Consider the following 143,590-nt stretch of genomic DNA (forward strand, 5'->3'; position numbering starts at 1 on the left):
ACAGGGGGCCTCAGACTGGGAAGGGACCAAAGACCCCCGGTGGCAGGATCCAAGGACCTGTGGATGGCTCTGGGAGCCAGGCCCAAGGCTGGTGGATATTGAATTTCCAGGCAGCCAGCAGCATGAATGCTTGAAGTCAGACACAACCAATTTAAAGAACTAACTGTGACACATTTCGCACTCCCAGGCTTGAATTCCCTCTCAGGACTGGTGAGAACCTAATATAAATGTGAGTTCTTGTGCTGTCTTCTGAGCCCACAAGCCCCTGATGGCAGCCACCCAGATTAGATTCACCCTGTCCTCCACTCACATCTGAGCTAACCGAAGGCCTCCTGAGTGTCAACGTCTCGGTGGTCTTAAGCGTAAGTGGGCGTCCCTGACGCTCTGAGGGACCCACCACGCTGGGTTTGACCACCACCCGCATCAGCCTCACACAAGGGGCCGGTGAGAAGTGTCACTCCTGGGTCCCCCTCAGACCTAAATAAATAGCCCTGGAGCTGGGTGGAGAGGGCTGGGAGCCTGCTTTAACAACACCCTCTATGAGAGTCTGACGCTCAAGGAGGCTTGTTAAGCTCTGCTCCAGACGTGAAATGAAGGTGAGTGTTACGGTCCCTGTTGGCAGTTGGAAAGATTTGCTGCGGAAACAGCAGGACTGACTGTGACCAAGTGATCGGTGATGATTATGACATTAGTTCTGCTCTGTATCGTGGACTTAGCTGTTCGTGTCCAACCCCACTTCTGCACAGAAACTCAAGGGCAGGGATCAGGCCCCCCCAGAGCCCGGCACCGTGGGCATCTGACAGTCCCCTGCAGGGATTCACTGACGGAACAAGAGGTGTCTGCCGCCTGCTCTGTACCAGGCTGATGGGTTGAGTTGTGTTACCGCCCATCCCCCCGGCCGTGGGCCCCTGAGGGTTGTGTCAGGGCATCCCCTCTGGCCAGAAGGCACAAGTTCTGTCGGCCCTCTGACAGATATACATGACAGTGCAAATTCATGACCAAGTTACATCAGTAGCAAAATTATAATATATTAATAGCAATATCATAATAGAATAAAGGCTTGAGAGGACAACCATCTTCCAGAATCTAAAGGTTGGCATTCTCTGTTGATGAGCTCAGCTGAAGGCAGCGCCTTCAGAATTTGGTTAAATTGCAGCGAGAAGGACCAGGGTTAGTCGCAGGGAATCATTTTCCAAGCAGGACCGTTTGAAAGGCTGACACTGGCCCCCTGAGGTTGCATGGAGCCTCCCTTCCTGAGTGAGAGCTTAGGAAACAGAGCTGGTGGCTTTGGAATCAGGTTGTCTGTAGCAGTGGCTTTCACAAAGACTTTGGTCCCATGGCAGAGTGGCCGTTGACATTCTACCATATGAGGCCTTTCCCGAAGTGGCTTCGGGACCAGAAGGAGAGGCACTCAACAGCTCCATCCGCCTGTGACCATGACCAACGGCCAGCTGCCCCAGGGGACAGGGTGAGTCAGCTCTCTGTCTCCGAAGGCCAGGTGTGGGCTCAGTCCATCTCTGGTTCCTGCTGTGCATCTCCCGCGTTGCCCAGCAAGCCCTCTCTACAGACGGAGGGCGGGAAGGCGAGACCACAGGGAAGCTCAGGGGAGAACCACACACTAGCGCTGCCTTATACAAAAGTCAGTCTCCAATAAATAAAATATTTGTGGATGAAAGGCCTCCTTTGTTGCCTTCTAACTCTGAACCTCCACCCCACAGCAGCAGTGCCTCTCTGCCCTGGGGGGTTGAGAAGAGGCTGAGAAATGTTGACGATTATAACAGGCGTGTTGGGAACCAGGGAAGTCACCTTCTGGGGCCTGTCCTTTCTGGGCTCAGCTGGCCGTCCAGCTTGGCAGCTTCTGACAACCTCTCGGTTTTGGCACTTGTTTGGCTGACATCTCTGACCGCCTCTTTACTCCACAACACACAGGCTAAGTCCAGACAGGGGAGCCGGTGTGAAGCCACGGTCGTCTGCACCCGAGGAAACTTGGGGAGGGTCTTCCCATCACTTTGAGAGGAGGAGTCTTGTCTTCACACGTGGGGTAGGGGTGGCATCATGGCCACCCACAGCCTGCCTCGGCTTCCCCAGGATGTGGCTTTCCCAGTTTGAGAAGTACCCCCGGAATAAATGTGCGCAGAGCCGCACACGGCAGGGTCGAGAGTTCATGGGAACAGCACTTGGATGACCCATTCTCGGGGTGTCTTAGTCCCAGTTCTGGTGCCTGAGTGTAGGTGGAAGAGGGAGCAGCTGGCTGGCCACACTTTCCAACCTGGCAGTTCCCAAAGTGGCCTCTTGGGGCAGGGAGCGAGCATCTGAGGGGAAGGGAGCCAGCCCCTCCTGGGGCCTGTGCTGGTGCTAAACCCAGATGCAGAGGCGGCTGAGCCAGGCCACCCCTAGGCTGGTTCGGGCCAGTGATAACTCAGCCCCTCACTTCTTCCTCTGGGCAGAGACCCAGAGGTCTCCCCACGTAGGGGGAGACCCAGGTCTCCCCCTGCAGGGGCTGGTGGGGGACAGAGCTGCCTCAGTGAGCATCCCCGTCGGGCAGAGTGAGCCTGGGCCTCTGGGGGCCCTGCCCAACGAGCCAGGGAAGACCCAGCCCTCCAGCTCTGTGCCCACCGGGCCCAGGTGCACAGCAGCCCTAAGGGACCCTAGGGGTCGGGGGCTTTGGGAGGAGGGGACAGGGAGGGAAAATGGCAATGGGGTTTTCTTTCTTATTTAGGGAACAAAAAGGAGACGCCATGTTAACATTAGTAATATAGACAGGTGTGGGGCAGGGTCCGCTCCCGCGAGCAGGGCGCGGGCCGAGGTCACGGTCAGATGAGGCCGGCGGCCTTGTCCTGCACGTTGTACTCCTTGTTCTTCTTCACCCGCCAGCTGATGAAGAGGAGCAGCAGTGTGCCCAGGGCCTTGTAGCCCACCTGCAGGCCCAGGTACCTGGGGGCAGGAGACGGGACCGCTGAGGGGTGTGGAGGCCCTAGGGCCCGCGTCCCAGGGCCAGGGCCACCAGGAAGAGCGGCATCATTGTCACAGTGGCCTAGACAGTGTGTCGTCACCACCCAGGTAAGGACCCGACCCCAGCCAGGTGGGGACCAGGTGGGGACCAGGTGGGGACCCGGTGGGGACAGCTTTCCTCATTGCTTTAATCCTCAAGGGTAGGAGCCTCCCAGGGACTGGGCGGGGAGTAGACATGGAGCACCCAGTGCTCCTCATCCCTGCCCTGGCACCCCCCAGAGGGCCAGAGGCAACACTGCGGCCTCAGCCAGCCTGCAGGGTCCCAACTTCCCAGCAGAGCCAGAAGGAGAGGGTAGCTTCCCGCTGCCTGCTCGGCCGACCCTCTCCCGGCCTTCTATGCCACTCCCACAGCGCTTCCAGATCCCATCCAGCCCCTCGAGCCCACTCTCCCCACGGTTGCTTTTTGTTTGTTTGTTTTCATGTTTTTGTTTAAAGTTTTTTGAGGGGGAGGTAATTAGGTTTGTTTGTTCGTTAATTAATTAATTAATTAATGGAGGTACTGGGAATTGAACCCAGGGCCTTGTGCATGCTAAGCACATGCTCTACAATTGAGCTATACCCCACCCCCTACCTCGCTGCTTCTGTCTGCATGAGGCAGCAGGTGAGGTGGCCAGAAGGGGTGCAGAACTCAGGGGCGCTGCAGCTGGGCTCGGACACCTGAGGCAGGTTGGACCCACCTGCCCTTGGCCTCTGCCAGGAGCCAGGATGGGCCACCTCTTTCTGAGCAGCAGGAGGCTGGCCTGGCATCACCACTGCACAGCCATGGCTTCTCCCTCGGGCTCTAACCACCCTCTGTCCCTTTGACAAAACTCTTTCTGCTGCTGTCCCTCCCAAGAGCCAGGGGGGATCGCAGACAGGGGGCCACATCGGAGCAGCCCCTGGGGCTTGTTTCTTGGACGACTCTCTGTGAGCCCCAAAATGCGTGTCACTGGTGGCCCCCGCTCCCTGCCCATGGCAGCACCCCTCTGGTCCTCCCAGTCAGAGGCCTGACAGCTCCACAACTGCTAGAGCAGACGACTGCCCTCAGCTCGGGCCTGGGGCCTGGCCTGGGCACGCGGGGCCCTCACCTGTCTCGGAGAGCATCGTTGTCGTAGTAGGCGCAGGCCCCTCGCCTCCCTGAGCACTGTGAGCTCCACCGGATGCAGGAGTAGTCGATGGTGAGGCCATAGAGGGCTGGAGACGGCAGCCAGGCTGGCCCCAGCGGGAAGAGAGTTCAGAGAGTCCAGGTCACGCGGTGCTGCTGTCGGCGAGCCCCACCCGCATCCCTCGGCGCCCCTGCACGGCTCACATGCATGAGGGCAGCTCTGCCCCACCCCAGGATCCACAGCAACTTTGCAAAGCACAATAGCTTTCCGTGAAGCCTGAATTACTCTCTCACTTGAGTCTTAGGAGAGAAAAGAGACCCGAGCCATCCTTTCAGGGCCGTGTGGGTCACAGATGTCACCGTGCGCCAGCTCAGACAAATGACACAGTTCCCCTACTTGGAATCGGCCCAAGTGGAGCCGTGCTGGGCTCCACAGGGTGGCAGGAGGCTCTTGAGGGCACGAGTCCTTAAGGCCTCCCAGCAGCCGGGAGGTGGGTGGGCGCCCTCATTTTAACAGGGAGAAAGGTGGGCTCGGCCAGCTCACCACGGCATAGTGGGGCGGGATCAGGGCTGGACTTTGAACTCTTGTTTTTGGAAGTTTGAGTCCTACGTTCTTCCACTAGGCCAAGCTGCCCTGCTGTCTTAGATAACATCCTCCGAAGACCCTGGCTGCTCAGAGCCTCTGCCCCAGGCCCCCTGAACTTCCACACTGCTGAGAGGTGAGACCCAGGCCCTACAGCTGCCAAATATTCACGCCAGCCCCTGCATCCTTAGCCACAGTTCTGGGCAGACCCTGGACTGGGGAGCGGCTTGGCTGGATCCACTCCCAGCCCAGGCCACCTCATTCTCAGAACCACTGTGCTGAGAACAGCCTCCCTGATTCTGTTTAGGACCCTGGGAGATGCTGCTTTAGAGGAAAGGAAGAGACAGTCTTCTGCTGCGGCTCCATCCGGAAATGAGAACCTTCAAGAACCAGCCTCTCTTCTCAGACCCTGCTGATTCCTGAGTCTCCAGGTTAATTAGGGGTAGAAACTGGCCACAAGAACTGACCTTCCTGAATGATGTTCCCTGAATAGAAATAAAGTCCAGAGAAATGTTCAACCACTGAAAAAGCTGGTTCACGCCTCACCCAACACCTTGCACAACCTTGGTTGGAGAGGGCCCCCTAGGGCTTGCGTGCAGCAGGCCCCAGGAGAGACGTCTCCCCAGAGCGATCCCGGAAGCCGCTGCGGGGTCAAGTGCAGACCAGACTGTGGGCTCTACAGGGATTTCAGCGTTCAAGGTCAGAAAGTGCACTGTGACCGCTACAGAAGTCCCTCCACTGCAGCCACCAGACTCCCCACAGCCATGTGGGCCCCCGGGTCTTTAATAAATGTGTCCAGTCCCTTTACTTTGAGTACCTGTCACTGCAGGGGTCTCCACGTTAGTGTGCTGTGTTTAATCTGGTGCTTGTAAGTGTCTAAAAGGGACAGTCTAGCACGAGCCATCTGGGAAAGGCCCGCAGTGTCCCCACTCCCAGGGAGGGGACCCCGCACTCAGCTCACACTCCCTTCCACGTGCACAGCACCCTTCCTCCGTGGGCTCCAGGCTGCTGGAGAGCAGGCAGGGTTGCCGGCAGAGGTCCCCGCTTTGCTGAATTGAGGTGGGAGGAGTGGGTTTTGTAAAATGGAAGGGAAGCCAGGGCAGGGCTCTGCAGCTGTTCTGGCTGGGACAGGAACACGAGGTTTTTATTCCTACAGCGAATTCTTGGAGAGAGATGAAAAAATACCTGCCTTCAGCGTGCTCTTAGACATTCTCCACTGTGTCCACTTTTCCTTTTTCTTACATAATTTAGTTTGGAATTAATGTCTGAGATGGAATCTTTCCTAACCTCAAATGACAGGGAAACCACCCATACGGGGTTTGGCATTTGCTGTTGCATTGGTACAGCTTCTCTTTACAACAGAGATGAGATGGGGCTTCTCCCCATCCGCGTCCTGCACCACACAGCCCTCCGATTTCCCTTCACCTGGGGTCACTCGTCAGGAAGGGCGCGTCTGCAACACTTACCCAGCAGACGCATCAGCAAGAACTGCACCCCAATGGCAAATGACTTCTCCTCCTGGTTCACCACGCTGCCAAGGAAAACAGGCAATCAGCAGCAGGAGGACCCAGGGCTGTGCCTTCCCTCCGTCAGAACCTGCCCTCGCATGGCCTGTCTGACTTCCCCTTGGCCAGCGCTTCTGTTTTTGGTTTCAGAGATTCTGAGAGCAGGATGGCTGGACCAGCCACATCTGCATCCCTGGGAACGTGTTGGAGATGAACATTCTCAGGCCTTGCCTCAGAGGACGAATCCGACACTCTGGCGGGGGGCCCGGCAGTCTGTGTCGCGAGGGGCCCTCCGGGAGAGTCTGTGCACACTCAGGTCTGGGAACCACTGGTTGGGGGAAAGCATCTGGGGCTGAGGTGACAGTAAGGAGGGAAACTCAGAAGTAACCCCCAGATCTCGGTGTGGGTTTCGTGTTACTTCCATAGTTCTGCTAGCAAACGGGAAAGGGACCCTCTTTCAGTTTCTCAGAATGCCCACTCGGGTGGAGCAGGGGAGAGGTACCTGCTGGGATCCCCCCAGTGGAAAGCACCTCAGATCTCAATCTAATGGACGCGCTCTTTACTGCTCACAGACCCCTCCTTTGGCCCAGTCCACAGCAGACCTTCCGTGTCGTGGTCCTTAACCCCAGGCAGACTCCCTGCGTTCTCAATCAAGTGAGACTCGGGAACGTTTATTTGGTTCTGATGGAGATCTTGAGCCCCTCCTGGTCTCTGCCCCTTCAGCCCTGAATTAACACTGGCCCGCTGACCACCCCCTCTCCTGACATGTTTCCGGCAAACCTTCACTCCCAGCCTGTATTTCTGTGCCTGGCCGGGGGCCAGGATGGACACAAAGGAGGCTCTGGGCACCGACAAAGTCATCTTTAAACCTCAGCTTCTCCACATTACACAGCATCCACTCTTTCCTCTTTCTCAGAGGGATTTATCTTTAAACCATTTTGGGATCCTGGGGCCTCTTCTCCAGATTCAGTCCAGCCCCTGACCAGACTTGGCAGGGAGAGGTTTTCCAGAAAAGCCCGTCCTGTGCTCTCCCTCCCTCCTTCCCCACCACTGGGGCTTGAGCGTCCTTGGGGAAGTGATCTGACGCACCCCCCCACCTCAGCCTCACTGCTCAGGGATTTCCTTATGAAATCTCTTTCTCCTATTCCCGCTCCTCGTCATGGCCACCCACACACCTTTCTAAGGATTCCTGGGTCCACCATGGTCCATCTGACGCCGGGTGCCAGAAGGGAGCCCCACAGGGGCCTTGGGTGAAGGTGCAGGTACTTGGAATGCGCGGGTGGGGGCAGCAGAGGAGAGGCTGAGGCGGTGCTGGGAGAGGAATACGCCCTGGGCTCTGAGCATCCTAGGCGGTCTTGCAGAGTATGCTAAGAATGCAGGGTCTGACTGCTGGCTTCCTGGGCCGCTTCTCAGGGTCGTGGTTGCAAGGAGCAACCTCGAGGCCTGAGGACAAAATCTTCCCCTAGACCAGGCGCAAGCTTGCTCTGTACTAGCTGTGGCTCTCCCAGGCTCGGTGTTCCTCAGCTGTGACCTAACCCACTGCAGGTGAGACATACACCTGGGCCCCTCCATGTCACCCAGCAGGACTTGGTGGGGCACAGATAAACGATGCAATAGGGGGTTCACGCTGTTTGCTGTGCTGTGAGCAACAAAGTCCTTCGCCTTTGACCCAGGAGTCTCCTGGCTTCTGCCAGCATCCTTGTGAAGCAGTAACAGAAACAGGAGCTTGGTAGTTTGCAAGCTAACTTGTAAACAGGGTAAAATCCCAGACCCTCCTCATCTACTAGTCTTCTGGGAAATAGGGCATTGCTACTTAGCTAGCTAATAATACTAATAATAATGACAATCAATATGCAGAGTACCTTGTATTTACAAACCATTTTACCATATAAACCCTCACACCCATCTTTTGAGGTCAATATCATTAACCCACTTTCATAAATAAGGAAACTGAGACCCAGCGAGGCTGGCAACACCCAAGGACATTCCACCAGTGTAGGATAGAGCTGGGCCTTTGACCCTGGCCCTGGGCTTCCAAATCCTGTGGTTCTCCCTCTCTGTGTGCGTGTGAGGCAGGAGAGGACAGGAGGGAGGCGAGCAGGAGGTGAGTATGCAAACTTGGTTGAAATGTTATTTTCTCCTTCACAGAGTGTGAGGTGAAGGGAGGGTCATTCACTGTCCAAACCTCAGGGACACCTCTGCCCTCCTCCACCTCCCGCCTGGCCAGCCCCGCCCTTCTGACCTGGCTCCTAGCACACTGGACTTTCCTCATTTGCATCCTTTCCCATAGTCATCATTCTGCCTCTAGAACCTTCCCCATTTTCCTCCCTTGATTTTGTGCATCCAACTGAAATTCTCCTCCCTCCTCTCAGTTCTTTTAGGACTTAAAGATAAGTGAATCTACAGGCGAGTCCACAGTGTGGAGCCAGGTAGCCTGGTGTGGTCCCTCCACGTGCAGGACGGAGGTGCGTGGACGCCGTGAGACGAGTGAGGCTGCAGTGAGGGATGCCACACGGGCCCCTGGCACCGCTGCATCAGCATTATCTCCCTGTATCACCCCAAGACCATCACACATCCGTGTCCGGAGGACTCTGAGGGCCAGGAGAGCCGAGATGGGGGCAGCTGGGTACATACAAAGTGAGGGAAGCACGGGGAAGGAGAGGCACACTCACCGCAGAACCATCATGTAGAGGGGGTTGTGAGAGATGCAGGCTATGAGGGCCACAAAGGAGATGAGGAAGATGGTCGGGAGCAGGAAGTGGGAACAGGGGATGGGGCACGGGCCGGTCTTTGCTGAAGCCGATCCTCCGCTCACGCAGCTGCAGTTCAAGTAGGTCTTGAAGGGAGAGGGAGGGAAACGGGAAACCTGCTGTTACTGTTTTGCCTCCACACACTTCAAATGCCTTCTCGCCCCTCTTCCCTGGTGATGCTGGATGCAGAGGCTGGAGAGACTAGGTGAGAGTTTCAGGTGCCCAATGGAGCCCACGTCTGACCACTGTTTGGGCAACAGAAATTGTCTTCACTAAAAGCAGTTGACCAGGGTGGGCTGGGCTCCTCCCGCAGTTCCACCCACAAGGATACACAGGATTCCACCACAAGGTGAGGCCCACCCAGGTAGGGACCGGGAGCTGGGAAGGCTTTCCTCTGGGTCAGGCCATTCTGTGCCCAGCAGTTGTGGTTTTGTGGGTTGTTGTTTTAGCTGTTGTGTGTTTACTGCAGGGGTGGTTAGGAAGATAAAAACAAGAGGAGATAGCAGTGGGAACACAGTGGAATCCACTGAGCTTCCTGCCTGAGAGGAATTCCTCCTATCTGTAAAAGATTCTGTCTCTAGTCTGCAAGTCTCACTTCTCTTGGCAGCCACTGCCAGTGTCAAATGGCCTCAACTTCCCTCTCACAGTGTCTGATGGACCAGCCTATGACTATTTAAGTGTCAAAGCAGTTATAGAGCCAAGATTGGAGCTAACGAGCTGGTATGCTTCCTTCTATCAGACATTGGAACTACATACCCTCTTTACTTTGGCTGCTGGGAAGCTCAGAATTAAGTTATCTACACTGTTGCTGCTACTTCCCTCAGTCTGGATTTTTTTAAACATCAATATTTTTCCTTATAATTTGCAATTTTTTTTTCTTGATATGATGCTAATGGGTTTTGGTCCTGATGTGCTTGTGCTGTTATTGGAAACTTGTCAAGATTATTTCTGGAAGTAGATGAGTCAGAGGTAAGTAAATAAAGATAAGAAAACCACAAAAGCCACCACAGACTCCTCCGGCAAGGAGGCAGTCGAGAGAGCATCCTGTCCCAGTTCTCTGGCCTCCTGCTGCCAAGAACCATGCTCCTCAGCCACATGGGTGGCTGTGGATGCAGCCTTGCCCTGTCCTCTCAGAGGAGGATAGTAATCCTTGCCTGTGGATGGGCTAGCCTTGCCCCTGCCCTCCACACAGGCTTAAAGGAATAAGACTCGGTCCTCTCCTTGGGGCATCCTCAGGGAGGACAGACTTCCCAGTGCTCATAGGAAAAGGACACCCAAGTCCTAAGCCTGGCCTCCCGGGCTCTGGCCCCTGCCTGTTCCCTGGTCAGAGCACTCTCGCCACTGCCCCTTACTCCGCACCAGCCCTGGCCTTCTCTCTCTTCTACACCAGCTCATTCACACCCTGGGGCCTTGTGCTTGCCCTTCCTGCACCTGGAACACTTTACTCCCAGGTCTTCATAACATTGTCTTCTCTTGGTTGTTCAGTTCTTAAAGTCACCTCCTCAGGAAGGCCCCCAGGCACTCTCAGTCCGATTAAGTCTCTTCATGGGATGGGTTACTTTCTAAATTTCCCTTGTGCATTTATTTGGTAGAATGCAAACTCGTGAGGGCAGGAACCTGGTCTGGTGGGTTCCCTGCTGAATCCTCAGCACCGTGGCTGTGTCTGGTGTTCGCTAAGTATTTGTTGAACAACTTGAATTGGCTTGCTGCTGGCTGATCCCAGAAGGCCGGGAGCTGCAGTGCTCAGAAGGCTGGCCAGGACCTTGCCAAGTGAGCGCGGTGAATGTGGGTTGTGTGAGCAGAAGGCTGGTGGCTGGGAGATACCTGATCTTGAACAGATGTGCCCCAGGCTGAGGCAGGGCCCTGGGTTCTAGTCCCAGATTTGCCCCTGAACAGCTGTAGACTTCAGGTCAGCTGTGGAGTGTCAGGAGGGGTGGAACCAAATGCCCTCCGTCACTACTGCCAGCTCTAACCATCCGGGGCCACATTGCAGAGGTCTTCTGCCCTTTATTTATCTGGGCCCACCCATGTGGCTCTGCAGCACGGCCAGGGCGCAGGACTGCGACAAGCCCACTAGCACCCGTCAGGGTGAGACTGGCAGGCCTCCGCGGAAGGAGTGCTCTGGCTCATTTCTGCTCTGAGCACTGTTGGGCCTCAGGAATGTGAATTTGTTGGACATCGGCCAATTGTTAATTGACTTTGGGCTGTAGGAATCTGGTCATGACCTTAAAGGAGGGAGGTGGAGAGAAGATGGGTGTGTCCAGGATGCTGGGAATGAGTTGGGTGGAGCCCCGCCCATCCCCGGAGGAGCAGGCTGCGAGGACACACACTGCCCCGGCCCTTACCGCCTGCTTGGTGGCTATCGAGGTGACATTGATGTAGCTGCAGCCGGCATGGCAAGGGGAGAGGTACTCAACCCCATTGTCTCCGCAAACCGGGTGGAAGATAGAGTCCGGGCACGAGCAGTGCCTGCGGCAGGCGGGAGGCTGTGGATGTATAGAACTTGGTGTCCTGCTAACAAAACAGGAAACGGGAATCAAACAAAGCAAGACCAAAGGAAAACCTCTCCTTTCCAGCCCAGTGTGAGCTCCCCGCCTGTTAGTGTGCCTGTGCGTCTCTGTTTGTCTTGGGCCAGCGCCACCCAGGGATCCGAATTATGCCTCTTGGAGCCAACGGGGAGTTTGACGCTGGCCTGTGCTCAGGGCCCCTCTCCATTTCTTCTACCAGGAGGAGCCCGAACCTATCAACTAATTGTTGGAAAGTCTTGGTTGACAAACCCCTTACTGCAGAAGGGTCAAGACAGCCAACCAATCAGGACTCTGATGAGACAGACGGCAGGTGCTATGGGAGAGTCACGGGCGATATTTCCCTTCCCTTCTCTTTCATCTGGGCTTGGGCTGCGGCCCCTTGAGGCCATTCAGGGTCTAGATGGCTCCTGCCTCTGGGTCTACGTAGCCAGTGTCCAGGTCACTCCATCCCCCAAGCTTCAACCAAGGGGTTTCACTGGCTGATCTCATCAGTCTCATTGTCCCCCATATCTGAAATTCAGGATCTTCTTTGGGAAAAGGCCGATAAACCACAGTTTGGAGCTTTGCTGAAATTATATAAGATTATACTAATGCCAGTTAACAGTAATGGAGCATCTCTTAATGCAAGGCACTGCGCCCGAGGGCTGTTCATGCACCGTCATCACAGTAGGTCTACAGTGAATGACACTCCTTTTGTGAATGAGAAAACTGAATATCAGATAAGTTAAGAAACTTTCCCCAACTAATAAAGAGCAGGGCCAGAACCAGAAGCCAGTCTGATGACAAAGCCCTGGGCTAACCTCCCAGTGAAAGCTTTCCTGGTCTCTCAGCTCACACTCAAAACACCAATACTAACGGGGGGAGGGGGCGTTCTGAGGGACCCTCCCTTCCCTCAAACCCACCAGGGACAGGAGAGGTTCTTTCACAGTGAAAGACAGAGGAAACAACAAGACTGAAAAGTAAGGCATCTCCAAGTGTTGCCACCTCATTAGGCAAAACCTGAAAGAAGAGGTGTTGAAAGGTGGCTCCCAGCGGAAAAAAAGTTAAGTGCTCCTTCTCAGCACCTCCCCTCCTGGGCCTCAAAGCCCTTCCTGAACATGAAGCCAGATCTAAAACTTAAAACCCTGCTGCCTTGTGCAAACCGACAGGTGTACTTTACCTGCCCTCTTCCTCACCTGTCCTAATTTTTCAAGTCTGCCATCACTTTCATTGTTCTTTCTCAGATCTTTTCAAATCTCCATCTCTCATCTTTCTTTGGCAGTTCAATGAGACCCTGTAATTCTAGCCAGTATAGAGCTGATGCTAAACATAGTTATTTCCTGGTTCCTGAGGCTCACAGCCCTACAGATTTATCCTGAGACCAAACTAGTTCGTTTCTGGTGCTTCTAAAAAACAGAACCCTAACCCTGATTGCTGGTGGTCCACTAGGACTCTCTGGTTTCTTCTCATAATTGAGCATACTATTCAAGACCTGATTTTCTCTTTTCACCACATAAGAGATAAGGTCAACAGAGGAAAAGAAGAGAGGAGAGTGGAAGAAGCAGAAAGGAAGATGTGTGGCAGCCACATCTAGGTTCTGGCCTCAGCAAAGAGCATCTCCTCACCATTGGCTCCCATTACCTGGGGGGATAGACCTCTGCCACAGTGGGGGTGGAGCACCCCATGAAGAACAGAGGGGCACAGAGGATCATGGAGATGGTGATGATGGTGGCGGCCACTCGGGGAATGGCTTGCAGAGAGAAAACGAAACGCTTCATGAGGATTCCTCCAAACAGCATCCCCAAGGCTGCGGCAGGGAGGTTCACAGCACCTAGAGATAGAAAGAAGCTGGTCTGGGTGTACAGGCCTCGGAGTGGGTGGGGCTACCCACGAAGCTGGACCACAGAGAAGGGGGCTTGGCCTCCTGAAAGGACATTCGGTATGTTTTACTGCAGTAACTGCAAAAACCAGATGTCATTAACTGAGCATTTACTACTTGCACGTCGACAATTCTCTTGACATGGAGGCTTGCCCTACCTGTGTAAAGAATAAAGAAAGTGGGGCCCTTGCAGCCAGAGGGATGTGGGCAGAATGTGCATTTATGAAGCACCTTTCATTACCTGACCCCTCACTGCATCCTTACTATGACCACACGGGGTTAGCAAGACACTGGTGGTGCCTCCTGCCTGATGTGCTAGACAGAGGCCAAAAGCTAGAGGGGTGAGGTCACAGCCAGGAGCCACGTAAGAGGTCAGAGGACCTTGACCACATCCATATGGTCAAGCTCACCTGTGAACTGGGCCCCATAATTCACTTGGGCACTTGGTGGGACTACATTAGTGCTTCTAAGCCTCAGCTGCAAAAAAACACTGGTGCTGGATGCTGGCCCCCCCGCAGAAATTCTGCTTTCACTAATCCAGGGTGGGGCCTGGGTGTCTGCGTGTTTTAAAGCTCTCCAGGGGAGCCCAAAGTGCAGCTGGGGTTGGGAATCACTGGGCCACATACCCCTTATTCAGGTGAATGTCTTCAGATCCTTGGAGAAGAAGGAAAAAAACCCAGAGGCATTTTTCTTAACCCCCAATTCAATCCTCTCTTTCCTCTGTTGCCCCAGTGATGTCAGGCCCTTTGGGAAGCGGTCAGGCCTTCAGCCTCTCTGAGAAAGACAGCCCTCCTCCACCCCAGCCTCCACCCACTCCTGCCTGGAATGATAGGGGCCCAAGAAATCTGCCAAGAACATTCTAGATTGCCAACCAGGAAAAAAGTCCTTAAAATTCTTTCTCCTGGGCAAGAACCCTAGGGCTCCTGTCTGCGTCCGGTCTGGTCACGCCTGTCTCTGGATGGGCGACAGGAGGGCCCAGACCCGGCAGTGCCCGGGGGAACTCACCGATGAGGAGGTTGGCATAGGCTGCAGAGGCACCGTACTGCTTCTCCAGGAACTTGTTGAGGAAGGTGGAGAGGCCGGCAATGACGGAGGAGAATGTGCACTGGGCCAGGACCACCAGCATGAAGAGCGGGTTCACCAGGAGCCGCAGGAAGATGCGGGGAAAGCCTGCGGACAGACTGTCGTTAGGGCCGGGCCTCTGGGCGGCGGTCACCCTGGCTGCCCCCAGGCGGCTCCCCTCTCTCCTTCAGCGCAGAATCCAGCGGCCAGTGGGGGGACACGGCCACTCAGAGTCGCACTCAGCCTGCTTATGGGCTAAATAAAATGAGGATGGGCCTGGAAGAAATCAGGCAGCAGGTGAATAGAAATAGAACAAACACGGGGACATTCTCCTCACGTGATGGCTGCCTCCACAGGAAGGGAGGAGAGAGGAGAACGTGGGCCAGACCCTGGGGCTGGGGCTGCCTCTGCCTGCATGTGGGTCTCCTGCCCTCGGCAAAGCAGCAGTCACCAGAACCCCCTGAGGGAAGGGCCAATTTTAGACCACCCGCTCTTCCTGTGCCTCGTCACACCCTACACCCCACGGGCTGGGCTACCCTTGACCGTCCCCCCCCCCCAAGCCAGCCGTCACTCAGTTACGTTTAATGAAATCCAGCAGGGAGCTTCTTGACTTGGCCTTCTCCATCTTCCTTGCCTCATCCGTGATGGCAGGAGTCCTCTGAAGGCAGCAAAGGGGCTGAGTGTGAATGGCCCAGGTTCCCTGCAGCCTCCCTTCCCTGGGCTCTTGATCTTTCTGGTCTTGGTGGCCCAGGGCTGGGCAGTGGTCAGCTACCCCAGGTGGTGGTGGGGGGCACTGAAAGCCATCACCACCTGCATGTCAGTGAGCCTAGTGCTCTGGCTCCGACCAGAACACATCCACGCCATTGCCTTCCAAGGCAGCCTTGGGCGTATCACTTTGTATCTGGTTGCTGACTGATGCCAAAGGTATCTGAGTGGACCTCATTCCTTGACTGTCTGTCATGGACACAGGCATGTCCTCAGACATGTTCTTCCCTGTCCTCAGATTCCAGGGGCTGCTGGCTTCTGAGACACTTGGGTCTAGAACGACCTCTGTTCCCAGATCTCTCTTTCAGTCTCCCCTGTGGAGTCCCTGCTCCAAAAGTTGAGTCCTGCTCACAGCTCTGACCTGGCTCTTAGCCCGGACTTTATGTGCAGAGCCCCTCAGTGAACTCACCAACCACTTCTGAACTCATCAGCTGCAGCCTGAAACCCCAGCTGTGAACCACCATACCTGTGCTCAGACACCATTAAGAACCCCTGGGGAGACTCATCACAGGCCCAGGAGCTCCCGTTCATTTAGGGCTCACTCCACGGTGGGCACCGTGCCTGGTGTCCCACACACATGGTCCCATTCCTCACAGCCTCCTCCAGAGATACGTGCTCTCCCTCGTATCTTAGAGGAGAGGAAACTTAGGAGCAAGGAAACTTGCCTAAGGTCCCTTAACTAGTTTATAAGTAGCAGGGCTGGATTCAAACTCAGGTTTACCTGACTCCAAAACCACCATAATATGCTGCCAACCTCTGAAATTCTTCCCTAAGACAAGCCAAGAAGCCCCTCCCCCATCACCCCTCACCCCCAAGCTGGGTCTGGATCGCACACACCTCACTGTCTAATGTCTAGCTCTGCCCCTGGCTCTAAACTTTGGTACAAATTTTAGCTCCTCTTCTCCAGTCCTGCTCACTGCTCAGTCCTTCTCGGCTCTGCCTCCAAGAACATCTACCCCTGCCTTTGTCTCAGTTGTCTGGGACCCAGTGCCCTGGTCCTCAGCTGCAGCCCCCATCTCTCCACTGGCCTCATCAGACCTCCAGCTTTCATTCCTTCCCGACTGCCTGATCTCATCTCGACCCAGCTGCCATATTGTCAAGTGGTCACCATTCACTGCGGCGCCTCAGAACTTCACAGGATCAGAACAAGGTTTAGAACCATCAGCCTAACGTCAAGACCCCCACCCAGACTTCTCCCCATTTTCCATTCTCAGCCTTCCCTGATTTTTTTTCCCCAACAGAGATGACTGGAAGATGCATGGTAGGTCAGTCTGCCCAAAATACGTTCCACTCTCACACTCCTCAGCACTCGGAGTCCTCTCCGGACTCAGTCTTTTAGAATTAGACATTATGGGCCCCACTGAATGCAAATGTCAACTGCAGGAGGTCACATATTCGGCTTTTATTGGCTCTTAACCCTTTATCCCACTTTAGATGAACTCAGTGGTTCCCAAACTACACTCCCTGGAGCCCTCCTGATCCCTGGGATGCTAACATGGTAAGGGAACACTGATGTGACACCATCTTTTGGAAATTCACAAGCACTCTCACCTCTTAAAGCCTCTGAGAAGTCCTGCATCATGAAACTGCTTTACATTTTACCGAGAATTTACTTAACTTGCTGTAGCTTCTCAGCTGTGTTTATTTTCTATACATACCTCCCTTTCTTAAACTCCTGTAACAGGTGGAACTGTGGGTTCTCAGAAGCTTACCTCCACTCCTCTGGGTATCGCTCGGGGAAAGAAAAAAAAGGGGCAAGAGGTGAGAACCAAGGAGGCTGAGGAAATGAGTAGGCCCAGCCACCAGGCTCCTATCCATCGGGGATCTCTAGGGCTCAAGTTGACTGCAGCTGAAGAGAAAGCAAAGGACACAGTGTTTGTTGGATGAATGCATGATTTCATGTTACTAGAAAGAGACCCTCTGATCAGGGGGACCTCTCTTCCCACCCTGGAGAAGAGGTGAGCCTTGAGCTAGCACCTTGGTCAAGACAACACTCCTCTCCAGCCTATTCTGGTCTTCTCAGAGAACAGAGGCCACTGGGAAGATCACTGAGGTTAACCTTGGCTTTTACAAGGTTGAGGCTAGCAAGCGCCCTTCCATTGGTTAACCTCAAACCTATGTCTCCGCGGCGTCCATACCTGCACTCAATCACTGAGTGCTGCTGCCTCCCAATCTTATTGCTGCCTAAGAAAGGAGGCTTCATAATCTTCAGATGCTCAAAAAAAAAAAAAAAAAAAAAAAAACAACCATCTACAGAGTGGGCTACCAGGCCTCCAAAAGAGATGCTTTCTCCTGGCAAGTATCCATCCACATCTAAGGGTCTGCCATTGTGTTTCTCTTTGTAAAGAAGCTACATAGACATGGAGGGAGGGAGAAGGTAGCAGAATGGTCCTCAGCCCAGCCCTGTCCTGGGGTACTGTCCCCGGGGGACCAGGGGCTCCTTTGCTACTCTCTGGGCAACTCAGAGCCAGGAACCAACTCAGGAAGTGCCAGCGAAGGGCGAAGATGGCTTGACCCTGAGCAGAGCTCTGCCCTGTCTGTCCGTACCCTTTCATTTGAACTACAGGTGGATGATGCTGAGCAGGTGACATCGTGGCCAGACAGTGCCAGGGACAGGAGTGCATGGGCTCTGGCAGCATGACTGGGTTTAAGGCCTGACCACATTCTTTGTGAGATGGGCAGGCTCTGACCTGTGTGCTGGACACTGGAGGCTTCTTACTCCTGAGGGTCTGGCTGAGACCTGCCTTCCAGCCATATCTTCCAGCTGCTGGGAACTTATGAACCCACACCCTCTGCATGCGATCCCCCTCTTGGCTTTGTCCAGATGGTTTCCCCACCTGGGAAGGCCTCTCTCATCACCACCTGCAGAATTCCCACCCATCCACGGGACTTGATGCAGCCGCGACCTCCCTGGGGGGCCCTCCCTGGTCACCCCACACAGGCATGCTCTTCCCGCCTTGGGGGAGGCTGGGGGTGTCGAACAACCGCTCAGTGGCTCTAAGCCCTTTCAGGATCCATCCTGGGGCGGCTGCCTGAACGGTTAACTCAGCACGTGTGCTCTTGTCTATGGATTCTGTTTTCTCATCCTAAGATACACAGTGGTTTAATCCATATCATTTTTCGAAGAGCTCACTCCTGTCAACCTCAATATCTATCAGGCATGTTTTAAACATTACAACGACTCTATTTCACTAGCATTAGCTCCATTTTACAGATGAGGAGAACGAGGCACAGAGAGATGAAGATACTTGTCCAAGATCACTCAGCCAGTAAGAGGTGGAACCAGGAATTAGACACAGGCTGTCCACCGCCACTGTCTACATGGTTAAACATGATGTTACGCCTTTCTGGATTTAAGTCATAGTCTGTGTGCTTCTTCTTCTTTTTCCCAAAAGAGCTCTTATTAAAATTGTTTAAACAATCAAGATCACCTTAAAATCAAAGAATCGTAGAGCTGTCTTTAGTACCACCACCAAGCTGTGGTGGCAACACCTGAAGCCTCTAGGTCTCAAGTTTTCCTGGCAGCTCCCAAGGATCAGAAGGAGAGGCTGAATCAGAGGGTTTCAAAGTCCCTTTAGGCTGTCTGAGGGACTGCAGGACTGAGGGAGGGAGGGAGGGAGGGAGTGGGCCAGGGAGAGTGAGCTTCATCCTCTGCCCTGATTGGCTGGGGGCTGGGGAGGCTGCCACATGGACCCGCCGGTGGGACAGGCATCCATGCACACACTCACCTGTATCCACCCTGCCATAGTCCACAAAGATCTGCAGCATGACAGAGCCCAGCAGGTACCCGAAAGCCGGTCCAAATACAGAAATGGCAAATAAGATGGCTGGAAAGGGGAGAGAGTAAGGAGGCTGAGGGTGATTGAGATGGTGGCAGCTCTGGGCTCTTTCCCTAGCTGAGGGATTCCTGAGAATCCCTCATGTGTCCTCTGGCCCTAACATGTCCAGAAACACCAGTGGCATTTCCCACAGACAAGGCCAGAGTTGCTCAAGATCCTAAGACAGGCAGAACCAAAGCCGTTTCACTCCAGCCAGAAGCCAGAGAGATCCGCTTGCCAGGAGGGCAACAGCCTCGCCAGTATTTACAGGTGCCGGCCCGGGAGCGTGCTGGTGGACCAAGCTCCCTGCAGGTACGATGTGGCAGCCCTGGCGGCAGCTCGTGAAACCAGAGAGCCCGTGGGTGTGGTCTGTCTGGTCTAGGGTGTGGGTCCTGAGGGTGTGGCTTGTTCTCAGGGAGGGATGTGAGCATCTGCTATCTGCTTCGCATGTGTTTCTTTGAGGCCAACGTGTCCCTAAGTGGACAGATCAGAAGACGTGTGTGCCTGGCCTGAGCCTGGAGGACTGTCAGCAGCAGTAGGTACTGTGCCCAGCCCAGGGCCCAGTGGTCACACATATCACCTCAGGCACTCCCACGCCCCCAGCACAGAGACTGTGGGCCCCGTCCTGCTGGTGAGGAGCCAGGGGCTGGGCTCAGCCACTTACCCGTGATCACACAGCTAGCAGGTCCCAGAGGCGACACTCAAACCAGCTCTGTGAGATCCCCAAACCTCTGCACGCGGTGGCCGAGCCACATCAGGACCCACCCCCGCCCCACCATCCTCTTCGAGCCCGACTCACAGATGTACAGGGGCGAGTTGTTGGGCTCCGAGAAGTCGTCCACGTAGGAGATCCCAAATGGCTGGATGGGCACCGTGCCGATGCCGGCCAGCAGCTGGGCCACCACCATGAGACCCCACATGCTGCTGGTCTCCTTCTGGGAGTCCTGCATGCTGCTGTGGCACTTGCTGGGGGGCTGGTCCTGCCTGAGTTTCTGACAGAGCTCAGCCTGGAAGCGGCTGCTGTTCCCTGCCAAGAGAGAGTACGCGCCAGTCACCCCCCGCCCACCGTGTTGTCCTGGCCTCAACAGTTGGCCTTCAGAACTGGCCTTTCTCCCAGGTCTTCTGGGAGTGGCTCCAGAAACAAAGGTGAGAGGAGGGGAGAGTGTGGGCTCCCTGCTTTGGGGGGGTGCAGTCCTTTTCTGGTGGGAGAGGCACCCTCCTCTCCTGGGGGTCCATTCCTCCTCTCCGGGTGCAGGCATGGAGGGATCAGTTCCTTCCTCCCCGGAGGCAGGATGACCCAGCTGGGAAAGGGGGGACCATGATCAACACCCGAGCTTGTCGGCCTTCAGCACCCCTGTGGCAGCCTCAGGCTCTGGCCCCAAAGGGGTGGTTCTTTTTAGAAGGACAGAGGTCATTCTGTCTCACAGAAGATGGTGTCCCCCTGGCCTGGGATGTCCCCCCAGGGCTATGACTCCCAGAGCCCTCACTTCTGGATGAACCCAGCACTGGGTCACGCTGGAGAGCCCTACTGCCAAAGGCACCAACATCTTTACCAAACCTGGCAGCTCCCAAGGATGAGGAATGTGGGAAGATGAAGGGACTCTGAGAGCTTCTGGTTCAACCTCTCCTATTACAGAGGGGGAGCTGAGGCTGCACCTTGAGATCCTTCTGTGATGGCCTGTGGGCACCCGTGCCTGTGGCTGTGGGGACCTGGCCAGGCTGGACGCTGCTCCCAGGCCGCTGCTTTTAATTTGGCTCACATAAACAAACAGCACTGTCAGCTCTCCAAGGCCCTCGGGCTCTTGAGGGCTCCTTTCCATAAGATGCCTTCTTTTCCAGCCTTGTAGGGGCCAGCAGAAATCACTGACATCACTGATTCTGCTCCATGGGGTTCAGTTTCTTTCTTATTTGTGGTCCTCCCAGACCGGGTAGACCTCTGAGCTAGGGGGGCCTCAGAGCTCCACAGAGAGGAAAAATGAGGGCTGTGGACTAGATCTGCCTGTCACCCTGGACTCTGTGCAGTGCCATGAGTTAAGCTCAGGGCTTGCCCTGGACAGTGGGACTGAGGGTGGGGGTCTGCCTTCCTCATGGTCCTCTCCTCTCCCCCAAACACACATGCTTCGTTCAGTCTGGCTCCACAACTCCTGTCACATACACTGGCCTTTACATAGGACACATTTGAAAACTGCCGGCTTGGGGGCTCCCCATCAATCAGGGAGACCTGTCCCAGGAAAAGCAAAGGGGGCCAAGATGTCTGTCGGGTCAAGGTCAGAGCGGACACCAGCCGTGTGCATGGAAGCTGTGTGCACCCAGCGCCGCTGGTGTCCCTCGGTACCTCCCCCTCTGGCCCCACACCCATTATCCTGCCTTTCAATGCAGGGTTCAGATAGAGTGGTCCACCCACACGGTGAAACAGGAGGCAGCCTCTTAGAATTAGGGTGAGGATGTAGCCTTATTGAAAGGGAAAGACATCTTGTAGATTCAAAAAATAACTAGTAGTTTGGAGAAGAATATGAGCCCTAATTTATAAAACTTATGCAGCCTAATTGAATATCCAGAGAACAAGTCTGGAAGATCATGGCTCCCTCTGGGTGATGGGACTGTGCTGGCATTTGTGTGTACGTGTGCTCGCCTCAGCGTACTTTCTAATTTTTCTATAACGAACACATGATACTTTGGAAATAGAGCAACAGTAAAAGCTTTTAAATTAAAAATATTCTTTCATAAGAAAATATAGCCAAAATTTAACAAGGTCTCTCTCTCGTTTCTTGTTTCTTTGTTCCAGAACCATTGCCCCAGGTCTGCAAAGGTATGCAACACACTAGGGCCCTGAATCTTGGCCCACCTCCACCATCTCTCCCTAGGGGAGTCGGGGGTGGCGCTGGGCTTTTCTCAGACATTCGTGCTCTACTGAAGGGATCCAAGTTCTAGCGCCAGAATTTTTAAACTTCCATCTCCTGCTCAGGCAGACTCTGCCAAGGCTGTGGCATACAGTGTGTGCTGCTCGCAGAGGCTTCTGGCCCACCCCGCCTAAGTGGCCACTTTGGGGCAGATCTGGTATTTGAATCCCTGCGTTCCGGACTCTAAGTCCTTAATGAAACCAAATCTGAAAGGGCAGCTTTGAAAAGCACAACACACATTTTGCAGGGACGGAGGGGACGGGCCTGGGGAGGTTCCTCTACCCATTCCCCAGTTACAGCCAAATGCCTGAGCCCTCTGACCTCTGTAGGTGGCTGGGACCTGACCCCTACTTCCTCCAAGGCAGAGCTGTTCTGGAAAGGGGCGGGCTGGGAGTTTTGCTGAAATCTGAGACGAAGAGATGAAACAAACGCACAGTATAAAGAGTCAAGACGTTGGTTTTGGTGAAATAAGCCAGACACAGAAAGACAAATGCTGTACGATTTCACTTAGATGTAGGATCTAAAAGAGTCAAACACATAGAAGCAGAGAGTAGAATGGTGGCTTGGGGGAGGGGGAAATGGGGAGATGTCGGTCAAAGGGTAAAAGGTTTCAGTTATTCCAGATAAGTTCTGGAGATCTACTAGACAGCATAGTGCCTATAGATAATGATATGCATTGTAGACTTAAAATTTGCTAGGAGGGTAGATCTTAAGTGTTCTTAATACACACACACACACATACAGACACACACACAGTAATAATAAAGGGGTAGGAGGAAACTTTGCAAGGTGATGTATTATGTCTGTGGCCGTGATGGTAGTGATGGCTTCACAGATGCATACTCATCCCCAAACTCATCAAGTTTTATACATTAATATGTACAGCTTTTTACATGTCAATCATACCTCAAAAAAGGCATTTAAAAAAAAAAGAAATAAATTGGTTTTAGCCCTAGGTAGCTGTGTGACCTTAAGTAAGTTTCTAAACCTCTCTGGGCCTCAGTTTCCCTTGAGGCAGAGATCATAAGGTGAATGGATAGAAAGAGTCCCTGTGGATCATTAAAGGGCTGGAAGACTGTGGTTCCAGAAAGGGGCACAGGCCTGAGTAACTGGACCCAAGGGTCAGTCAGTGTGGCTGAGGGATGTCCCTGCCCTCTGGTAGGAAGGCTGGGGTGTCTCAGGGATGCTCCAAGAGCCTGATTCTCAGGATCGTCATGTTAGTCTGGAAGCACAAAACTGTGAAATGTTCCTGCTGAGAAAGAGACCATGAGTGGCCCACCCGTCACCACACAGGAACCCTTCCGCCAGCACTGCCCCAGGTCCAGCACTCAGACACGGGGGTGTGGTGCTGGCAGTCTCATGCCCACCTCCAGGGTGGCTGTGGGCAGGCAAGGCCCAGAGATATTGGAAGGGCTGGATTGGGAGCCTGAGACCCAAGTTCTCATCGTGATCTGAGACTCCCATGTCAGTGATCTTGACTTTGAAAGACCTCAGAGGACTCCGGGGAAGGCATCAAGCACTGCAGAGGGTGGGCGGTTGCCAGAGGGCCAGTGGGCCAGTGTCAGGCTCACAGTTTACGTCGTGCACTCATTTCAGCAGCCACACAGGACACCCCAGAGGCTGAGCGTGCACCCGCCCTGGGCTGTGCCAGACCCTATGGTTCAGGAAGGAGAGCAGAGCAGCTGCGAGGCCTGGGAAACCCTCCCTCCGATCCTCGCTGCCAAGTGCAGCTGCACGGTCCTGCAGCCCAGCGCACTTCCCTCTGCCAATTCTCACTGAGTTGATGCACACTTAAAGGGCTCGTAAATAGAAAAGTTGCTGCCAGGTTTTCAAATGGGCATTTCTTTTTAGAAGAGTCAAACAAATTTCAAGTAGATCTTTGAGCAAAGTCTGAAGTTCCCTAAAACCGTGGGCTGCTGTCACTTGTAAAGGTGCCTGGTTGTGCGGTCTCTGTCCAGGGGTGACAGCAGTTCCCTGTCGCGTGTCGTCTTGTGAGCTACAGGAGGGCAGGGCCAGGTCTACCCTATACGCATGAGAGGCTTAAAGATCACCTGAAGGCAAATGACATTCCGAGAAAGACATGCAAAGAATTGACCCCCTGCTTCCAGTTTGGCCAGGGAAGGTCCATACCCAGGCCCGTCAGCTGCCGGGGACGATGCCTGCTTCACAGGGAGAAAGCTTGGAGGTTGGGTCCTGAAAAGAAACCTGGACCAAATATGGCTCACTCTTGGCTGTTCAGTTCTTTGGTAGTGACCTTGGGCAGGCACTCTGCTGGGGTGACTGAGACAGCATAGGTGCTGTCCTTACAAACCCTCGTCTTCTGTGTAAGCACATCATCAAAGGAGCCACCGCAGCATTGTCTGGTCAAATCAAAACCTCAGTGAGATACCGCTTCACAGCCATCAGGACAGTTATTATCAGAAAACAGAAAACAGCAAGTGTTGGGTAAGATGTGGAGAAACTGGAACCCCTTTGTCTTGCTGGTAAGAATGTGAAATGGTGCAGCCACTGTGGAAAACAGTGTGGAAGTTCATCAAAAAATTAAAAAATAGAACTACTATCTTATCCAGCATTTACACTTCTGGGTATTTACTCAAAAGAATTAAAAGCTGGGACTTGAACGGATATTTGTACACCAGTGTTCACAGTAGGATTATTTACAACAGTCAAAAGATGGAAACAACCCAAATGTCCATCAATGGGTGAATGGATAAACATAATGTGGTATACACATACACTGGGATATTAGTGAGCCTTGAAAAGGAAGGGACTTCTGACACATCCTACATACAAAATGAATAAACCTTGAAGATGCTATGCTAAGTGAAATAAGACACCGAAGTACAAACATTGCATGATTCCATCTATATGAGGAACCCAGAAGAGACAGATTCATAAAGACAGAAAGTAGAATGGTGATTGCCAGGGGCTGGGGTAAGAGGAAGGGGGAGTTGGTGTTTGATGGGTCCAGTTTCACTTGGGAAAGATGAAAAAGTTCTGGAGATGGATGATGTTAATGGTTGTACAACAGTGTGAATGTACTTATGTAATGCCACTGAACTGGACACTTCCCAGGGGTTACAATGACAAATTTCATGTTATGTATATTTTACCATGATATAAAAATACAGCCTGGTACCCACTGAGTTGGGAGAGGACAGGGTACCAGAGAGCACGTGGGGAAGGCACCAGACCCAGGGCTGCTGGTGAGAGCATTTGTGAAGGACTCCTGGAGGAAGGGGCTTCTGAGCTGAGATCAACAGGAGGAAACAGCAGATCAGTGGGGAGGAGGGGGGAGGAGCAGCTCACAGGTTCAGTGTGGTTGCTGTGCAGACACAACCAGGGCGAAGTCTGGGTGCCCCTGGGGGCTGGTGCGTCCTGGGAAGGGGCCTGGATTGCATCCTAAGGAGAACTCTGGAGGCTGAAGATCAAAAGGGGGTGGTGTAACAACACACTGAAGGGATTAAGACCGGTTTTCAAGATCTGTGTGTAAAGAGCAGAGTTGACCCAGTCGAGTTTAGGAGTTTGAGATTTGCAAAGGTTAACCACTATATATAAAAACAGATTTAAAAAAATTCTTCTGTACAGCACAGGGAACTATATTCAATATCTTATAATAACCTTTAATGAAAAAGAATATGAAAATGAACACAGGGGTGTATCTGCATGACGGGGACATTGTGCTGTACATCAGAAACTGACATGTTGTAACTGACTATACTTCAATAAATTTTTTAAAAATTTAAAACTTTTTAAGAAGAGCTGCTTCGGTAGTGATAGGTGAGGCTATGCGCTGCAAGAGAGGCGCGCAGGGAGCGCTGGTCTGCTCCACGGCTGTGCGGACAGGGGCGCCCAGCCCAGAGCGGGTGTGTCCAAGACGCCCAAGGCCAGGCTTGCTGTCGGGAAGCAAGAGCCTGAGAAATCAAGGGCCGGAGAGTAAGTAAGTGCTCCTTTTGAGAGTTCTAGTTCTCGATTTTGCTGATTCTTATTATTTACTAAATTTGCAGTTCTTAGAACATTGTAGTTGGCTTGGCTGGCAAAATTATTTTTTGTGGGCCATTTAACAGTCATCAAAGATCGTAAAAATGTTGACTGGCTTATTAAGTCTTCACACGGCACTTTGCATAGTGCACCAGTGCCACAAAAATCCTCATGAAATTTCACGTAGTGAAGTGTCCAGGAGGGAAAACTCTCTGGGGATGGTTTAACTGTTATCATTAACTTTCAGAATGTCGGATTACATGTCAGAAACTGCCTTTATTAAAAATGTGTATTTAAAAAAAATGATCAATGGGCCCCCCCCGTTAAATCCCAGTCTCCTGAGTTGTTCTTTGGCTATTCTGCATTCCAAATTGATTCAAGATCTCTCAACACTCTCTATTTTTCCTTCTGCCAGCCCTGAATGAGTCCAAATCCACCCTGGACCAGGCTGTGACACTGGTGAAAGGAAAGAGCAGTTACAATCACCCCCGGAAGGCCAGCTTCCCCGACTCAGGGAGGGAGGCAGCAGCCGGCTGTCTGTCCTGGAGGAAGGGTGTGGTGATGGTAGGACCTGCTGCGGAGATGCGGAGACAGGTTTTTGTGTCAGAGGCAGACGGAATGCGGGCTTTCCAAGAACTTGTGCCTGGGACTCCCGGCAGTGGGTAGCCGTAGCCAGCTCATTCTGGTGAAGACAGAGCCTTCTAGAAGTTAGATCATCAGGCTCTTTTCTTGAAAATAAGAGGACAGTGATAGGGGAGTGGGAGGAAAAGATCAGGAGCCTTTGGCAGAACTGGGGGGCTCGGCTTTCTTCAGCCCACTCCACCCCTCCTCCCTGGAGCGGATTCAGAAGTTCCACCCACGAGAATAAGGAAGAGCACCCTCTCCCTATCTCCCATGCATTCCAGCAAAGGCCCCAGACCCAGTTCCCTCCAGTGGCTCCAGAGGCTCACCGCCCACCTCCTCCGACCTGCCCACCGTGTCAGATCCTGTGGTAAGGTCAGAGAAATGCCTGCCCGGTCCAGCCACCACAGGCTCAGGGCCGCCTGCCTGTCTGGAGGGGCCTGGGAAAGGGCAGACGGCAGTGTGATTGTTAGCTGGCTGTCAGTCTATGTCTCATCTTTCCCGAGGCCCACTTCTGGAAGGCTCGAGTTTATCAGAACACATTCTTCTTCCACAAGACACCAGAGGTCTGGCTGTGCCAGTTTTCACAGGGCTGTGAGAGGCTAACCAGAAACAGGCCGGGACGCCCCCCACCCCCAGCTACCCCTGCGCCATCCCAGCTACACGCGAGTCAACCCTCTGACTCATCCCACTCTTTAAATAAGAATTTTGGCTCGAATTTCTGGACAGGTTTGGAAGGGCAGGGACACAGTGGCAGGAAGGTCTATCTCCCTGGAATGGAGCCCACGGGGGTGGGGCAGATCTAGGCAGACCAAGGTCTGGCCACTCCATTGTTCAAGGACCCATGCTCCAGGCTGAGGCGGGTGGGAGACTGTCAAGGGTTCAATAAGAGGTCTCTTCACAAAGATCTAACAGAGGCCAAGAGAGGGCCCTGGAAGGGTCGAGCAACATAAGAAGGCCATGGCAAGTGGCTTTGACAACTCCTTCCTGTCACTCTGGTAGAAGAGAGAATTCTGCCAGGAAGCAGAAGGGCAGCCTCGAGTTCTCCTCCAAGTCATGGTTCTCGAGAGCCACCCACTACCTCTCTGCTCTGAAGGGGGCACGATTTGTGAATGAGCAGAGCCAAAGGAGGAGGAGGTTAGCAAGACCCAAACCTCAGACGCGATCCGTAAAAGAACAATAGGGAAAGGCAGTGGTCTTCCGGAGGGTTTTCTGGAAGTGTGGCCAAGGGGCCAAGGCTATCAGCAAACTCCTGGAACTTCATTCAGAATTTCCTCTCTGAAGGACCTATTTCCTCACCCTCCTAAATTCTGCTCTTCCACAGTTCTTCCTGAAACCCTGGCAACACCCACGGCAGGTCTGGAACAGCCTGTCTCGAACTCACTCATGATTGAGATCTCGAAGTCATTTATAAAGTGGATTGTTTGTACATCAGAAGTGATGGAGTTTCCCATGGAGTCCACAGAGCCTTGTTAGTTCACAATGCCCCCGTGATCACGTGTGTTGTCTTCCCATGAGGTTAAGCCTCCACGTATACAATGACTTCAATGTGCATATGCGTTTGGAGTTTCATTTTTGGGCAACTAGGAGAACATATTCTTCTGCACCAGCAGAAACTAACAGAGTTGGGGCTGACAGCCTGAGTCACATGGTGAAGCAATGGAAGGATCCATTCAAATTTTGGTTCTACTGCTCACTGGTCAGGGAATGCTCAGAGCCTCGATCTCTTCACCTCCAAAACAGATACAGATATGAATACCTGCCTTGCAATATTCTTATTCAGATTGAAACTAATGACAATATTATAACCTGGATCATCGCAATCCTACAATAAGATCAATTTTTATTCAAAGAGGCCAGAAACTCAGGGAAATTTAAATGGATAAGGGAGATGGCAGAATCCTAGAGACAGGCAATATTGCCCAGGTTTTTAAGAACTTGGGGACTGTATCCAGAAACAAGAGACAAGTAGGATCAACGCTGGCCACCAGCAATGGATGGATGTAATAAAGGAGTGACAGTGCAAGTGGGCTGCTTGCAAGGCTTCACATTCATGAAGGAAAAGAGCGAGCTCAAGGAAGTGGAAGAAGAGGGTTCCTCGGCTCTGCTCTCAAGACTGAGTTTCCCAACCCAAATGTCCATCAACAGGTGACTGGATAGAGAAGATCTGGTGTATATATGCAATGGAATATTACTCAGCCATAAAAAGAATAAAATAATGCCATTTGCAGCAACATGAATGGATCTGGAGACTGTCATTCCAAGTGCAGTAAGCCAGAAACAGAAGGAAAAATACCATGTGATATTGCTTATATGTGGAATCTAAAAAAAAGGACACAAATGAACTTATTTACAAAACAGAAACAGACTCATAGACATAGAGGACAAACTTACGGTTACCAGGGGTTAAAGGGGGTGGGAAGGGATAAATTGGGAGTTTGAAAATTGCACTTCTTGGGGAATGATGGAAACGTTAGCTATCTTGAGTGTGGTGGTGATTTCATGGGTGTACACATCTATGAAAATTCATCAAATTGTACATCTGAAATACGTGTAGTTTACTGTACAGGAATTATATCACAATAAACGTAAAATAGGTGTTTTAAAAAAAGAGCGAGTTTCCAAGACTAGTTCCGAGGCTGAGGCTGGACGCTCCCTCCCACGTGGCCACTCTGGCACTAGAGGGACCGTGGGAAATGCCTATCTGTATTGATGAGGCCATGTGACCAGTGAGCTAGGTGCGAGAGGGCAGGTCCACTGTGCGGTACAACAGGCTGGGTGTCGTATCGCTGGCAAGGGGCTTGCCCCACCCCCCACCCCCAGCCCTGCACACGTGCCCACGCCTGAGGAATTGCCACCAAGCTGAGGAAAGAGGCATCATCTGGCTTGACTTATCATCAAAACTGTTTCTTAGTGGACAGGAGAGAAAGAAGACATACCTGAGAGAGCAGGATGGCAGCTCAGAGATACTTAATTTTCATGTTCAAAGAGATGTGCGCTTTGGGGGAAGGTATAGCTCAGTGGTAGAGCATGTGCTTAGCATGGACGAGGTCCTGGGTTCAATCCCCAGTACCTCCACGAAAAAAAAAAAAGAGAGAGACGTGAGCTTAATTTGCACCCCCAATTGGGAGTGAAGCAGAACTTACTTTTCACAGATTTAGTAATAGGCTGATGAGCAACAAGTTGAAGGCGGAAAAAAAGGGGACTAGCTGAGCCAACATGAGTTCATCTAGAGCCAGTCAAGCCGAACCAGCCTCATTTCCTTTGTTAACGGGGCTCCCAGACCAGCAGGAAGCTGTAACACAGTGTTACTCTACTGGAGGAAGCCTTTTGACAAAGCCTGTCGAGATATTCTGACAGATACTCAGACAAGATGCAGACACGTGGCTGGAGAGGCCTCTGGGGACAACCAGCTCAAAGCATGCCCAGGGCCCATGTGACCTGGAAGATGGTGGCCCTGGCAGAACACCACGCAACACCGCTGTCCCAGGCTTGGGGGAAAGCTGAGAACAGCTGACAACTTTGTGAATGACATGAATGACACGAAGCCGGCCGGGAGCGATGGCTCAGGAAACAGTCCACAGGCTGAAAATCAAAATCAGACCCAAGGCTACAAGGAGGGGCTCCAACCAAAGGGAATGAATCTGATGGAGTCAGCTGGGGTTGCTGGACCAAAGAATCACAGCCTGAGCAGCTTACGAACAACAGAGTAAGTCCTCACGGTTCTGGAGGCTGGAAGCCCAAGCTCAGGGAGCCAGCCCTGGTGGGGGCGGACTGCCGGCTTCCCGTTACATCCTCACTGGCCAGCCCTCCGGCCTCTTCTACGAGGGCGCTAATCCCCCCTCGGAGCTCCGCTTCCGCGAGCGCCCCACCTCCAAATACCTGACTGCTCCCTGCAATTTCCCCGCTATGAGATCTCGGAGCCACACATCCTCTGATGGTGGCCAATCCAAGGACTGAGCCCTGAAAAGTCCTTTTGTTCCTGAGAGAAAAAAACTACTCCTGCTGGTTTCCTGCCTCCGGGTGGGCAGCTCACGCCCCAAATGTGCCTGGCGGTTCCCACGTCAAGCCTTTGGGCCACAGGAGGTGTCTGAGCATATCTGGCAGCTTCGGCTCTACCAAGCACGGCAAGAAGAGCGGAGAGTACCTCCCTGTGTCCTCTGGGATCCTTGGGGAGCCCAAGGCCTCTTGCAGGAGGGATCAATGGTTTCTTCAAACCCCATTCCCCAGCAGGACAGGGGCTGGCATCCTGTTTCTGTGGCGCCATCCGCCACGCCCTGATGGTTTTCCTGGGGTGCCCAGAGACACTCGGATAGGAACCTGCCTTCCTTTTTCACCCTGGGTGCTGCCTCTGCCAAGGAGACCTTTCCCCTGGCCTTGGGTGGGCCTGAGACACACAGTCTGCCAAGGGTCCCCAAGACACACACTCCCCGGGGGGGCAGGATGCCGTTGGCGCCTAGGCTTCCCCCTCCACCAACCAGACCTGAAGCAGTCCTGCCCCTCAGCCTCAATCCTGAGCAGGGAAATGAGTAAACCAGCCTCCAGGAGAAGGGGAGTCACGCTCAGGTCCAGGTCCTTACTGGGGCCTGAGCTGGAGACCCAGCAGAACAAGGGGATCTTGTTTCCAGGCCAGCTAGGGTAGAGGGGCAGAGTGGGACTCTCCCACAAGACAGATGTTATGAGAGCCGGACAGAGGCAACCCCCGCCAGGCCAGGTGCTGGGGCCATGGCCACAGAGATGCCCAGTCTCCCGTGGCCCTGGCTCCTTCCCTGACTGCCCCTGATGTGCCACACAGCAGCCTGGGTTTCCTGTCACTTCTTCACATGCATTTCTGCTCTTTCCTGTGTTGCGCATTGGAAACATGTTCCACACCAAGTCTCCGTAGGCTTTGTTGTGCTCATCTGTTTGAGGCTATTTTTCTCTCAGCTGCCTTAATAACACCCATGTGTTTGGTTATTTTTTTCCCCCCTCTTATTGTTTTCTCTTCCTTTTCAGGTTAAGCAGATCCAACTGGCTGGGCTGTGCAACTCCCCCGTCCCCCACCCAGACCGCCCACCCCCTCTCCCGCCCAACACTTACACACTTATCCCCGCACACCCCCACCCTCACACTCCCACCCCAAACCCTGCCACGCTTCCCTTTCACGGTTCCCCCTGCCACTGTCTCCACCCTCACACGTCCATGCAGACCTTCGCATACATCTACCTCCACACGTCAACTCGGACCTCACACACGTCCTCATCCCTACCCTCTCCACCTCCACGTACATCCATCTCCCATCCTCTCCCTGCCACCTCCTCACACTCAACCCCTACACACAGCCCCCACAAACACACACCTTTCCCTGCGCATGACGTGTCTTTTCCTTCCCCCATGGCTTCAGGGGCACCCCTCTCCCACCAGAGCCGGGTGTTCACCACTGAACCGCCCTGAGCTTGTGATCCGGGAGCAGTTCCCTCAGGGGAAGGAAGCTGGTTCGGTGGAGTGGGTTCTGCTCCAGCCCTGAGTGTCCTCCACCGAGGAAGGGATGCAGGTGTCCCTTCCCCATGCCTTCCTACCTGCTCCTGCTGGTGAATGAGCGTGGGTGAGGGGCTGGCAACCTTAATGATAAAGGAGTGGAAAGGACTCTTCCCTTTCTTTTCTGGGCTGCTCCAAAAATACCGCTGACTTGCCTGCCCTGCTTCTACAGGAAGCCCCCTCCTGTGCGCATCCATTGTCTGCGTGGCGCCCGCTTCCCTCTGGACTTGGTTCAAGAGCTCTCCCAAGTTACACCTAGTCCTACCAGACACCGGTTTCCGAAGAACCTCCTCTTATCTCCCAGGAGAACTGGCCTCGTGTTGGCCTGCTTCCCACCCACTCAAACCTCCCTGAGCCTTCCAGAAGCGGTCTTAGAGTCTTTGGCTGGATCTTTGGTCTAAAGGCGCCAGGCACATTTCTGGACCCACTGACATTTGGAAAAGGTAAACATTCATAAATGTCTGTGTGGCCTTTTTAAAATTAGCAATTAGTTGTGAAAGGTCTCCGTGATTCCCACAACGATCAGCCCCTGTTTAATTTTGTTTCCTAAAACACAGAGATACTCTTCATTTCCCACGTTCATTTCTGGAGCGGCTTGGCTCCAAGGGGAAAAACTCAGCAGTCAACATGTGATGATAGGTTTGGGGGTCAGGACTTACGAGTGAGAGATTTCAAATACCGCATCAGGACGGGCAAAGAGGAGTGTGAACAGCGGGCATGGGCTAAGCACTTTACTTCCACGATTTTGTTTTATTTTTGCCCTCAGTGTGTTTTTGAACACGCTGAAAGTGGAGGTGTTATTGTTCCTATTTTACAGATAAAGAAACTGAGGTCCAGAAAGGTGAAGCAGCAGCTTGCCTAAGGAGATTTGGCAAGTAAATGGCTGAGCTGGGATGTGAATGTTGAAGTTCACGCTCTCTCTATCCATCATACCCGGCAGCTCCAACCTGGAGGTCTGGGAGTAGACTAGAACAGCAGCCTAAGTTTCATCTGAGAGGAATCCTGTGGTCTCACAGGTGAGGATGCAGCAAGGGCTACGCCGAGGGAGGGGCGCTGTTCCCTGCTGGAGGCACAGTGAGGACCAGGGAGAAGCCGCCTTCAGATGTCCCCAGGACATCCCACCTATAGGCCATGAGCTGTCACACTCTCCATAGGAAGCAGGCACTTCCTCATCTGGGACCCTAGTTTACCTGGCATAATACCTGTATTGTCCCCATCACCACTGGTTGTAAAAGCCACGACTTAATGGTTCCTGCACATGCCAGCCACTTGGCTAAATTCCGAGCACGCAGCCTCTCAGCCCGTGCAACCTTGTGAGGGAGGGTCCATTTCATACAGGGAGGTACTGAGACTCAGGTGTGGAGGCAGCAGCCAAGGTCGTGCCATTAGGGGCTCTCAGAGCCCAGCGTCAGACCCAGGACCACCTGACTCCAGAAGACCTTTCATGACACCACTCAAGGTGGCGCATGTAATGAAAATCGTTTGTTGCCGATGACCTTGCATAATTCAAAACTAAAGTCCCCATAGGAATACATCTGAAGTAAGAGTCGCATTTCAAACTTTTCCCAGAAAGTGAGACTTTACGAATATTTTAATTTGCACCTATCAGCCTAGCACATGCGCACGCTGCACTGGCACCCGCTAGATCCCACTGAAGTGGCTCCTGGGTCCAAGTCCTCCTCGTCCCACCCCCGGCACCAGGAAGATGTCCTGAAGGGAGCTCAGCCCTGAGCACGTCCAGCTGCTCCTCTGGTCCCAGCCAGCAAGAGGAAGACTGTGTCTTATTGTTGCAAGAAAAAACAACGAAGCTCATTTTCCTGGCCCACGATTCCTCCCTGCAGGCTGAGGGGCAAGCTGTGGTCCCTCTCATAGTCCCCCTTTTAGCTCTCAGAGGAAGTGGGCTGAGAGCACTGAGGCAGAGTATTTCCCTCGGAGCAGAGAGGATGAGGATGGAAATGACCCAAGTTGCCCAACTATCCCTAACAAGGAGCAGAGTGATGGCTCCCAGAGGCCCATTCATCTCCAACCACCCTCTGTGGTGGCTGCTTTGTGCGAAGCAAATGATGTTGGTTTATGGTCCAGGTTTGGGGAGCCAACCCTCCAGGCTAAGCAGGCCACAGTGTGTGGTGCCTGGTTGGATGCCCTCCCCGCAGCCTGGCCCCAATGCCCCAGGCTCCCTTGCAGATTTCATTAGCCCAGTCTTCATGCTGACGGAGAAGGGCAGGGACCATGGGTTTGGAGCAAACTTGGCACACGGCTCTCTGAGGGTGGCCAGTACCTCTTGATTCTCCTTCAGAGCTGGCCTCAGACTCCCTGTCTAGATGGAGGTGGGGGAAGAGCATGTCAGGACCCCTTGGCTTGGGTCTATCTTTCTCTCGGGCCTCCTTGAGGCAAGACTCGGTCCTTAAATAGTTCAAATAGACCCAAGGCCACAAGGCATTTAGGAGAAATGATTAGTTCACCGGTGATTTACATGGAGGTGGGGAAAAATTTGCATGACCAGAACCCAGCAAACGTTTCCTCATTACACATCACTGTTCCTGCTCCATTCTTTTTTCATTCCAGCCACCTACATCCCCTCACTGAAGGTCTCACAACCTATGACGGAATCCCTTCTAGTATTCTAAGTGATTCTTCTCTTGAAACTGATCTGCACATATGACTTAAAAAAAAAAAGCCTGGTATTTAAGCAAACGGGAATGTTATTCAATACACCCTGGGTGGCCTATCCATCCTCAGATACCTTCTACTACAAAACAGTGGGCGATGGATGGGTGTTTAGCGTGTCACTTGCTCCTCCCCACAAAACCACCGCCACTTCTTACATCCCTTAAAACAAGTGCAAATTTATCCCAAGCCAATATATTACCATAAAATTAGCTCCAAAGCAGTGGAGCTTCCCAGGGTGCCAAGTAAATGAAAGTCCAAAACCACTCTGTGGGGCTATTCTCCGCTCAGACCACACAAAATTTCCACAGAGGGAAAAAAGTTCCACTGCCACAATCAAACATTACAGAATGTACAAGGAAATAATCCACCACAAACAAGAGCAAGCAGACACAGAATGAGGGAAGATGAGCATTCTCAAAACTTGTGCTAATAGAACAATCTGAAAAAGGCTTTAAAATAAATACATTTAAAATAATTGAAGAGACCAAAATAAAAATAAAATCATAAGGAAATACCAAGAAATCATGAAAATAGGGCCGACAGATTTGAAAAACTATCATAATAACTTTTAGAAATTAGCAAAACATGTAGAGACATTCATATGTACAGTGTAAAGTATGGGTTAGACATCAGTGAACAGAGCTGGAGAGAGACTATGTGAACAGAAAGACATAGCCGAGGAAATCACACACAGGAGCACAGGTGAATGCAGCACTGGAAGCTAAGAAAGAGGAGTTAACAGACAAGGAAGCCAGAAATGAAAATGTCCAGTACACATTAAAAAGGAGTTCCAGAGCAAAGAATGGAGAAAAGAGGAGTATGCAACATCGGGAGCAATTCTGGATAAGAATGTTTCAGAATTGAAGGAAAACCTTAATCTTTAAAAGAAACAGCACACTGAATTTCCAAATAGATAAGTAAAATTAACCCCTACTCGGACACCTTATGGTGGACAGGCAGGACAACAAAGAGTGAAAACCTTAAAGGTACCTGGAGAGAAGAAGGGATGGCAGTTCGACTAACAAAGAAGCACCATCAGGCGAAGCCGGAAAACAGGTGCATGGTACCTTCAAAGTGCTGGGAGGGAATAACTGTGTCTTTAAAATCCTCTTCATAGCTAAACTATAATTCAAGAGCCAGGGGAAATTAGGACATTTCCAGACAGAGATTTTCTCACTCATAGGCCCACCTGGAAGTAATGCTAAAGGATGGACTTCAGGAAAAAGGAAATGAAATCAACAAGGGTGGGTGAAATGCAAGAAAGCAACGGTGAGCAAAGAAACCAGTAAACTTGTGCACAAACATAAATAGGCACTGACTTATTTATAAACAACGACTATAATGATTATGACCACAGCGGGGAGGTTAAAGACAGGCAGACCTAAAATACTGGCCAAACAGCATGGAAGATGGGAGAGGATGGTGGGCATTCAGACATCCTAGGATCCTTGTTTTGTTCTGCTGGGGAATAGAGATATTCACCAGCTTTAGAGCTTGTTAAATCAGACGTCAATGTTAAAATGGAAGAGTAATGGTGAGGCATACTGTGTTCATGGATTGGCAGATTCAACTTAATAAGCATGCCAGTTACCCCCAAATTGACCTATGAATTTAACACAAGTCTAATCAAAATTCTGGAAGAATTTGTTAATAGACAGACAAGCTGATTATAAAATTTATATGGAATGACGAATGAATAAGAAAGATAAAACAATTTTGAAAAAGAAGAATAAAGTGAGGAATCACACTACTTAATTCTAAGACCTCACTGTAAAGCTGCAGTCATCCCACACAGGGTGGTAGTGGCAAAGGAACAGACACACAGACTAATGAAACAGAAGAGAAGGTCTGGAAAGAGATCCATACAAATACGGCCAATTGATTTTTGGTAGCTATGCAAAAAATTGATGGAGAAAAGATAGTCTTTTTGACAAATGATGCTAAAACAATTTAACTCCCATATGCTAAAAGAAGAAAAAGAATCTTATAAAAAAAAACTAACTCAAAATGTAAATGCAAAACTATAAAACTTTTAGAAAAACACATATAGGGGAAAGGTATTCTGACTTGGGATTAAGCAAAGAGTTCTTAAATGTGCATTAAAAGCACAGGAGGAATGAGCAGGCATCTCACAAATGTGGTGCAGATGCTTCTGTGACCATGGATGCAACTCTGGGCTATGCTTGCCTCTCCCATCAGAAAGTTTCCTTGGCTTTTCTCCCTAGAGAGTATCTGAAGGTCAGAACACACAGAATTATGAATCCTCATCCCCTTGAAGCAGGGATGCAAGGCCACTTACCAACGCTGGTGAAGGTGTATTCGTAAGGCTCTGAGAGGAAGTGTGGGAGGGTGAGGATGAAGGCCCCCGAAGCTAGGAGGAGACCCCCAATGCCAATCAGCCGCGGACGGTGCACCCGGCTGCCAAAGTAGCTGACAAAGATGATGAGGATGGCGTTGCTGATCTGCGGAAAGAGCAGAGGAGCCCAGTGAGATCAGAGGCTCCGCCCTCGCCCCCCACTGAGGAGACTAGACTGTACCACACAGCACACCTGCAAGAGGCTGCCTGGTGTCACCTAAGGGCCAAAGCAGAGCTGCAGGGTTAGGCTTGCCCAGAAAGCCTCGAAGTGGACCAAGCATGCAGTTTCAGCTTTTCCCTGTTGTCAGAAACCCTCCCCAGCCTCAGCCTTCTAGATCAGAGCAAGGGAAGCATCTAGAGACCAAGAGAGGCTCGTAGCCTCAATTTCAACCATCTTAGGACCAAACCTTTTGGGGCAAAATTCCAGAAAGCCTCCGATTCTGGCTGGCTCCTAGGAACACACATGTGCCCTAACGAATTGCCTGAGGACTCTGACTTCATCGTCAGAATAACCCCCAAGCACCAGGCACTATCCCATTTCCTCATGCAGCAAGTCTCATTTTGCAGACGACACAACTGGAGCTCAGAATATGAAGGAACTTGCCATGTGCATGAGGTTAGGATTGCCGCCTGAGTTAAGGGGCCCTGTCTAACTGTCTCTTGGAGAAGTGTGTTTTGGCCCCACAGCTTTGCTACTAATCTGCCCTGGCCCTCCCTGGGCACTTCTGGCAGTGAGGGGTGAGGACTAAAGCACCCCTGCCCGGCTGGAAGCACCAGTAAGCACCGGTGGTCCCTGGAAGGTATGCTCTCTGAGCCCCATCCAGAGCCCAGCTTGGGGAGCAGGATGTTAAGTGGTAAAAGGGGTGCTGGCAGATCTTCTGACCATGACTACTGGTCAAAAAGAGATGATCCTCTGTCTCAGAATGCAAGTTCACCTGGACCCTGGATGTCAGCACCATAGCCCCGGCCCTGTCCACGCCAGTCTCCTTCCAGCTAGAAAAGCTGGTGCTCATGTCTCAGGTAACAGGGACCAGAATCTGGGTACGTGGTTCTTGCCAAGATCCCCATTGACTGCCTCTTTGCCAAACCCACTGGCCAATTCTTTCTTCTCTTTTCACTTGATCTCTCAGCACCATTTGATTCAGTTGATCATTTCTCTCTTCCTGAAACACTTCTTTCATGAATTTCCTGATACCACCTTCTCCTAGCGTCTTTCCCCTGGCTGCCCCTTCCCAGTGTCCTTGGCTGGTTCCTCCTCACCTCCCTGATCTCTCAACTCTCAGACCCTCCACCTCTGCTCTTATCTTGATGAGCTCAGCCAGTCTCATGGCTTCCCTTGTTCTCCATGCGCTTCCAGTTCCCACAGGCTCAGCGCACACACCCCAAATCTCATTTTCCATCTTCCATCCCAAAACCTGGTGCGCCCTCCCCAGTCCTCCTCATCTCAGTAAATGGCACCTCATCCTACCAGTGCCTCAAGCAGAACACCTTGACTGCTCTTTCACACCCACATCCAACCATCAGCAAGTCCCGTTGGCTGGACCTTCAACAGCGCCCCCAGAAGCCAACCACGTCTCCCTGCCTCCATCACTACGACTGCCTGGTCTCAACGACCACCTGGACTTTCCCAGTCGCCTTCTACCTGCCTCCACTCTTGCCGCCGTGCAGTCTATTCCCCACCCAGCAGCCAAAATGATCCTGTGGCAATGTCAGACCATGTTCCCTCCACCCAAACCCAATATGGCAAGAAGAACAAAGTCTGTCCCAGAGTTCCCGGAGCCCTGGGAGCCTGCCCCCTTTCCCCGGCACCGCTCTGATCTGCTCTCTCGCCTCCCCCTCCCCGCTCCACTCCAGCCACTGTGTCTCTGGCTGTTCTTTGAACACAGCACAGGACCTTTGTCCTTGCTGCTCCTTCCGCCTTACACATTCACAGGGCTCCTTTCTCATCTGCCCTTCTTTAGATCTCTGCTTAGATTGAAACTTCTCATTCAGACCTTCTCTGAAAAAGTCGGGGACTGGGGTGGGTGAAATGGGTGAAGGTGGTCAAAAGGTATAAACTTCCAGTTATAGAATAAATAAGTCCTGGGAATGTAATGTAATGTACAGCATGGCCAATAATACTATATTGTACATTTGCAAGCTGCAAAAAGAGCAGATCTTAAAAGTTCTCACCATAAGAAAAAAAATGAACTATTATGAGGTACTGGGTGTTAGATGCTGTGGTGATCATTTGGCAATATACACATATCTCGAACCATTATGTTGTACACCCACAAACTAACAGAATGTTAAATGTCAGTGGTAGCTTAACAAAAAAAGTTATTTAAATATAACTTATATTTATAATAATTAACAATAATGAATGATAATAATTATATAATAAATTATAATACTTTATAATTTAAAGAATAAAGAGTTATTTAAAATATAACCACCATGCCTCCTCCATGACTTTATTTTTCTTCATGGTACTTACTGTAATCTGATCTACCATGTTTTATTTATTTCTATAAATCAAGGTCATATTTGTCATTTAGAATGAGCAGAGATATTTTTTGTCTGTCTGTTCATTCCTGTCTCCCCAGCACCTAGAGTGGTGTGTGACATATAGTTAGTGCTCATTAAATATTTGTTGAACAAATGAATGAATGACGGAGTAAATGGTAGGCTTTTTCAAGAAGAAGGCACAGCTGCCCAGGAGACCCGTCCTGCGTGGCCAAGAGTAACATGGTTTACAATACACAGAGAAAGGGGATGTGAAGACATGAGGAGGCAGCCTAGTCTGATCGGGAAGGTGCTCCAGCTGCTGGCCTGACATGCTTCTAGGACATTCTGAAACCAGTACCTGGAAACACAGCTTTATTCTTGTGCATCTTAGATTTTATTCCCTTTTTGTTTCCCCATCATTTTCCACGAAATGATTGTAAATATTCGACCATATCAGGTAAGCTCACTGAGGCTGACTTCAAAAGGTCCGGGGGAGGGATGGAGGAGGGCCCCGAAGGGAGACTCGGGGAGGAGGAGCAGTGGGGTGCGGGGTGCCTGGCCCCGCCTGACTGGAGGGGCCCTTTCCTGCAGCTCCCCCACCCCACCAAGGCCTGGGCGAGCTTCTTGGAGGGAAGTTGGGCCCCCACAGCTGTTACGGCTGATGCTGGCTTAAGACCTTGGTTCCCAAAAATTCCTTTGAAAAAAATTATTTTCCCTAAAATTAAAAAAAAAAAAAGAAGCGGCAGCTGTTCTATCTGAGGAGATGGGGGCCTTCGCAGACCAGGCCTCAGCCCTTCAGCATCAAAGTGGCCCCTAACAGTGACTACACAGCCCGTCTGTAACAGCCCTGCCATCAGGCCTCCCGGAGGGGCCCAGGGAAGCCCAGGGAGGCGCTCAGGGAGGCTCAGCTCACCGGCTCAGCCGCGGCCGCGGGTGGGGGGCAAGAGAAGCTGCTGCCTCGCAGGGCCGGGTGTCCAGCGTCTTCCCTGCCAGCCTGTGACACCAGCCCCTCTTCTCCATTTCACCAGCCCGCCCTGCAAGCCCGGGCACTCCATGCGCCCAGGTGGGCTCACCTTCCCTCCGCCTGGCTGGTCCTTTCCTCACACCCCGCGCGGGCTTCTGTAGGCGGCAGCCCTGCAGGCTGTGCTGCCTTCCATCTTGTGCTCAAGCAGCCGCCAAACCCTGCCTTTTCCTCTTCTGCAGGATTGGCAGGGTCCTCCTCTCCCCCAGCCGCTCAGGCCTGGCTTAGTGCACAGCTTCCCGGCCATCTAACTTGGGGATGCGCTGGCCCCACCTTGGGCATCTCCCAGCACACCCCCCCGGGGGCTCTTCTTCACGAGGCTGTGCGCCCTGCCCGGCTCTGCTCGAGAACCAGGCCAGTCCCGTGCCGCCTCCCACAGAGGCCGGGAACCTCGGGTTGGCCACGAAGGCCCCTCCGATTTGGTCACTGCCTTCTGCTCTCCCGGTAAGACCTCAACTTTATCAGCCAGTCCGCTCCTCAATGCCTGGGTCAGTGTCAACCAGACTGTAGAAAGCCCTTTGCCTGAGGTCCTGTCCTACCTTCTCCACACACTCACCCACCCACTCCCCCGGAGCCACACACAAATACACAGACAAATATACACTCACACAGACACACACAAGACAAACAGACACACAGGTACACACAGACACAGACAGACACACAAATACATACACAGATATACACATAGGTACACAAATACACACACAGATAACATACAGATGTACACAGATACACACATACACACAGATACACACATACACACATACAGACACACACAGATACATACACAGTGTTAGCTCACAGATACACACATAAATCATACACATCCACACACATAAATACTCAGACATGCACAGAAACAGACACACATTTTCACACAACACACAGGATTGTTAGGTTCAAAGAATAACTTACGATATTTACCTCAAACCATGTCCACCGGCATGGTCTAAACCCTGACTGCTGAAAAGCCCATCTGAATTTAGGAAAGAGAAAATTTAATGGGTGAATTATTTTTATTTTTCATTGAACTATAACCTGGGGGAATATTTGGCTTTTTATTTGCCTAATCAGCCTCCTGTATTCCTATGTCCCAGCTAGCTACTCCCTGCCCCTTGAGAAATCCAGTTGTTCCTGGGCCCACGTTTTCGTCCCGAGCACAGGAAAAACATGACTGAGAATTTAACCATGGAAGGTCGTAGATTTGGCGATCGCCTGGGCTGTGATGGAAGAGAGGACTATCCAACGTGCCAGCTCTGATACGTGCGTGCCAAGTGGGCGCCAGTAGAGATTCCAGTGGTGTGTCTGAGGACTACATTAGTAGAGGTGTCTAGAACGGTGTGCTGAGAAGCATTTGCAGCCCGGACTCAGCAGAAAAGATGTCTGCCAGGGTAATGGGATAGGACTGTAGTGACACAAATGTCAGAGATTTGTTTTCCCTGGGTCCTTCATGAGTGAGGACAGCATGCACTGGAAGCAAAGTCACAGGCCCACATTTAGGAGGGTGCATTCTGTGTCGGGGTGCACAGCCTACATAGAGAGGCAGACCCCATCACCTGGGCATCACCAGGAAGCTCAAGACACAGATGAACAGTCAGGTAGACAGAGACATACATGCACACACACACACATGCACACACACAGACACTAAAACACTGGGACACAGACACGCATCTGGAAAGCAGTGAAGGCATCCACGTAGGGCTGGGAGTTCAGAGAAGGGCGTCTGAGGTCCATCAGACCAGCAGGGATGACCGTTGGGCTGTACCAATGCAAGTACGGGCACCTCACAGGGTGGAGGAATGGTCCACACAGGGGGAGCACGTGCTGACTGGGCACCAGTAGAGATTCCAGTGGTGTATCTGAGGACTAGATTTTCAGGGCAGGGCTGGTGGACAAGGGGCTGGGCACGGGTGGCAGAAGAGGTGGGATGGGGGTCAAGTGTGGTGGCCGTCAGACAGACCGACAGACCTAGGCTCCCATCCTGGCTGCTGTCCGCCCAGGTGTGGCCACTGGGGTAGGGGAGTTGGGCTTTCTGATTTAAGCTTCCCGTCTGGAAGACGTGACTGGGGAGGGGGCCCTCCCCTGAGGACAGCAGAGGGATCTGGCACAGGCGGGGGGTGGGCTCCTGAGGGGCACAGCTGTGTGGGCGGGGGAGGGCGCAGGAGGAGTGAAGGGAAGGGGCGAGTCGAGCGGGGGGCAAGCTGGGGATGGGGCGACTGGGAGGTGGTGGTTGAGGGGCGTTGGGAGACTTCCCACCTTTTCAGCCCATTTCAGAAGCTGCCTAGGGGAGCTCTAGTCTCTAAATGACAGTCTCCGTGGTCAAATTAGGGGAGAATCTAATTGCATGTGGGCTCCTGGGAAGGGGAGACCACCGCCTCCATCCTGGAACAGTGGGCCTTGTGGAAAGAAAAGAGAGGAGCTGGGCCCGGGGCCCATCTCCTCACCTGAAGCCCCAGTGCTGCAGCCACGACTGAGGGACACTGTTGCCTCCCCTGCCCCTTTCTCCCTGGCTTCCAGTGGCTCCTAGCTGACTCTGCCCTCTGCCCTCCCACCCTGACCTCTCGGCCCATCCTCTCTTCCTCTACTTTGATGTGCAGCCACTGAGGGACAGTGTAAAATCCATGTTGCTGGAGGTCACAGAGATCTGATCTTGTCTGGGAGTCAAGGCCATTGAGCAGCTCTGGCTTCTGTCACCCTCTTAAGGACAGGAGCTGTCAGCCTGAGGCTGCCTCCCTGCCCGCGTGCCTGGGGCTTGTCTCCCCTGGACTGGGGACGGCAGAGGCCGTATGATCTCGCGGGTGGTCAAAGAATTCACTTAGAGGTACAGACAGCCCTGCACACTTGAGGCACGTGGCTGCCCTTGCGGAGCCCTGGCGCCCTCACCCGCCAGGTGTGTGTGCAGAGCACCTGTGCGCAGGGCCAGTGAGGAGGTCAAGTGTCCCCAGGGCTCTGAGCTCAGCGTCTGGTACAGAGCAGCCTCGGGATATTAGCTGCCTCCAGCAGACCCTTGGCGTCTGTCCGTCCCCGTGGGTCCACCCCTGCCCCTGTAAGTCGGCCCCTCCCGGACCCCATGATCAAGGTGGTGCACAAGCGGGGCCTGATGGACCGGAATGTCCCGCTTACCTCATTCAAGCTGGAAATGAGGCCCGAGGAGGAACTGGAGAGGCCGAAGCGCTTCTCGATGGTGGTGAGGCTGCTCTTGAAGTAGGCGCTGTACAGGAGCTGGCAGAGCTGCAGGAGGCCGTGGCACAGCACGAACACCTGCAGGGGAGACCCGGGCGGTGAGGCCTCTGACAGCGCGCCCCGGCTGCCCACCCTGGCCCTCCACCCCGGGGCCTTGGTGGCATGGACGCCCAGCAGCCTGGCCTGTTTCCTCCCGTTACTGGGGAACAGTTGCTTCACTGGGGGGCCTGGGGCGCGATGCCATCATCCTTAGACCAGTTTCACCCACAGCCTCAGGCAACGCACGTGAGCCATTCCCATCATTCCTGCCGTTCTTATCACCAGCAGTGTCGTAGGCATCCTCAACAGCAAGAAAACCACGGAGCTGGGGAAGCATCTCGGAGAGAAGGGCATGACTCGGCCAGCAGCAAGGGGCCGTCGGCGCCTTGAATTGTCTTCTGACAGCTCTGCCCTCCCTTCCGTGTCCTGTGAGGGCTGAGGGCTACGCTGCAAGCCATTCACGTCACTCACAGGGGCACAAACAAGCCCCACTCCCCTTGACCTGTCCTCCACTCCCCTGCCCTTCCTCCCAGGCTCACCTCTAATACCCCAGTGAGGCTCCAGGATGGCTGTCAAACAGGCTGGTCCCTCTTAGGAGGGGGGCATGCAATTGTGCTGGTTCCTCCCCCAGAGGGACGACAAGGGCCTGGGGAAGGCCCAGATCACTGACTCTGCATCCCCCCCTGCACCATATGCCTTGTCCTGTGGGTATGAGTAAATGTGACAAGTGATGTGGTTGATGGGACAGATACATAGTGGGGAGGGTAGAGAGGGGTTGTGGCATCCAGAATCAGCTGCAGGCAGAGCTCTCCTGGGCTCTTGGCTGAGCAGGCTCAGAGCCCGGAGCCCCACATCCGAGCCCCCTGGAAGTGCCCCTCCAGGGAAGGGTGGGGTGCCATTATGTTTCATAGTCTGCCAAAGCTCCTCCCTTAACTGAAGGGTTGGCATCTCAGGAGAGCAGCTGGGCCTCCACCTTCATTTCTGTTTCCTTGCAAAGCCAAGTCTACTCCCTCGGCGAGGACCCCGCTCCAGGCTGCGGGATCAGAGCTGACCTTCCCCCTCCTACCTGCCAAGGCAGAGCCTTTGTGGGGCCAGGGCGCAGACTTAGCTGCTTGCCTCCACATTCAAACCCAAGGAAGTGCTTACACCAGGGAACCAGACACCTCTCCAGGCTGCTGCCTACCCGGAGCCACATGGCCACCTCACTTGTCATCAGTGGCAGAAGGAAGCCTGTCAACCTGGAGACAGAGGCAGCCCTCATCCCTGTCTCCCTGGGGAGGCTCCTCTTGGCCTCATTTCATGTACTGGAATTCTTAACTATTTTGTGATAAAGGTGCTTTTGAAAATAATCTAGTCTCTCTTACAAATGGGGAAACTGAAGTGCAGAAAGGGGGAACCCTAGTGCTTACAGCCGGGGAAACAAGGGCCCAGGAGGGTGGGAACTGGCTGTGGCTGCTCCGTTAGTGTGGGAGGTGGGCCCAGAACTGGTCCACTCCAGGCATCTCGTGTGCCCAGCACTGACCATCCCCTAAAGGCTAATGCCCCCCAAACTCTTGTCTGTAGTCCCCTTCTCTAGACACGACACTCTTTCTGCACACATTCAATTTGTGGTGCTCACATCTCAGACCCTCATCCAGAACTTCCCCCCAACCTCCTACATTCAAGTCCATCCCACCGGGTGCTGGACGTGTCCACCTGGGCACTCTCAGACCCCTCAGACTAATGGCTTCACAGATCAGGCTCAAAGTCCTCCACCACAAACCCCTCCTGTTTCTCCTTTATCCCCATCACCTTCACTCAGTTCCTTAAGCCAGAAACTGAGAGTCCTGCTGGATGCCTGTTCCTCACCCTCTGGCATCTGGCGCCATTGCTAAGCCCCTTAATCTCTTCTGGGCGCCTCTTGCACTTGACCTGCCCTCAGTCTCCAGGTTATGCCTTGCCTCGGGCTCCCTGCTCTCTCGCCTGTATTCCTTCCACAACCTCTCACAGATCTCCTGTCTGCCCCCATCAAACCTCCCATCCCACCACTCCAGAAAGAGATTTATCAAACACAGATGTGAGCAGGTTACACCCAAATGAACACCTCTCACTGGCTCCCTGCTTCCTACAAGATAAAAACCAATGCCCTTGGTGTGGTACCCAAGATGCTACAGGTCCTAGACCTTGCCTGACTCTTTGGCTCCACACCCTGCTGTGGCGGATCATGTTTTACAAAGATGGCTACACCCATCTTCCTGTCCCACATACACCTCTTACAATGTGACAGTGACATTTGTTCATCAAGAAGTGGGTTCGTGTCCCCCCCCCCTTCAGTATGGGCCAATCTTAGCTACTTGCTTCTAGTGAAGAGAAGGAAGCGGAAGTGGTGGTCTGTGACCTTGAGGACACGTCCTGAAAGTCCATAGAGAATCCCCCTAGCTCTTTCTCTCTAGGGACCCTTAGACCCAAGACATCACAGTATAAGGAATCCCAGACTTCTCTGCTCACAGGGAGTCCACAGGTTGGGAATTCAGACAACTCTAGCTAAAGTTTCAGCCTGCAGCCAGTGTCAAGGGCCAGACATGCTGCTAAAAGAGCCTTCAATGCTGAGTGCAGCAGAAAGGAGCGATCCTCACCAAGCCTTCTACAGACGGCAGATTCCTGACCAAACTAAATGTTGCCACTATGTTAAGCACTAAGTTCAGGGCTGCTCTGTTCTGCAACACTATCACTAAAACATCTTGCCCTTCAAACTCCATCAAGGTCATACCACCCCACAGCATGCATTCACCATCTGCGTCTTTGCTTACGATCCGCACAGAAAACATCTTTCCCTTCTTTATCTGGATAACTGCCTCACCCTTCAGTGGCCCCCCGACCCAGCATGGGGCTCAGGTATGCGTCTAGTTCAAGGTAGCTTCTGAAAATTCGGGCACTTGTCACTGACCTCTGCACAGAGGCATCTTGCTGGCTGGGCACATGGCTGGCATTTGGGGCAGAAGCCAGCAGACAAGTGAGGGCTGCCTGACAGCCCAGGGGAGAGACAGTGAGGGCCGGACCAAAGTCCAGGGCAGTGGCGAAGTGGGGAGGGACCCGTTCAGGGGCTCCTGCAGAGGCTGAGTTGACAAGGCTGTCCCTGATTCAAGGTGGAAGAAAAGGGGTGGAGTTTCCAGCCTGAGGGCCAGGAAGGGGGCGAGGTCATGTGTGGAGACAGGGGGCCCGGGAGGAAGAGGGTATATGGAGAGGGGGGCAAAGAGTTCCGTTTGGAAAACCCGAGTGTCTGAACATAAAGCTCAGAAAAGACCAGTCTCCCTCGAACCAAATTAGTAATGAATTAACAGGAGTGACTCATCTCTACCCAATTCCCTCTCAGTCTCATGAGAGGAAGGCAAGGAGAGTGGGAGAAAAAAAACTCTATCTCAGATCTTTTCCTGAAAGATATGCCTTTGCTCTTTCCAGTAAATACAAAAATCCCTTCAGATACGAGGTGGAAGACTCCACCGAGAGCCAGCTGGCTCGCCCCTCGCTCCCCACCCACCCCCACAGAGCCAGCCACACCATCAGCTGTGGGGTCCCGTAGCCCTGTGAGGTCGGGGTCCCTTATGGGTGCCCCCACAGAAATGTTGGCAGATATCTGGGCCCCAGGTTCCAGCGGATTCAGCAGATGAAGAAGAATGAGATCTGTGGCTGCAGGGGAGGGAAAGGTGGGCAGGAGATGCCAGGAGAGGAGAAAGAAGTGGATGGAGGGTTCCAGCAGAGCTTTCTGGCCCAGGGCCACTCAGGGTCATAGCCATCTGGTCCCCTCTACTGAGCTTATGAGGACAGGACCCAGGCTGCTCAAAGTTACTGGGGACTCACTCCATGGCCGGCATGACATGGAGCAGCAAACACTGCAGATACAAGGCAGGACAAACAGGAATCCATCCCTCTCAGAGAACATGGGGTTTATGAGTGTAAGCAGATGGACTGACAGGAGAAGGAAAGGTTTGCCAGTTGGGTTGCAACCCACCGCCACCATTATGTAGACAATATAGTGTTACAGGATTTGATGGTTTGGGTTTGAGAATCAAACAAGCCAAGGTTCAAATCCTGAGTCTGTAAGGAATGGTGTGACCTTCGGTTCTGTATTTGACCCTCTGACAGCAGTTTCCCCACCAGTAAAGGGGAGCCATGATAATACCGTTGCCTTGGGAGGCTGCACGAGAGAGAGGCCGTGTTTAAAGTGCCTGGCACTCTGCCTGGCCCACAGTGAGGGCTCTGCCTTCTAGAGGGATATTTAATAAGTCCCAGCTTTCTCCACTCCCTCCTCCTGCCCAAGTAATTGAACCTCTCTGACGCTTTCAAGTCTCCTATGGCATGAAAACTCTAGGACAGAATCTCCCAAGATTTGTTACGCAGAGCACCACTTGCTGGAGATGCTCCAAGCTGAAAGGATTCCCAGAAGAAAAAAGTCTGAAAAATTTTGTATGCTATGATCCTCCCTTGTGAATATTTACAACTCACATGAGCATATTAAAGGCTCTAAGAAAACCTTCGTTAAAGAGTGGCTTAACTCTGTTTTACCTAACCTTCTCCATTGCTTCTTTGGTCATGGAACCCCTCTTCCCCTCCATATACACTAAAAAAAAAAAAATACACACTCACACACACACACACACACACACACACATATATACAACAGATACCAGCATTCTGCAGGATATACTTTAGGGAAAGATTCCATTTTAAAAGTAGCTTATGGTAGAATATGAGTCTTGAGATTTCTTCACAAAAGGACAAGAAAATAAAGACATATTACATGGACTGTATGATCTTTTTAAAACTAGCACACCAGCATTTTCTACCTCCTCACTCTACTTTTTTTCCCTTTTCATAACACTTATTGCTTCCTAAAATTACATCATGCCTTTGACTTCTCACTTACGGATATCCACCTCCACCAAAATGCAGGCTTCACCCAGGAAAGATGAAATGTGTTTTTTTTTTTTTAGGATGCCACAGCCCTGTAGTCTGAAATAATGCCTAGTCCTTAATTAGTGCTCAACATTATCAAGTACATGAATACGTCTTTCAAAAGTCTAACTGATGAACCCTCATCCAGAATGTACATCCATCAGAGTAGTCATTTGGGAAGCTGTAGATTTGTTCCAACGATCTGTCCTCAATCATTATAAATTCCCCCTTCAGCACAAAACATCATTTGTCAGTTTAACTGCCCCACTTATTTACTTGGCTCAATTCTAAATCATTTTTGGCTATTTCTAAACTCAGACTAAAAAGTTCAAGATTTGCATTCGTGTATAAAAAGACTTCCTGGGGTGGTGGAAATATTCTATATTTTGATTATGGCAGTATTTACACAGATGTATACATCTGTCAAAACTCATTAATCATTTAAAATCTGTGCACTTTATTATATGTAAACTCTATCTCAATACTAACTGATTTAAGGAAAAATTAATTTAAAAAAGATTTGCAACCAGGAAGGTATTCAAAATAATGTTCTGAGGCCTTGAAGGGAATTCCATAAATAGTTTTTAAAAAAATATTATGAGCATTGGCAATGTTACTGAAATAGATCTGTTTTTCCAAGGGGCTCACTTTGAAACCGTCAAAACCCGCGTAAATATCCAAGTGTGTATGTGTGTGTGTGTGCTAATGTAAACATCTAGGTTTTCACCTGTGTATGTTAAAACGATATATGTCTTTAGGCACATCTTGCAGAAGGAAGCTGGCAGGGAAAGCTAATGTAAGGGGACGACATTCTTGCTGGGTGTGGTGGGCAGGAAGCTCTAAGACTTGTAACGTAACTGCTCATGCTCACGGCTCCATTCTTTTTCCAATCTTAACAAACATAAGGAGGAAGTTCAGGGAGGAAGGAAGCAGGAAAATTGGAGTGCTCCTGAAGATCTTTCTTCTAATAAAGAGGAGTCTTTTCACCACTGGTGCCAAAGAGCTAAAAAAAAGTCGAAAAGATGCTGAGATGCCAAGTGAAAAGCTGTAAGTGAGTAATCGGACCAGAAGGTGATCAGTCAGGGCAAGGAGGGGAAGGCTCGCAGCTCAGATCAAAGGTAAGCCTAGCTGTGCTCTCCTCTGCACACACGGTCATGGCCCCCTTTTCCAAACTAAACACTGGAACTATGATCTGTGGCATCTTATCAGAGTCAAAGAGACACTTGGAAAAAGTTCTGAAATTGGATCCCCATCAGGTTATGACCTGTTTAACCACTGACCCTGCGGCCAACCAACTCTGATTTGGTCCACATGTGTCCTGATGAAGGCAAAACTCTAGAAACCTCACCTAATGCCTTAGGTCCACTGGGATGTGATGTCTCGGAGACAGTTTAACATACTGAGAGAGCCCTGGAGTGGGAAGAAGGCCCTTCAGGGACAGGAGATGGGGCTGGACTGGGACACAGGCTGTGACCTCCCAGTTTGGAACAACTGGTTCGATCCATAAACAGCAGCTGTCAGCCGTCTAAAAGGAACCATTCTTCGGAAAGAAAGAAGGGAAAAAAGAAGAGAGAGAGAAGAAAGAGAAAACAAGAGCTCAGTGATGCTTTATTCTCGCCCTCTCCCCACCGGCAGAGCAGGGAGAGCTCAGCGGCGTGCTGAGGGCCACTCCGCAGTTCTTTCTGAGTCAATGAGGAGACTCCGAGGTGCCGCTTGCTTTGGCTCCTCCCACCTCTGTGGGTCAAAATCTGGCCCCAGAGTCCACGCTGCTCCTCCTCTCTCCAGGCTGGAGTGGACTCCTCGCCCCCGACAGGCAGGAACAGCTCCGAGGCCCCTGCATCTCTTGGGCAGCAGCAGAACTGCCCAGCCACACCAACGACCCAACTGGGGGTGAGCGGCACCTGGCATCCAGAAGCTCCCTTTACAGTCAGCTGGAAACCCTCCGACATAATCATTTATTTTTGCTCTTTCATATTTTCCCCTTTATTTTGGATGAATGTTTTACAGGCACATGTTTTAAAAATCAAGTTACATGGAAGGGCTTAGAATGACGAGGCCAACCCTGTGCTCAGCTCAAGCCACCGCCACGACTGCAGTTCAAGGACAACCACCTCTGTTTTCAGTGTTTCTGTTGATTACGTCCATGCACCTTAAAATAATATGCTTGCTCTGCAATTTCTTGATTTATCACCTCAGACTGCATGCCACGATAGAAGAGGAGTTAGCGCACTTATTTTTACACCTCCCACCCCTCTCCCTATTGCTCCCAACTTTCAATAGGTTTATCAGGATTTGTACACTTATTGGATCATTTCACTTTGTGGCAAGCGAGCTGGGGGCCAGGAGCGGGTTCCCCTCCTGGGCTCGCACACCCGCATTAGCTGATGGTCCCTCAGTTCCTGGAGAGAAGGTTGCCTGTAATTTTCTCAGAGTAAAGGGCCACTCTGCATTAACCCCCTTGGGTTCAGCTCCACTGGTCACCTCTGCCTTCTGCCACACCTGCCCACTCTGAATTTGCTGCCCTCCAGGGCCAAGTCCCAAGTCCAAGGGCTCCCCCACTGTTGGCCCCACGCAGGCAGGCACTTAAGAGCCTGCTTCCTCTACTCTATTTCATCCCTTGTCACTTCCCAACCACCTCTCATCTTGCTGAGATTATTGAAATGTTTCATCCACTCATAATCCCTCTCCCTTTCTTTTTTCTGTTATTGGCTTTCACCATTTTTGAATCCATTGCTTTCACCATCATGAGACGAGGGGAGATAAACACGTGGGGAATTTACCTGCCATCTTGAATTATGAACACACTACTTCCTGATGTGAGATCTAGCAGACAAATTAAAAATTCTGTCCCTACTTTTTCAATGGGAAAAAAAAGGAGTATGTACTGTCAGGGAGCTAAGTAGTCAAACCAAAAAGTACACCCAGGTCCTTCTCCACAACCATCCCTCCCTCACCCCCCACATTCATGCATCCTGGTACCTCATTTATTTAATCTTCCATAGTGGTTGGTGTGTCTCCAACAGGAGGCTCATAGCCCAAGAGAAGTACTGGCTTTGGGTGTCTGCCAATCTCCACTTAAATCTTTCTATTTTTTTTAGTGTCTCTACCCTTGTGGCCAGTTCTGAGTCTTGGTTGGAAGTTTACCAAATGGGTAGGACCTGGGAGGTAAAGCTCAGGGCTCAAGGGGTCCTAATGCAATGGGGGCAAAGAAGGAAACTCAGAAAGGGTGACTCCTGGCTGTTTCCCAATGACCTCAGAGATCCAGCATCTGACAGGAGAGGAGGGTCTGTGGTTTGGCACCTCTGAGGCCCAAGTGAGAGGTCCCTCAGAGCTGGAGAGGTGAGGGGATCCTTCCAAAAGAAGAAGGAAGCAAAGCAGAGATGCGCCCTGGAATGGTCCTCCGTCAGCCAGTCAGCCTGCTTACCCTCCTGTATCTTCAGCAGGGTGTGACTTTGGAACCAAACCATGGCCCAGAGGCCCCAAAGGGGAATGTCTCTTTTGAGAAGTGATTCAGGAAATCAAGCGTGTTCCCATGCAGGAAGAACGTCTGAACAAGATAAAGTTCAGAGATTCAAAATAGCCAGTCGAGGGTCTGCGTTGGTGGCAGTCACAGCAGTGGTAACAGAAGGCAGCTTCAGTATTACTTGCATTCCTATGATCTAGAAACAGCCTTTGGAAAGACACAGCCCTGGGGCCCTTAGAAGTATAAAACTCAGAACACTGTAAAAAGAAAAACAGGTTTCCCTCGCAGCTTCCTTGTTCCTTAAGAGGGAAGCGCCCAGACTGGGGAGTTGGAACTAAAATCGCGCCTGTGCGGGAAGCCCTCTGAGCCAGACCCCTGACAGTTTCTCTGCTCAGTGCAATTTTTCTCCCCAGCACCCCCTTGCCAGCCTCTGCTGTCCACACAGTGGCCTTACTGTCTGGCAGGGTTTTTCCAATACAACCGAGAAAGGCCATGTCTGTGGGAGCTGCTCCAGGGAGGACTGGAGCCTCAGTGGAGCCCAGGAGCCAGGGGGAACCACAACAAGCCCGGAGGAGCCGAGCCCCGACGTGGACTCCGCCTGGGGATGGGGCGGGGCTGGTCAGAGCCCCTCTCAGAGCCGGGTCTTAAAGGTTAGATCAGGAGATTTCGGCCATTTTTAGTGTAGTCCACTTGGCTTAGATAAAATCTCACCTAAAGGCCTCTATGTAAGAGATAACGGAATTGGACACTGGAAATCCCAGTCTGCATAATTCTGTAGTTTTTGTGGCTATCATGAGCTGGGAAAGGCCTTTGATAAGACACAGTCCCCAGGGCCCTCGGATCAGAACTATCTGTAAAGAAACACGTGGGTTTCCATGGCAGCGTCCCTGCTGGAAGGGACCCTGGCACGTAAAGGGGAGGCAGACAAGCTTTCCCACTCTTAATACTGGTAATCCTCAAACATTTTTGGCTTTCGGCTGTGGTGGTTTTGTTTTCTTTTTAGCCTGGCGGTGCTTGTCTGGAGTTTCGCCCCAAGGATGAGAAAGGCAGATGGTTGAATTGACCGGGGACATTTGTGAGGGAAGATAAAAGAGCAAAGGTCAAGAGACTGCCCAAGGTACAGGACCTGCGGTTGGGGCTTTAGAAATCACAGGTTACCAAAAAAAAAAAAAAAAATTCTGGAAGAGATGAAACATGATCACATGAGACCAGATGAATTTATCAGATTAGCTAGAAGCGTGGTGCTTGAGCGTTCCCAGAAAAACAAAAACTCTGAAACAAACTTATCATTGACATTTATGCAAAGATGTGTCCAAATTCTTCAGAGACTCCCAAAGTCACTTTTTTTTCAAGTCAAAAAGCTTTCCTTCATGGAAAACAAGTGCCACTCGTCTTTTTTGGCAGTTGGCATGAGAGAAATCTGTTAGGTGAAATAAGGCGCCATTAGGGAAACTGCTTTGAATCCATTTGTGGCAGGAAATGAACATTGAGACTGTATTAATATGGGGACTTCACCTATTTTATGTGCTGCCTATTCTCTGCACAACAAGATGGGAGGCTAATATTTTCCCCTCACCTCCCTGAAGGGTTTGCAGTTAAGCCCTTTCCTTCCTGCCCTCAAGGAAGGGGAAGTTAGTGTTTCAGATAGAAAGTGGGGTGTGGGGTGTGATATCAGAAGAGCGCAGGACCCTGGGAGCTGATCCCAGGAAGCTGGCCAGGAAGGGGGGACCCCACTGCCTTCGTGGCTGGCTTAAGGCCACAGGGAAGCACCAGGAGGTTATCCATTTTCTTCACATTGTCTGGATTCTTTGTTTACTTACAATTTGTCTCCCCGTTGGTCGGTCACCCTGTCTACATCTGGCCAACCCCCGGGCACGTAACAAATGTCCAGTGAATGCCTGCTGCATAAAGTGAATCCTCATACCACCCTGAGAGGCCGGCATGATTCCACTGGTTTATGGATGAGGAAACTGAGGTTCAGGGAAGCTTAAAAAACTGTCTCATCACACAGTTTGTAAATGGTAGCAGCCGTTGGATACCAAGTCACACCCTCTTTCTGCTCCACCCAGTGGCCCAATCGTAAGAGTTTGGGGGAAGGAGGCTTCACTGAACCTGCTTTCACCAAGATTGCCAGGTACCTAATTGCCAAATCCAGCAGACTCCCCAACGGCTTTACCTAAGCTCTGCAGCGTCTGACATTCTCTTTTCCCCTGCATCTGTGATGTCATTGGCATGTCTGAATCTTGCTGTCTCTCTAAGTGGTCTTCCTTAGAAACCCTTGGGGAGCTCCTTTCTGCCTCCTCACCCCATGTGCATGGTGCCCAGATTCTGTCCTCAGCCCTTTGGCCCATCTCTCTGCACACGCTAGCCCTAGGCAATTGCTCATCCACCCAAAATGTCATCCTTGGCGAAATTCCAGAGCCTCCAGTCCACAGCTGGGGTACAGACCTCCCTCAACGCCCTGCTTCCCACACATTTCAACTTTGACTTCAGACCAGTAACTGAAATACATGCCCCAAACCATATTGTTACCCCGCATTGTCTCCTCTGGCTTCAAGTTCTCACCCTGGTGCTTCAACCTCCAAACCAAGGCTCGACCTCTACTGCCACCCTCCTTCCGGGCCACCTTCAGATGCCACCCAGTCCACTGCCACAAGTTCCCACCCTTTTCCAAACCCACTCCTTCCTCTTTCTAATCTAGTCTTTAACCAGCAGCCAGAGAAATCTTTTAAGAAACTTTATATGTATAGCACTCATCAAAAAAGGCACACGTCTTAAGGGTACAGCTTGATAAATTTCACACACAGAGGACACGTGAAGGACCAGGACCCAGATGGAGAAACAGAACACTTCCAGCTTCCCAGAAGCCACTGAGCGCCCCTCTCAGTCACCACCCATCGCCAAGGTAACGACTCTCCCCACACCTAGCTGCGTGGGTCAGTTTGCCTGATTTGTACTTTACAGAAATTCCATCATATCGTACGTCAGCATTGAGCTTCTGAAAATGGAGATCAGAGCCTGTCATGACCCTGTTGAAAAACCCTCCAATGCATTCCCATCAGCTCTGATTAAAATCAGAAAGCAGCCCAGCCTACAGGGCCCTCCCTGCTCCAGCTCCCACCCACTGCTGATCTCACCAAGTTTCCCACCACAATGGCCTCTCCTCGGGTGCATTCCTGGAAAACCCTTGGCCCCTGTGAGATGATGTGCTGCCCCAGAGTCTTTGGGGGTAGGGGCTATTCTTTCTACTGGAGGGGGGGGCTCTCCATTCCCACCCCCTCCATTGGCTGGCTTCTATTCACCTGTCTGTATGGTGGCAAAGAATGTCCCTCCCTTTACACATTCTGCATTGTGCCTTCGTGGCACTGAGCCCAGGCTGCAATTACAAGCACCTCAAGTGTTCGGGGCCCCGCGGCAGTCCTGGCACCCAGCACTTAGCTGCTGCCAGCCAGCGGGGCAGAGGAGGGGAGTGACCACAGACATGCTGCTGCTACTTTATGAGGAGGAGGCAGTCCTTCGGCAGACATCTGATGATGTGCACATCGATGGGAAGGAATACGTTTCAGTGACTGACACCGCCAGTTATGTAGGCACCCGTAAGCCGTAAGTAAGCGGATATGAAATTATCAAAATGGACTGTAAATTCCTTAAAGAAACAGGTATTATTTTTCCTTCCATTGTACCCATTTATCCCCTAAGGAGATAAATCAGTTACTTAGTAAGCCCTTGTAAATTCTTTCATTGTCATCAGAAAGACACTTAGGGCCAGCTGCACATCAGAGCTCCCAAACATCTCCACTTGGAGAAATAAAACCCTGGGCTCGTATTCGCCTCTTGGTCCTGCCAGGATTTTTTAGCAGACAAGAGACTGTAGACTCAGGCTGAGCAGTAAGGAGATGGGTGTCTGGGTGTTCTCCCAAGGCCGCCAGGCGAGGAGCCTGAGGTTCCATTGGGAGCAATGAGTACCCTGGCGGGCTGAGGAAGGAGCCTTCACCCAGGGATGCCCCTGCCTGGGTAGCCTGTGCCCACCCACCCCAGCCATCCCGCCACCCCTCAGAGGCTGCTGAGCTCCTGATGAACCACGGCATGACCAGCCCCATCAAAGCCACCATGGAGGTCTGAGAACCAAGCTTCCAGAACCCGAACAGAGTCGAAGATAGCAGACGCTTGAGATAAGAGGCTGCCCCCCACCACAAGAGGCCAAGACACGGACGGGCATGGACACCACGATGCTGCGCCTACTAATTGTCACACTGTCCCCTCTCACCGGTCAGTGTCGGAGCTTTTCCTAAGGCTAAGGCATTCCAGAGTCACATACACACAACAGACAGGCGTGCCCGGCCGCCACCCCCACCACGTGTACTCACAGAGGCTGGGACTTCCTTGCCACAGGCTTGTCACTGGAGAGAGGCTTTCCTGCACGGAAGCTTTCTCACACCCCATCCTGGTCACCCTGGCATTCCTCTGCCTGCTGGGGATCGATCCAACCGCTGTTCTCACAGGTGCCCACTTCCTTCTAAGACATCATCATTCCAAAAGCAACAGCAGCTCCCTTAAAACTCTGTCCCTTGGAGGCTAAGATGTTCAGAGTAGATTGCCTCTACACAAGATAACTGTCACACTTTTGTGGTCACGCTCCCCCTCTGCTTTTCTCTTGGCAGATGGAAGGACAGTGGGAGGGAAAAGGCTTTTTGTCCAACATTCAAGCCTCTCTATCCCATCAGATGCCTCAAGAGGATGAAATGTTCCTCCTAAGCACTGTGCTACGAGCACAAACCCAGGTTCCAACACTTGACCTCCTGGAGATGACTAGCGGGACGTGGAACCTGGTGCTCTCGGTTTCCCACTGACCAATGACAGTCCAAATACCAAGGAAATGAACCCAAAGGACTACACCACCTGCAGATGACCCAGGCAGGGAAACCGTAATATCTTTCGCCACCATGCCCCATGGGCCTCCACTTCACCTCCCCTGCAGCCCCCCAGCATCTCTGCTATGATCCTCACAACTGAGCTCACCCCTCCATCCGATTCCCTCTGTCTCTGCTAAAGATATTCTCTGCCACCCATGCTGCCCCCAGCCTCCTTGCTGGGTGTTATGGGTTGAACTGTGTTCTGCAAAAAGATATGTCAGAGGCCTAACCCCTGGTACCTGTGAATGGGACGTTATTTAGGGTCTTTGCAGATCTAATCCAGTTATGAGGAGGTCAGACTGGAGTAGGGTGGGCCTTAATCTAATGACTGGTGTCCTTATAAGGAGAGCAACTTTGGATACAGAGACGCAGGACAATGGAGGCAGAGAACGGAGATATGTGGTTACAGGCCAAGGAACGCTAAGGATTTCTGGCAATCACCAGAGGCACTGGGGCATGCCCTGCGACTCCCTTGGTCCCCTTCCCTCATTCAGTGACAGAATCCTGTCCCTCTGGCCCAGATGTCCTCAGCTGACCCTGCTAGAAACCTGGGCCCCTTTTCCTGGGCCCCCCACACTTCCTCCTCCAGCTCCATCAGAAGTCTGTGCTCACCTGCTTTCCAGGTGACTGAGTGGCTTTATTTTTCAATTGTTCAAAATCTCTCCAAATTTACCCAGCTATTTTCTTAATTCCTCTATTACTCATTATTGTCCATTCTGGGCAAACACCCTGACAGCCAAGGCCTCCTGGGCGGGTGTCCGTTCCCTGCCTCAGCCCCTCTCATCCTCGATTTGACCAGCTCTGGGCTCCACTCCCCTGCCCTGGGGCCCCCTTTCTCATTCCCAGGTTCTTCTGCCTTCCAGCCACACCTGGAGGGTCCTGACTGCTCACAGTCCATGAGTTTTTCCCCCAAATGCACAGATCTCTCCTCTGTGTGAGCCAGAGTCCAGGATGCCCACATGGGATGGAGGGGCCTTCCTTCTCTCCACAAGTGGAAACTGCTCCCCCTCCTTTCTTTCCAAGCTGTCTTGGAATGCCCTGCCTTCCTGGCTGATGGCAAGTTCTCACAAGGAGCAGAGAGTCACTCTGCAGGCGTTTCTCCCCAGGATGGAGAATGGCAACTCACCAGTTTTTCTAGACCTTATAAAAGGCAGAACTCCAGACTGATTGGCTTTTCCAGACTCGCTCAAAACCTGAGCCTGCAGCACGCTGACCTGTAAGGGGCTCCTGACCTCGCACGGCTGGCCTGCTGGGGAGGCAGCAGCAGCCCCTTCACACTGAACTTCTGTCAACTCCTTGAACTTGGCCCTCTTCATCTGGGGTCCAACTCCTTGTGCGTGCTGCCCTCGGCCCTCTTCTTGCCCCCTTACCCGCCCTGTGCCTCCTTGCTGGCCTGACTCTGTCTCCCCTGTCAAGCTGTTTGAACATTACTTCCCCAGCAAGCGTAGCCGGTCCCTTCTTTAGGCTGCTCCCCTGCTGACACATATGCCCACAGGAGCCTGTGGACCCTCTCTCTGACGCCATCACACTTGTGATTCCAGGGCAGTCATGGTTATACGGGGGATCCCCTCCTCCCTGAAGACTCATCCTTCACTGGATGCCATGTCTCCCTGTGAAGACTGAAATAGCCCCCACCCCCTGGCAAAGGTGCAGACACAGTCCACAATTCCCTTGGCCTGCCAGCTCTGACAGGTCTACTGGGGGCTGGGGGCATGGCGGGCAGGGGGTACATCATTGCTAGTTTTGCCCAGAAGGAACATTTGAAGTAATGTGATAAGCAAATATTTACTGAATATCAGTAGGCCAAACATATTCTCGGGGAGGCCAAGGGTCAAGCAGAGCTAGACCCCTCTGGGGCGGTGTGTTAATGAGATGAGGTGTGCACACAACAGCAGCAACTATTCTCAAGGCTGAGGCCAGAGGAGCCAAGTACGAGTAATGATGTCAGAGGGGCTCGGAATACAAGAGGGTGGGGGAATGCTCCCTGAAGAAAGTGAGGTTGGACCTAGGTTTTTGAGGTCAAAGAGCGGAGAGGAGAAAAGGGGCCGCCCGAGGCCCGGGAGACAAGATGAGGAGTGGAAAAACACGTGTGAATTGGGGTCAGAGGATGATCTGGTTCGTCTGAGAAAGCTCTGGCTAGGTCAGAGAAGGACACCAAGTTAAGCAAGAGGATGGATGCCTGAGAGGAACCACAGATTCTCTCTGGCCATCACCGAGGACCTCTGAGCAAGGAGGACACATGTTAAACATTTTTTAGGAAGGTTAACCTCTAACTGAGTGAGGGAAAGAGGAGAGGGAAGACAGCCTAGAGGAAGGGAGGCCAGTGAGAGGTCTTGGGACAAGGTCAAAGAAGCCTCTAGTCAGGGATGGCAGGGGAACAGGGGATGTCAGCAGGGGAGAAGGTCATGACCTGATGGCTAAGGAGAGGTGGGGGATGGTGAGCAAGCATCTCAAGACCAAGGACGTGGACGCAAGGAGCTCAAGAGACAATGAGGAGCAGGGGGAGGGGTAGGAGGCAGAAGTGGACTCTTCTAAGGCTGAGGAGACCCAAGTGGACATCCAGGAGGCCACCCCTGGGGTTCAGGCTTAGCCGGCAGCTGCCTCTCAGGAAAGACATCCTCACTTCTGACAGCTATTTAACCCCACACCCAAGGACCATATGGACCCCAAGGACTCATCACCAAATTAAAATGGGGACTCAGCAGCTACTATCTGGGGTCTTGAAGCAAATCCCCTTTGGGCTTTATGCAGGCACTCTGAGTGAGACAGCACTGTGGGAAGATACCTGGTCCCATTCTGTTACTTCTTGTTCCTTCTCCCTGAGGCCAGAGCCCCATGCCACGTTAGACTTCACACAAATGCAAGTCACCATCTAAGATGGGGGGTTTGCCCCAAATGGGGTATCTCCTCATAGAACCTCATTTACTAAATCTGCAAAGAATCAGGAAGACAAGTGGACTTCAGATGAGGCCCTCTGGGACACAAGAATTCTGACTTGAAAGATAATGGATCTGGAGACTGACAGAGGCTATTTGATTCCTAACAATATATATGATTTGGTCCAAGCTGAGTCTTTTGTCTAGTCTTTAAATGGGTAGAAGTCTGCCCGTCTGGTCCCTACTCTGCCCTTTCTCCAGTGGTGGGTGGCTCAGTCACTGCAGGCTGTACCAGGATGCAGGTTGTCAGGCCATCTGCTTGGTCTTCTGCAGTCATCCTTGGGCAGCACGTTGGCCGGGGGCATCTTTGTCCCAGGGAGCCTCTATTCCAGTTCTCCTCTCTCCATCACTTCAACTTATATCTGGACTTTTCTGGACTTTTCTGGACTGAGGGCTGCTCCTTCCACGGCCTCACATCTTGGACTCTCCAATGTGCCTCCCAAGGAGTTCCCCTTGCCTTCTCCTCCATCTGCCTTCCTCCCCTCTCCACTCTGCAGATCAGCAAGCACAAGGGAAGAGGGAGAAACATTTGCAGGGCATGGACAGGGAAAGATAGAAGAAATTGCGTGGGATCCAGCCTTCAAGCAGATAGAGAGAGGGTTTTAATCAGCACCGCAGAAAATGCCCAAAGTCTTTCTCGGAAAAGTTTCCTCAGGTCCCAGACTTGTGTGAGAAAAGAAAGGAAACTGTTACAGGAAAGGTCATGGCAGGGGGCCAAGCAAGGCATGCTAGCCTCTTTCCCATTTGAAAGCCATGTTTACATAAAAGCAACCAGAACATCCTTTCCTGGTACCCACACCCTCTGTCCCTCCCTCCCACGCCACCACCCAGGGGAGTGGGGAGTGGGCCGCAGTGATCCCCATTGTTGCCGGAGGGGTCCTCCAGGGCGTCAAGGTCTTCTCTGTGCCGTGAAATGTCCAGTCTAAACACAGGATATGAGGGCAGGAGTGGGAGCAAGGGGGAAAGCAAGCCAATTTCTCAAATTCCCTGTTTACCTACAGTATTTAACTTGAAGCTATAATTATCATTAGTTAGAGCACCCCCTGACCTTGGCCTCCAAAAGCATTTGTTATTTTCCAACTACCTATGGGAAAAAAGAGATTGAAATGGAATTCAGCTCAGCACTGCAAGCCTGTGTGCCCAGAGCTCTCCTGGAGATTCTCCGAATTCCAATACGTGACCACCAGGCTCCTTGAGGCTAAGAAAGCTCTGTCCCACCCCCACCCTCACCACGCTCCTTGATGCACACGGAGCTCTGGGAGGCCTTCGCTGGCCAGTCTAGGATGCTCCCCAAAGTTCCTCCCATCAACTACAGCTCCATATCAGAGACTCATGTTTCCTGGGAACCTTTCCAGTTTAACATGATTATTTCCTATTAATCACTCTGATGACTCCCTTGGGGACGAGAATATCACAGCCACCTCACTGGGGACATTCTGCTTGTGAATCAGCGCTCCAATATGTGCCTCAGAGCAGAGGTTCTCAAACCCAGGGTGCATCAGAATTGCCTAGAGGGTGTGTTGAAACAGCATGCCAGGCTCCACCTCCAGTTTGGGTTCAGTAGATGTGGGAGGGGGCATGAGAATCCATCTTTCTACCAAGCTCCCGTGTGATGCCAATGCTGCTGGTACAGGGACCACCGCCCAGACACCAGTAGGTCCCCTTGAACTCTAACCCAAATCCTTCCTTCCGGCACCTCTTTCCTGGAGACAAGACCCAACCTCTGTGCAAACCCATTACAAAGGAATGGGGATAAAACAGAGACACTCCCTTGATTTCTTGGCACTCCCCTTGGCCATCTGCCCATCTGGGTATGGGGTCTGCTCACACAATGGGAGTCTGTCTGTGCTGTCGTGTGGGCCGGGAGTACCCCACAATGAGCTCTGGCTGTGGGCTTCCGTTCACCTCCCAACTCCTTTGAACATCCACGCTGCCTTGCCTGGAGCTCTTGAAGGCAAGTGCAAGGGAATGTGGTTTCATCACCCCCATGGCTTGTTTGGCTGGGCTCTCTACCTGCAGGTTTCAGGACTCCTAAAGTCATCAGTAAGCATCTTTAGATGGGGAAAGATTAGCTAAGCAAATACTTGCCGCCTACCAGCTGCAGCCCTCGGAGCAGCAGACATGAGCTCACCTACCTTTCCAACGCTGCTGCAGATTCATATCTGCAGCCCAGGGGGCTGTGACCACAGCAGCAGGTCACAGAACAAACACTGGCAGGCAGCGTAGGAAGGGGCACTGAGATGCTGGTGATACGCTGAGCATCAGCTCTGTGTGCAGGAGGGAAGCACATCGATCATGGGACTTTCAAACTGTGGGAAGAAGAGGACGCAATGCCTCCTTTCAGGCCTCCTTGCAGAAGCTCGGCCCTAAGCACAGCTCCCTCCCATCAGTGACTTCAGCAAAGCCCCCCAGCCCCCACACCCCTCCTTGTGGGGATACCTATTACCTATTGTCCTATATTTGTCTTGGATGTCACTGCCCTTTGCTCCTGTGATAGTGTTTTTGAGGTGTGAATGTGGCCAGGCTACAGTCCCCAGCTATTCAATCAAACACTAATCTAGGTGTTGGCTGTGAGGGAAGTTTGTGGCTGTAATTAAAACATACATAATGAGTTGACTCCTTTAAGGAAGATTATCCTAGATAATCTGGGTGGGCATGATTCAATTAATCAGAAGTCCTTAAAAGCAGGGTGGAGAGAGAGAGAGATTAATTCCCCTGAACAGAAGCTTCGGCCCAAAGCCTGTAATCATCCTTGACTGATAGCCTGCTCTATGAATTTTGGATGTGCTTATTCAGCCATCGCAATTGTATAAATCAATTCTTTGAAATAAATTGCTTAATATATACATATACATATACATATATCTATCTGTGTGTATCTTATGTTGGCTCTGGTTTGACTGAACCCTGAAGTAAATAAAATAGTGGCCTCTCCAATGCCTGTGTCCTAATACTCAGAACCCACGAATACGTTGCCTTATACGGCAAAAGGAATTCAGCAGATAAGATTCTAAGAACAGGGAGATTTTCCTGGATTATATGAGTGGGCCCAGTGTATTTACAAGGGCCCTTATAAGAGAGGCAGGAGGGTCAGAGTCAGAAAAAAAAATAAGGTGAGAAGGGGAGAGATTTCAAGATGCTAAGTTGCTGACTTTGAGGATGGAGGAAGGGGCCACAAGCCAAGGAATGTCGGTGGCCTTTAGAAGCTCAGAAAGGCAAGGAAACAGATTCTCCTCTTGAGCTCCCAGAAGGAGCACAGCCCTACCAACATCTCAATTTTAGGTCTTCTGTCCTCCAGAACCATCAAAGAGTATTTGTGTTTGAAGCCACTAAGTTTATGGTAATTTGTTACAGCAGCAGTAGACCCTAATCCAAGCCCGAGTTCATACAGCTTTCTTCCCCATCATCAATGCCCTCATTCAGCTTGCTTCTTTTCCCTCAGCAGGACCACACCTCCTCCTTTCTGATGTCTCCTCTCCACAGGAAGTCTTAATGGTCTTGTCTGCTCAGCCCCTCTCCTGAGAACAGCGCTCCCCCTTGTTTCAGAAAAGGGCCCCTATTCAACCACGTGGCTCCAGGAGAAGCCCCCCCCATCAGAGACCTTGCCCTGCCTCTGGGCACATGACCCAGTGGAACCAATCAGAGTCCTGCTCCAGGAGTTTTTCAAGTTGGAACTAAATGAAGGGCAGCAGGTGGGCTGATTGCTGACCATGACTCAGCCGTGAAGAGGACAGAGGTTTACAAGGGAAGACAATGGCAGTGACATTCAGAGAAAAGAAGAGGAGACAGAGCCTGCTGGCACTCCAGGCCACCTGCCCAGACCCTCACACATTTTTCTGTTGTGTTTCTGATCTTTTTCTTGTTGATTAGCAGGAGATCTTTGTATAGTCTAGATATTCATTCCTAGTCAGCTGTAGACATTGCCAGCATCTCGCAATCTGTTGTGCTCTTTGCCGTAAACATTCTTCTCTGTTTTTAAAATAGACATTCTTTCTTTTAGTTGGCATTCTTCCAATACACATTCTTTTTGCCCCTGGATTTTCAGCTTTTACCTTTAAAGAACATGGAACCAGATTTTCTCTCTCTTTTTTTAATCCAATCTGAGATTCTCTAGCTTTGACATGGTGAGAATAGTCCATCTTTGATAAATCTAGATTCATATCTACCTCATTTTGTGGTGCTTCTAGCTACTGTAATGTTTTTTGTTTGTTTTCTTTCTTTCTTTCTTCCTTTCTTCCTTTCTTTCTTGCTTTCTTGCTTTCTTGCTTTTCTAGCCTTCTCTGGGTTAATGCAGTTTCTACTTCTTACTCTCTTCCACTTTGGAAGGTACGCACTTAATGTCTTTTTTCTGAATGATTACCCATACATTTTAACAAACATGACTGACTTACTTAACAAAGACTAAAGTTAATTAATTCTTCCACTCTCCCCCCAAGCAAACCAAGGACCGAAGATTTTAACGCCAAAATTTCCCTTCCAATTTTTCACATTATCAGTGCGTCTTACTCTGATTCCTTCTTTTCTGCCCTCCACAATCAACAATTACCACCACTCTTTGTATTGTTTGCATTTGTGTTTGGCTTCTTGCTTTATGAACTTCATCCTTCAGTGGTGTATTTTAGTGAGGATTCATGATTACTAAATTTGAAAATCTCTATTTGTCCTCTTGAATTATCATTTAGTTACAAAATTTGAATTCGGAGGTAATTTTCTTTCAGCATTTTGAAAACTATTCCATTGTTTTCAAGTATATCTATTATTTACTCTGAGATGCCTCTTCTTGGTCTAGTTTTTGACTTTTATAGGTAATCTGTAATTGGACTCTAGAAGTAGCTCTGAGAATTTCTCTCTTTTCTGTTCTGCAGTTTCAGTGTGATAATGTACAGCTGTACATTTTTTTGTAAATTCCTATAAGAACTTACTGTGCTGTCTGTATTTTGAGATACTATATGTCGTTAATTCTGGAAATTCTCTATCATTTTTTTCCTATATTGTCTATCACGTATTCATTCTGTTCTCTTTTTTGGTGTTCACTTCAGACTTATATTGGACTTCATTTTTACTGTCTGTTTATACGTTTGTTTTTATTTTGTTTGGCTTTTAGTCTCTCTTTTCCAGCTTCCTCTGGGTTAATGAGGTTTCTACTTTTTACCCTCTTAACCTGCCTTTCACAGTCTCCACTTCTTTATTCCTCTGTGTGGCATTCAGGTGACTTCTTCAACCCTATCTCTCACTTACAAATTATCATCAGATGTCATTAAGTTAAGCACCTCAAGTCGGGAAATTATCTAATCTGTTAATTAACCAGTCATTGCATCTAATCTGCCATTAGAACCATTCCCTGAATTTTTACTCTCGATATCTATATTTGTCATTTCTAGAATTCCTGTGTGTTTCTCAAATCTGTTCCTTTTTCATGGTGTTTGTTCTTTCCTGGTGTTTTGTGATTCTTCTTACACTCCCTGAAACATTTCAGTATATTTTTATAACCTCTTACGGAATGTTCCATTACCTCAGAATCTTGAGGTGCTAATCTTCCTCATTGCTGCCTGTTGCCCATGGTGGGTCATTTCCTTGTGTTGCTGTTTATCGTAAGCTCCTCTCCCACCGGCATTGTCTTCTCCTGGGGATTCTGGTTGCTCTGGATTGTAGAAGCATTCCCCTAGAGTGGTTTTACTAGAGTCTACCAGATGGCAAAGAGTTACCACCAGCCCAGAACGAACTGTTATGCTAATTTGTTTAGAGGCTCTCATATCACATGGATAGTATACACTTTGTTTCCAATTCCAAGTGGCACAGGCTTGGGGCTTTGACTTCTCAGAGGAGTTATTTCACTCAGAGGTCCTTTTAGAGACAGACCTCTCTGCTGTCCCTAGGGTGGTGGCCAGAGTTTTACTTGTTCCCTTCTCACCAAGGAGCCCAGCTTCTTGTGTGCCAAGTTCACACGTCATCATCGGTGCCTGTGTGATCACTAACACTCTATCTCCAGCAGGAGTTTCTTGGGGACTTCCTTTCTGACCCGTGCTGCAGGGCCAGCTGGCACACTCCTTGATTGGATGTTCTACTCATTCATCACTTCCTGCACCTGAAGACTTCACTTTCTTTCTCGTCAGCTCAGCTCTGTGTATTTTAATATTTGGTGGTGTTCTATTTGATGCAGCATCTCTAGGTATTTGTAGTAGGAGGGTCCCATGTTATGTAAACCTGCCATGTTGATGAAAACCACAGTTCACTATAGTTCTTTAAGATCCATCTTATCCCAATTAACCAGAGCCTTTGGAAGCCAGGGACCTTGTCTGATTCACAGTTTTGTTCCCCACACAGAGGTTACACAGCAGAAGCATGAAGGTGACTTGTTGAGGTCAGAGACCCTGGGCCCAGAGGTGCTGAGCAGAACCCCATTATGTGTCTCCCCACCTTCTCCCTCATAAAATCCAGTTCTTTTCTCTCTTATTTGTCACGTCTTATAACTTTGCATCTATCTGTACATCTGCCCACTGTTTATGTCCCTCATGAGGGGATGGCCCACTCTTTTTAGTTCATCATTGTAAATCCAGTGGTTGATAGAGGTGATCAACCATTACGTGCTGCAAGAATGAATGAACAAATGAATGCGTCTCAGGCAGCTGGCCTGACACCGGTCCTGGTCTCAGAGTTCTGAAACCCCTGTTGTTTATGACACCAGCAAAGTGCCGCCTTACAAACAGCATGTCACCAAATGACTCAAGGCTCACCAAAATGACCGGGGGAAAGCCCACTCCAGGATGTTACCACACCCTCCTAGGTGTGAAGCTCCAGGCCAAGGACCTGACCCCAGGAGGCACTCAGCAGATCCTGTGCCAGCCCCTGTCCTCACTGCCTCCCCTTCGGGCTCACTCTTCCCACCTGGCTCGGAGCCCATCGGGTACACTCACTTCCTTCAGACACTTGGCCAGCCCTTAGGACTGGATGCCTAAGCTCTGAGCCAGCCTTTAGGAGTGGGTATCAGGACAGCAAAGAGGCCCTCCTGGACAGAAGCACCTCTCAATCTTCCAGGAAAGAAAACGTTCTATAGTTTTACCTCTCTTTAAGAGTTAAAGTATTGTTATCTGACTTCACCTCCATCGCTGAGGAGCCCGAAGACTCAAATGAAATAATGGATGTAAAAATGCAGTGGGAACAGTGATGGGCACAGGAATGGTCCTTCCAAAAACTCCATCCCCTCACTGCCCTCCTGGCTGCATCCTTGGTCCACCCTCAAGGACCTGGAGACCAGCCTTCTCCCACCTCATGTCTCAATTTCATGTACAACAATAAGAGATCTCACTGCCCTGGACAAAGATGGGTGCAGGGGGTCATCACAGACTTTGGGGCTTTTTTTTTTTAGGTTTCTTTGGAAATGTATTTATTTATTTATTTATTTAGAAGTATATTTGATTTACAATGTTGTGTTGCTTTCTGGTGTTCAGCATAGTGACTCGGTTATATGCATCTTCTTTTTAGTATTCTTTTTCATTATAGGCTATTACAAGATATTGAATACAGTTCCCTGTGCTCTGCAGTAGGCCCTTGTTGTTTATCTATTTAATTGGTAGTTTTTTTTCGAATCGTAAATGCAGGATGTGTTTATTGTAGAAGTACAGAAAACACCGAACATCACAAAAAAAGAAAACCAAAACCATTTAGAGGCTGTCCACTCAGAGAACTATCTCTGGTTAGGTGTAACGGCTTCAAGTCTTGCGACTTTTAAAAATCTGGACCACCTCTGCGTAGGGCTGTCCATCCCACAGCCTCTACTTAACATCACGGAACGAACACTTGCCCCAAGTTGAAACTACTCGCAATAAAACTTAACAAAATGATTTGTAAATACCTTGCAGATGGATGTCCCATGATTTATTTATTGCCTCTCCAGTCGCTAGATATACAAGTCGCTTCCTCATCTTAAGTTTCTGAGCAGGTAAGTTACACAATAAAAAGCGGTTCAGCGGACTAGGTTTCCATGTATTCTTTCTGGGAGTGTGTGTAAGCCACCTGATTGCCGCCCCCACCCCATGCTGGGCCCCTGGTCTAACTGCTGGTGCTGTTCAGCTGGGGTATCGGTCTTGCCTTATGACCGAGGGGGAGGGAATGTGCAGTAAGAGAGGAAACCTGAGGAACAAGGCCCTTTGGGGCCACCAGAGTCAAATTTGGCTCGGGAAGATAAAACAATAAATATAAATGAGCAGCCTGCTGTCTGTCGGCATGGAGACTGAAGTAACAGAGCCCTGGCGGGGCTGGCCGGGGACTGCGGTGGGACGCAGGGAGCAGCCACGGGGGACGAGCCCCCACATCCCAGCTCTGTCACCGTGCGATGTGGCAACTCCCACAAGCTGCCCGCCAATCTCCTCCACTATACATAATGCGGACAACGCGCACCTCGTAGCACTGACAGCGTTTCTGAAAGGACCGGACCTTGTTATTTCATGAAATCGCCCACATCTGGGTGCTCCCAATGCATTTGCATTCACAGTGAAGTATCTTCCAGCCCCCTGTGCTCTCTAGTAGGCCCTTGTTTATCTATTTAATTGGTAGTCTTTTCGAGTTGTGTTTTACCACACATATGCGTTCTAATAAAATGTATCCGTCTTTGTGAGGACAGCTCACAAAATCATAATTGCTGCTAAAAATATGCTGGGGCTGAGGACGGGAATTCTGAATCTTTGTGACTTTAAGGCAACCCAAACAGGCTTGACTATCGCTTGTCCCCAGTCCTTGTTAAGTGTACGCGTTTATGGATTTCATTTACATGTCGATTCAGTGGGTCCATGAAGGAGGAGGCACTGAGTCCCTGAAGGAGCAGGCAGCTGGAGCAGCAGTGAGCCCAGGAGGAATGCCTCCTGACAACAAGGGCAGTTTGAAAATGAAACAGCAGCCACAAGGCCCTGAGGCTCACTTTCCAAGCCAGTGACAAGGTCCAGGGGTGGAGACGGCCACTAGACAAGGCTGATTCTACATCACTTTGGCTCTACCAGTCCGGGTGAGTGGGTCGGAGGTTGAGGCCCTGGGGTACAGACCAGGACCCACAAGAACATCCCACTGGCATGATGCCAGATGCCCTCCGTAAGGATCTCTGTTGGGCCCTCTAGTGATAAGGTCAGGGGCTGTGGTCCCCAGTGAGCCCCCTGTCTACTTGCTCCAGAGAGATGTCATCCAGCTGGAGGCTGGAGGGTCGGCCATCTGGGGATCTTCCAGGCTTGGCATGAATACGCCCTGAAAGCTCCCAAAGTCAGGGAGAAGTAAGGGGAAGCAGGAGCAGGCCTTTGGCTCATGGGGGCGTAACAAACTTGCAGGGCCTGATGTGGGGGAGTTCCCATCATGGGAAGGTCTCTGCTGGTTCCAGGAAACCCTGAGCCTACTAGCCTCCACAAAGCCTGAGGCCCCCTCATGAATGATAACCAGAACCAGCAAGGAAACCTTTGTGATCTGGGACAAGAGTCAGGGGGTCACAGGGGCTTCTCAGTAACACCCACCTTCAGAGCCTGGCAGGGCTATTTAGAAGAGGGTAGCCCAGGCCACTTGGCTTTCTACTTTCACTCAGTTAAAGGGACTTTTGGGAGAGGGGAGACTGCCTTCTACCAGAAACAGGGAGGAGAGTGACCAGGAAGGCAGGGGTTCTGCCAGCTCCGCTCCGGGGGATGTGCATGGAAGCGCAGGGGCAGACTCAGCTTAGAGGAGAGACTTGCCAAAAGCCTGAGGTGCTACCATGGCTGGGCCTGCCTTGTGAGGTGGTGAGCTCTCCATCACTGGGGCTATGCAAGCAGAGGCAAGGACATCATCAAGAGGCTTCCTGCCTCTGAGCACATGAGCTTTCTCATCACTTTCAATTCTGAAATTCAGTAATTCTCCAAGCCAGGAGCACCGTGTTTCTACAGCTCAGTTTTATCATTACACATATGGATGCTATACAGCGAGAAGTTAAAAATGCTGTACAAATCTTGACAAGTAATGAAGGCAGGACTTCCGCATACTAACCAGAGGGGAAACAGGCCCTGCTCTTGTCGGAAGCCTCCAGTTCCTTTCTGCTGGGGGTCCCTGAGGCTGATGTCCATTGCTGGGCGCCATCCCTGACCCTCCATCAGTGCCTCCCCTGCCCCGCAGTCAGTGGGTGGAAGTCCATTCTTATAAAAGGTCACGGCAAGGGAAGGGGTGGGGCGACCAACTCATCCCAATCTGCCCAGAACTTTTCCAGTTTTCAAACTGAAAATCCTGTGTTCCGGGAACCCCCTCAGTCGTTGGCAAATTGAAACAGTTGGTCCCACTGGGAAGTAGACACTACAGACAATTGTTTCTTGGAAACTTGGGGGCCTCTTAGGGAGCCGAGAGCAAACAGGGAAGCCTAGGGAAGAGCCTCCTCCAAGCAGACACTCAGTCAAGGCTTATGAACAAGTGAGGCCCAGGCAACTGCACCAATGCTCAGCTCCCCACTGCTTCCCTCAGCCGCACTGCGAATCCAAGGCAAAGCACGGCAACTTCAGAAGGGCCTGACGCGCGGGCAGGAAAGACTTGTAAAACAGACCGAGAACGTGGTCAGTTTAATCCCATCCTGCAATCTCTCTGATAGCCAACTGGGCAGGACAAGGGTGGCTCTGGAAGCCTGCTGGCCCCCCTCCCCTTCCCCTCCGCCACTGCCCCTTTTCCCCAGGCCCACAGGGGTCTCACTGCATTCTCTGGCCAGCTCCTCTCCCGGAATGTTCCATGGGCTCTGCCCAGGAATTGTCTGCCATCCACACCCCACACCTGTCTCACTTACAGTTTCTAGGTACTGTTCCCTCTATGCCCAAAAGGCTGGCTGGGTGAATTAACCAGATAAACTAGCTCTGACGAGAGGTCTGCTGTGTTGTTTCCCAAACTCGTTATATTCCACCTGGGAGTCACATTTGGGAGACGTGAGTTAGACACAGCAGAGCTTCCTGGAGCATCAGTGTTACTCCAAGATTTGGGGGGAAATACAGCATATTATTTAGAAAAACATATATATTGTGGAGGAAACTATAAAATTCAGCTGATTTTAGGATAAAACATAAAATACCACGGAAATGTAATATTTACGGTTGGTCAAAACACATCTCCAAACTCTTCCTTCAGCCCCTTGTCTTACCCCGTTTGGAAACCCGCTCACTCCCTTCTAGAATTCAGGGCATCTGGGTGGGGCAGCTTGACAAGCACTAGCTTACTACAGCCCTCCCTGGTACCAGCTGCCTTTTAACGGAGGCCTTCTGTGCTCCTAAGGGTGTTGGATGGAGCAGCCTTCGGAACATAAAAAGTTATGGCAGATGTCTGGGTAAACAAAATGAAACTTGTCATCAAGGGCTCGAGTGTACACTCAATCTCTAAGAAAGGGTTAGTCTGTCCACATTTCTAGAGGCAGGGGCACCAGTGCCAATGCTGACAAGATTGAGTGTCCCAAAGGTCACAAGCTCTGGGGTTACTGCCCAGGGCTGGAACCCTTCCCCCAAGCCAGAGCCTCCATGGCATCTCCACCAACAAGGGAAACAAAGAAGCTAAGAAGACGGCTCTGGAAGAGGGCTGCTCACTGGAAGGTACCCTCCCATCCGTCATCCCACAGTATAGCCTGAGACTCCTTGCCTTGGTTTCATCCTCTGCCCCTGATCAAATTTAATCCACCCCAGGGAATCAAGAAGGACACACCCAGGGAATAAAGGTCCTCTAAACCGAGAGAGCTGGGATCGATCCAAGACAAGCCAGCTAGCCCGCACCCTCCACTCTTGCCAGGTTTCGGAGCAGGTCTCCCATCACAGCTCAGACCCAACTGGTCCTGCTCCTAACCTCATCTCAGTCGGCAATTTAACTATATGAGATGAGAATCTGAGAACCTGAAAGGACCTCAGAGATCACTGGGCTCAGGCCCAGATATTCACAGACGAGAGAATCCAGAACTGAGAGGCGTCTGTGTTTGTGGGAAGAAGGGGGCTGGGAGTGAGAGGACCCCGGTGGGAACTCCTGCTTTGCCATGTACTGGATATGTGGTCTTGGACACACCTCGATTTCAAGTATGAAATGGAGATGCTGATACCTCCCTTGCAGGGCTGTCATTAAGAACAGAAAAAGTTCAGGAACATAGATTAAAAAATCAAGTTCAAGGGAAAGGACAACAATTCAGCTAAGGCCAGAACAAAAGCTGGAGCACACGAATACATAAGACACCAACCAGTTACTAAAAGCAAACTTTCAGTCTGTCCCTAAATCTTCCTAAAAGGCAGAGTAGAAGGGAAACTGAATGCGTTGTAAGATTTGGTAACCATACCACTGCAGAATAAAAATCAAGCTTTTACCCAATAGCAAGACTTGCTGTTCAGCTACACTAATCAAGACATTGTGGTATTGGCAGAGAGACATACACATACATCAGTGAAACAGGATAGAAAACACAGAATGGACACACACAAGTACGGCCAACTGATTTTCAACAAAAGTGCAAAAGTGATTCAATATAGAAAGGATAGTCTTTTCAACAAATGGTGCAGGAGCGATTGCATAACCACAAGCAAAGACAGCAAACTTTTTTTTTAACATTTTTTATTGATTTATAATCATTTTACAATGTTGTGTCAAATTCCAGTGTAGAGCACAATTTTTCAATTATACATGAACATATATATATTCATTGTCACATTCCTTTCTCTGTGAGCTACCATAAGATCTTGTGTATATTTCCCTATGCTTTACAGTATAATCTTGCTTATCTAAAAGACAACAAACTTTGTGGTAGCTCACAGCGAAAAAAGAAATGTGACAATGAATATATGTATGTTTATGTATAACTGAAAAATTGTGCCCTACACTGGAATTTGACACAACATTGTAAAATGACTGTAACTCAATAAAAAAAGTTAAAAAAATTAAAAATTAAAAAAAAGAACAAACTTTGACCTAAACCTCGCACCTGTACAAAAATGAACTCAAAATGGATCATAGATTTAAATGTAAAATTACAAATCTTATACAAGAAAACACAGGAGCACACCTTCCGGAGCCAGGATTTGGTGAAGGGTTTTTAGACATGACACCAAAAGCAGGATTGAGAAAATTAAAAATTGATCAATTGGACTTCCTCAGAATCGAAACCTTTTTCTCCGTGAAAGATCCTATTAAGAGGCTGAAAAGATAAGCTATGGACTGGGAAAAAGTATGTATACACTACATGCCCAACAAAGGACTTGTATCTTACATACGCAAAGAATTCTCCAAACAATAACTTAAAAATCCAACTAGAAAATGGACAAAATATACGACATATTTCAGTGAAGAGGATATACACATGGCAAAAAAACACATGAAAAGATGTTCAACCTCACCAGCCGTTGGGGAAATGCAAATTAAGACCATGATGAGATATCACCACACATTTATTAGAAAAGCTGAAATAAAAAGCAGTAACTACACCAATTGCTGGCAAGGATGTAAAGGAACTAATATTATGGCCCCTCTGGAAAACAGTTTGGCAGTTTCTTTTTAAAAATCAACGTGCAACTACCATATGACCTAGCAAATGAACTCCTGGGCATTTACTCCAGAGAAATGAGAATGTATGTCCACATGAAAACAGGTACATGACTGTTCATTGCAGCTTTATCTGTAACAGCCCCAAACTGGAAACAACCCAAACGTCCCTCAGTAGGTGAATGGTTGGACAGATCACAATACCCCCATGCCATGGACACAGTACACAGCCATTGAGAGGAATAAACTTGATACACGGAACTACCTGGATGGGTCTCGAAGGCATTGAGCTCAATGGAAAAGAGCCAATCTCAAAAGGTCACATAGTGCATGACTCCACTTATACAATGTTCTCAAAATGACAAAAATACAGTGATAGAGAGCAGATTAGGGATAGTAGGAGGAAGGAGGTCTTTGTGGCGATGGGATAGTTCTCTTGAAGCGGTGGGGTGGTGGTTCCCTGAATCTGTGATCAGCACTCACATTGCAATGTCAATTTTCCTGCCTTTGGTATTCTACTATAGTTAGATAAGACGGAACTATTGGGAGGAACCAGGACCTCTTAAAACTATTTTTCCTAGGAATCTATAATTATTTCACAGTAAATCATTCTTCCAATTATTCTGTGGCAGCACAGGTCACAAATTCATCACCAGGATGCAAAATGAAAGCTAGGAAGGGCTCTGGGCACAGTCACAGGAGGAGAGGGTCTGAGTGACCTTTCACCCACCCGACTCCATCCCACTCATTTCCATTATTCTCCCTCCCCATTCCCTCAAACCATCCCTGAAACCTGTCCCCACAACACACATGCAAGCAGGGCATGTGATGGAGAGGGCTGGGCTGCACAGCAGTTAGGGGCCCTGACTCTAGAGGCTCACATTCCTGGCTCCTCAACACCCCACCCTTTCTGGCCGTATCCACGCCCAAAGATCAGCCTCACCAAGCCTTGTTTTCCTCATCAATAACAAGGTAACGGACAGTAACAGTATCCAGTTGATAGAGGTGTAATATGGATCACACAGGGGTAAAATATTTCCACAGTTACCAGTACCTGCAGGCAGGCCTGTTGCTGCTAGCTACTCTTGCTATTTGGGGACATTATTTTTTTTAAGCTTTTATTTTTATTTTATTTATTTTTTTATTGACGTATAGTCAGTTACAGTGGCAATTTCTGGTGTACACCATAATGTCTCAGTCGCGTATATATATATGTGTATTCATTTTCATATTCTTTTTCATTAAAGGTTATTACAAGATATTGAACAGAGTTCCCTGTGCTGTACAGAAGAAATTTGTTATTTATCTATTTTTATATATAGTGGTTAACATTTGCAAATCTCAGACTTCCAAATTTATCCCTTCCCGCCCCTTTTCCCCTGGTAACCATAAGATCATTTATTATGTTTGTGAGTCTGTTTCTGTTTTGCAGATGAGTTCATTATGGACATTATTATTATTAACTGTAGTTTCTCTTAACTATTAACTTCGAATAGTGAAATGTAATTGGCAGAGTAACAGATCCTAAATGACGTTTGAACGTGCAGTCCTGTGTGTTGAGGTGAGAACTGACCTCACGATGATGCCAATCCCAGAGAGCCCAGCATGACTTACAAAGCCCCCTTCTTACGCCTCATTCCACGGAATCCTTAGGGAGCCTGCCCTCCAGGGGGAACTGTTCATATTACCCAGTTTTTTCACTTAAGGACCCTGAGGCTCAGGAAAGGCAAGAAATGCTTCCCTGTATCACTGAGTTAGCAAGAGGCTGGCATGGGACTTGGGTCTCAGAACCATGGTTTCATCCCCTTTCCCTAAATCATATGGTACGTGGGGTTTTGCAGGAATGTCATTAAAAAATCAGTTAAGTTTGTCCCAACAACAAGGAACCTGGAAAAATGGTGGGTCCTCAGGTTGGGTGGCCCCTGTTCCTCCTCACATTGTAAGACATGTGTAGTCTGTACCCCACTAGGAGGGGAGGATGCAGAGCAGCCAGGGAACCTCCCATTGGGAAAAGGAAACCTCTCATCAAATAGCAAAGCCCCCAGAAGCCAGCACCACCTGCTGGAAGAAGAGGCTTCAGGGAGTTTAACTAATGAAATTCCAGTCCTCAGATTTGCCTTGAGATAGTCAATCTCCTACCTGGTTTCAGGCTGATAAGCAAAACTAAGTGTAAGTTGCTCCTAACCCTGGTCCTAGAATTACTATGGCTCAACGGAGGCAATGATGAAAAGAATCTGGTTTTTAGACTCAGGAAAAAGTCTCAACTCGTGTGAGCCTTCAGGAGGCCAACTGGCATGGGCCCAGGCCTCAGGCGTGTGTGGCTAAATCATCAGCACGTGATAAATTATCTTATTTTTATAGATCTTCAAAGAAACTGCTGCCATAAACTCATTTATTTTAGGGACTCAGGGCAGGTCTGAATGGATCAATCTCATCCGGGGTTGCCCTCGCTGTCAGCTGCCCCTCCTGCCCCCAACCCCAAGAATGGTGAAAACGGAAGGAGCTGCCCCACCCTGGCTCCATCCTGGGACTTTCTCTCTTCAGACCACCCAACAGTCGCTCCTACCTTTTGCTCCCAATTCCAGACAAACACCACATTTTTAACAGCTCTCTGCTGAAACTTCCCTAAGCTCTCTTAAATGGTGGGACCAGAACCACACACAGTGTTCTTAGCAGGGTCTGGCCAAGGGTGAGGAGATTTGAAGATTATTTTAAACTATCTCAAAATTTCTATCTTATTTCTATCCAATCATAGAATCAATTCAGCCTTTGCTTACCGAGGTGTGGGGAAAGAGCAGAAGCAGGAGTGGCGATCCCAGCTCTACTGCTAATAATGTGAGTAACTACATAGGTGGGCTGTACTGTGACCTCCAGATCCCTTTCTTTTGGACACACATAACCAGCCCACAGAGACCCCCATTTTCCCTTTGTGTGATCTGGGTTCCCCTTAACTGCACCACTGCAGGCTTTACCTAGCCCCATCTGATGGCATGATTGTGGGAAATAGCTTTTCTGCACCACAATCACCTGCCTTGAGCCCAGGGAGCCCTGACGTGAGCTCAACAACCTCCCACATCCTCACCACAGGGGGCACATTAGGCAACAAAACCTGAGTGTGGACTCAACCAGTCGGGTGCTCCTGGACCTGTGAGGGGATGGAAAGCAGTCCTGACCCCCTGCGAGGAAAGCGTCCTCACAATACAGCTGCCTACCCCATCTTTTCTTCACCAACTCTCCATACCCTGGCACACAAGAGGCACCTTTTCAGTAAAGAGACTTTACTGAATCTACTGTGAGGGCCCGCTGCCTTTCGGGGTCCAGTTCTGGACCAGGAAGGCTGGTCCCAGCGCTGCAGGGATGGTTGCCAGCCTCCGGGGAATTCTCAACATTGCAGGTAGCAGCGTGTCCAAGTAGCAAAGCCCACGCGATGCTGCCCTTGGGGAAGGCAAAAGCCTGGGGAAGGAGAACAGCCCTTCTGGCACCTACCCAGGATGAGATGGGCTCTAATCTCCTTTATCTGGGAGGGACCACAGCCCGTCCGCTACAGGGCGCCAGGCCAGGCATCCCCAAGCCCACTCCCTTAACGAAGTTAACTGCCCACAGCAGACCAAAAAAGGTGCCAGCCAGATGTTCTTTTTCAATCAAAGAACAGGACTCGGCTAGTGCCAGAACTATCTGAATAGAGTTGGCCCAATAAGCAGGTACTTTCATCGCTCTGTTTATTCCCATGACACGGGCGTGTGAACGCGCGCACACAGTCGCGCACGCACAGACGCACACACGCACACATGCACATACACAGGCACTCGCACACGCCCAGCACGCGCTTGCCTGTCCAAGCACCCCTCTCCCGCGGTGCGGGGCCGGCGGGGACGCGTCCTGGAGCGCCGCACCGACGGACGGACCGCAAGGGTGGAAGCCCGCGCCCCCAGCGCCTCTTGAGCGCCCGCAGCAGACGCCGGGGCTCCTCCGAAGGTGCGCCCGGAGCGACTCCTGCCCAGATGGCCCGGGTTCTCCGCTCACCTTAATGTTGCTGAAGATAGAGCGGGGACAGCGGCCGGCTCGGTCCGCAGAGGCGCCGCTGCCCTGGCGCGCGCTGGACTCGGGCAGTAGCCCCATGGTGGTGGTGGTGGCGGCAGCGCGGGGCAGGAGGCTAGGCGAGCGGGGCCGGGGCGCTTGGCTGGGCGGGCAGCCGGCGGGTGGCGGGCTCAGCGGCGGTGGCTGGAGGAGGCACGCAGCGCGGAGTCTGAGCGCGAGGGTGCGCGCCCAGAAGTTTTATAAGTGGCCGCCGCCGCCGCCGCCGCCGATGATGAAACGCGGGCTCCCTCCTCCCTCTTTTCCTCGGGTGTCAAGGGCACTGCGAGCCCCCGCCCCGCCGTCACCGCCGCCGCCGCCGCCGCCGCCGCCTCCCCCTCAGACAGGTGTGACGCTGCGGCCCGCCGCGCTTGACCTCGTTCCGGCCGGGGTAGTCTCCGCGCCCGCACCCCGCTGGGACCTGCAGGGCTCGACCGCCGCGGGAGAAGGTCCCGCCCGCCGGAGGGTGGGGGCGGGAGGTGGCGGGCCCGGGGAGGGGGCGGTCTGTGGGAGGGGGCGGGAGGGGGCGGGAGGGGGCGGGAGGCTGAAGAGCGTAGGGGCGCCCGAGGCGCCGGCGGGGCGGGGTGGCTGCAGCGGATCGGGAGACTCGAGGGGACCGGAGCAGGGATCGGCACAGGGCTTCGGGTGCGGGAGCAATAGGGAGGGGAGCGAGGGGCGCTGGAGGGGCCAACGGGAGCCCGGAGGGTTGAAGAAGAACCGACGATTCTGAAGGGAAGGGGAGCCTCCGCGCCCCTCCCGACGCGCCCTGGGAGATTTACGGAGCCGGTCTCTGCTTGTTTGCACTCGCCGAAAACCTGGGCTCTCAGTTCCGGTGATGGCTTTGAGACTCGAGGAGGCTCTGTGTCGAGGACTGATTTATATTTAAACTGCTCTTTGCGCTGGAGAGGGGCTGGGTAACAAAGGTGGAGAGGTGGGGGCCGCCCGGGGCTGGGTCTGAACTCTCTGGACCAGAGCCAAGGTAAACTGGAGGTGCTGTCAAGTGTCAGCGTGGCTGGGTCTGGCCTGGAGTGTTGTGGTGGGGAGGAAGGGGGAGAGGAAAGAGGGGGAGGGAGGCCCCCGTGAAAAAAACGGGATCTACCTCCACCCCCGCCTCCCACCCCACTGATCTGATCTCCTTCTCAGGGCTGGAATAGAATAGCCACTTAATTTTTTTCCCCAAGATTTTTTTCCACCAGGATACGTAGTGCAGAAAAGAGAAGGAAGGTGAGACTTTTGAGAGAAGGATAAAAACTTTCTGCCAAAAGCAGTTGCAATAAGAAATCCAGTTCTGGACATAGTTTTCCAGCTCCCTAATTCCTGCAATTCCCTGCAGAGCCAACCGCTGCAAGCCCCCGCCCCTCTGCTATTCCCCGGAAAAGATGCCCCTCCATACTCAGGAAGATTTGGCTAAGACGGGGCCACAAAACAGATGGACCACATAGGTTTCTTATTTCTACCCACGGCGTGATGCCTTTCCAGGCCTATGCTGGGCTGTCCAGGGGCTTCTCCTTTCTACCTGTGTCCAAGGAGTCTTAACAGCATGCAGCGCTGGAGGAAAAGCCATTGGACACTGGGTGGCCTTAGGGCGCTCCACCCACCCACAGAGCAAGGGGCATCCAGAGAGGCTTTCCAGAGCCCTGTAGCAGTCACAGATCTAGAGTAGACGTGCAACTCCAGGCACCAGTGTGCCATCTTAGAGAACTTGCACACAAGGGTGGCTGCCTCCGCAGAGCACGCGGTGCGCATTTGGCACTAGGCTGTAACAGCCATGGCGGGTTGTGCCAGGCAGTCTGCTGGAACGCGCATGCGTGATTCCACAGAACCCCAGTGTTAGCCCAACAGTTATAGGCACTATTACAATCTGGATTTACAGATGATGATGATGAAGTCAACCAAAAACAGCGTCTGAAAGCCACACAGCTAGTAAGTGATGGAGCTGGAACACGAACCCAGCTTCGCCTGACTCCAAAGCCCGGATTTGCAGCCCTGTGCCCTTTGAAAAGTTATCTGTTCCAGCAGCCTCGTTTCACAAGTGAAACTAAGTAGAGGCCAGAGAAGACCCAGACAAGGTCGTGGTCACATTAGAGCCACCGTGACTGGAGCCTCCCTCAAACTCTGCGTGAGACCTGGCTGTGGTCCTCTGATAGAACCCCAGGGAGGAGCAGCCTCTCCAGCCCTCACCTTGTCCTGCCCCATGAACCTTGCCCAGTGTCAGGACCAGTATCATCTTTAAAGGAAAGGCTTATTCACAAATGCCCACAGATGGTTATCTACCATCCTCTGCCTTTTCTAGGGGCAGTTCAGCTAAATGCAATGGAGGCTCAACCAAAGCTGGGGCTTTAATGAGACTTACTTGTCTTTCTATAGTAAGAAGTCTGCTAGTCGGTAGTCCAGGTGTCAGGACCTAGGTCCCTTCAAGATTCCTTAGTGTGTGGCTCTGGTCCTCATGGCTGGCTCTTCATCACAAGATGGCTACTCCACCGCCAGCCTCCTCTCCTAATTCCAGGGGAGGAGGACAGGAGAAGACAGGAAACAGGAAGGCGCCATGCTCACATTAGGGAAGCAGATCTCTCCTGTGCATGCTCAGCAACTTTTCCTTAAGCCTTGTTGGCCCAAACTGGGTCACCGGGCTACCCTCCATGAAGGAGGCTAAGAAGTGGAGTTAACCCTCTGGCTGCTCCCTCTCACTGTCTGCATGTAGAGTAACCCATTTCGGGAAAAGAGCACCCCCACAATCTGTTTCCAAGACTCTCCCCAGATCCTTTGATTTCAACAAATGTTTCTCAGCACCCTAGAAAAACAAAGCACCAGGACAGCCCCTGACTTCAAAGACTCTATGGTCTCAAAGTCTTCAAAGACTTTATGGGGAGCTAGGAGACAAAGCGTCGGTGTGCTATTGTGCGTGCCTGCTATGGGAACACAGAAGAGGGGTCCCAACTCATCCTGGGGCAGCAGGAAGACCTCCTGGAGGAGGTGAGTTTTAAAGTGAGCCCTAGGACCCAGAAGGATTAGAAGGATTAGGGTAAAAGAGGGTAAATCTGCTCCGATTTCATTCTGGCTGGAGCATAAGACCTGGGGACAGTGGGAAGGTCTGTGGTGAAGAAATTGGAATACTGAGTAGCACGCAAAGTGTAGGTCTTATCCCCAGCATAATGGAGAGCCTTTAAAGGCTTCCGAACAGAGGGTGACCTGGGCTGGTTTGCATTTTATGTGGGCCTCTCTGGCAGCTGGGCCAGAGTACAGGGGGGCAGTCGGGGGAAGGAATCCCAGGAGCTCTGCGGCAGTGAGGATGGTCCTGGGGAGGAGAGGAAGGCCCAAGAGACATTGAAAGGAAATGGCCTCCCGGTGTCAGTGGGGGAGATGTTAGGGATGACTCTCAGTGTCTAACTTGGGCAACCTGCATTGGTGATGCCAACTACTGGCTGAGGGGACCCAGGGAACGCGGTGAGTCCCCCTAGGTGCATTCTGAGTTCAGACTACCTAGAGCACATGCAGGCAGCGCATCCAGCAGGCAGATTAGTGTGGGGGATGTTCAGGGCAGATGCTGGGCTGGAGATCGGGGCTCCAACCTCTTGCATGAAGGCAGTGGGTAAGCCTCGAGAACGGAGGAATGTCTCAACAAGAATGACTTGGAGAAGTTGGTCCAGGACCAGCCACAACAACACCCAGGTGGCACAGGGCTTGGAGCCAGCAAATGAGATAGAGGGGAAGAGTCCAGTGCGGAGAGAAGTAATCCTGGGAGTGGGTGTCGATAGAGCCCAGGGCAGTGTTTCAAGGAGGAGGTCAGAAACACCCTAGGATGCTGAGGAAAGCTGGCAGTGAGAACCTTGGCAAGAGTGTTTCCAGTGGGTGATGTGAGCAGGGGCCAGACTACATGGGCTAAGGAGGAGCTGAAAGGGAGAAAGTGCAAACAGAGGCCAGCAGTAACTTGCCTATTGAGTGCAGAAGGAAGGAGGAAGGTAAAGGATCTGAGCAACTCTGGCCCTCCCCAAACTTCCCAGGCTTCCTTTTGGCCTGAAGCTGGAGCAGCTGCAAAGCCCTCCGGGCTTTTGCTCACGCTGGCCCCCTCCTGTGCTGCCTGCCTCGTAGCACTTGATTTCTACCCTTCAAGAGCACCTCCTGTTACTACATCTGTTCTGGGCCCCCAGAACAACAGTAGAACCTGTCACGTACGGTATCCCTTGTCACTCAGGAAACAGAGGTCATTATGCCCATGTTACAGACAAATAAACTAAGACTCGAGGCTCTTGGCTAACACGCACCATGCGTTCCTGCCCTTATTATTACCAGTCGCAGTGGAGACCATACATGTTGCTAAGGGCACAGACCCTGGAATCAGACACAGATGCCACCACCTTCACGTCATCTGTGTCACTTTGTCTGGTCTGTTTAACCTCTCAGCATCTCTGTGCCTTCTTATTAAGTCAGAGATACCAGCGTCCCCCTCCTGGGGCGGTTATGCAGTGTGTGTGAGGTGGTGCCTAGAGTTCCTAGTACATCAGAGGTCTTGGTGTGGGGAGCTGCCCTTGCCCTGGTGGTTGTCAGGATTGATGGTGATAAGGACACCCATGTCTCTTCCTCCAAGTCAGCTGTGAGCTCCTTGGGATAAAGATTCTGTGCTGATTTTTTTGTGTTCCCCACTTGGCCCAGCATATCCTGTTGCTTTAAAAAATGCTTATGAAATGGAATTGAGCTAAAATGAATTCCAGAAAGACCCAGGGACTAGGGAAGGCCTCACTGCTCCTGAGGCCTCCAGACTCTCACGGTCTCTGTCAACCCCCACTGCCTGCATTCCATAGTGGCGGGAAGGGGGAGAACCCTCCCTTCTGCCCCCTGGAGTCTTCACATGGTCAGTCTTGCCGTCACTAGGGCCCCCTCTGTGTGTTTATCAGTCCCTGGACCACACCCACCCCTCCTGCAGCAGCTGATGAAGGTCTGCTGACAATTGGGACTCATGTGCGATCATGAATTAACTGTGGTCACCCAGCTCCTAGTGTGCCAAGGTTGTGGGGGGAGGGCCTGGCCAACGAGACTAGTAAGCCCCACCAGAGGTGGAGGGCACCTCTGCAGCCACATGCTCCACCACTGTGTCACTGTCACTGGTGGAACAGCCTGCTCTCCTGTGGGCCACCCTGGGCACTAGTTTATATCTTTATTGCACAAACACACAGTGTTGACAGTCCTTTCCTGGCACCGGCACAGTGCTGATTCACTTAATCCTCGAAACAACCCAGTGAGAAGGGTTCCTTTGATTAGTGCCATTTTATATTTGGAGACACTGAGGCACAGAGAGGTGAAGTAACTTGCTCAAGGCCACACAGCTACAGTGGTAGAGCCAGGATTTAAACCTCCTGTGTCCTGGTGCAGAGTGACAGCTCCTGGGAACTCCTACCCAGAGGTGGCACCGCAGCATGTAGGAAGCCAAGTGCACCCTCCACCGGATGGCCCTTCAGGGGTCTGAAGCCCACCTTGAGCCTCACACGTCCCTTACCCCTGGAGCCTCCACTGCCAGCAGCACACCCGGCCTGGAGTGCTCTCCCCAGGTGGGGTCTGCACACAGCCTGGGGCCGCCGGGACCCTCCCGGCTCCCGCTCTGACAGCCCTCAGTCACACTCTGCCCTCTCGAGGACCTTCCCTCCTGTAGCACCTGCTGCGCGTTGTTCTCTCAGCCACTGGGATGCTGGGCCCCCCGCGGGGCTGACTTTGCCCTCTTCTCCCCTGGAGAAAAGGCGGCGAGGAGGGAGAGGGGCAGAACCCCAGCTGCTCTGCACGTAACCCGGGGTACAGAGGGCGGGGCGCACAGATGGGATGTCCACGCTCTTCCAGAAAGGACTTCTCAAGGCCTGGTGTCCTCTTCCAGCTCCGGGTCTCATCTAGGGCAGGCCACTCACTGCTTTGACCGGAGGCATAGCAGGGGCAGGAAAAGGAGAGATCCCCACACATCTGGCCCTGTGCCCCTCCAATGTCGGGCCCCTCAGCGGCAGCCTCCTCTCCGGGATTGAGGGGCCCCCGGCCTGCCCCACCTCCACACTCCACCCGCCTGGGGTTCGGGTTGTATCCGCGGTGCTTATCCCAGGCCATCTGCCTGTGTGGCTGTCGGCCACCCCTGCAGGGCTGGGCCCTCACCTGGGGTCACGCATTGGGCAAGCACCGCTGGCGTCCTTGGCCACGTGAGGGCCTGGGGCACCATTGGTCCTGTCATTTGGATGTTGCCAAGTAACCAGAAAACCAGTGCTTTGTCTCTTTGCCATGACGCTTGTTTTTGAACCGTTCGTTAATCTTTGTATTATAGTCTTTCAAAAATAATTTAACTGTGTTTGAACTCTACTCCACCCGTCATTCCACACACTAGTAAAACTTTACCAAGTTTTCTATTTTTCCTATTTCTTTTCCATAAGCCTGTATTTCACTTGGAAAAATCTCAGTATAGCATTTGTCTCCTACTCTTTACAATTAGTACCTTTTCACTTTGAGAAGGGCTTGTCACCATCTCTTAGAGTGGCTGCCAGGGCCACCAGGAGTTATTTAAGTCCTCTGCTGCTCTTGAATGTCAGGGATGTCTCTAACTTTTGTCTTTTATCGACAGGGACTTGACGGATAACTTCCTGCCAACAGTTCTTTGCTTGGGGACTGACTGCCAGCAGTGTAATTTGAACACCTCTAGGTATTTCTGCGATGTTCAAAATCATTCCTCGTGCTGTGTTTCTCCCACTTGGTCCCTTCTTCCTCACCGGTGACATCACCCACCCCCCGCCCTCCACCCCTGTAGAGGAAGGCTGGCCCCAGGGGGAATAGCATGACTATTGGGCTGTAAAGCGCCCCCAGGCTCTGGGGACTCCCTGGGGTCTTCCTGGTCCCCAACAACCCAGACAAAGCCCTGGAACTCAGCCAGCTCAGGGCTGATCCAAGGGTGCCATGCAGTGTGGCTGCCTCGATCTGAAACTCTGTCCTCCCCCGCCCCCAAGTTCTGCAGGAGGAACCGTAGGTCAGAGGCCTTGTGTGGGCACCTTCCTGGGGACAGCTGGATTCCTCACCTGTAGGGTCGAGGCCTCAGACTTTGCAGTCCAAAGAGGGCTTATCTTCTTTCACTCTTCCTGCTCTGTCAGCTTAGGCTGTGTCACCTAAAGCAAGTTGCTTAACCTCTCTGTGCAGCACTTGCCTCTTACAGCCGTGTCAAGAGTGGGTTGGACTCAATAATGGTCACATTATTACTGTTGTTTTCTGCAAGCTCAGCAGTGGTCCCCTGTTCCCTCCTCAGCTGTTCCCTGCTTTTCTCCTTAGAAGGCCTACTTCTCCATCAATGTCTCCCCAAATGCTTCTGCTCAGTGGAGACTGGCAGACACTGAATCCAGCCCCCTCTAAGGAAGCTGAGTCTGGGACGCTGTCACCTGTGACCCCAGGCCAGAGGTGGTTGAAGGAATGAGGGGTACCGCGGGGTGGCGGCAAGCAGGGCCCAAGCCTACTGTCCCCAAGGAAGCTTAGCTGTAGCCACATCCTCCCTAATGCTGAGGTGTAGGAGGGGAACTGCAGGCTGAGGCCTCCTCCCGGGCCCCATCTCCCCTCTCCTCCCCGAGACTTTCTCTGTGTGCACCAGGAGAGGCTGGCGGGTGTCCCAGTCCCAGCCCTGGAACTCTACCCTCTTGCCTGGGAGCTCACAGCCTGGGCCCTGTCATGGCTGCTGCACACACACACACACACACACACAGACACGCGCGCGCGCACACACACACACACACACACACACACACGGGCACACACACACACACACACACACCACCCAGGCATTTCCTGCTCAGAGGTGCCCCTCCCTCCCCCTGCCCTCTCCTGAACCTTCACACCCGTCCATGGCAGGGTCAGCCCACAGAAGCCCCAACGACGAGGGTGAGCTAAGCACCTTTTCCTTGTCCTAAAGTTCCCACGTGGCCTGTATGCCTGTGATCACCCCTCTGGGGCACCTGGAACCTGCCCTGTGCCCTATTTCCCTGGCTCTGGGTCGAGGTCTAGCCCCATGCTCTCACCTCACTTCTGGAAGGAATCTACTGTTTCATCAGTCTTGCTTCTTGACCCATATCTCCACCTCCTGCATTTGTTCAGGTCTGTGGCCTCCTCGCCGGGAAGGCCTCGGGCTCCCTGTTTCCTTCCCTCTCACTCTGCACAGCTCCCAAGGGTTTTCTGGGTCCTGCCTGGCTGCGCACACACCCTCCGGCACTGTTTGAACTGACCCCGTATCAGGTGGACTGTGAGCCTTCGGGGCAGGGAACAAGTACAAACACAAGCGCAGATAGCAGGATGCCACCTGGGAGACAGCAGGAGCAGAGCCGCCCCTCCCCACTCAGGCCTGAGGAACTGGTGGGAGGCACTTAGTAGGACAGAGCTTGGCCTCCCCAGCTCCCGGACCTGAGCCTACGACAGCCAGTGGCTGCTCTGACAGTCACCCATTCCGCCTCTGCCCCAGCCCTGCCCCAAAGCATCAGCACCTCTGCTTCCGAAGCTGTAAACTTTGGGGCCTCGAAAGCTCTGTGGGGCCCTTTGCCTGAGCTGGGGTCCCTAACACGCCCTGGGCCATGTTCACTGTACGCTGAGTCACCTGATGAGGTCACTGGCAGTCAGGCCTCCTCCCTGTTCATGGGTCACAGGGCGGGAGGGCCGGGGGGTGTGGCCCCTTGCTGGGGAATCAGAAGAGATATTGACTCTCTTTACTGCGCAGTAAAGCCGTGAAGGCATTCCTGCGCAGCCAGCAGGGGAAGGCCGAGGACGCTGGCCAGGGGGATTCGAACCCAGCGCTGGGGAGTCCACAGCTCCCTCACCGAGGTGTAGTGGGGACTCAGTCTTGCAGGGACTTCTGCTCTGAGAACCTCGCTCTGGCCACAGCAGTGAGAATGATGGCCTCTCTCTGGATTTGTCCTGACCTTCCTTTAGGGTACCACCCCTCCTTGCTCTTAGGCTATGTGGTTGGGGGGCCGACGGCCCAGAGTGGGAGGGCATGGGGCCTGGTACTCTGCTGGGGCAGAGTCAGGACAGCACGCTCTCTCCCTCCCGGGAGGCTGCCGCAGTTGGAGAACCTCCCTCAGTGTGGGGGTCTCCGGCATCTTGGGACAATCTGCACCAGGGAGCAGGAATGTGGGACAGAGGTCACTGAGGCCGGTGACTGTGCCCGTCCGGCCTCAGCATCTGGCCTTTGCAATTCCGTGAGCCAATTTCAGTTTTGTTGGGCTGGATTTCCTGTTGCTGGCATGTAAAGGGCCCTGATGAATCCAATAAACTGAGGTTTGGACAACACCGGGCAATTCCCAGAGCCAGGCTGTCACTTCACCTCGAAGCTGCTGTACCAGGCAGGCCTGATTGTTATTACCCTCTTTAAAGACGAGGAACTAAGGCAAGAGGTGAGCATGGCCCGGCACCCGGGTCTTCTGAGCACAGAACTTGTCCTTCTGCTGGGTCTCACGTGCCAACGAGCCACGAATGCTGTGCTGGACTTGGGCCTTGGCGGCTGGACACAAGGGCGGAGGCAGGACTGACCAGCACCTCGGGGAGATGGCCAAGCTGCAGAGGGCTCCAAAAACATGTGGAGAAATAGCTCCATGGGTGTGATGGTCACTAAAAATCACGCTCCCAAAGAATCTGTAATCATGAGGGAAATGGAGGGAGGGTACAGCTCAGTGGTAGAGCACGTGCCTAGCATGCACGAGGTCCCAGGTTCAGTTCCTGGTACCTCCATTAAATAAATAAAATTCTAATCCCTTCCCCCCTGAAAAAAACAAACAAACAAAAATTAATGAGGAAAACACTATGTCATGATGTGAAATAGAAAGTAGGACAAACTCATAGATCACACACACACACACACAAAATACTTGCAATTATGTTTTTCCAAAAGCTGATGCATAGAATTTTTTTAAGACTAAGAGAAAATAATATAATAAAGATGATCCTTTCTGTGGTAGAAATGTGAGAGGTTTTTTAATCTCATTTTTTCCTACATCTTTTGCACTACTATGATAAACATTACTGTAGGATGGAGCAAATACAATAAACTTTCTGAAAAAAGAAAGAAGGAATCATTTGGTCACATAGCAGTTTTCCCCAAGTACCATGTTCAGAATTGAGACCAAACCAATCCCTGGAAGGGTGTCAGGGAGGCTGCTCCTGGTCAACTCCTGCCCTGACCACTGTGCTGGGAGCTCACAGCTCTGACCTCGGCCGAAGTTCACACACACCCTATTCCACCTTGGAGCCTCAAAACACAGCAAAGGCTGCTGCTTGGCCGTGGCCCCCCTTACGCTGAACTCCAGCCTCACAGCAGCCTGCTGGGAGCTGTGGGCATTGTGCCCCTTTCACTGGGGAGAAAACTGAGGTTCAGCAAACCAAGGAATATGCCCGCAGTCACAGGCTGGACAGAGCTGGAACTTGCACTGTGACCCATCTGGTTCCAAAGTCCGAGCCACTGGCCGTGCTGTGACGTGGCTTCTATTCTAAAACCTCCCAGGCTGACTTATTATTGTCCCTTTCACAAATATTTACTGAGCATCCAATATGCCTATGACATGATTCTTATTCACAAAGGCGACCTGGAGCAAATCTGAGACACCAGCACACCTCCAGCAGCTCTGATGCAACCCAGCCATCACAAAAGGGGGCATGTACAGCTGGTGGGAGTCCAGGACCATCTCTTGGGGGCAGCGGGCAGAATACATCACAGCTTATACTTAGAGCTGTTTTCTGTCTCATATTTTTTCATTTCTATTTTTAAACATTTATGATATACATAATACACTGATACAATAACATCCACATAAAACGTATGTGCTAAGTCTTTGATTGGCATATAATCAGAAAAGGCCCACCAATTTTGTTTATATGTCTAGGTACATGAGCCTGTATATCAGGATGCTCAGGAAAGTGGTGGAGAAGGTGAGAGCTGACTAGGATGGGCTTTATCCGGGCAGAGTGAGAGGAGGGCATCAAAGGCAATAAGAGAACATCACCAACCGCAGCTGGTTGGGAATGTTTCCGCCATAATTCTGGGAACGGATTTCAGACCCCTGGCCCCAGCCTCCTCCCTCAGACTTGGAGCCTACAGAGCATGGGCTGGACCAGCCAGCCCCTAGGCCTCTGTGGTTCAGCCTGTGCCCACGCAGTCCACCAGCTAGGCTCCTGCCCTGGCCTGGGACATGGCCCCAACTCAGGGTCTTTGGATCCACATCCTCTGTCTCTTCCACCTCCAGGCCCCTCTAGGCTTCCTTCTTCCCATACCCAGCTGCAACCACTGCCCTGCCCCTTCCAGCTCAGCCCACCTCGAATCCGGGTCTATGGTCCCATCCCCCACCACCTCAGCCTCTGCCCCTCTGCGCCCTCCACCTGCATCTCAGGGGACCCGGCAGCCCTCAGGGCCTGCTGCCCTGCACCTTCCTGAGCAGACCTGCTCCTGGCATCCAGGCTCAGGCAGTGGCTGTGGGGCTGACCCGGGGCTTTCTCCCAGGTCCCTGAGGCCACTTTCAAGCCTCTGCTCCTTGAGCCCTGCCTCCTGCAAAGCTCAGACATCCAGCCTAGGCCCCTCAGCCCTTCCTCATTTCTGTCTTCCATCCCTCACCAGGGCTCTGTCCAAGGCCGTGGCCTTGACCCAGAGCTTTTCCTCTGGGCCTCCACACCACCACCAGGCTGGACAGCTTCCATGTACACATGGGCCAGTCCTACGCCCTCAGTTCTTGACCTTTTCCACTTTGAGGCCTTGACCTCCCAGCACATCAGTCACCTGCACCCACACTCCAGGTGCCTCCCTCCACCGGGAACGGCTCCACCCGGAACACCTGCATTCTACTGCGGCCACATCCCACTGCAGCTGGCCTTGCGCTTCACAGAGTCACACAGGGCTTTAGTGCCTTCAGGTCTCCCATCTGTCTGTCCCCACCTATTTTCACTTCCTTGCAGCCTAGAACCCCCAGAATTCCCCAGAGGTGTTGTCTTTCTTCTTGATCAAGAGTGACCAACCCTCGGGCTGTGCCCTCGGTCCATCCCCTCCTGCTTTCTTGGGTAGTAATTTACTGCTTCAAATGTCCTCCACCTCCCCCGACCCAACCCCACAGCGTCTTCTCTCTCTCTGCCTGTCTTTCTCTTTCCTGAACCTCTTTCTACAGCAAATTTGCTTATGTTTTCACGTTCCCCCACATTAATAACAGAGCAACCACCCACTCCTTGGCTTCCTCCTACCACTGTCTTTTTTTTTTTTTTGTCCTCTTTTATGGACAAGCTTCCTGAGATTGTCTCTATTTTTCTCACTTGCTATTCATGGCTCAACCCACTGCAAACTGGCCTGGGGTTCTCACAATCATGATGGATTGCTCTTGACCGGATCACCATGGAGGGGCCTTGTTAATTTATCCCCCAACACCTGGGTTCTGCTCCGGGCGGGTTCTCTGCAGCCTCAGACATCCCCTAGCCTAGCAGGAGCTCTCTCCGGGCTTCATCTACACACCGCCCCCTCTTGCTTCCCCTGCCCCGACTCCGGCTGCTTGTGGCACCCAGGAGCTTCTGATGCAGCGGGTCTGGGAGGGACCATGAATTTGCATTTCTTACGTGTTCCTAAGTGATGCTGCTGCTGGTGGTCCATGGATCAGGCTTTGAGAACCACCACATTAGATAAAAGTGCCTTGTCCCGAGCCCCTCAGTGAATATGGCCAGCTCAGTGGGCCCCTGCCACCCAGGCTTGGGGAAGGTTCTGCTCCATTTGGGCTTGGCTCACAATGGTGAGGCCCTTAACCTTGGCTTGGACTCACTCTTGGCTCATTTTCCAACTTGCTCTTGGTCATTGTTGCTGTGGCTGGAGAACAGAAATAGGTATTAAAATGGTCATTCGTGGTGCTCGAGGCGGAGGTAAGTGGCAGTGATGGCCATCAGAGGGTGCTCTGCCTGCTTTCAGATTAGACTCAGACCTTCCTTTCTAACCAGCGCAGTTTCTCTGTGCTCCGTTCTTTGTGTTTTAAAAGCACACAAAGCCGTGCTTCTGCAAAGACCTAAAAATATTATCTAATAATGGCACTCGGAATTCTTTCTTGGTTTCCTCTAAGGCCCCTAAGCTCCTTCCCAGCACCCACTTCTGGGCTGAGAGTCAGAGGACCCTCCACGAAGGGCCGCTGCCCCCCTGAAGAGGAAATGGACTGAATGAATGTGCTGCTGCAGAACCGTGAAGACAGCCCAAGGCTGGCATTGCTCCCCCGGGGGGAAGAGCCTCAGCGCTGCCCTCTCCTTCCTCTCTGCCTTCATCTGCTCAAAGGGCTAAATATACAGCCTTCACCTTGAGCCCCTGCCAAGGGTCTGCCCTGTCTCCCACAGCCAACAAGGGCTGATCTATCTGCATAGGAAGGAGGAGCTTCTGCTCGGAGGGCTGGCACATTTGTGTTCATGATCACAGTCCCCGCTGAGGCCGGGACTGAGTTTCTTTGCATGAAGCCCAAGAGTGTTTGATACTTTCTTTGGTAGACACTGTAATAACACGATACTCCCTTCCTTACCGAGACCCAGGTCTGACTCAGTCATTCAAAACAGCCACAATTTAATAGAGCCCAGGGAGAGGTGCCTGGATCCCTGCCAGGCAGTCAAAAGATGCTCAGTAAACATCTATTGAGTGAATGAATGGGTTCACTCCAGGAAAATCTGTCCATTCCAGAAGATCTGACGTGATCCTGGCTACACTCATCTAAACTGAGTTTTTCCTGTTTCTTTTCATCCTTCCCTTTTTAAAGTTCTCAGATGGGGCATAAAACACATCCTCCTTCATCCTGCCAGGGAACACGGAGCAGTCATCAGCAACACATGAAAATCCCAGGCCACGGGCTCCCCGTGCACTCAGCCAGCCCAGCCCTCCCTCCTGCCCCAGGGGTCCCTGACCACCCCCTGATGGCCCCAACTGGACGAAGGGCTGTGTCCCCTTCTCTGGAGATTTAAAGCTTCAGGAATCTTCAAGGGAAGGTGTCCCCTGGTGACAGGGGTCCCTCCCCTTGTGGATTCCTCATAAAGTGGTGCCCCTACCCCATTCCCAGACCTCAGGAGATCTGGGGCCTCAAAGGAGAATTAAAGAACAAAAGAGGGCCAGGGATGGGAGCCAAAGGTCCCTACAAGGTAGATGAAAGATGTTTTTAAAGAATTGATTTGGTGGCCAACTTGTAAAATAAACTTGCTTTTTGGAGCCAGGAGTTGGGAAGATGGTGCACATCCCTGCCTCTCCTTGTGCCTGGGTCCAACAATGACCAAGACCAATGACCCACAGCAAGCCAGGCATAGCTGTCCCCTGAAGGAAGTCACAATCTCACCAGGCAGACAAAGCCATCTTTATCAAAACGGCCACACACTGTGCCGTTGAGGCAGAGGTTAAAAGAATCACTCTACAGTGTGCCATGGCATAGTAAATGGTTCTTGGCAAGTTTGGTGTCACATTTTTCTAGTTTTGAACGAACTAGGAAAACATCCGTAATCATTTTCCAGAATGCTAAAGTTTTGGGTACTTAAACTCATGTCAAGTACCGCCCCCCTCCCCCAATATTCTCCTTTCTTTGGACAGTGTTGCCCCAGGTCCCAGCCTTAGGAGACTCCACGTGTGCTGCTCCAGCAAATGGCTGTTGTCCCCCAACCCTCGCCTCCGGCCAGCCAGGCAGGCACAGCTCATGCTGGACGGGGTTGGGCAACAGTGTCCAGTGGGGCCACGTGGCCCAAAGTCGGAGCCCCAGGCTTCCCTCTCTGGGCTGGGATGCCTAAATGTCTTCCCGGAGAGGAGCCCCTGGAGCGGGCAAGCAGGAAGTCCACCCATCCGTCAGCCGAGGCCGGGGTCTGCACCCTCCCATCCTGGCCCTTTGCCTCCACAAATAAAAGACAGGGCAGCAGCCCTCTCTCCCACTTGTCTGTCAACATCCAGTGCAGCTCGTGACCTGGCATCTTCAGGGAAACCACGATGAGAAGAAATGGGAGTTTCTAGCAGGTTTCTGAGTCAATCTGCCAATGATTCAGCCCAGGCTGATGTCAAGGGAAATGTGGCTGCCACCCACTCCAAGCTGGGAAGTGGGCAGGAACCAAGGCCACAACCCCCTCCAGAGCCCGTGCAGGGAAGTGGAACAGAGCCTGCCACAGACATGTCTGTTGAAGCAATCGTCCCAGAACATTTCACAAGCACAGGAGTAAACACATCAGCCTAAAATGTGACACTTCACAGGAAAAAATGAATACAATTAATCTAAGATTTTAAATATTGAATATTTTTCAATAAATGTTTATTTCATTTGAGTATCTCCAATCCACAAGTATTGCTAAGAAGATTTGGAAATGCTATTGAATAAAAAATCTCTTATTTATTATTTAACTAACAGATGTGTAAAGTGGTGTCATTCATCAGGATAACGCCCAGCTTGGAGCTCTCGTGGGAATCGGTCATGAAGACACTTGGGCATCCTCCACACCCAACTGCGATGTCGATCCGGCTGGGAGCTCTTGTCACGCCGCCTTCTTCCTTTCCAAGAATGTATTTGGCCTGCGATAACAAAATGCCATTGCCTGGGTGGCTTATAAGCAACAGAAATGTACCTCTCTCACTTCTGGAGTCTGAAAGTCCAAGATCAAGTCTCCAAAAGATTTGGTGTCTAGTGAGAACCTGCTTCACGGTTCACAGACAGCATCCTTTCACTGTGTCCTTACAGAGCAGAAGGGGAGAGGGAGGTCTTTGGGGTCCCTTTTATAAGGGCACTAATCCCATTCTTGAGGGCTCCACCCTCACAACCTCATCCTTCCCAAAGGCCCCACCTCCAAATACCATCTACCTTGGGGGTGAGATTTCAACATATGAATTTGGGAGCCAAAGACATTTAGCCTATAGCAATGGACAAAGAAGAGAAAGTAAAGCAAGAGAGATTGTGGATGCATGAATCCAAGCACTGTGCTTCTGTGATCGCTGCGTGAACTGACGTGCTGGAGTGACCTCTGAGGGGCCAGAGGGGCTGGGCATCAGTAAGTTTGGCCAGAGGCTGAATGTACTTTCTAGAACCTGAGAGCAGGGCATTACGGCAGGAGAGGCCCGATCCTACCCTCACACGTAGATCATTGACAAATTTCAGTTTTTTTACCGCTAGTAACAAGTTGCTTGTAGAGCCTCTGAAACCAGATGGCAGACACCAGTGAATGCAGGCGCCGGGTCAGAGTCACCAAGTGAAATAACAGATTCTCAGTTCACTTTGAATTTCCAACAAACGATAAACTTTTTGTTTAGTATAAGCATGTCCCCAAATTGCATGGGACATGCTTATACTCAAAAAAAAAAAAAATTTGTTTCCTGGAAGTTCACACTGAACTAGGTGTCCTGTATTCTGACTTGCTAAATCTAACAACTAGCCTCACTAGGTGGTGGAGGGCCGTTCAGGGTGCTGGTGACAAGCCTCCAGGCTGGTCCCCAGACACTCAAGTGGCAGGGGATGCCCCCTGGTCAGGTGACAGCAAAGCCACTCTTAAGTGACCTCCCAGAGAATGGGCCCATTTAATCCATTCCACAAGTGAGGGTCTTCATGCAAGTATTTCGTCTCAGACACACGAAACATGCCAGTGGGGTAAAAATAAACCATAGCCGAATTTAATGTGAAGCTTGAGAGTGACAAACTGAACCTAGATGCTTCATATCAAACGTCTTATGGTGTCTTATTTTGAGGTCACAGATGTCAAAAGTTTAATGAAAGAAGGGCTTAAAATATAGTCTGTACTCTTAACTGTTTCTGTGAATTGGGAAAAGACTATCATTATTTTATTTGATATGCGGAGCGTACTTATTTCAGGCTGAGGACACAGCTTGTTAACACAGATGGAGACCCAGGGGGTGATGTGAGAGGGAGCCCAGAGAGCAAGCCTCAGGCAGAGCTGGACTGGGTCGTGTGGGCCAGGAGAGGGCAGCTTGCCTGCAGGTTTTGGGGATGCACAGTGTCTGTGGGGGCACACGGTGGCCGGGGGGTCGTGTGTTGTTGTTGTAGTTGGGGACACTCTGGAGAATGCAGAGGCTAGATGACCTTCCAAAGGAGCCCCAGGCTCTGGGAGGCAATGGGCAAGCGTTAAGTCAGGCATCGTCCAGATGGGAGGGGGTGTGGGGAGCTGGGGACCCAGAGAGAGTGGGTCTGCTCGCGGCCTGTCCCACAAAGGGGCCCTCCTGGGAGCACGGGGTGGCTGTCTCAAGGGCGGGTGGCTAGGGCTGAGAAGCCCAAGTTTATTACCCTGGGAGAAGTGCTGGGGGGACCCCAGGCTGTTGAGTGAGTGTGGCCTGCCTGGCCCTAATCCAGCAGGAGGGGACAGTGAGGGCAGTAACAAAGTGGCCGTGGGGGTAGGCTTGGGTGGACAGAGGTGTGGGGAGCCACACAGTCTGGTAGAGACTGTTAGCACACAGGTCAGGGTTTAGCGCCTGCTTTACCTGCTGTTGGCCAATCAGCCAGATGTCTTCCACCAATACCAGGCCTGACAGCTGGGTCTGCTCCCAGCTCTGGCCCCGCGTCTCTGCGTTGCTTTGGACAAACCACGCCTCCTCTCCAGAGCTGTTTCTTTAGCAGCACAAGGAGGCCCGAGGTCCATGTGCTCTGGGAAATCAAGCCTCTCTCATCAGGTCAGCCGGGCCAGCCCAGCACAGCCATGGGTCTGGAACAAGCTGGTTCATGAACCTGCTGCCTCCGTGCAGGAGGGCCCGCCTTGGCCAGGACCCTCTCGAAGGCACCTGAGCCGGGCACCCATCTCCATCGCTGCTCCACCTTTCTAGGTGTTTAATCAAGAGAGTCAAAGTGAAAACAGCAGGAAGAAAAGTGAAACTGGTCTCCCCTCCCTGGGGAGGGGCAGAGCAGCAGCAGCCCAAGTGGCACAGGCAAAGGTTACTTTGTGTCCCTTGAAATGAAAACCCAGAGGAACCTTTGGGACTTCCTCATTCCTGCCTTCCATCAGCAGTGCCTGAAGGGCTCCGGTTCCCAGGACGCCACAGGCCCTACAGAGGCTGGCAGTGCAGCCCGTGAGCCGGGTGACGAGGTGGCTGCCCCACCCCAACCCACCCTGCACTAGCGCCAGCTGAGCCACTGAAGACAAAGGGTCGTCTCCCCACAGGCCCCGCCACGCACAGAACTGCACACACGCTTGGACACGCACAGCCATCTGCGCGCAGGGCCACACACATCTGTGCACGGGACCCGTCCTCGGGCTCCCCCCTCAGCACTCCCCAAATACAAGCTGCACACACTCCCCTCCCCCAGCTCCGCTCTCGCACACCGGTCCTGGCAGGAGCCCACACGCACGCACGGACACGGATCAGCCTGCACTCTTGCATGTCCACCCTCCCTGTGTGTGCGCGCACACACACACACACAAAGTGTACGGCCTCGGTGTGGATGGACACCAAGCCCCTGGGGCTGCCATTCCTCCTCTGGACGGGAGGGGACACCTGCTCCCTCCCACCGCTCCAGTCTTGGAACGGCCTCCCCCACCTTCCTGAGCTCCACAAGGTAGGGCCCCACAACTGCATTTTGCTCTGTTTGCACTGACCCAAAGGGCACTGGAGACCCAGCCCTTCAAAGGCCAGGCCACCACCTGCCAGCTGCTTTTCTCACACATTTAACACAGAGTGCTGCAGGAGGCGGGCCTCCTGGCCTCCTGGGTTCTCGGGCAAATCGATACGGTTCTTTTTATTTCCGTGTTAGAGAGACTCTTCCAAGCTGCCAAGAATACAGACACACTCAATTTAGTTGGAAAGGGAGAAAGGAAGGACAGAGAGAAATACACAAGCAGGGACGCCTGCAGTGCCTGCTGTCAGGACTCGGGTTTGGGTTTAACACGAAGAACAGCAAGTGCTTATTGAGCATCTGCCTGGCCTGGGTCCCAGGCCCAGCACCAGGTGCTCCGGGCGCATTATCACGTCATGCTCACAGCAGCCCCATGAAATAGTTCCCATTTGGAGGGGAGGATGGCGAGGCTTAGAGAGTCTGAGACTTGCCCGAAGTCCTGCAGCTTGTAAGTGCAGGGCTGGGATGTATGCCCATGTGGTCAGGGGCCCATCCATGTGTCCAGGAGACCCACTCTGCCAAGGTGACCCCTCATCTGCCAATCCCCGAAGCTGACGTCTGTGGCTCTTGCCCTGGTGGATGTGCCACTCTCTCAGGATGACTTCCTCACACCTCCACGTGTCTGTCTGTCTTTCTGCTTCTTGCTCTGTGTGTCCCGAGTCAAAACTCCCTGAGAGAGGACCTCCAGCATCAGTCAGATTCCAGCCCACGTGGAACCACTCTGAAAACAAAGGCAGCCAGGCACTGGCCAGACTAGACCCACGCTCCGGCTCTCTTTTTTCCCGCCAGCGAGCAGCTGCCTTGGGGCGGAACACACAGCTGTGGTCAGGACAGTGGGTCATAGTCGGTCAGATCAGAGCCCCTGGGGGTGGGGTGGACACTCCAACGACCACAGATTGCCCAGTGTGGTTTCAAATGCTGTTACCGAAAATCTTTCCTGAACATATTTCTCATTTTCCTGACTTGGTAAGATTCCTCTTAGTAAGCATGATTGAATAGCTACAAAAATCAGTCAGGATTTTCTGATTCCTGGGGCATCCTTCTAAATTCCAACTGCATCAGGCAGCCGAAGCGGGAGGTATGGAGAGCTAATGTGTGGTGATGACCAGGAAACTCCCTAAACATCTTATAAAACATTCCTGTTGGGTTATGGGTTATTTGCCTTCACGTTAATGTGGAGGCAACGGCAAGGAGGAAACTCCCTGGCAGTGGGTACACTGAGCTCAGGCGTCACAGTTATCAGTTGCAAATGCAGGCAGGGCCCTGGAGTGAGGCAGCTTCCTTCCCCGGGGAGCTTCCAGCCCAGGCTGCAGAGGGCCACCGGCACCGAGGGGCCTCTGGGGATGCCTAGACGTGTGGGGACCCAGACCAGCTCCTCAGTGGCCCCAGGAGCCTCCCCCGCTGATGGAGGACAAAAGGTGGGGTCTCAGGTCACTCAGCCCCGTACCCCCCTCCCCCAAGCACAGGGTGCTAATCCACCCTTGGAATTGTCAGGAAAAGCCCATTTTAATTTGATCCTTTGCACAGATAGATTAGAAGCCACGGATCTTGACAACTTCTGTTAGTCCATAGTTATGGAAAGGCAGGAAGGAAGGAACAGAAGTCTTGAGCCCTGCACTGAAAATAATTCAGCAGGATGGAATACTCACACCCAAAGCTACAGCCTGAGTTCTGGACCCCGCCCCACGGCAAACAGGATTCCCTGTGGCGCTGCAGCCCCGAGTGCCAGCAACTACCGTGGAGGCAAGGTTTTACAGAACAGCCAGCCCCTTGGGGGCTGTGCTCAGCTGACCCGGGCTGGCTAGTCTTGAGGGTCTCCTTCACCCCTCGCAGCGGCTGGGAGCAAGGTTGTGGGGCGGGGATTCAGACCTCTGTCCCCACATGCCCTGGGGGGTGGGTGTGGTCTGCCGGGGGATGTTGGCCTGTCCCTGGGACTCCTGTTTTCAAAGTCAGGAGCCAGTCAAATGAAGAGATTGCCTGAGACCGCGTGCGGCAGCCGGACAGTTCCACAAGAAACCAACGCTCACAGGTACGCCTAGATTTTTTAAAAAGAGTGTACGTGGGTGGCCTTGTTTTGCCAAGAAAAGCCTCATTTTGTTGATCTTTTCTCTTACTCAGCAGAAGAAATAGGAGACTTTCCACCAAGGTTTCACAGGATTGCTACCCCAGCACCTGAGCCGGCAACTTCCAAGAGGGCCCCCAGACACAGCGCTGATGCGTGGGCCTCCTGCCCCGACCGCTAGCCTTTATTGTTGACTGAAGCAGTTTAAAGGGGTGTGTGACCTGAAAGAGGGGCAGGGCTGGGTGAGTCTGGGGGAGGCGAGTGGGCCTGCCACGAGCTATGACCACAGAAACCCAGTGCAGGAGGTGAGCTGCCTGGCGGAAGTGATCCCTGAGCTGCACTCCCCCCCTACCTGTGCTCTCACAGGTGGGATCTGAAATGCCACCACCCAGAGGCAGTCACTCTACACGGCAGATCTCCCAACCCCGGCGGTCCAGTGCCCCAGATTGGGCCTCGGAGAACTTGGGGGAGACCAAGGGGTTAGGCCCAGGCCCTGCCTGTGTGCCAGCCCTATCCAGAGAAAACAGATTTCTCTCCTCGGACTGCCAACAGGGAAAAGGTGAGCAGAGGCTGCGCTTTCCTTCTCAATCAACATGACCAAGAACCTTCCAGAAACCCCCACCTTGTGGAATCTCAGCAGCCTGTGCTCCTGAGGGTCTTGGCCCAGAGACAGCCCCCGTGGTGCCACCGACACTCTTCTTGAGCTACGGGACCTTTCAGGCTGAGAGACCCAGTAGGACTCCAGGACCGGGGAGGCAGGGGGTGAACGCAGGGCCATGGGGGACTGAGGTTTGGGGTCAGTGTGTGTGTTTGGGGAGGGGAGTTCTGAGCAGGAGAGGAGGCGAGCTCCGTTTTCTGGGCTTCCTAGCCTTCCATCAGTCTCATCCGTAACTGCTCTCTTTGCTTCCTGGGGATCCTGGGATGACAGCTCCACAGTCCCGCAGGCTGGGGGCTCACACGACAGGAAGCGGAATGTCCCAGAGCTCTGGAGCCTGAAAATCCAATGTCAAGATGTCGGCAGGGCTGGTTTCTTCTGAGGCCGTCTTCTCCCTGCCTTCGCATCATCTTCCTCTGTGTGTGTCCATGTTCCCAGTTCCTCTTCTTATAAGGCACTGACCGTATGGAATGAGAGTGACCCTCAGGACTTCATTTTAATCTAATTACCTCTCTACGGCCCCTGTCTCACATTCTGTGGGCAGAACATGTGAATTTGGGAGAACACAAGCCGGCCCGTGACACCTGCAGAAGCAGCAGGCACCTTACCCTGGGGGGCAGCTGGGCCCCCCACCCACGAGGGCAATCCCACGTTGCACACAAAGCATTTCACACACGCTTTCTCCTTCAATCCCTTTAACCCATCTCTCTGAAGTCAACAGAGACAGCATCCTTCTCTGATTTCATAGATGAGGAAACAGAGGTCCAGGGAGGTGAACTTGGTGGCCCTGAGCCTCCCGCCAGGAAGTGAACAAGCTGGGCTGAGACCAGGCCCCCTCAGTCCTCCCCGTTGTTCTCGCAAACTCACTGCTCTGGGGACCAGAGCATTTCCCTCCAGGGAAGGAAGGAGATATTTCCTCTGAGAAGAGCTGCACGCCCGAATCAAGTTTGCGGGCACTCACTCGACTCGTCCTGTTCATGTGCCCGAGCTCCATCTCGTAACATTTATTTGCTAAACAGTCACTCCTACCTGCAGTTGCTCTCACATGCCCGCTGTGGGCCAGGTGCTCTGTGAGGCCCTCCATGTGTGTTTTATTGCAAAATAAATTGTATTTTGGGAATGAGAAACTGGAGGCTTAAGGAGGTAAAACTAAGCAGAAAGTCAGCACCGGAGGGGTGCGCTGGACCCAGATAAGGACGACGCAGGAGCCATGTCGTCCCAGGGTACCCGCAACAAATGCATTTATCCAATGAGTGTTCATTAGGGTCCTGCTCTGTGCGGAGCACGGTTCAAGGTGTTGGGGATTCATCCATTTACAAAGGAGTCTTCCAGAGGGAGACAGACAATGCAGATAATAAATAAGTAAATTGTGCTCGACATTGGAAAGTAGAAAAGAAAAAGAAATGCTGCGAGCTGGGAGGCGATCAGGAACAGTGGGCTGGGCAGGGGCGCGTTGCAGTATTGAACCAAGTGCTCAGGGAAGGCCCGCAGGAGCACAGACTCGAGAGGGAGAAGAAGTTAGACCATGAGGATGCCCGCAGAAGAGGGTTCCAGGCAGGGGGAACACGTGCAAAGGCCCTGGGCCAGGAGGGCGCCTGCAGTGTTGAAGGGACAGCACGTTGGCCTGTGGTCAGGCTGGTGGGGAGGAGGATGGGGAGGGGAAATCGGAGTGCAACAAGGCCAGGCTGGGTCAGGCTCACGGGCCACTGCCAGGACCTGGGCTTGGCTCGCTGCTGCGAGGCCTCTGCAGGGCTCTGAGCCGAGGAAGGGGTATGGTTTGACCACACTTTCGTAGGTTCGCTGCTGCTGTGTTGAGAACGGATGGCCCAAGGAACAGAAAGGGCGTAGACACCAGTTAAGAGGCTTCTGAAATCATCCAGACAGGGGCTGGGATTGGCGGTCCTGGTGCTGAAGGTGCCAGATTCTGTTTCTCTTGCTGCTGTTTCTCTCCCCATCCCCTCCTCCTCCTCCTCCTTTTTGGAAAGTCCGTGGAATGGGGCTAACTGCGTTCCAGTCCTGGTGTTCCCAGAGAAAGCTGCTCCAATGCTCACAGTATCAGTTTTTTCCTTTAGAAAACAGGGTAAAATGGGGTTACAATGCCAGCCTCATAGGGCAGTTGGAGAATCATCCGTGATTTAGCAGTTACAGATGTTCTGGCTCTGTCCAGGACTCCTCTAACTCCAGGGCTTGAAACCTGCCTCAGATTAGGGGTCTGAGCCTTGTCCCTCCTGCCCCAAACGGAGGCAGGGACAGATCTTGCTGGGAAACTTCCAGATCAGATGTGCCTCAGGGCACAGGGACCTGAGCAGTCTTTCATTTCCAGGCGTGGGGCTCACCGATAGATGCAGGCCTCTGGGAGGACCCAAAGGCAGATCTTGTGGTCGCAGGGAACCAGATTAGAGAGCTCTGTAGACCCAGGGACAACCTCCATATCTCAGTCTTCAGAGTTGGGGCCTGTGGGTGAGCACTAGATTAGGAGTCCAGCAACCTGCATTTCTCTAATTTAATTGAGATGTAATTGACATATGACAGTACATTAATTTCAAGAATACATCATAATATTTGTATATATTGCAAATGATCCCCACAGTAAGTCTAGTTGACATCAACCTGCATTTCTGCATCAACTCTGCCGTTTCCAGCTCAGTGTACTTGAAAGTTGAATTCCCTCTGGGTCTCAGTTTCCCCATCCCATCTGTCAAATGTAAGCGTTGGCAACATCTGCGTGCTTCTCTCCAGATTTCCGGAGTTTTTCTGGGCTTGAGAGGAGTCCAGACAGTGTAGAGTCACGGAGTTACTCACTTCCTTATTTTCCTACATGACTTGGCCCTGTTCCCTGGCATCCACCTCTCCCAACCAATTTCTCTACTTGGTCTGAGCGACTCTTGCAGGGAGGGCTGGTGAGCTGAGCCAGGATCGGCTCAGGGTGCAGGGACAAACCTGGGCCACACAGCCACAGCCCTTCCCCTGGAGACTGGTGCTACCTTCAAGGGAGGTGCGTTCACAGCGGGAGGAGGGGGGCATGGTGGGCAGGAGGTCAGGTGGTCCAGCTGGAAGGACTCTTAGAGACGCCCATCTCATAGATGGGGAAGCTGAGGCTAAAAGAAGGGAAAGGGCTTGTCCAGGGTCTCACATGGGTCATGAGAAACATCTGTTTTTGTTTTTTTTTAATAAATAACAAACTGCTTTATTAAAGTGTAAGTGACATCCATTAAACTCCACATGAAGTGTACAGTTGGACGAGCTCTGATGTGCATGTGCAGCCGTCAACCCATCTCCACAATCAAGATCCTTAGCATTCTGCTGCCTCCAGAAGTTTCCTCGTGTCCCTTTGACTTGTCTCCCTCACTCCACACTCCAGGCCATAGCAGGTCTGCTTTCTGTCCGCTGTGGATTCGTTTGCCATCTATGTTAAGGTAGTGCTGGTGACACTGGTTGGCAGATGGAGTGTGGGCTGTGGGGGTTGGGGTGGGGGACTTCAAGGTTTTGGCATGAGGACTAGAAGCCTGGAGCTGCTGTTGTTCGAGAGGGAGGGGAAAGCTTCCAGAGCGCAGCTTTGCACCTTGTGCGAGCTGCCCCATTGTCCCTGTGTGGGGAAGGGTTGGGGGCGGTCAGCCATAGGAGTCCAGACTGCCAGAGAGTCTGGGCTACAGAGCTGCCAAGAAGGGCAGGAAGCCAGGGACCAGCCAGACCTCCAAGGAGCGAGCGTAGGTGATGGCCGCCCCCAGCTCTCCTGCAGTAAGAGATGGGTCAGGGCCGGCCCTCTAGAAAAGACCTGCTCCCCTCCAGGGGTCAGGCCTCCCGGAGCCCTGGAAGCAGCGGGGGTTCTCTGAGGGCTGAGCTGTATTGCTCTGTCTTTTGGTGCCTACACAGTGCCTGGGGCCTGGGAAGAGCTTGGTACATGTTTGTTGAACAATGGGGTTGGGAAGGCAAGGAAAACTCTCCTCACCTCTGCAACATCTGCAGGAACCTGTTTCTGCCTTCTTCCCAGAGCCGTGAGTCACAGGAGCAGGTCTGTGACCCTTTACTGTCCGCTGGAAGGCAAGTACCCAGACAGTGACGACCGCTCCCCGTGGGACAGGGGGGCTCCCCACGGGCCAGGGGGGCTCCCCACCCCTGGCTCTCACCTCTGGCCTGTGATTCCTGCAGAGAAGGAAAAAGCAAAATTACATTTGACTCACCTTTCATAAACATTCCTTCAGCTGACCTCCCAGTAACCCCATCAGTTAAGTCCTTCCTTTACAGATGAAGAACGAGGGGCTCTGGGAGAAGATGGGACCAGATCTGAACCCATTGCCTCTGATTCCACTGCCACCTCCCCACAAGGAGAAAGTTCTCTTGCAAGGGGGGGACCCCTGGTGACCCTTCATGGCCTGTAGGCTTGAGGGAATCTGCCTTTGGCTGTCCCCTGGCTGGGCACTGCCCCTTCCACAGGGCTGTCCTCTCTCTGTAAACCCATCACAAACTATTTTGTACCATTTGGACCAGCTGCCTGGCCTCCCTGCCCAGCCCCACCCTTGGCAGGCCATCCTGGCCTGCCCTCAGAGTGAGCCCACACTCCCTTGCCCTGCCATGTCCTAACGGACCTTCTCTGGGCCAGGTGTGCTTCCTTGCACCTCAGGTGTGCGCAGAGCCTCAGAGCAGTACCTTCTGGAAACCCCGATCCTGCTAGAACATTGAGTAACACAATAAGCATAACTGGGCAGCCCCCACTGTGTCTTGCCTAGCACACAAGACATAGAACTGTCCCAGCCCTCCTGTGGCTGGAGGTGGGGGGTCGGTGGGTCATCCTCAGTTCATTAACTTTGACCGTGCTCTGGAGGAAAAGGCCAGGGCATAGAACAGAGGGACCAGCCATCCCAGGGTCCACGAAGGCATTCCGGGGACGGGAGGGGAGGCCTGGGGCTGAAGGATGAGCAGGAGTCCTCAAGGGAAGATGGAGGAGAGATTGCTCCAGGCAGTGGAGGGAGAGAGCAGAGCTGTGAGGGCAGAGGGGGGCCTGTGTGCCTCAAGGGGAGACACCGGCAGGGTGACTTGGGGTCCAGAGTGGGAGGCAGCACCAGAATTGATGTGTCTTCTCCACCAATGGAGAAACGTGCCTTCCCCCAGGCAGCTCAGTGGCTGGGGCCCAGGCCCTGGGAGGGAACAGGGCTTGGGGGCCTCATAGCATTCTCAGGGAGGGAGGCTCCCAGGTCAGCTCCTGCTCAGCAGAGGCCAAGGGGCTCCAAGAGCTTTGCCCGCCAGAGAGGGGGCTGCTGGAACCCACGCCCTGTACACTGCCGGCTCCACGCAGCCCAGGAGGAGGCCCAGGCCTTCCGTCCGCTGTGAGTTTTCTGACTGAGGCGGAAAGGGCCAAGCCCTGGAATGTGCTGACCTCTGCCTCCTGCAAGGTCCAGGGTCTAAGGCCCATTCTTCCCAGCACCAAAGCCCCTCTGAAGCCCAGGGTGGGCGTGGCGCAGCACAGGGAAGGGCCAGGCAGGAGCAACGCTTCCCCTAGGATGGTTCCCAGAAGGAGCTTGGCTCCCCAGAGCCTCCTTCACTCTCCCCAGCATCCTTCCCTAATGAGGAGAGGAAGGCCCCTGAGGTCAGGGTCAGCGCAGCACCCCGCCCACCAGCGCCAGCTCAGTCCTTCCCAGGCAGGGCCTTGCGGAGCCCTTGAAGCTGGCGGCCCGGGAGCGCCTTTCAGGAAATGTCACTCCTGCCGCACAGGAACAGAGTACACGTGGCCTGAGTTGGGAGGGAGGTTGCAGGACAACTGGAAGGAGCGGGGAGGGCACCAAGCTCAGAGGAAGCCCACCCTGGCCCTCTCCAAGCCTCAGTGGCCTCACCTGAGATTGGAAACCGCAGCTGCTCTGCCAATGCCAGAGGAAGGCTCTGAGGTTGCAGGAAGCTGCACGGCGCTTTCCAGATGTGAGGTGAGACTCTTATCAGGCTCCAGTCATCCTGGTGGAGGACCCTGAATTAAGCCAGTGGCAGCCTTCAATGCGGAGCAGAGAAGCTGCTAAGCTGGGGTTCTCTGCTGCCTGAGGGCACAGCGGGACCTACAACAGAGAACAAACCTGACTCCATATTGAATCTGTCCCTTTGGCTCTAACCCTGGGCTCTGTTGCCTCTGCTTAGTCATGCTGGCTCTGCACCTTTCCCATAGCCTGAAATACACAGACAGCCCATTCTCAAGGCTCTGACCTTTAAAGATATAACACTTGTCCATTCATAGAGCAGTAAAAAGTTGCAGAACAGAAAATAACAATTGTCTTACGGGAGGTTTGTAGGAACATTATGACCAGACTTATGCGGATAGCTGCAGGATCAAAGGATTTCTGCACCAAGAAGTTTGCAACACCCAGCCACACCTCCTCCTCTTTTAGTATAAAAGAAGCCTGAATTCTAACTTAGGCAAGATGATTCTTTGGGACACTAATCCACCATCTGCTTGGTCTGCTGGCTTTCCAAATAAAGTCGCTCTTCCTTGCCCCAACACCTCGTCTCTCAATTTATTGGCCTGTCATGCAGTGAGCAGCACGAGCTTGGATTTGGTAACAGACCTACAGAAGGAAGAGTCAGGCAAGGTCTGAAGACTTTCTCAGCATCCTTGATTCTGAAATACAGTGCCCTGGGATTCTTTTCCCCCAGATAAACTCTGCTCTCAACGCCCCTGTCAGGCTAAGACTTGGCCTTGCATTTGGGCTGGTGGTTCTTAAAGGGAATCCTCTGAAAGTCTTCCACGGGAGGAGGGTGCACATGTGCATATTGTGGAAGTGCAGAGACTCCCTGGGGTGGGGAATGCACCAGGATCCGGAGTAAGGGTCTCTGGAGGCGGGCATGCAGGAGTTAGGATTAGGCTGGGAAATTAGAAGGAGGCAGGAGCCCTTCCCGGGCAGCTCCCACAGCCCTCGGCACTCATTTTGTGTCTGCCTCTCAGCAGCCTTAGCGTGGTCAGTGAGTTCTTGAGGGCATGGACCATGCTTTATTCCCACCATGTGTGCCGCAGAGAAGGGCCTCTGTAAGTCTGTTGGGAAAGTGAACAGAACAAACTCTTGGTAAACTCTTAATTCAAGTCTCCTCTATGTTTGTCTGTAGCACCTAGTACAGCACCTGCATCCAAAGGTGCCCAATAAGAGTCTGCAACCAACTATTTGTTTCCCAAATAAACGCCACCCCACAGTCAATATGGACTACTCAAACTTTCCCAAGCACACCTTCAGTTCTCCAACTTCCCAGCCCAGTCTGCGGGGTCATCTTGCCAGGCCCCTCTGCACCAGCTGACATTCTGAGCATCCTTTGTGGGCCTCCTCTCCTGGGACATCTTCTCTGACCAGCCTAACCCAAACCGAGCATCACCCCAGTCAAAGACCTCCAAGGACTTTCCCCGGTTCCACATGAGACTGCCTGACTTTCAACACTCACCCACAACCCAGCCCCAACCTTCTTCTCAGCCCTTATCCTGATCCCAACACCAGACAGACTCTCTGTCCCGACAGGGAACAGTCAGCTGTGTCCAAAGATGGTAGGTGTGTACCCGCCCTCCCAGCCAGGCCAGGGCGCACGCCTGCACGTGCTCCCTCACATGCTCGCCCTCTCTCAGGAGACACCACGCTGGATGGCTAAACAAGAAGCTGTGGACAAGCCACCCTTCCCCAACAGAAAGAAGTGGAGGTTTTAGAGAGCTCCGAGGGGGTGGTCAGGATGCCTGCACGGGTGACCTTGGAAAAGTCACCACAGAGCCTCAGATTCCCCAGCTGTGAAATGAGGAGCAGGACCACACCATCTTCACCATCTCTCTCAGCGCCAGAGCCCTGACACATTGAAAGTGCCCGACTGGACCATAAGAACGAAATACCCCACAGTGTCTGCAAAAGGAGAAGGGGAGGAGATGCCTAGGGGGCCTGTGGCCCACACCTCTGCGCTCCAGGCCTGGGGCTCCCCTGTCCGCCCGGGCCAGCCTGCCTCCAAGAGCTGCCCAGGAGCCGAGGACACGGCCAGCGGGTGGCTGTCGGGCCCCTGGTCGGGTTTGCCGCGTAGTGCTGTGTGGTGAGTCCTGGCCTGCGATCAGCTGTCCCACTGCACTGGAGGCAGATTTCCCAGGAGTGAGCCCAGAAATTGGCTCCGAATTTCGGAGGAAGGAGAACAAATTGATTCCAGGGAAGGGTTATTTTTTCCAGAACATTAAAGCCAGCTGTTGTTTCTACAGCCTGCGGGGCCCCCCACCCTGTCATCCCCAGGGTGGCCGGCAGCCCCCGTCCCCAAACCTGGGCCCCGGGAAAGACGTTCTCCCCCGTCCTTTCATCCCCTTACCCACCCCGGCTCCCTCTCACTTCCGACCAGCAGCACTTCCGCTGGGATTCTCCACCTTGGACTTGCTCCCGGGAAATTCTGGAAGCATCAAATCGTGCAGATTGTTTTCATTATGATGATTCTGGGTTTAACCTCCTGGCCCTGCGTCACCAAGAATTGGGGGCTCTTTCTTAGAACCACATGGGGCGAGAGGCCTTTCTTCCGCTCACCCCCTGAACCGGTCTTAGTTTACTTCCCTCAGCCTTGGATCCTCGTCCTCCACCCGCCCTCCCCGCCTCCTGCAGGCTTTCTCTGATGAAGCCTTGGGTCTCAGGGAAGCACACAGGCCCAGGTGATCTTGCCCTCCCGCCTGACCTTCACGGTCATCAGATCCTGGCCTCTCTCTAGGGCTGCTTCCCAGCGTGAAGCCAGCGTCTTGGAACCTGCCTCCAAAAGGCTTAGGGGCTCTGCCAACATTTGGGCTGAATGTTTTTAATATGAAGATTTCCCCTACTCTTCAAAATTGTAATGAAAACGACACGCCCACGTAAATGTGTTGCACACGAATCTTAGTACGTCGACAGCTACCGACACATTAACTAAGGCCGCGGCAGGAACTTGCTTTTTGTGCAGACCTCAGAATAAAACTTTTATTGAATTCAAGGTGGACCCAGGAGTGTCAAGAGAGCTGATTTGAAAAAAAGAAGAATACTTTTAAACAATGGCAAGTACTTCTCTGTATGAAACAGGATTTCTTGATCTCGTCCAATCAAAACAGATGGCAGTGGCAGTGGTTCTCAACAGGGGTGACTGACACCTGACAATGTCTGGAGACATTTTTGGTTTTCATACGTGACGGGAGTGTTACTACCGACATCTAGTGGGTGGAGGCTAGGAATGCTGGTTAACATTCTAGAGTGCTCAGGACACCCCCAACAAAGAAGTCCCTGACCCCCAAATGTTAATGGTGCTGAGTGGAAGAACCTTGATATGTGGGAAGGCACTGGGCGTGAGAGTCTAACTGATTTCCATAACCCTGGATTTCAAGTGGTTATGTTGATCAAAACTGCCTGGTCGTTCTCACCAATCGGCTTAATAAGTAAACCTTACAGGGAGGAAGACACCAAAAGAAAGTTATGCTTAATAAAACACTGTTTACATGGGGCTCCAGGTAAGAGTTTTTTAAAAACAAAAATCTGTAGCTATAAAAGTCCACATCCAGCTGGGCCGGTGTCTGCTTATGGTGGTCCCGATACCCTGACTCTCCGGCTCCGGCCTGTCTCACTCAGCCACCTCCTGGTTGCAGGAGAGACACAGCCCCCTCCGGGGCTCCCAGCCTGCAGGGAAGGGGGCTTATCGCGCCGGTGGAGTGTAGGCCCCACGGGAGCAGCGGTTGTGGTCTGCTTTGTGCCTGAGGCTAGTGAGTGCTCATTAAACACACTGAATGAGAGAGACACTTACGGCCAAGGTCTTCGGGTCCTGGAGGTTCTCCCCGACCCCTTTGGAGGGCAGGAATGGGGGTTGGGCTGTGCCTGTCCTGCTGCCCTGGCCTAGCAGCCCACGTTGCTGCTGAGGGAGTCCTGAACACCCACTCCCAGAAGACTGGCTCCTTTGAAGGAGCCTCTGACATCACAGGCACACCTCCCACCCCAAGTCCCGTGGTCGGAGTGTCTGTCTAGACACCACCCGGAGCAGCCCCAAGTCTTCCCTTTGATCTTTGAAGGCTCTTCCCAGCTTCCCATGCACTCCCTGGAGAGCCTCCCAGGGGGCGGGGGAGGCAGGGAATGGCTTTGGGCTGATGCTCAGGGCACGTTCGTCCGCAGCTTCTACAGCTAAGAGGTATTTCCAAAGTGCCGTCCCTTCCCAGGGCACAGGAAAGGGCCCCGGTCATCGACAGGGCCCACCTGTGCCTTCTGGAGCCTCACCTGGGTAAACAGATGCCCCGGCCTGGGGTTCCAGTGCAGCAGCCTCTCCCTCAATGAGCCAAGCTCTTTTGTCACTGGAGCCTCCACTAGGCACCTGCCATGTGCCGGGCCTTGCCCCACTGAAGGTCACAATTCACCACTGTAGGGAAGAGCTTTGTAAGGTCCGAGTCCCAGAAGGCAGGTATCTCAGCTCAGAGCTGTTAGCGTCCCAGCTGAGGTCACGTCTTTACTCCTGTCCATGCAGGGAACACTATGGAACGACTTCTGGGCCAGGGTGGTGGTGTCACCCAGCAAGACCCTACTGTCACTGGTGACCATACGGTATTTGTAACTGCTTAATGTATGGTAGTGTATATGGCTTTTCTCACACTCCTGCCGACCAGGGTTGGGCTGGAGAGGAGGGAGGCTTGGGTGGTCCATCCAGCCGCTGCGTGGTGCTGTGTGCAGGGATCATGCATAGTGCCCTGCTTTTGCTCCTGACACCACAGAAATGGCAGTTGGGTTTCTGCGCACGTGCGCAGTTATTTTTAGTCCCTTGTGGTTTGTTTTTTTGTTGCTCGAGGTACAGGTCCCAGCCTGTGCAAATACTGCAGCAAGAGGTCCCAGGCTTTAGCCTACCTAAAATGCTAGAAGCATTTATCAGTCTGACTTTTAAACTGCAAGAAGTTTTCTCTAGAGCACTTTTCCACAGACCCCCTCCTATGCACCCTTTGTTCCGGGCACAAGAACATTAGGAGATTCCCAACGCAGGAGGGAAACACCATACCCAGCAGAGGAGTAAGGGGACTGTTGCATATGCAAAAACAATATGCAACAATTTGTTACCCTGTATGTGATCTCTATGGAAACCAGCATCACCTCTTGAACTTTTCGTATAAAACCCCCCTGCCTTCTTTCCCCAGGAGGCTCACAATCTTGGAGGCATTAGCCTATTGTGACCTCCTTTGCCTGGCAAAGAAATAAATCTGCCTTTTCTGCTTCATCCAAAACTCTGTCCTCAAGTCTCAGTTAGGTAATCGGGGTACAGAGGGCAAGTTTTGGCAACAGTGGGCTCAGCAGATGGTCTCAGCTCTGCTAGGTCACGAGTTCCCTGAGGGCAGGGACTTTGTCCTATTCATCCTTGAACCCCCAGAGCAGGCCTGTGGATGTTGGCAAGGCCCTGGGCTGTGGTGGCAGGATGGCAGATGCCCTACCCACCATGCCTGGACTGCCCTGCCCTGGCCAAGGGCCACCATCGCCAGGCGGGCTCTCCTGATGGGCCATGAGGGCTTCCACCCTGGCCCCACCACCTCCAGACTCTGTGACCTCAGGCAAATTGCCTAAGGTCACCAAAGTCTAGGTCTCAGCTGCAAGACGGTGCAGTAATACCACCTAGCTCGTTCGGCGGCTGTGAGCATGAGATGGTATGATCCCTTCTGAGTGCTCGGAACCGGGTGGGCATGCAGTAAGCCCTCCATTCATGTTAGGCACCACCAGTATTATATCCCTGCAGAGACTGGCAGCCTGCAGGTCAGAACTGGCCGCTGGAGGACACCTGTTTACCTCCTGGCTCTTGGGTCCCTGTCTTGCTTCATAGTCCAGTCCTGATGTGGTTTCTTAAAGGAGGAGCAGGAAGCACCCCAACCACGCTTCCTGGGAGGCGCTGCTGTGTGGCCAGAACAAAGCCTCCAAAAGGGTGTCCAGAGACTCAGATACCGGAGGATCTTTCTGGCCCCAGACTTACAGATGCAAAGACCTGCAAAGCAAGCCCCTTCCCCGCCCCAACTTCCTCACTGAAAGCCTGGAGAATGAGGGGCTCCAAGCTCAGCCTTGACCTCTAACTTCGGGGCAGGCGCTTCCTTGCAGAAGCTATTCAACTCGCAGAGACCTTGGGGGAGAGGAGGGGTGCGAGCCGGCCAGGACACCAAGGGAAAGGGCGTTGTTTACAGTTCTTCCGACTCTATTGTTTCCAAGGACACAGTGTGGCCATTTCCCACAACAATGGCGTGATGGGGTCAGAATTCCTCGCGTCTGTTTGTTTATAACAGAAGTCACCATTTCACCAAAACTGTTTACTAAAAACTGTCTTCCGGTATCAAATTTGAAGATTTTGGTCTAAATGTGACTGGCGGGTTTACTTGCTACAGGGTTCCTGCAAAGCTGGGGCCAGGCTTGGCCAGGCTGCAGGAGTGGAAGGGGCGGCCCTGCAGACGCCCTGCCCTGAGGAGCCTTGCAGGGCCGAGGAGCCTGCAGAGCAGCTGCCCTGCACAGTGGGCCCAGAGGGAGCAAGACTGGGTCTTCCTCAAGCCTGTGTCTCTAACCACTGCAAGTTATGGGCAGTGAGGAGAAGCTGAAGCCCGTTGCGAGGTTTGTCTTGCTGAGTCGGATGGCGAGGTTGCGGGGTGTCCTGGGTCTTTCCTGGACAGCTCAGTGTCTGCTCCTCCCATCCTTTCCCCATCTCCACTTTCCGGGGTCTCAGGACAAAAGATGGTGCCTCTCCCTCCCACACCCCACTTCTCATCCATCAACAACCCCTGCTGGCCCTGCCCTCAGTATATGGACCACCTCCCATCACCTCCCCAGCGGCCGCCCCACCACAAGCACCATCTTCCACCTGGGTCATTGTCAGGACTTCCTTGCTGTTCTCCCTGCTTCTGCCTTCATGCCTCTACGGTCTGCTCTCTACATGGCTGCAGAGCAATCATTTCAAAGTTAGCCTGGTGTTTTCACTCTTCCAGAATATTTCAGAGTCCAGAGGACCCTTCCCAGCTCACATGGAGTCAATCCAAAGTCCTTTCCAAGGCCGTACATCCATGTCCAGATGGCCTGTGCCTTCCATGACCTGTACAATCTGCTCCCAATCACCCCACCCCACCCCCAGCACACTTACCTTGGGCCTCATCTCTTACCCCCGCCCCCTTGCTCACCCCTCCCAAGCACACACTGGGCCCTGGTTCTTCCCTGAACCCCACAGCCCCCACAGCCCAGCTGTTCCCTCCTCTCCCACACAGCCCTCCTCACTTCCTTGAGTCCCTGCTTGGGTACCCCTTCAACAGAGAGCCCTTCCCTGACTGTCCTGACAAACTGCCGGTGTCCCCCCCACTGCACACCCTCGTCTTGTCCGCTACTTGCTTCACAGCATTGCTGACACCTTAGTTCTCTGTTTGTGACTCATTTATTCATCGTGACCATCAACAGCTCCTCAAGGGCCAGATGTGGTGGTGTTCGCAGCTCTATCCCCGCTGCCCAGCAGTCCACACCAGGACCTCCAATAAGACTTGTTGAATAGTGATGATTAGATGAGTAGATGCTGAGGGCAGCCCCAGACAGCCATGATTTCTCTCCTCCACCCACAGCTGTTGGGGTCAGGTAACACCAACCCCCAGGCAGGCCAGCACCTAGCAGATCAGGAGGAGAAAGCTCAGCCCTCACGCGTGGTGGGCATTTGTGGGCCAACCCCACGTCAGTCTCCAGTGCCCTCTTTCTCAGGAGTCTAGGGAGAAGATTAGCCAGGAGATAGCAAGAAAGAGAAGTTACCCCCTGAGGGTCCCCAGCTGCAGAGACAGTGGCTTCCCATGGAAAAGCCGCAGGTCCACGGATGAGGCCCCAGGCTGCCCCAGCCCCCAGCTTCCAGGTGTTCAAGTGCCATTGGGAGCCACCAGGCCAGGATGAAGAGCTGTTCCAGCCACATGTACAATATGGTGCTGCTAGTGTCGATGTTAGGATTGGGAGCAAGGTACGGGAGGGTTACTGTGCGTGAGTAAGTCCTGTGTGGGACAGAGGACTGCCTTCGGTGGCCTTTCGCTGGTCCAGCTGGCCAGGGAAAGCACTCCAGAGAAGGAGGGCCAGAAAGCGTGCTCACAACATCAACAGGCAATCATGAACTTGGGAGGGTATTCCAGGTAGAGAAATTAAATACAATAAGAAACAACAAAATTGTTTACTGAGCAGGGGCTGAGAAACTGGAAAACAATCTTGCAGATTGGCTAAAGTGTAGGATTCACCCTGTGGGGACCAGAAAGAAATGATCAGATTTCTCCAGCACCTACTGTGCACCAGGCCCGGTGCTCAGTGCAGGAAGATGAATCAGGCCTGATTTTCCCCACCCTATCACAGCCTGCACGAGGAAGTGATGCCAGAAATAGTGTGTAGCCAACACACACACACACACACACACACACACGGAGAAGACATACTTGGAATGAGAGCTTGCTTGATGGCCTTTGTCAAGCCTCTGAAACTATTTCTCCCAGAAGAAGACAGCAGCGCTATAGGAAAATGAGGTCCAAGAGGATGGCCGTGTCTCAGGTCTCAGGCAAGTCCCTGGGACACGCCCTGCCAAGGGAGACTTCACGCAGGAAAGAATTCAAGAGTGAGCCACAGTTGAGTAAAAGTTAATTTATTCAGAAATACACACTCCATATACGGGCCTTCTCAAAAGGCAAGAGAAAGGTCTAGGAGATACACGTTCCATAGGCAGAGTGCGGGCCATCTTACTCAGAAGGGAGCGTGGTGGCCTCGGAGGATTGGGTTGGCTAGGAAAAGTGAGACTGGCCACGAGGTAGTTAGTGTTTATGGGCTGGGTAATTTCATATGCTAACAAGTGGGAGGATTATTCCAACTCCTTTGGGGAAGAGGCTGGGATTCCCAGGAACTGGGCCATCACCCGCTTTTTGACCTTCCATGGTCAGCCTTGAAACTGTCCTGGTGCCTGTGGGAGTGTCATTCAGCAGCTATTGTATTTCAATAAGTGTACACTGAAGCGCAAGGTCTAGTGGGAGTTGAACCTTCCATCATCTTGGTGCCAACTGTTGTGTCATTCTTTTAATGGTTGAGCCCTGCCCCCTTCCCTCCAGCCTCAGTAGCACTGGAGGAGCCACAGGGCCACTCAGAGGCTGCCCCCAGCTCCTGTTCTGCAGGCCTCTGGAGACCAGCCTCCCACCTCGAAGCAAATGTCTTCAAGCTGCCCTTGTTCCTTCCAACAAAAGCACCAATTAGGTCCTCCCATCAGAAACTAGCGACTCAATGGTGTCATTAGTGAGAAAAAGCAGAATGCAGAACAGCGTGTGAGTAGGTGAATTCCATTTGTGATGTTAAAAGTCACCATGCTAGTGTATATATATAGGTTAGCTTTCCGAGGGAACTAAGATGCTGGCAGCATGGGGTGGGAAACAGGAGCGGGATAGAGATTTCGTTTTTATGGGCTTTATTACACATTTTGCATTTTGCATCAGGTTTATGTATTACTTAATCAAAACAAGGAATTAATTTTTCACATTTTAAAAACTTCCTAAGCTCTAAGGAGCCAGACTGCTTCACAAGCAAGTCCCCAAGCAAGGTGGCCCCCAGGCCTTCCTCACCACTGGGTGCCAGCCAAGTGCTGTGGTCCCAGGCATGCCACGGGCTCCAGCCCACCCATCCTCAGAGCACCCAGGCTGGAAGGCACGTGAGGGCCTGTGGAGGCCCTGCGGGCAGGGGGTCTGGAGCACCAGGCCAACTCTGAACCACTCCCGCAGCTGCAGTCTGAATCAAGGTCCCAGGAGAGGAGACCCCATTGACCAGTCCTCAGTCTGGTGCCCACCCTCGGCAGCATCAGGGTGATAATGGAAGGCCTGAGGCTGGGAGGGGACATCCTGCCGGTGCCTGGGACCACCCCTGCCAGGGCTGCCCGCAGCGGAGAAGCTTCACTTACTTCACTGGGCGCTGTTGGGTGCCAGACCACCCCACCCGACCGCACATCCCCCATGGGCCGCTGGAACGCAGTGCACTTGAAAGGAAGGGGGGGGCAAGGCCTGGCGGATGGCGAGATCCAAGGAAGCAGGGGAGTGAGTAACCGACCCGGAGGCTGCGCGCGTTTCCCCCCACAGAGCCCTGCGAGAGAGATGAGGCTGGGTCTTGAAGAACTGATAAGCTCTTCTGAACATGAAGTTATAATTTCAGGGGCAATTAACGGGATTTGGTTGTATGACTCATGTTATAAACCCATCAGGACTAAACCTCCGAGCGGTCGGAGTGCCACACCCTGAGCCTGATTCTTGGCAGAAACCAGAGAGCTGAGCGCCGGCATCGTCCCTGGGGAGGCTCGGCCGCCCTAGGATGTCGGAGGTGGGTCGGGGGAGCCCAGCACGTCTCTGAACTCTCTGGCTGAGCGGCCAGCTTCTTGGCAATCGTGGGGTGCCCTGCCGTCTATGGAGGGTCATTTTTCTTTTGCGAAAATATTGAAATAATTGGAGCTGAGTGACACAAGTCTGGCCTGAAAATCCCTGCCATGAGTCCTGAAGCTCAGGCTGCCAAACATCAGTGTTCTCACTAGCTTGGTCAACATTAAACAATGACTTCCGCTTGTGACTAGCGCTGATTAAATACCGTTTTCTGAGGTTGCTTTTTATTACATTAAAATCTGTATTTTGGACTAGCTAATAGGGTAACCATACGCCTCACTATTGTTATCAATGAAATATCAACCATGCTGGGGCAGCCCAAGGGGTTTTCAGTTACAGCTGATACCAAAAAGTCCAAGGCCTTAAGGAAAATCCTTCTCAGCTACAGACTCAGAGAAAGGATTGGGGCACCACACGCCCCACCCCAGCCCCAATCTCCCTTGGCAGTCAGCCTTTCAAGATGAGGGCTCTGTTGTAACTTCAAAATATTTCTGGTCCCCTCTGTGAGAGCAGCTTGCTTTGTCCTGCTGTGTGACCTTCTGAGAACGGGGCGGGGGTGGGGGTGCTGGGGGCTGGAGGGGGCTGTCTCCAACCTCTGGCAGAGGTCCCTGGGGCCCTCAACCCCAGCCTGTTTCCCCAAGAGGGGGACCAACTATCCCAGTTTATGCAGGACTGAGGGGGTTCCCAGGGCATGGGACTTTCAGAGCTAAAGCCAGAAAAGTCCAGGGCAAACAGGGACAAGTTGCTCAACCTTCTCCCCTATCATTCACTCTGATTCAGAAGGATGGGGAGAGGCAGTGTGGGCCTGGCAATAACAAGTCAAATTCTAATAATTTCTCCCGCAATGTGGTCCACCTGCTCTAGACTCTGTGCCAAGGGCTTTTCACGCATTATCTCATCACACACTTCCTACAAATGCTTTCCCCAGGTGTCCCAGAGGTTAAATGACTTGTCCAAGGTCACCCAGACAACAGATGGAGAGGCAGGAACGAGGACACAGGTCTACCTGGAGTCAAAGCCTCACCCTTTACCTTGGAATGACATGAATATAAACCAATCATTCTACAGTCTCCTATGCCACTTGTTTTTAAAGCTTTGCTTGGGAAACCCTAAAAGATTTTTGAAACCACTTTGGACTTTTAACTCTGAAGTATTTTATCATATGTCTAAATTGCTTGAAAATAATTTTTGACCTATTGTAAATATTAAATAAAACTGTCACGCCACTCTTTAAAATGTATGCAGTGATGGAAATGCAAAATAGCACCATCTCTATGGAGGGGAATTTGGTAATATCTAGCAAAGTTACATGAGTATTTACCCCCTTTCTCAGCAGTCCTACTTCTAGGAACCTATCCCAAAGCTACACTAGCAAAAAATACAAAACATGTTATAAGACCAAAGCGCAGTTTATAATAGCAAAAGTCTGGAAATCTGCATTTCCAGCAATCAGGGACTGGTATAATAAACCAGAGCATGTCAATACAGTGGTGCTCCATGCAGCTATGAAACAGAATAAAGAAAATTATGAATACATTCTTGGTATTGTTGCTACAAAACCAGACTCTGTTCCCTGAAAACAGGTGGATACTTGGAGGTAGAGTTTGGAAGCATTAGAAAAGAGCGGCTTTGTTGCTTTGCCAGGCAAAGGGGAGTCACAGCAGGCTCGTGCCTCACGGACTGTGGATCCATCTCGGGGTTGGGATCTTATGAGGTCTTACAGAAAACTGGATGGAACAGAAAAGGTGATAACAGTCAGGGCATTTTACAAGGTGCTACATCCTTACATTCTTTTACAGAGGGGCTGTCCATTCTTCTGGGATTATTGGCCCGTTACCTTCTTCCTGGTTAAAGCTATTGAATGTTTGTGGGTTGTTTAGCATAAAAAGTAGTAAGAGAGAGAAAGCAAATTGCAGGATTTCTTAGAAAAAAATCAGCAAACAGTTTTAGCACCAGGGAAGTTAGTTCATTTTCTACTCCTTCAGAATAATCTGCAGGGCATGTATTGTTCTACGGGGAAAAGGCAAGGTGTAGAATCATCTGGATAGTACACTAGTTTTTATATAAGTTCTGGGGGAATACATATAAATATATTTGTCTACATTTAAAGACAAAAACAACAACAGTTGAAGAGGAAATACAAATGGTTTCCTGTATGGAGAGGAAGTGTAAAGGGTGCAGGGGAAGAGAATGGAAGCCGAATTTCTCTAAATTTACTTTGACTTTGCAATCATGTAGATGTTTTAGAGAATAATTAAAGAAAATTAAATGAAATGAACCTAACTGGATATCAAGCTGATGGCTTAACCATGCAGAGAGTTACTATTAACATTAAAATACAGTAATTTGGCTGAATATTTCAAATAAGACATACGATAAAATAAACTGCAAGGAAATCTTAAATTGCTCAGTTGAATAATCATACTGTGGGGATAATATTAGTAATATTATTCTGAAATTATTGTATATTAGGATAAAATAAATAATTATATTAGTGTTAGCAGGACTCAAAATTTCCGACATAAGAAAAAAGATACAGGGAGAGGGTGTTGCTCAGTGGTACAGTGTGTGCTTAGCATGCACAAGGTCTTCAATCTCCGGTACCTCCATTAAAAAATAATAAATAAATAAATAAACAAATGAATGAATGAATAAATAAATAAATAAATAAATAAATAAAATAAATCTATCTAATTGCCTCCCTCCCCAAAAAGAAATTTAAAAAAGAGAGAAAAGAGATATAAATACAAAAATTTTAAAGTTAAGTCAAATTCTGTAATCTTAAAGTTTAATTTGAAATATGAATATTGACTCTTAAGTTATTTTTATATTTAAAAACAAATACCTATTTCCTAGCTCTGTCCTCTGAAAAGACATAGAATTAATGACTTACCCAGTAGCAATGAGCACCCCAGCACCTAGATTATGGTCTCTAAATACCATATCCCAATAAAAGTCTTCTGGGAGAAATGTCCAGAGGCTGAAGCAAGAAATGTACAAGGTAAGCCTGCAAAACTTTGTTAAACTAGAAAGCAAGGATGCTACCCGAGACTACTGGGGTCATGTCAGAATATCACAGGAGTCAAGTCCCACTGACCAGATACAGAATGATTTGAGCATCAAAATGAATAATGACTGCAATGAAATATTACATCAAATAAACTTAAAAAACTGAATCCATGCATAATAATACAAAAACAAAAACACTGACTCAGGCCATGGGCACTGAGCACCCCTGCATGTCTTTTATGGATATGCAAAAGATGCAAGGCCCTGGCCACTTTTTACTCAGGTCATTGATCAGGGTTATGTTAGCAGAGAGCAAACCTGGAGGATGATCAACATCTTCCTCCAGGACAAAGGTGACTCCTCATCCTCCAAGTTAAGTGTTTCTCACTGTGATGCAGGCCTATTACATTATGACATCCACCTGGGCTGCTCCATGTCACCCCATGGGACCTGGGAGATAAGAGGACTGACACTAACACGAAGTGCATGTTGCTTGCTGGGATGTGAGAAAAAGGTCTCCATCTCTGACCTAGGAGTTGCATGTCTTTGGCTGTGGTGGCTAACTTGGTAGCTCTTGGAAAGATAAGGTCCCAGACAGACAGACAGACAGACACCCACATCACTGGTCACCTTTAGAAATTATTAGGACACCAGCTTATTGTTTTGAAAATTGGTAAAAGGCAAGCATCTATTGCAATTCCTGCACAAACTATACATCAGGGTAACTAAATAGTTGATGTAGGAAAGTTCTTTGTAGATGAATGTTAGCTAATAAGTTCAAAAGGGGTGGACAGAATTTGAAAATCATTTTGCACAACCTAATGTAATAATTAATCTAGGAAATGTTTGTTAATGACCGTCCTTTAAAACCACTAGCTAGAATGTTGATGAAAAATTCTGCAGTGCATCACTCTACAATGAATAGCTCACAAAAACAGAGACAAGCATTTATGCAACTCTTGCTGCAAAAAATAAGAACCAAATTGCACCATCTATGAAATGTTCTTACAGAAAATTGCCCATGAATCTGATTAAACCTCCAGACCTAACTACCATTCACAGGAAAGCGGGAACAGAGAAACATGTGAATGACACCAAGAGGGTGCAATCAACAAAGTCCAGAATATGAGAATCTCTGCAGGACAGATGACTTGGTTTCTTCAATAAATAAATGACTGGGGAACAAAATTAAAAAGAGAGAGGCAGAAATGCCAGATATTGCAGGAGATTTAAGTAATACCCATCAAATTCAATCAATGTGTGAACTTTGTTTGGATGTTTTAAACAAACAATTTATAAAAAAGCCATTTCATGAAACAACTGAGGAATTTAAACATGATGGAATAAATATTCCATGATGGCATTAAGGAATAATTGTTAACTTTTAGGTGCCACAATAGCATGTGGTTATGTTTTTGAAGAAAGAGTCCTTACTTCTTAGGAACTAAAGTATGCACAGATGAAACGATCTGTCTGGAATTTACTTTGAATGAATCCAGTGCCTAGAGGCAGAGGAAGGAGTGGGAGTGGGGTTTGGAGATGAGACCAGATCCATCATATGCTAATTATTACAGCTGGTCCTGGACACATGGGGATTTGTTCTACTATTTTCTTTACTTTTATAATTGACGATTTCCATAATTTTAAAAAAAGTATTTCTAAGCAAACTGGTGCTATTCCTGGGCTTCTTAAATAATGCAACTAATGAAGTCCAAATATACACCAGTTGTGTATTTGATGGAATTAAAACAGTACACCAAATCTGAGAGGAAGGAATTAATCTATTGAAATGAAGCTGACTTTCTAAAAATGGTGAACATTCCATCCTAAAGAGCATTTGGGACCATTTTGTCCCACGCCCTTACCTAAGTAGACAGTTTGCTTTTAATTCACTTTCTGGAAATTACTAGCTTAAAGAGAAGGCAAAACCACTGTCAATCATGTGAAAGACATCAGGGTTTTGGTTACCAAAAGGGGATTGATATGCTCGAAAAGATTGGAACTCGCTGGACTGGGGATAAGTGGAGTGCGCCCCTCTGGATGCTGCCCTGACTTCCTCTGCCCTGTCCCGGAATCCACTAGGCACCTTCTCTCTGCACTGGGAGCCTGCCATCGGGCCCTCCGGGGGCAAGCTCGCTCAGGCTGATCCTCCCCTCTTCCCTCCCTTTGCCCATCTCTCTCCAGCTCCTGTGTCAGGACCTGCAGCCACATGTGATACAGTATGGGAAGCAGCAGACGCCTGGCCCTGCCATAAATCTGCCCTCAGGGAGTGAGGCCCATCCTCTCTTTGACCCTCTCCTCCTCATAGACCCTTCCCTCCATCCTCACTATTCATCCCCTGGGTTTCCAGACAGGCCTTCCTTCACCATCCCCATCAGGGAAGGCAGCCTCCTGTGTGCTCCCCAGGGCCCAGTGGCAGACCCGCATCCTCTCCTGCGAAGTGCTGGCCTCCTGGGAAAGCTGGCCAGCCAGGAGCCTCTCGAGCCCTCCCAGTCCTTTGCAGGCTGCTGCCCATGATGGGAGAAGAATGAGGAGGTGCTCGTGGAATGAGGAGACAGAGTAGAGGCACAGGGCAGCGTGTGGTGGAAGGGAAAGGATGGGCTTAAATGCCCCCCAAGAGGGCACAGAGTGCAGTGCTCAAAGAAGGAAAAGGTGAAGGCAGGCAACGATGAGCAGATGGTCAGCAGACACTCCTGGGGTGGGTGGGGTGGAGTGTGGAATCCTGGGCTAATGAGGAGGAGGGACAGCCAGAGGGAAGTGGGCCAGTCAGTTACTGATTCATTCATTCTGAAAATGGATGTTGTGAGAGCCTCCAGCAGAGCTGCAGTGTCTGAGGCCAGGTCCTACGGCAGAAGACTCCCTATTCAGAAGGTGTTACAGAGCTTACTGCCTGACGGACCACTGTCAGAGCTCAGGTCCTGGGGGACCCTCATCAGGGCTCGGAGCCTGGGGGACCTGCATCAGAGCTCCAGGCTTCTCAGGGCTGGCCCTAATGCCTCATGGCTTGCAAGAAGCTACCTGGCAGTGTTTCAGGGTTTCTACACCTTCTTGATAATAGGGCTCTCTCCAAACACTCAGCTCCTATGGGGAAAGTTGGGCTGGGAGTACAGTGAGATTGGGTCAGGTGAGAAGAAAGGAAGGGGTTCCCGGGGACTCTAGCCTGTGGCAGGCGGCTGGGCCAGTGTGTCCCTGCAGGGAGGAGGAGTCATCAAACAGGAAGCCCCCCTAGACGAGGAGCTCTGCCTGGAAGGGCTCTGATGCCCCGACCCTCCTCAGTGCCCCACCAACACCCGGAGAGGCGGCGGCACAGGCAGGGAGGCTGCGGTCTGAGGAGCATCAGGTGCCCAAGAAGGAGCCCCCGTGAGTTCAGCTGCCCCAACGCCCCTTGCTCAGAGGCACTGTGAACCCCATGAGAACTCCTGTCACAGCTCAGACCCCTCACTTCTGGTTTCTCTAGGGCAGAGTAAGACGTAGGCTGGGAGTCAGCCCAGAGGACGGGCTGGCCAAAAGCAAGAACATGATTGGACAGGCAAATGTGCACAGCCCTGTCCCACACTGGCCCTGCCAGAGCGCACCCACCCCGCTGCATCCTCCGCACCCTCTGTCATGGCCACTCAGCTGTCTGTCATCCATGAGGGTGTGTCGCCTGTGTCTCCTTATCAGTTCCCTGACTCAGCAGCGGCGGAGGGCTTGCCAAAGAGGAGTGACTGACAGAAGCGGAATGAACAGAGGAAGAAAGGAAGAGAAGATGCCTGTCGCCTTGGGAGCCCCGGGGGAGTGTCCCACTCATTTGGCCCTTGGCTCCGTGGCTGCAAAAGGGGGTGGCACTCAGCCAAGCCCAGAGGACTATAAAGTCAGACTTCCAAGGAAAAAAGTTAGAGCACTGAAATCCTGAGGGAGAGGTGAGCCAGGAACTGGGATCCTTTCTTCCAGGATATGCCCAGCCCTGTCCAGATGTGTGAAGAGTCCGGCTCTCCAAATGGCCCAGCCAGCCCCAGTGGGCATCAGGGGTCCACTCAGCAGAGGCCCCACAGCTCAGGCCCCTCCACCACCACTGGGTTCCAGTTCAGAACCTCCTATGGGGCCAGTGAGTCTGAACCGGAGGGCGGTGGGGAGGTGGTGGGGGCAGCATGAATCTGCACCATCCAAACCAGGGGTCCTGACCTGGGGCTGCAAACTAGGATCACCTGGGGTAAGGAAGATTTTTTAAAAATAGTAATATTTCTTTCCCAACCCAGACCAACTGAATCAGGATCTCTGGGGTGGGACCCAGGTCAGGGGATTACAACACACAGCCAGGACAGGGAGCCCCCAGCCCAGTTCTAATTGCTCACAACTTCTCCTGATGTGAAATGTGAAAAAGTGATGTGAAGGCTGGGCTGGGAGGTGAGCCTTTGGCCACAAGACGTCTCGGCGACCTAACTGAAACTCTGCAGTCACCTCTCCTGGACCATGCATTGGTGTCCTGCTAACTGTCCTTGTCCCCAAGAGAAAACACAGGCTCCTTAGCCTGGCACCCGGCAGAGCGCCCACTGTTCAGAGAACCACCCTGAGCGATGCAGCGCGAGTTCCGGAGATGCAGCTGGGTCTGCGGCTCCTGATGGGGCCAGAGAAAGGGAGAGAGGGTGGGCTGGAGGAGAGAGGGCTGGGGTAAGAATATAGACTTGTGGTCAGTTGGGTTCCCAATCAGACACCGCGACCTTGAAAAAACATAACCTCCCTGAGCCTCTTTTTCCTCTATAAAATGAGAATGGAAATTCTGACTCAGAGATTTGAGGTGAAGGATTCAGTGAAGAGCCCTGATGGGCCCCCAGGAAGGGTTTGATGCAGAACTGTCACAGCATCCACATGGGCCTTAACGTGTTACCTGCTGCTAAGGGGAACCATCTATGGGGAAGGGGTGTCGGTCAGTCTGTCTGTCTGTCTGTCTCCCTGAGACTGGCCAGCAAGAGTACTGGTTCCTGCTGGGCAGGCAGGCAGGCGGTGAGAGGGAATAGGGCTCAGCCCCAGAGTTTAACTTGTCAAGGGAGTTGGCCTCCCCGAGACTACCGCAGAGACTGAGTAAGAAGTTTGGGGGTGCTCTCAGAACACACTGAGTCACAGCCCTGGCCACTGCAACATTCGGATGCCTGCAGGCTGTGAGAGAGACACCACAAATGTCCCCCTCCCTTTGCTCAGGAGTGTCAGAGGGCACAAAGGTGAGCCCTGAGTTCTGAGGGAAGGGCTAAGACTTGCAGGCTGAAAGATCCATGTGCGAACCCAGGCTGGGCCTCTTCCCAGTTGCATGGCTGGGACAAAACGGAATCCCTCTGAGCCTCGGCCTGCTCATCTCTAGAATGGAAATAGCGATCCTGACCTCACAGAGCCGTGCTGCAAACACGTAGAGGACACCCAGCACAGTGCAGGGCCCACAGTGGATGCTCAGTGCCCGTCAGAACCCACTCCACTTCCCTTGTGCCAGGAATGAGAGAACCACAACTCTGGGCTGGGCTTCCAGGTAAGGATACTGACTCACACAGGATGGCCAGGTGACATCAGTGCAGGTGTGTAAGAAGTAGGTGACAGTGCTCTGCTTATCAGAACTGTTGGAAAGAAACTCCTCCAAGTCTCCATCACTAAAGAAATCACTGAAGATTGGTGCAACTTTCATTCCTGAGGATTTGGATGGTGGCCTTCCCCAGAAGCCTTCCCTGACTTCCTGCCACACCCCCAGGGTTCTGCGTTTACCATCCTCCGAGTTCCTGCTACTCCCGTGCTTGCCCCACTGGCCGTTTGCTTGTCTGCCTCCCTGCTAGATGATAAACATCAAGAGGGCAGGCCTGTGACTCGTTCATCATGTATCTCTGGCACCCAGCACAAAGGTCCTTCCAGTACAGCCTCTGAGGCCCCAGACGTGGAGTGAGAATATTCAACACAGGCTGGGCCGTGTCCTCCCGACGGCACCGGCAGACACCCCTCCCCCTCCAAAGCCAAGGAGGCTGCTGCTGAACTTCTCTCACCCCAGGATCACCTAGACATGACACCAGCTCATCAAGAAGTCAGGCACCTTGGCTGCCGGGTGGGCTGACCTCACTGGGGTCTCCCCAGCCTCCGCAGCTTGCCTGTCAAGCCTTTGAGAATGGGCTTTGTACCCAGTGCCAGTTCGAGACTACCCTGTGTGCAGTGACAAGGCCCTGTTATCTCAGGGAGGGAACGGGAGCTGGGGCTGGGCAAGAACACACTTCCTGGAGGGTAGGGCTGCCTCACCACCCCCAGCAACTCACACAACTTCCTGCAGAGGGGAGTCTCTGAATTGTGAGGTGGGGGCTTTTGTAGACCCTCTTCAGCCTAGACTAGCAGGCTCTTGTGAGGGCTTTGACTTTGAGTGAAATGGGAGCCATTGGAAGGTTTTGAACTAGAGCATGATCTGCTCTGCCTTACCTTTTCACAGGATCCATCTAGCTGCTGTGTTGAGAACAGACTGACAGGACAGGGCTGGAAGTGTGCGACCACCTAGGGATTTATTTGATACCGACATTCAGTGTGCACTTGCCACGAGCCACGGCTTAGTTCTCACACAACAACAACAAAACCCCACTATGAAGTAGGTATCATTGTAATCACACTCTTTTTATAAGTTAAAAAATTGAGTCAAAAAAGTTAGGTAACTGTCCAAGTATATACAGACAGTAACTGGTAAAGTCCAGATCTGAACCCAGACATTCTGGCTCTAGAGTCCATGCATTGAACCAGCTCATTATATAGAGTGTATCAGAGGTCACTTGACTCCAGATGAATTTCAAAGGAAGAATCAATATGATCTAATCATGACATGGTGTGGGAATTCAAGAAGGAAACCAAGAATGATCCAGGAATGAAACTAAGATGTCTGTCTCACCACTTCTAATCAACATAATAGTGGAGGTATGAGACTGGGCAATAAGATAAGAAATAGAAGTAAACGAATAAAGGTTAGGAAGGAAGAAGTGAAACTGTCTTTATTTGCAGACAACATGCTCATATATGTTGAAAATCCTAAGGAATCTACCCCCAAAAAGTTACTAGAAGCAACAAGAGAATTTAGAAAGATTACAGAATATAAGATCAATATATAAAAATCTATTTTATTTCTATTTACCAGCAAAGAATAACTGGAAATGAAATTTTTAAAAATACCAATCAAAAATATGAAATATTTAAAGATAAATTTAACAAAATATTATAAGTCCTCTTCACTAAAAATTATAAAATATTATTAAGAGAGACCAAAGAAAACCTAAAGAAAAAAGAAATATACTATGTTCAAGGGTTGGGAGATGCTACACTGTTAAGATGTCAGTTCTCCCCTACTGTGAACTATATATTCAATATCATCTCAATAAAAATTCCAGCAGGCTTTCCTTGTAGAAATAGAAAAACTGATACTAAATTTACATGGAAATGCTAAGGATAAAAAATAGCCAAAATAATCTTGAAAGAGAAGGACAAACTTGGAGAACATATACTATACTTAATTTTCAGATATACTGGAAATCCGAAGTAATCAAGAAAGTGTTACATAGGCATAGGATTGATGGAACAGATTAGAGTCCAGAAATAAACCCACACATATATGGTCAATTGAAATTCAACAAAGATATAAAGATAATTCAATAGGAAAAAGGGAATCATCTTTTCAGCAAATGATGCTAAATATCTGTAAAGGGAAGAAACAAGGAACCTCAATTCTTACCTAATTTGAAATGGAGCATACACCTAAATGTTAAAGCCACAACCATACAATTTATGGAAGAAAATATAGCAGTAAATTTTTGTGACCTTGGGACAGGCAAAGATTTCTTAGACAAGACACATAAAGCACTAAGCATAAAAGAAGTCATCACTTAAATTTCATCAAAATTAAAAACTTATGTTCTTCAAAAGATGCTGTTGAGCAAATGAAAAGACAAGCCACACACCAAGAGAAAATATTCACAATACAAATATTATGTGAAGAATTTGTATCTAGAATATACAAAGAACTCTTACCACTCAATAATCAGACAAACAACTCGATGTTTTAAAATGGGCAAAAGATTGAAACAGACTTTATAAAAGAAAATATGTGAATGATCGATAAGCCACATGAAAGGATGCTGAGATCATTAGTAACCAGGAAACCATGGATTAAAATCACGATGAGAAACCACTACACAGCCAGTGATCCACTAGAAAGATTAAAATTTAGAAACTGACAATACCAAACGTCGGTGAGAACGTGGAACACCCAGAACTCTCATACGCTGTTCAGACACTGTGGGTGTGTAAAATGGTACAACAGTTTTGCAGTTTCTTATAAAGTAAAACTTTATACTCGCCATGTGACCTAGCAATTCCACTCTTAGGTTTTGAGAGAAATGAAAACACATGTTCATGAAAAGACTTGTACACAAATATTCATAACAGCTGTATTCACAATAAGCCCCAAACTGAAAACAGCCCAGCTCTCCATCAACAGATGAATGGGTAAACAAATTGTAGTACATATATCCTCCGTGGAATATTACCCAGCAATAAAAATGAACACAATGTCAAAATATTATGCTGAGTAAAAGAAGCAAGACCCAAAAGAGTACGTACTGTATGATTTCATTTATATGGACTCCTAGAAAAGAAAAAACTAACCTCTAGTGACAGAAAGTCGATCAGCAGTTGTCTGGGGCTGGGGCTGGGGAGGGACTGGCTTACAAAGGGAACTGACAGGAATTTCTAGGGGTGATGCACATGCTCTATATGTTCATTTAGGTTGTGATTGCTCAGGTGTACACATTAAAAAAATCCATCAGAGTGTACACTTAAAATGGGTGCATTTTATTATATGCAAATCTATAGTGTCTAAAAATTGCCCTAATAAAGTTGATTTTAAAACATTAAGAGAGAATAGGAAGAGAAGAAGAGATAGCGAGATAGGGTGCTGGAAGGTCTTTGTGGCTGGTGCAAAACCCAGTGGTTAGCATATAATAAATTGTCAACTGGGGAAGAGGACGTAGCTCAGTGGTAGAGCACGTGCTTAGCATGCACAAGGTCCTCGGTTCAATCCCCCATACCTCCATTAATACATACATACATTCATAACCTAATCCTCCCCAAAATTAATTAATTAAAAAATAGGTCTTAAAAAAAAAACAACCTTCAATTCATCATTCACCCAACCACTGCCTACCTCCCACTCACTTACATCTCACCCACCCACCTGCTTCCTTGCCGCCTGTGCTATTCAGGACAGGCTATATGTTCTATAACAAACAGGGCCAAATCTCATCTGGCCTTTGATCTCATTTCCCTCTTTTCTTGGACTTCTTTTGGATCAACTTAGAATTTTTTTTCAGAATTTTTTTTCATCTCCTTTTCCTTTGTTGGCTTATAAGCGACAACTCCATGCTGTCTTAGTTGTTACTTTAGAGTTTACAGTATACCTTTAATATTTGTTATCGTCTCCTTTCAAGCCATGTTTTACCACTTCATGTACAGATAAGACCTTGCAGTAATTTATTTACTTTTTCCCCCTCTAGGTCTTTGTGCTACTGCTGTCATAACATTTTATTTCTCCATATGTTACAAATGCCACACTGCATTGTTTTTATTTTTGCTTTAAACAATAATCTTTTAAAGATATTAAAACTAAAACTGTCTTTATATTTACCCAACATAGTTATTATTTCTGGTACTCTTCATTCCTTCGTGTAGATCCAGATTTTCAACTGTTATATTCATTCTGCTTGCAGGACTTCTTTTAGTATTTCTTGCAGCACAGATCTGTTGGTGACTAATCCCTTTTGGATTTTTTTACCTAGAGAAGCCTTTATTTCACCATTTTTGAAAGGTATTTTCACTAGGTAAAAAAATTCTACAGTGACAGTTCTTACTTTTCAGTACTTTAAGATTTTGTTAGATTATTTCTGACAACATTTATTCCAACGTGAAATCTATGGACTTTTCCTCTAGCTACTTTTAAGATTTTCTCTTGTTTTGAACAATTTGATTATGTAACACCTCGGTATAGTTTTATTATTTCATGTGCATGGGATTCACTGAGTTTCTTGAATATCTAGGTTTATAGTTTTTACTTAATTAAAAATTATGTGTCCATTAGTCCTTCAAAAAATTTTAATAGAACTACCACATGATCCAGCAATCCTACTTCTGGGTGTGTATTCAAAGGAAATGAAATAGGATCTTGAAGAAATACATGCACCCCCATGTTCATTGCAGCATCATTCACAATAGGCAAGATGTGTAAACAACCTAAGTAAATGATAAAAAGGAATACACACACACACACACACACACACACACACACACACACACACACTGAATATTATTCAGCCACGAGGAAGAAGGAAATTCTGCTATTTGCAACAAAATGGATGGACCTTGAGGCCATTATGCTAAGTGAAATAAGTCAGACAAAGACAAATAGTGTATAACCTCACTTAGATGCAGTATCCAAAGAAGCTGAACTCACTAAAACAGAAAGTAGAATGACAGGGACCAGGGGGGCAGGGGAAATGGGGAGATCTTGGTCAAAGAGTATGCACTTTCAGTTATAAGATGAATAAGTTCTGGGCATCTGAAAATGTTTTGCAAATCCTCTCCTTCAGGGACTCCAGTTACAAGTATATTAGGGGGCTTGAAGTTGTCCCACAGTCCACTGATGCTTTTTTGTTTATTTGTAGTATTTTTCCTCTTTGTGCTTCATTTTGGATGGTTTCTATTTCTCTGTCTTCAAGTTCACTAATCTTATCTTCCATAATATCTAATCTGCCATTTGTAACATCAGGTGTATTTTTTTTAAATCTCAGACATTGTAGTTTTCATGCCTATAAATTCAATTTGAGTATTCTTTATATTTTGTCTCTACTTAACATGTTCAATCTTTCATCTATCTTCCTGAACATATGGATTATAGTTCTAATAAATGTTTTAAGGTCTCAACTTACTGAATCTATTGTATATATTATTTCTGGGTGAACTTTTATGATTTATTTTTCTTTTTATTATGGAACATATCCTTCTGTTTTTTGTATGTCTGGCAATCTTTGAGTGTATGCCAGACATTTAAATTTTTATCTTGTTGGGTGCTACATGTTTCTGTATTCCCATAAATATGCCTGACTTTTGTTATGGGACATGATTAAGTTACACAGAGCTGGTTTAATTCCTTCACACATCTTGCTTTTAAGCTTTTTTAGGTAGGACCAGAGTAGTGTTTAATTAAGTAGAGGGGCTGAAACTTCCCCACTACTAAGGCGAACTCTTCTGTATATTCTCCCTGATGCCTTGTGAATTATGTGATTTTCCCCTCTGGATGGAGAACAGGCATTATGACTGTCTTTGTGTGAGCTACAGGGATTTTCCCTCTGATCCTTTTTTGGTGACACTTTCTCCTGCCTTGTGAAATTTTCTCATATACATGCATTAGCCAATACTACAGGGACCTTCTACACATTTCTAGAGTTTTCTCTCTGTGCAACTCCTCCTCACTGATGATTTGCCCTGCAAACTCAAGTCACCTGGGCCTCCCAAATCCAACTTCTTAACCTGAGGAGACTGCTAAGCTCTCCCTGGATTCCCTTCCAGGAATTAAGCTGGGGCCATCATAGGGTTCACTTCATTTGCTTCCAATTTTTCAGGGATCACTGTTCTTCATTGCCTAATATCTAATGTCTTAACAACACTGTTTCATATATTTGTCCAGATTTTTAGTTATTTTGGGTGGAAATAAATCTGATCCATTAATCCATCTTGGTCAGGATTGGAAGCTGTAAATGTTCACCTTTTGACAAGGTAAGTTTGAAATCTCTATTAGTCATCCAAGTGGAGATGTAGAGCTTATGATTTCATGATTCAAAGACTTTGTGGGAAGCCAACATGTTTAATTCATTGTGCTTACTTCCTTGGAACCTGATGCAAATACCTTGGTTGCTGACAGATAAGAGATAATCCCAGGATGTTCTGTTCATGGAGGAATGTGGGGTCCAGGCTCACCTCCCACTGCATTGCCACTACCACTCTGATGATTGTCTTAAGTCTTGAACAGTCAGAGCTGGTTTTTCGTCCAGGCTTGTGGTAGCTTACAAAATTTAATTCCTTCAAACACTAGGTTGTTAATCTACTTGCTTTTGGCTCCATTTATTAATCATAACCAAGATTTTTTCCTGGTCATGTTTCTCAAATCCTGAAGTTCTTTCTTAACCCTCTCCTTTGCCTCTCTGTCAATGTAAAGGCAGCTACCTTCAGCCTATCTAGCTTGAAAAACAAAAGTCCAAAATGTAAAATTTTCCCTGAGTGCTTTATTCAACATAAATTATACCAAGCCTTTATTATTCAAAGCTTTAAAAAAAAATCCTATCTCTTCCTAGTTGAGGCTTCAAAATACTTGTCTTTCTCTCCTTTTAAGGTGTCAAATTTCTGGAATCTCTCAACATCCTTTCATTTCTACATTTACACTGGCTAAGTCTTTCCTAAATGCATACCTCTCTTGCAGTATCTTGCCATCAAGGCCAATAAAATCCACACATACTAAGACTCTGATCCCATTTTTACCCTGGTACTGATGACTCATTAGGCATGTGATTGTCTTCTCACATTTCAAAAAATGATTATTTTATCAATTTTTTTCTCTAACAATATGGATCTCTATTTCTCCAGTCCCCAACATAGCTTCCTCACTGCTTATCACCTACTGCTATGCCAATGTCCCATACTGTAGGATTTAATTTCAACAAGAATCCACTTCCCTTACCAATTTCTGTATCAGTTACAATGCACTAACAGCTATAACAAACCTAAATTTCAGTGGCTTAATACAAAGGCTTTTCCTCCCTCAGGTAAACAAAGTGAATGTCCCTGGTTGGGTGTCCCTTCCATCTTATGGATCCCCCATCCTCTTGCAGTCCTCTTCTAGGTCCTCTGCATCTAGATAGCTGCCTTATAGATAATGAGAGAAGCCAAGAAGCTCATGGGTTATCTTAGAAGCTGGGCCAAGAAATTGAATTCCATTGGCCATAACTAATCACATAGCCCTATCCAGAGGCAGGGGACACTGGAAAATGCAGTTTTCCTCTGTTTCTACAAGAAAAAGTAAATGGCTCAGTGACTTCACAGCATTGTGCAAGTGCTACCTTTATACCTACTCACCTATCTTGAGCCCACTATGAACAAAATGAGAATGTCAACAAAGAGATAGAAATTGTGGGAAAATAAAAAACCAAAACCAAAACCAAAACCAAACAAACAAAAACCAGAAATTCTAGAGCTGAAAAATTCAATAAATGAACTGGAAACTAACACAGGGTTTAAGAGCAGACTTGATCAGTTAGAAAAAGAATCAGTGAGCTTGAAGAAAGTTCTTTAAAAATCATCAAGACAGAGGAGCAAAAAGGAAAAAAAAATAAGTGAAGAAAAATGAAGAGGGCTTAAGGTGGACCAACATACACATTGTGGAAATCCCAGAAAGAAAAGAAAGAAAGGGGGAGAGGGATTATTTAAAGAAATAATGAACTGAAACTTCCTCTGAGGAAAGAAATGGATGCACAAATTCAAGAAGCTCAAAGAACTCCAACTAGGATAAATCCAAAGAGAACTACAGTGAAATATCATAATCAAACTGCCCAAAGCCAAAGCCAAAGAGAGAATCTTAGAAACAGCAAAAGACAATAACAAGGGAGCCTCCCTAAGATTTTCAGTGAATTTCTCAACAGAAACTTTGCAGGTCAAAAGGAAGTGGGATGATATATTCAAACTGCTGAAAGAAACAAAAACTGTTGGCCAAAAAGACTACATCTGGCAAAACTGTCCTTCAAAAATGAAGGAGAAATTAAGAATTTCCCAGATGAACAGAAGCTGAGGGAATTTATTAACATCAGAACTGCTCTACAAGAAATGCTGAAGTGAGTCCTTCAGGTTGGTACAAAAGGATGTTAGCAACATGAATCTATGTTAAAAAATAATGATCTCACTTTTGCACAGCAAAGAAAACCATCAGCAAAATGAAAAGACAACCTACAGAGTGGGAGAAATAGGAAGATGAGAGAAGAGACAAATCAAATAGAAAATAGAAAAGCACTAGAAAAAATAAACAAAATTGAATTAAATTTTTGAAAGATTAACAAAATTGACAAAATCTTAGCTAGATTAACTAAGAATAAAAGAGAATACTCAAATAACTAAAATCAGAAATAAAAGAGGGGATATTACAAATGATGGCATAGAAATTAAAAGGATTATAAAAGAATACTATAAATAATTGTATACATAACTTGGGTGACCTAAAAGAAATGGATTAATTTCTAGAAACACATAACATATCAAGTCTGAATTATGAAGAAACAGAAAACTTGAGCAGACTAATAATGAGTAAGAATATTGAATCAGTAATCAAAAACTTCCCCCAGAAGAAAAGGCCAGGGCCAGATGTCTCCTTGGAGAACTCTATCAAATATTTATGGAAAAATTAACACCAGTCCTCCTGAAACTCTTCCAAACAACTGAAGAGGAGGGAGCAATTCCAAACTCATTTTATGGGGTCAGCATTACTCTGATACCAAAGCCAGACAAAGACACAATGAGGAAAGAAAAGTACAGACCAATATCCCTGATGACTATGATCAACAAAATACTTGCAAACCAAATTCAACAGCACATTAAAGGGATTAGATACCATGACCAAATGGGATTCATTCCTTAAGTGCAAGGATGGTTCAACATACAGAAATCAATCACTGTAATACATTACATTGACAGAGTGAAGGACACAAGTGACATGATCATCTCAATTGATGGAGAAAAAAGCATTTGATAAGATTCAGCAAACTTTCATGATAAAAAGAAACACTCAACAAACTAGAAATAAAATTAAATTACTGCAACATAACAAAGGACATTCATAAAAACTCCACAGCAAACATCACACTCAATGGTGAAAAACTGAAATCATTCCCACCAAAATCAGGAATAAGGCAAGCACGCCTACTCTCACAAGTATTCAACATACTATTAGAAGTCCCAGCCAGAACAATTAGTCAATAAAAAGAAATAAAAGGCATCCAAAATGGAAAGGAAGAAGTAAAATTATCTCTGTTGACAGATGACATGTTCTTATATGTAGAAACCCTAAAGATTCCTTGCCAAAAAATAGTTAGAACAAATAAACTCAGCAAAGTTACAAAATAGAAAGTCAACACACAAAAATCAGTTGCACTTCTATACACTAAAAATGAACGATCCAAAAAGGAAATCAAGAGGAGGAAGATCAAATGGCAGAGTAAGAGGCTCACCTTTCTCAACAAACATATCAAGAATACATCTACATGTGGAGCAATCCTCACTGAAAATAAACTGGAGACTGGCAGAAAGATGCTTATACCACCACATGGAATTGCATAGGAAGGGAACAGGAAGTGATCAGGTTGGGACTTGTGCCCTTAGGAAGGGACACAGACGAAGAGAAAGATTACATAGGCTCAGAGCTTCTCCCTGGAGAATAAGTAGTTCAAGCCGCATATTGGGTGCCCCAGCCCTGGGTCTGACACCAGGGCGGTGCATCCTGCTAGTTGGCTTGAAAAATCAGTGGGACTAACGGAGGGGGGAGTGGCTGTAAGAAATTGAGACTCTGCTCATGAGTAGCATGCACATGCTTGCTTACTCCCAGGAACAAAGCAGAGGAAGCAGATTGAAACTGCCAGGGACTATGGCTCGTTTCCTGAGACTGCTGCAGTTCAGGGCACAGCCCATGTCAAGTGCCTGCTCTGGCTCCTCTGGCTCCAGTGCAACTGCGCACTAGGGCGAAGGCTGCCATCACCAAGGAGAGTGTGCACGTGTGGGGAACAGAGCCACTCAGACCCGGCACAGCATCTAAATGGGGCAAGGGCGGCCATAACTGGTGCTCACAGAGGTTACAGCTCTGGAGCAGTCTGGAGCTCTGACTTGTGTGCTCGGACTACCCCAGTGCATGCCCCAGCCTATGCCAAGTTCCTGTGCATGCATGGATCTAATTCTAAACAGCTTACACAAAGGATTTGAGAACTGAACTAAGAGATAGATTGACTGCATTCCAGGACCCAGACTGATCACTAGGTGGCATACATGCAGAATAGATCTGAATAGCACTGCAAAGGTTTGAAAATGGAACTAACTCATTTAAAACCACAAATCGCAGAAGACTGGTTGGAACTTGTAGCCGGAACCCAAGTGAGTCGACTGCCTTTAAAAACAAAATATCAAAATTTTTATAGGATTTCAAAAAGGCCCAGAATCCCATAACAGTTATCACAATGGTTAGTACAAAATCCAGAATTACCTAGCATACAAAAAAAACTAGGAAAATCTCAACTCTCACAGGAAAAGACAGGCAACAGTTGCCAACATCAACATGACATAAATAGTGGGATTATCTGATAAAGACTTTAAAGTAGCTATTATAAAATAAGGATGAAACTGTTAAATGAAAAGACAGAAAGTCTCAACAAAGAAATAAAAGCTATAAAGAAGAACCCCATGGAAGTTTTAGAACCAATACAATAATTGAAACAAAAACCTCATTGGCTGGACTTAGTAACAGAATGGAGATGTTAGAGGAAAAGTTGTGAACTTGAAGATAGATCAGCAGAAATTATCCAATCTAAACAACAGAGAGAAAAAGATGGGGGTAGGGGAGGAAATGAATGGAGCCTTTGGGAAATACAAAATTGCAAACATTTTTGTCAACACAGCTGTAGAAGGAGAAGAGAAAAACAAGTAGTGTAGAAAAAAATACATGACAAAAAAAGGTTAAAAAACTTTCCAAAACTGGTGAAAAACATAAGCTTACAGATTCAAGAAGCTAACTTAGCCCAGAAGATAATAAACCCAAAGAAATCCATGCTAGACACTTCATAATCATACTGCTGAAAAATAAAGACAAGGAAAAAAATATTGAAAACAGGAAGAATAAAAAAAATGCATCTTTTCTTTGAAGAACAAAGCATCAAATAACTATGAATTTCTTGTCTGAAACCAAAGAGGCCAGATGGTGGGAGAACAACACTTTGAAAGTGCTCAAAGAAAAGTGTTCTGTCTCCTGATTATGGTGGTGGTTATACAAATCTATACTTGCATTAAAATTCATAGAACTATATACCAAAATTCAAATTTTCATATGTTAATTTAAACAACAGAAACAAACAGAAAATAAGTGCAGTTCAAGAGGAGACTTCATCAATCAAACCTACTTTAACCCAGAAGAAATTTCTTTGCAACCTCTTCACTTGCACTCTTAGCTACCCAGAGAGCTTAAAGTTACATGTGTTAGAGGTTCTTAAAGCCACTAAAACCACCTCTGCTTGCACTAAAGTTAGGCATTTCTGCAGAATTTTTAGCTTTTTTTTTTTTTTAAGGTCTTCGTCTCATTAAGGCTTAGTCTTTAATTATAAGAAAGCTTGCCTCTCATGGCTTCAAATCACTAACATGCAGAAGAAAATCACACGCAAGCTAGCAGAGTTTCTGAGTTATACTGACATCATTGTTTACCAATCATGTATGAGCTAATCCTCATTAAAGAAACATATTGTAGTGGAACAGAATGTATTTGATAACAATGGGGAAAGATTACACGAAGTTTAAGTGTTCTAAGGTCATTTCATTGTCCAGGGGGTAAGTAAAGGTATTGATTAACATTAATCTTTCGTAAATAAAAGAGGAATGTTGTAATTTTCTGGGTAAATACTAAAAGAATAAAAACAGAATATATCCTTGGTACACTTAGAAGCTAGTTGAGGGGAAATGAAATTATTAGAAGATATACCTACTCAAAAATAATAAAAGAAAGTAGAGAGAAGGATGAGGACCCAGGAGACAAACAATAAGCACATAGATTTGAGTTAAATTGAAATATATTAAAAATTGTCAAAGTACATAAACTCAAAACAAAACACAAGAGATGTTATTTACAAATTACATATAATAAAGAAACAGTAAAGTTTAAAGTATAAAGAAGGAAGGAAACATATCATGTAAATATTAACTAAAAGAAAGCTGGCTTAGCCAATTTTAACATATCTCTATCTGTAACTGATAGAACAAGTACACTAAAATCAGCAATATTTCTGAGCCCATTTGAGCAGTAACAAACTTGACCTATGGACACATCTGTTGTACCTAACAACTTATAGATACACGTTCGTTGCAAGCACATGTGGGATGTGTAGAAAAACCAATCATAAAGTTATAAAATAAATTTGAAAGGAATGAAAACATATAGAGCAAGTGATCACTAATTATTCTAGAAATTGACAACAAAAGATAACTAGAAAATGTTTGTATATTTTGATATTAATGAATACACTTCTAAATAACCAACCGGTTAAAGAATCATAATGGAAATCAGAAACTACTTTGAACTGAATAGTAGTAAGAATGGTCAATAAAACTCATGTGGTCCAGCTGAAGCAGTATTTAGAAGAAAAGATAGTGACAGCAACACATATATAAGAAAAGAAAAAACACTGAAAATAAACATTTGAATGTATAGAAAGTGCAAAGCAAAGCCAAATAAATGCAAAGGAATAAAAGAATTTATGAAATAGAAAAAGAGAGACAACAGAGAGGACCAGCAAGGCTAGAAGTTTATTATTTTAAAAGTTTTTGAAAATTGAACTTCATGAGACACATCATTAAAAGAAAGCACATGTATCCAGTCATGAATAAAAAGGTAAAAGAACTACCAATGCTATAGACATTAAAATATGATAAAATAATACACAAATTTTAAATACATTTGAAACTTTACATAGTATAGAGAAGTTCCTAGGGAAAATATAGGAAAATATCAACTGAAGGATGATAGAAACTAAACCATCACTGGCTTCCAAAGAAATTCAGTCATCAAATATCTTGCCACAAAGAAAACTCTAGATCCAAATCACTTCAACAGTGTCCACAACTATTCAAGAAATAAATCGTTGCAATCATATGTGAACTCTTCCAGAGAATAGAAAAGAAGGAATACACCCAATCCATTTTTCCTTTTGGAGACTGGCATCAAAACCCTGATGACATAGTCTGACAAAGAAAGTATAAGAACAGAAAATTAGAAACTACTATCACTCGTGAACACAGACTAAAAAATCCTTCTAAAAATGCTATTATATCAAATACAGCAAGATATAAAAATCATAATACATCATCATCAAGTTACATTCATTCAAGGAATACAAGATTGGTGTATTATTAGAAAATCAATCAATCAATCAATTAATTTGTCACATAACAGATTAAATTGTGTGAGGTCCATCAATACATTTTATATTGTATTGTAGTGATGGCTGCACAACAATATAAAACATTAGAATTAATAAGAGAGTTTAGTGAATTTGCTGGATACAAATTCAAGATAGAAATCAATTACATTTCTTCAGCAAGGTTTCTGGATACAATCTCAATATACAAAAATCAATTGTATTTCTATACAGTTGCAATAAACAAACTGAAAATGAAATTAAGAAAACGATTCAATTCAAAATGTAGAATAGATAAGCAAGATTGCACTGTGTAGCACAGGGAAATATATACAGGATCTTGTGGTGGCTCACAGTGAAAGAGAATGTGGCAATGAATGTATGTATGTTGATGTATAACTGAAAAATTGTGCTATACACTGGAATTTGACACAACATTGTAAAATGACTATAACTCAATAAAAAAATTTTTTTAAAGTAAACAATTCAATTTACAATACCATCAGAAAGATTAAAATATTTAGGAATAAATTTAACAAAATAAGTGCAAGAATTGTACACAGAAAGCTACAAAAATTGTTGAAAGAAATTAAAGAAGCTTTCAATAAATGGAAAATCATCTCATGTTCATGGATTCGAAGACTTAATGTTGTTCAGATGGCAATATTTCCCAAACTGACCAACAAATTCAATGTAATCCTAATAAAAATGTAGCTTTTCTTTTTTCCAGAAATGACAGCTGATCCTAAAATTCATGTGGATATACAAGGGACCCAGGATCTCCAAAATAATCTTGAAAAAGAAAAACAAAGCTGGAGGACTCACTTTTGATTTCAAAACTTAATACAAAGAATAATCAAGTGTGGTGTTGGCATAAAAATAGGCATATGGATCCATGGAATAGAATTGAGAGCCCAGAAATAACCCTAACATTTATAGTCTCTACGTATTTGCTTATTCTGGATATTTTATGTAAGTGAAATCATACAACATGTGGTCTTCTCTGACTTGCTTCTGTCACTTAGCACAATGTTTTCAAGGTTTATCCATGTTGTAGCATGCATCAGTATTGCATTCCTTTTCATAGCTGGATGATATTTTGTTGTATGTATATACACATTTTGTTTATCCACTGGATGGACATCTGGGTTATTTTCACCTTTGGATATTATGTAGAGGGTTTAGAAGTCATTACCCTCAAAGTCAACAACTCGTGTTAGATCCACAGAGAACTGAAGTCACCGGACAAACTACTGCCCTGAAAACTAGAGAAACAGATAGATACAGAGAACCAGATCTTACCAGGAGAATCCCAGGAGCAGAAGCCTGCAGCTAGAGCCAGTACGGATAGAAACACAAACTATAATTGATGAACTGCTGGACGCTTGAGAGCTAAAAACTCTGGAAGGGGCAGTCTTTAAGATTCCCAATACTTTCATGAGTTTTACTTCCAGGAGCCCACATAATGGGCTCTCACAATGATTGGAGAAGAGTCCCTTTGTGCTTCTGATGGGGAGGGAAAAAGTAACATTTAAGAGTACACTCAGAGCTCCCTCTTCTCCTTAACATGGCCTCCCCTCAAGAGAAACTTTTACCACATTCTGACTGACTTGAGCTTTGCCTAAGCCTATCCAACCCGAAGAAAGGGAAATACTCAACTCCGATCCCCTCTAGGCTTTCTGTCTCACTTAAGGGGTAAGGGAGCTGAGAAGCACTTGTGATGCCAAAGGACACAGGTGTACTTTGGAAATACTGATTTCCAATCATAGTGCCATAGAGTGAGTCCCCTCCCCCATACCTCACCACCACATCAACAGAACGCCTGTATTACAACAGGGGATTACAGTTAAAAGATTGCTCAGATCCTATTTAAGAAGACTCTCTAGGGAAACCCAATGACAACAAGGCAGGCAAAAACATGAACACTAGAAGAAGTTTTAGCTTCTGACACCACAGCTACAGCAAGCAGTAAACACAGACTTGTTCCTAGCCAGATAAACATAAAACCTCACACTAATGCCCTATTGGTTTTCTTTGACACAATATATCACGTCTAGCTTTCAATAAAAAATTCCAAGTCATGCTAAAGGCAAAAAGACAGTCTGAAGAGACAAGGATAGTATCAGAACCAGACTCCAATATGGAAGAGATTTTAGAATTATCAGACTGGGAATTTGAAATAACTGCGATTAATATGCTGGGGGCTTTAATGGAAAAAATGGACAACACATGGACACAAATGGGCAGTGTAAGTAGAGAGATGGAAACTCTAGGACAGGATCAAAAAGAAATGCTAGAAATGAAAAACATTCTTAAGAGAAATGAAAAATGCCTTTGATGGGTTCATCAGTAGGTTGGACATGACTGAGGAAAGAATCAGTGAGCTGGAAAAGAAGCGAATAGAAACTTCCTAAACAGAAAGAAAGGAAGGAAGGAAGGAAGGAATGGAGGAAAGAAGGAAAGGAAGAAGGAAAGAAGGAAAGAAAAGAAAAGAAAAGAAAAGAAAAGAAAAGAAAAGAAAAGAAAAAGAAAGAAAGAAAGAAAGAAAGAAAGAAAGAAAGAAAGAAAGAAAGAAAGAAAGAAAGAAAGAAAGAAAGAAAGGAATGGAGGGAGGAAAGGAGGGAGGGAGGAAGGAAAGAAGGAAAGAAAGAAAGAAGGAGAGAAGGAGAGAAGGAGAAAAAGAAAAAAAGAAAGAAAGGAAGAAGGAAGGAAGGAAGGAAGGAAGGAAGGAAGGAAGGAAAGAAAGAGAGAAAGAAAGAGAGAAAGAAAGAAAGAAAGATCCAAGAATTGTGGGACAATTACAGAGTGTAATATATGTGTCATGGGAATACAAAAAGAAGAGAGAAAGAAACAACAAGCTCATTTTAAAATATATACAGAAATATAAAAGGCTAAAGTCAAAATCTCTTAGAAAAATATAATTCAAAAAGACACATGCACCCCAATGTTCACAGCAGCACTATATACAATAGCCAACACATGGAAACAACCCAAATGCCCATCAACAGATGACTGGATAAAGAAGATGTGGTATATACATGCAATGGAATATTACTCATAAAAAAGAATGCAATAATGCCATCTGCAGCAGTGTGGACGGGCCTGGAGATCGCCATTCTAAGTGAAGTAAGCCAGAAAGAGAAAGAAAAATGCCATATGATATTGCTCATATGTGGAATCTAAAAAAAAAAAGAAGACACAAATGAACTACTTATTATTTATAACTTAGATGATTGATTTCTTGAATATGTGTAAGCACATTTGACTGTTCTTTATGTTTGAATCACCACATTCTGTTGATTCTTATTTTGTGGTTGGCTTTATTCCTTTGATAACTATGTAAGTTTAAAAAGCTAAAGCTCTAATCTGTTCTCAGACACAATGAACAGTACCTCAGACACAATGAACAGAGGAGTATAATCTAAAAAGAAGTTGAAAACATCTCAGAAGCATGGATAAACATACTGTGATGTAGTCATAAAGTAGAATACCACTGAGCAATGAAAAGGTGTAAACAATATAAATAAATCTCAAAAATATTATAAAGAGTGAAAAAAAATAAAGTCAAGATCTCTTAAAGAAAAATGAGGTGGAAAAGCTTGCCCTATCAGATATTAAGACGCTACAAAGTAATTATAGTATAGACACTGTGAACACAGAGCCCAGAGACACACATCAGGAGGCCAGTTTCAAGACAATGGTAGCACCACAGAACAATGGAGAAAGAGTGGCCTTGTGACAAACTATTCTAGAACTATACAACACCCACATGAAACACAAACGAAACTTAACTCCTGTATCAAACCACACACAAAAGTCAATTCCAGGTGGACTATGGACCTAAATGTAAAATGCAAAACAGTGAAGGTTTTAGAAGATCATGTAGAGAGATATCTTCTAAATGTAGGATGTTTTATTTTAGAATATGGCACAAAAACCACAACCACAAAGGCAAAGACTGATAAATCTGACTACATTAGGGAAAAGAATTTGGTTATGAAAAGTCATCAAGGCAGTGAAGAGGCAAGCACAGAGCAGGAGAGTGTTTGTACTATATGTAACTGACAAAGAGCTATATATCTGATATGTAAAGGGTTCCTATGGTTCATAAAAAAGACAAATAATAGAAAAATGAGCGGAAGAGTTGAGTAAGTATTTAAAAGAGTTGAGTAAGTATTTAAAAATGACCAATAAAGAGACAGGAAACTGTTCACCCTCATTAGTGATCACCGCAATGAGACACCACTATACCCCCACCTGACTGGTCGAAATGTGAAAATCTCACAAGACCAGTGAGATGAAAAGAACGTGTAGCAGAACATGAAAAGATCAAGTTGCAGAAGAGAAGATGTACTGAACAGTGATAACCTACAACGGGAAATGTCAAGTCCATGCCAGTGTCACTCACTGGCTTGCAGCACATCTACCCAACTGCAGAGCCACGTTACCCCATGTGAATGCAAATTCAAATGTAAACAGCGCTTCAAGGGACTGGCCCAGTTCCTGGAAACATCTGAAGGCTAAGGTGGAGGGCCTGAAATTCCCTCCCTGAATTCCTCCCAGGGCCCTCGATTCAGCTCCGTCAGGAGAGTGGATGTTCCCCTGACATGGGCACCAGAGAAGGTTTCTTCAGTCTTCACCCCAGGCACTGAATGGGCCCTTCCCAGGGGGACGCAAGTTGGACAAGGTAGTCTTTTATTAACTGATTAAAACCAATTTATTCTCTGGGCAAGACGCCTCCTCAAAATGTGGGATAACTTAATGATTGTTGCTAATTGAAATATAGTAAGATAAGGGTTGGCTATGTTCCTCCAGATATGCTGAGGCAATTCGTAAAGAAGCCAGTGGAAGCAGTTGGTTTGCATTTTAATCCAATCAAAAAAGCAAACTGGCATGTATCTGGAACATTTTTCCTAAAGGTGGGGGTGCATAAACACTCTGATGGAGTTTTCCTACTTTGGGAGGCAAGGATCAAATGTGGACTTCTTGGCAGGCACCTAGGCCAATAGGAGGCAGAGAATTCTAGAATTGCCAAGAGAGCAGAAAAAAACCAACTGAGGCACTGGTCAGAAAGGACTTCCCACAGCGTAGGATGTAGTGAGCCCTCAACGAATGGTAGTGATGATGGTGATGGTGGTGAGGGGGGTGGCGTTATGACAGTATGAATGGCCCTTAGGATGGCAGGGTGATGGGGTGGATGGTTCGTGGTGGTAGAACTGATAATGGTGATGGTTAACAGTGATAATGGAGGTGCCGACTTGATGATGATAAAGAAGGTGGGAGAAGAGCAGGTTACGGGAGCAGAGGCTGGTGAGGATGAGTGGCTGGTGATGATGGTGATGGTAGTAGCACTGATAGTGATGGAGAAGTCTTTGATCCCTCATGGGAAGAATGTAGCTGGGCCCGTCGAGGCCACAACAGCTGGGACAAAGAATCCCAGTTAGATCTATACCACCCTGCAAGAGCCAGGGAGCCAGGCACAGGATGGGAAGTTTTATTCCAGGTAAAGGGACAAGTTCTACACTGCAAAGTTACTTATTCTGATAGGGTCTTGGAAGAACATGAAAGTGACTAGGCGCAGTGTTCTGAGGATTGCTATGAAAACCCTCTGGCCAAGAGTGGATGAGCAAGACAGTTCTTCCAACACCTGCCCTCTCTCCTCCTTCATCCAGTCAAACCCACATCCTGAAGATGCTTCCTCCTCATGCCTTCCCTCGGACGCTGTCTCACTTCAGGCCCCATCACTGCTCACATCGGCACCTGTTTCCTAGGGCATCCTCCTGCTTCCTGGTCCACAGCCTTCCAGTCTGCAGTTTTCCACAGCCGGAAACACAACTCTTTTGGCCTGGAAGCTCGCAGAAAGATCTGGAGAAGGAAAGAGACTCCTCAAGCAGGGGTCATAACGCACTTGCCTGGGTGAAGGAGGATTAACCAAACGGCCGCATTTAGGCTAACAGATTGCTTATTCTTATGCTTGCCCTTAAAACGGTCAGCTGATCTGACTGACCCACTGCTACTCCCAGCTCTAGGCCTGTTGTTAAAATAAAGCTGTTAATTTTTACTGTTTCTGCTTTATTCCAGTAATCAAAAGCAATAATTATGCATCATTTCTGAGTTTTTCTCCAGGCATAAGGTCATGGAAATTCAACCTTACAAAATAGGCTAAATACCAAGAAGACCACGCCTTGGGCGCTTA

General features: G+C 49.9%; 1 protein-coding gene across 2 annotated transcripts; it reads right to left on the reverse strand.

Annotated features, from left to right (window-relative positions):
* Positions 1-1,008: 1,008 nt before the first annotated feature.
* On the reverse strand, positions 1,009-77,960 carry SLCO2A1 (solute carrier organic anion transporter family member 2A1). Of its 2 annotated transcripts, none has more exons than XM_072955075.1 (14): positions 77,496-77,960; positions 43,648-43,785; positions 36,954-37,116; positions 19,765-19,992; positions 18,876-18,974; positions 16,860-16,996; positions 14,962-15,040; positions 14,326-14,490; positions 13,083-13,272; positions 11,280-11,445; positions 8,857-9,020; positions 6,146-6,210; positions 4,080-4,203; positions 1,009-2,934 (listed from the first exon to the last, which is right to left on the reverse strand). In XM_072955075.1, exons 1-14 carry the CDS (start codon positions 77,589-77,591, stop codon positions 2,814-2,816), a joined length of 1,935 nt encoding a protein of 644 aa, XP_072811176.1. In that variant the 5' UTR covers positions 77,592-77,960; the 3' UTR covers positions 1,009-2,813. The 2 variants fall into 2 exon arrangements, with proteins under 2 accessions (XP_072811176.1, XP_072811127.1); XM_072955026.1 differs by having other exon boundaries at positions 11,280-11,448; positions 77,496-77,959.
* Between the last annotated feature and the right edge of the window lie 65,630 nt (positions 77,961-143,590).

The sequence above is a fragment of the Vicugna pacos genome, chromosome 1, assembly GCF_048564905.1.
Source record: "Vicugna pacos chromosome 1, VicPac4, whole genome shotgun sequence".
Classification (NCBI taxonomy): domain Eukaryota; kingdom Metazoa; phylum Chordata; class Mammalia; order Artiodactyla; family Camelidae; genus Vicugna; species Vicugna pacos.

What these genes read in the sequence shown, in the direction of transcription:
- SLCO2A1 (XM_072955026.1), bottom strand. Translation starts at nt 77,591, where the DNA reads ATGGGGCTACTGCCCGAGTCCAGCGCGCGCCAGGGCAGCGGCGCCTCT. An exon ending in CAACTCGCCCCTGTACATCT is followed by an intron (nt 18,975 to 19,764) that starts GTGAGTCGGGCT and finishes TCCCCTTTCCAG; the next exon opens with CCATCTTATTTGCCATTTCT. An exon ending in CTCTACATGATGGTTCTGCG is followed by an intron (nt 6,211 to 8,856) that starts GTGAGTGTGCCT and finishes TTTCCTTGGCAG; the next exon opens with CGTGGTGAACCAGGAGGAGA.